The sequence below is a fragment of the Protopterus annectens genome, chromosome 4.part1 (genome assembly GCF_019279795.1).
Source record: "Protopterus annectens isolate FY-2018-M chromosome 4.part1, PAN1.0, whole genome shotgun sequence".
Taxonomy (NCBI): domain Eukaryota; kingdom Metazoa; phylum Chordata; order Ceratodontiformes; family Protopteridae; genus Protopterus; species Protopterus annectens.
The window spans coordinates 227659741-227803919 of NC_056734.1; positions in this window are offsets into that span (position 1 = coordinate 227659741).

Here is a 144179-nt window from a genome sequence, read left to right on the forward strand (position 1 = left end):
AAACTGTGTAACTCCTAAGGTCAGGTTTTGTTAATTGAAGTGGAAGACAGACAATGTAGAATACTGTAAGGGTGACACTGAAGGCAAACCTCATGACACCTGTAACAGTAATACATCCACTGTGCATATATCAGCACAGTTGGCAAAGGAAAGAGTCAGTAAGCTTTTTACCAGATGTGATAGTGCTGTACTTCTATAATATCTATTATGAGATAGGCAGGTGTTTTATTCACAGTACTGCCATGTGTGTGTGTGTGTGTGTGTGTGTGTGTGTGTGTGTGTGTGTGTGTGTGTGTGTGTGTGTCCATATATGTCACGTATGGTTGGGAATACATCCCACATGTTATCACGCTCCTCAACACTGTTGTTGACACCAGTACAGAGTGAAGTGTAGAAAGAAAGGCATAGGCAGGTGGTTGAACCTCACACATGTAAAGTGTCTGTATATGTGTGGCATAGGTGTATATCTTTGTGAATGCCACAGTGTGTGTGTGTGTGTGTGTGTGTGTGTGTGTGTGTGTGTGTGTGTGTGTGTGTGTGTGTGTGTGTGTATGGCTGTCCATGTGTATGGCTGTCCGGTCCCTGGAGTGAGGCTTTATTTTACCACAAAGAAATGTTAATGCCCTCTCCCCCCATCCACTAAATGCAATCTAGCATCCCTGTTGATATCATCAATCGTAGATGGGCATTCTAACCACCTGTTAACATGTACATCCTAGGGAGTGACCTGTTGTTACATAGCCTACTGATGGACCCCCCTCCCCACATACACTCACTGCACTGTAGTATCCATGTCGATGTCCTCGATCATAGGCCATTTCAACTACCTGTACATGTGGAATCTCTGTGGCATGTCTAGTAATTGTGTAGTACTACAATGATGATATGCACATAGGCAGGGGTTCTCATCCGAACTGTGTGTGTGTGTGTGTGTCAGAGTGTGTGTTACTGTGTCTGTGAATCCCTGAGTGTGTGGGTGTGTCTGTGTTTGCAGGCTGTCATGGCAGTGGGTATTACTGCTTCCCAATGAGAAGCCACTATGTCCACTGGCCTTTATCCTTGTCATCTGGCATACTATTCTTTTACCTCCTCCTCGCTCCAGATAACTATATCTGTGATGTCACCCACTATGGATGTGACGGCTCTGAACACAGTAGCTTACTACACAGCTATCATGCTCTTGGATCATTAGAACAGTAAACATAATTGAAATATGGGAGAATATAACTGTGATGTGGAAGTACAAAGTGCATGCAGGTATTGTCATACTGACCTGTGGGTAGTCAACATGCACATATGGGACACTAACCACAAACACCGACATCCCCCGGCACATGCAACTACACCTGAAAGAGGAAGGCAGAACGTCAAGATCAACGTGCTGTTAGTGTTGTTACACATGATACATACTGTCAAATGTACAAAATGCATTCTAAAACTGTAATACATGGTATGTCTGCTGCCTGTCAACACTACTCAATGATATTAATCTACAATTGTCTACCTAGTATGTGTACCCTGTGCATCAGATCATATGAGCATATACCTGCACTGATGGTGTGGATGACAAGGATGCGACACAGGCATCATCATATACACATGGTGATAATGTTTGCCAGAGGCCTAGACTGCGCCATTGGATGGCATCATGTGTGTATGTTAGGGCCTGTGATATCATTGGTCGTGTGTAGATGTTATGGGTGTGTGTGTTGAGGTGCCCTACATTTGTTTCGGTGTGTGTGTGTGTGTGTGTGTGTGTGTGTGTGTGTGTGTATGTATGCATGCACACAGGTCTGGCATGTGGATGGCCTACACAGGGGTATTATTCATAGCTGCAGAATGTACAAGGCAGGTTTCACAGTTCACGGTGTCCAGCCATGGCCACATGACCTGTGCCTGCCAGGGGTTGCAGGGTTACTACCAGGCAGAGGTCCAGATTGGGTACTGTCTGATGACACATGTCCACTGGAATCATGTCCCTGTTGGGACCATCCAGGACCACGTGCACATGGCCTGCTGTGTCCTGGTGTGGACTGCACGGCACCAGCTGCACTGCTGCTGCTACTGCCACTATGGGAGTGGGCATGTGCAGTAGCATGTTCACGTAGACCTTCAACAGGTGATGTAGCTGACCTACGTCCACTTGCCCGACGCCTCACTCCCACCAGATGTTCCAGCACAGACATTCCATGCTCAAGGATTGACATGCCACGGTCAAGGACTCCCACCATGTCACCCAATCGTCTATCCAAAACATTTGCAAGATGATGGTGAGCATTTGCAAGTGCCTGGATGTTATCAGTTAATGAATGGACAGCAGCCCTCTGAAGTCTCAGACCTTCTCTGTTGTGCTATTCAGCACATGTCTTTGCCTCCATTACAGCCCAAAACATGTGTCTGGTGACTCCAGCTGATGTGCTTTGTCTCGCAGGGGCATTTTGGCCAGTGGTCCTCCTATGAGCAGCACTGGGCACATGCCTGTGTGGGACATCACCAGTCAGTTGACAGGGATCATGGTGTGGAGGCACAACTTCCATAGTCTCCACACTTCCCTGTCCCATGCTACCACCCGTCAGCTGTCCTTCCTCTATGGCCAGTGGTGATGGGGTATGTGTAGGCAGGGGAACCGTGTGCGAGGATGAGGGGGAGACAGGTGGAATGACAACCAATGGCACAGATTCAGGCCCTGACAACCCTGCCTGTGCCTCAGTCGTACTATCATCATCACTGCTAGTGTCTGTGGGGACACTAATATCAGGTGGACCGCAGAAGGGCACACACCTACATCAACACCTGTGAGGGGAAGACAAGAACTGTACATTACAAGTTATACCAGACACACAGACACACAGACAGACATGCTATATGCAGGTGATATGGCAGATAGCATTCAGCTTAGACAATTATAATTTCAGCTTAGACAATTATAGTGGTAGTTATCATACATCCCTGAGTTACACACAACAGCATGCATGTGTTATAGCAGATGGCATGCACCTTACACAATTATAGTGGTGGTTAGCATACATACCTGTATTGCACCATTTGTGTTAGTAGCCTATGCCTCATACCTGTAACACAATGCGTGCACTTTGCACCATTGCATCGCACTGCCATGGTGTGTGCAACATACACCACATGTTAACAGACCAGTGCTGACCTTTGTACATCTGTCACAGATACTTTGTGTTGGCCACTGCCCCTATGTTTGAGGACATGAGCAGTAGGGTATGTTGACTGCATACTATGTTTGCCTGAGCCCTAGCTTGCATATCTCCCCCCAAAGCAGTGCATGTCTGTTCAACATTATTCCACTTACCCCTGAGCTGAGTCTAGACATTGTGCATGTGGCTGTACACACATGTTTGACATGGCTGTCCCTACTTTGCAATGGTGCCACAGACCAGCACAGGTTTACAGTACACCGGCCTCCTGTGTGGCGTATGACCTTGCCAATCACATGTAGTATGACATGTCTTCTGCTGACGTATTGAATGACATGCATACATGTGTAACACAATGGGTGTCCTTTCCAATCTACAATACAGTAATGGTGTCCCAATGCAGGGATGTGTTATACTAACATGGGCCTTCAGCTGATGCAGTGTTGTCTGTCCACCCTACAAATATGCAGGGACATACTGCACATTGAGCTGATGTGCATAGCCATTGCAGGGCATCATGTGGCTTCACAATTGTTGTACAGTGTGAGCTACTGACACAGTTCATAGCCATGACTATGTTCACATACAATACATATCTAATGTGGAATGTGACCCACGTCAATGAGGTGTATACACACTAAACTCTAATGTGGAATGTGTGACAAAGGTCACAGAAGGGTGTACAGATGACATCCCTACACATCTGCAACCATATTACTGATGCCTGGCAACTATGCACACACATGGCTAACTTAGCAGTACTCTAAGTCCCACATGCCATCTGTGTACCTCACACACATGAGGAACAGGTATGACAGTGATGTCTGACACCAGCAAGGTGAATGTATTGTATCTGTGGCCTTATGTGGTTGTATATGTATGTTGTGCAACACATGTATGTATTTGGATACTGTATAGGTGAATGCTTCCATGTCGTGACACACTCAAGATGTTCAAGACATGTTATGTGGTGGTTTCATGTTATGCCTGCACAAGCTGTGCACAGGCCTGTATGATGTTTAGTGTTTAACATTTGCAATATCACCATTACACAAAGGCCATAGTTGTATTGTGTCGAGCCAATGTACAACAGGGTGTACACACATGTACAATCACTTCTACTGTGTGTGTGTTGCTTCATGTCTCTGGCCATTCTCCATGGCCATTTGTACACATGTTCTATCCAATGGTTGTGATGGCCATCTTATTTCACATGTCAGTGTTATCCCATATGACATACACCCATAGATGTCATATGCTCCACTGAGGACAGGGTTATCCAGACAAAGAGTGGTATGTATGGGATGTGAGACATGTTTTGCGGGATAGTTGACCAGTGTTGCAGTCAGCCCACTACATGTCATAGACATGTTAGATAGCACATGACATTGTGTGACATTCATAGCAAGGGTATAATCCACAAGGGTGTATCCTGTGGGCTGGTCATACTCCAGCTTCAACACATTTAGAGTGTGTGCACATATATGCTCTCTGTACAGTACTGTTTGTATTCCCAACATGTGTAATGCTGATATGTAGTACCTGTCCCTACAGTGGAACACACCTCCACCATTGTATTCACTGTTGTCCACACATCTGGCAATGACAGTTTGGAAGGTTTAGTGTAGGTGTTTCATATAGTCTTCAATTGTTTCACATGGGTAAACACTATGATGCATTGCAGGTCTGACCAGTGTCCATTAACAGGACCACCATACATTATGTGTACATGTGTTATGGCAGATAACATGCAATTAATATGTTCCGTGCATTATCAAGCCTAGTAAATAATAACAATCTCACCTGATACAGGCTGCTGTCACTGCAAGACACCAGAGGCACCTAAACAGGAGTGTCACAGCAGTAAGATCACTATCCACACCTGTGTGATAGCTACAGGGTGCAATGTCCATGTTAGCACATAAGCCAGTACAATACACTATACTATGGAGTATGCACATCTGTGCATACATAGAGTAGCAGACTATAGTGTGTGGCATGTGTGCATACATGCCTTGCATATGATGTTACATTACGTATTGTACAGTAACACATGTAACTATGTGAAATATAGTTGTGTTATATGTGCAGCAGTGACTTACCAGGCAACTCCAGGCTCAGTGGTTGACAGACACCCACCTCCACAATACAAGCTAAAGTTTGTGGATGGAGGTCTGCAGGTGTCCCCAGTTTGGCCAGTAGCTCCTCGGTACGTGTGAGTGGGGGCTGGGTGAGTGGCCCCCCACCTGTTGCACCTTGTTCCCTGCCGATTGCATTAGCACGCTGTTTTGCCCATCTTATGAGGTCAGTGTAGTGCCAACGCACCTGCTGATAGGTGCGATTGTGACCACCAACATCATTTACCCTCCTGCAGTGTTCCTCCCACAGGGCATCCCGTTGCTGTGCATCCTGTGGCACATGGCTGAAGAGTGTTGTGTGGTTGTTGAGGAGGTATGGCATGAGGACCTCATCCTCCAAGCGGCTGTATGCCGGCAGTCTGCTACATGGCATATCTGGAAGACATAATGATGGAGACAGGTCACAGTAACTCACAGAGAAGTACAGCAGTACAGCTGAACATACATGTGCATCACATTTAAGATTACAAATACGTCTTTGCAAATCTACATGACACTAACACCACTGACATGTATAAGTCACACACATTTGACAATTACTAGTGATGTGATGTTATCGCCATATATGTGTGTGTCATGTGATGACATTGCTCATACACCATGTGGATGCTGTCTTGATGTGGGCATGTCTGTTTGCCTGTACTGGTGTCTTTACCTATCAGCACATGCCTGGATGTGTTCACATTAATGCAGTTGACCTTAATGCTGTGTATATGTCACACATATATAGTCATACATAGCTGTTAGGGACATGACCTGTGACCCTGCAGACTTGCAAGCATGTATGTGTTTTTCCATATACATCTACATGGCACTGTACAGCTGTGTAGCTTCCTGCCATATATTGCCTGTGTTGCACATGTGAAACACATGGGACAATAGCTAGCCTGATGGTATTTGCAGGGTTGGATATAAACTATAATATGTATGGTCATAGTGATCTAGTTGGCTATACGCCCTGGGCCATTTATGAGCCTAGGCAGACAGGTTACCTAGCTGCAGGCAACAGACATGTAAGTTTCAGTGGCCAGTTGAAGCAGTGCCACAGAACTGATCCACAGGGTTACTGATATATTTGGCATGCGGTCATCACACCATGTCACAGAGAGGGATGATGTGCAGCTTCACTGGACAGGGATGCATAGTATGGCAAGAGTATGTTAAGTGTATGGGACAGAGATCTGTCAGGCATGTTGTGATCCTTGTACTAGAAAGGTGGATGTCCATGAAGTATGAGTTTATTTGGGATCAGGATGTGTTAAGTGTGGCATGTCCAACACCTCTGGGTTGGACATGGCTTTATTCAGGGTAGGCTGCATGCTACAGTGTAGGCCATCTACACATGGACAATAACCCTTAAAGGAAATATGTGATCTATTATGGGTCACATGGGTGTTGAGTATGGCTGAGCAATTATCTTTATATTCCTGGATGGCACCCTGTCATGATCAGGGGTGCCACATACGACTACCTGCCTGGTGTGGTGAAAGAGTACTGTCCAGCTGCATCCCATACACACAGTTGACATTATGTTGACCACTGCCTAAGTGGTAGTTCATGGGTACAGGGTTTGTAACATAGGGGATGACAATGCAATACTTAGCTGTCAGATTGTGGCCATACGTTACACCACACATCTGACACATTAAGGCCCTTCTGTATGTTGAATGCAGCACACATTGAGCCAACTATTGCTCCTAGTCCATAGTCATTTGCAAACATCAATAGGCTGATGCCTTCTGTGTTAGTCTGTGTGGTATAGATAACAAAGAGGGGGAGTACCAGGAATGAACCCTGTATTACTGTGGCTGGCACTGGTTTGATGTGTGTGTATTAGTCAGACACCTTCTGTAGTGCTGGTTCTGCCTGAAGTCCAGTTGCCAACCACTCCTGTGACATAGGAATATACACCTAGTTTACTGAGTGTAGCTAGAACACAGTATGGGTGATGTTGTCCTACGACCTGGCAAGGTCATGATATGCAGTGTGAATCAACCCTACTGTCATCTACATCTGTACTGAGTACATCAAATATGTTTATCATTGTTCATGGCCTTACAGACCAGACTCAGCAGGGTAGTTGTGCAATATTTCCCATTATCGATAGTGTCTCCCCCTTTGTGGGGTGTGATAATTGTTGCTGTGCACCATTCAGTGTGTACACAACCTGACATGGAGCTATGATTGAACATGATGTGTATGTGGATAGCTGAATGTTCTTACATTTGTGTAGGATACACCCTGGGATGTTGACAGGTCCCATGAAAGCTGTATGTATGGCTTTAGAGAGTGCAGCTTGTACCTGCATAGTCATTATTACAGGGGCCCTGTAGTGTACATGGATATATTACTAAGTGTACCTGTTGAGGGGGGAGGTGGGAGTGGGTTTAGGTTCTCCAAGACCCTATCTGGATGAACGGGTGCTATTTCTGTAGGTGCAGTACTTTCCATACCATAGTGCTGTGCAACACGGCAGGTCTTGTCTTTGCCATTACAATTAATGACACAGCTATAGAATGCTCTGTGCTTGGCCTCATAATATGTGGCTGATTAGTTTCACAGTACCTTTGTGTGGTTTTATATGGTGTATCTGCATCTTAGTGAGGCTGACCAGGGATCACCTACACTCATGTGTGTTCACTCTTGCAACAGTTACTACTTCCTGTCGTACAGTTTAAAGCATGGTACCACCAGTTTGCCTTCCTGTTTGTGTTGGGTTAAATCCTGGTTCTGTTTACCACTCTGCTCTTAGGAAACATAACATTGGCATTGGAGACTAACGATGTGTAGCATACTGTTAGCCCTGTTTGTGTGACTACTGTGATACAGGTCAGTGGGGTCGATGGAATTCAAAATGCATTGAGCGCAGGTGTTGGTACATGAGGAGTCTTCCCAGTTCATAATGGAATAGTTGAGAGTAGCCATTATTATGGTTCTGTCTCAGACCTAATCTTCCCCGTTACAGCACATTATGACAGTTGGGAAATCCAAGACCTGGTGGGTGATCTGTCTCAAGGTGCATTTTGAATTCCACTTTGGCGCAAAGGTAGTTGCTCAGCATAATGCATCTGAAGTTATGCAAGTGCAACAAGCATGGGGGTGTACTGGTGGGTGATCTGTCGCAAGGTGCAATTTGAAATCCACTTTAGCACAAAGGTAGTTGCTCAGCATAATGCATCTGAAGTTATGCAAGTGCAACTAGCGTGGGGGTGTACATATCCTTCAGGAATATGGACACACCTGCGGCCCATGTATTCCAATAAAGGATAATGGGCAAGAGGTGAGGTATGTGTTATAACATGGTCATGCAGGTGTGCTCTCTGGAGTGTTGAAACATGTCTCAGCCACTGCCCAGATATGTTCTCCATGTTAGGGATTGACATATGTGTGTCCTTATAGTCTTTCTGACATATATCATTGTGTAGCAAGACCCGCAGTTTATTGCTTGGCTGTCCTTGTAACAGCAGTGGACCTTCACTTGAACTGTGCATGATGAAGGCACTATAGGGGAAGCATGAGCCCTAGGCAGTATCCAGATTCCCAGAGGTGACAGGTGCAGGCCCTGTCTGGCAAAGCATCATGGTCTGTCAACCATGTTATCCCAGGCAGACAGATACTGGATACCCTTTGACTTGCACCACTACACTAGACAATTGTGGAATACAATCCTTTTGTCCCTGTACTGCAGAATCATTCTGGCCAATGGCAGAATGCTACCCAGGCCTTGGGATATACCTGCATGGGCTACAAGACCTGACAGTTCCTACATGTGTTTCCATGCAGTCCAGGCTACTGCATAACACATCCTGCACAACAGCATGGAATATGCCAGAGCCATGTGTATAGTTCAAAAGGTGGTCTGAGAATACGGGTATGTGGCTAATCATGGCAGATAGGCAGCTGACAGTATGCATGCCCTTGTATAGGCTGGTGTGTAACATAGTGCTAGAGTTTGCATTCACAAATGAGTACTGTTTGGCATGTTTCCAGTCACGTGTTCTGAGGTGTGGCACAATTATGCAAACTATGTCATACAGTTTGTGTATTTCGGTGTCTGTCTCTTCCTGCTTGGGGGGGGGGTCACTTGTTTGGCCAGATAATTAGAAGCATCTGTGAATGTGTGTGATTTCTTTTAGTGTGTGTGGGTGTCCTTACTGTGTTCTGGTAAGGGTATGTGTTGGTTGTGTTGATGAGGTCCATGTGTTAACCTTCACCTCATGACTGTTGAGTCCAGTCATGGCTGTAGACTGGGCTGCCTTCCAGCTTACCCCTGTAGCTGCATCCCAAACAATGTGTGGGGCATGGTGTTAGGTGGGTTTGGCAGTGTACATGGCATAGAGATTACATTCCCCCAGGATGACCACATACACAAAGCTGACATTAGTAAAAACCAGTAGCTGACTAGTGGACATGCCTGTATGAGCATTCAGTACTACAAGTACCAAGTACTGTATTTAGTTAACGTATTGCTTATGAAGATGTTTTAGACAGTGATACTCACATGTAAATATTTGTGTTATGGAAATGACAACACTGGCTATTACGGAAACATTGTAGCTACCTTTAGCAGCAATCTTCCTTTGAGGAGCACATCACATTCTGTTAACTGATTACAGATGATGCAAGTGTCTACAGGTCTGTTTCCTTCTCTGGGTATATACTCACATATCCACCAGGACCATGATCTCTGTTGGGCACAGACACCCACTTTCCAAACAGAGTCATGTATCAATAGACTCTGATGCCACTATCAACATGATCAGGATGTAATCAGATAGTATGAGCCACCACCTATGAAGTGGCTATTACACATGGGTAGCTGTCTCCTACATCTTACACTCCTACTGCAGATGTTACACTGGAGTTAAAGATGATATGCAACCTGTTTCATTACCAGTGCTGTGCACTAACTTACATACAGTATGTGCAAGCGGCTGTTAGGTGCAGTGAGAAGTCTGGGCTACACAAACCTGGTAGTTCAACCAATGTGTCTCTACTCTCAATATCCACTCTATATAGGTGTGCACATAGCCATTTGACCCAGCCCTGTAACAAGGGTCACTACACATTTGCATAACATGTACACATGCACAGCTGTTATTGCTTGCAAATGATACTAGAGAGGTCCAGTCCTGTAACAAGCATCAATACACATTTGCATAACATGTACAAATGCACTGCTGTTATTCCTTGGAAACGATACTAGAGAGGTCCAGCCCTGTAACAAGGGTCATTACACATTTGCATAACATGTACACATGCACAGCTCTTATTGCTTGCAAACGATACTAGAGAGGTCCAGCCCAGTAACAAGGGTCACTACACATTTGCATAACATGTACACATGCACAGCTGTTATTGCTTGCAAATGATACTAGAGAGGTCCAGCCCTGTAACAAGGGTCACTACACATTTGCATAACATGTACACATGCACAGCTGTTATTGCTTGCAAATGATACTAGAGAGGTCCAGCCCTGTAACAAGGGTCACTACACATTTGCATAACATGTACACATGCACAGCTGTTATTGCTTGCAAATGATACTAGAGAGGTCCAGCCCTGTAACAAGGGTCCCTACACATTTGCATAACATGTACACATGCACAGCTCTTATTGCTTGCAAACGATAGTAGAGAGGTCCAGCCCAGTAACAAGGGTCACTACACATTTGCATAACATGTACACATGCACAGCTGTTATTGCTTGCAAACAATACTAGAGAGGGCCAGCCCTGTAACAAGGGTCACTACACATTTACATAACATGTACACATGCACAGCTCTTATTGCTTGCAAACAATACTAGAGAGATCCAGCCCTGTAACAAGGGTCACTGCACATTTGCATAACATCTACACATGCACAGCTGTTATTGCTTGCAAACGATACTAGGGAGGTCCAGCCCTGTAACAAGGGTCAATACACATTTGCATAACATGTACACATGCACTGCTGTTATTGCTTGCAAATGATACTAGAGAGGTCCAGCCCTGTAACAAGGGTATAAAAAATGTAATAATATGAAAATAAATTAATATACTATCTTATTACAATATGAATGAAACTGAGATCATTTAACTTGTAAGAGTATTAATTGTTAATTTTTTAGTATATATATTTCATTTGTAATAAGATAGTATATTCATTTATTTTCATATTATTACATTTTTATATCATATGGAATGGATTATTAATGTAAAAAAAATTTACCAAATGTATTTTTATTATACTTACATATAGGATACAATATTAGATTGGAAGTTATTATTAGCAGTATAAGGGGTTATAAATGTATTATAATCAGGTTACTGCTATTTAGTATTGTGTGTTTATATATGAATGAATTGTATGAAGTGTTTATGTGTTTTTTTAGAATTAATATTTATTACAATAATTAGTTAGTATTAGTGTAATTTCCAACTTTGCAGCACATGTAAATAGATCAGACTTGTGATATAAATTATACTCTAAATGTTTTTATTCAGTATGTTTCTTTAAGTTTGAAATATGCTTTTGGCGCAAAAAAATATAAATGAGCCAACTGATGATTAATTAACTGATTCTGAAGAAGTCCACATTGCAGTGGATGAAAGCGCTAGATCCATTATGTATTTGGAATTATGCTATTTTAATTGTAATAAACTGGTGGTATTTTTGCTTGTCGGCTTGAGCTCTATCCTTTGGTATCCTATCAATAGTGTTTACACAGTTGAATTACTTCGTAGCAGATTTTAAACATTATTTTCTTAGGTGTTTAGAATATACATTGTACTACAGACATTCCTCACTACTGAAAACAAATGCGACAGTCAGTTGGTGTACATATGTCTGATACATGTTAATGTTCATATGTTTGTGAAATTAGGTGTTGCAATGTGACATGACAGGGTGTATTATGACTGAGAAAGGTTCTTGCTTTGTGTCCTTTTTATATTGTCCCCATACTCCATGTATACCCCTCCAGTTCACTTATTGGACATCCAGCCCAGGCCCTCCTTGATGCATGATTGCATTACCCATCATTCCTCCCCCACCCCAATCTTCCCATACACAACAACCACCCCTTCTATGGTGAAATAGGTTAATATTAATTGTTATAATACCAGAGCTGCATATGTTTTGTGTACACTCCAATTCCTTTGGAGTGCTTCTGTGTCACGAAGTGTGTTCATAGATGTTTATATATATGGCTATTGATGTAACTGTATAATATATATATATATATATATATATATATATATATATATATATATATATATAAATCTATGTGCCGACATCACTGACATATATATATATATATATATATATATATATATATATATATATATATATATATATTTATATATTTCGTATTAATTTGTAACAGTAATACATATATAGACTGGAATGTGTTGGTTCACAAACTACAGTACATTACAATGTATAGGAATAGAGTCCCCGACACTGGATAAAGTAACCAGCGATAGCTGAGAAGAAACAATAAATAAAATAAAACTCGCTGGATACACACAGCACATAACTCTTTAATAGAAAAAATGAGCGCTTTTGCAGAGTCCTCTCTGCTTCTTTACACATATTATAACAGTTAAAACATTGTTTAAATAGTGATGCATCATGGTATAAACAAATCAATTCCATGTTAAAGTTAGTAAACCAATTAATAGTGCTTAAAGTATAAAAATGCACATATAAATATAAAGCACATATAAAAAGCACATATAAAAGCAGTATAAAGTGTGAAACACATCTCTACATTTTCTGAGTGCAATGTTAAAAACTATAAAATATAAAATACTAAATAAGCTGGAGCATCAGTGCTTTAAGGCTCTGTTTCTATGGAATGGTTTTAAAGAAACCTTGGAGTTTAGACCGGGTGGTCTGTCTGCTTGGAACTTGATGATCCATTCTTGTTCCAAAGCTTCAGTACTATTAATAATATTTCCACCTCTTTTATTTCTGTGAACAATGTGAAGAACTAGGAACTTAAAAGTATGTGTGTTTCCCTCTTGCATCACATGCATTGCTAGTGCATTGCTTTCTTTATTGTTTATAATATGTCTCATATGTTCTAAAATTCTGTCCTTCAATAATCGATTCTTTTTTACCTATATAATAGGCAGGACATTTTGTGCAAAAACTAAAATATACTATATTCCCAGTGTGACAATCAGCATAGAAGTGTGTGTCAATAGAGAAACCTCTGACAGGGTGTGTATATTGTCCCCCACCAAATATGAATGGACATGCATTATATCTCCTGCAGGCGAATGTGCCCATCCTATGAGACTTTACATACTTTGGCTCATCTGTCTTTTTGTAGCACAATTGTCTTTTAAGAGACTTATTATTTTTGAAGGAGAAAGAAGGTGTATCTCCTATTATTCCATCAAGTTCTTTCACACTCGATAGGATATCCCAGTTATTTCTAACTATGTTACAAACTATATTAATGTTACTCGCAAAAGTCAGTGGTACTCGCAGCATATTACTCTCTAGGTTTCTTGCTGTGCCTAAAGTTTTATTTTATTTATTGTTTCTTCTTAACTATCGCTGGTTACTTTATCAATTGTCGGGGACTCTATTCCTTTACCTTGAAGTTTTTTACCTCTACCTGGACATGGCAGGTGTGGATGATACTACAACTTATGCTGGGGCAGCCACGGATGTGGGGCCGATTGACTTGAAAATGTGCCAAACAAGGATGAATAAATGACTAGATTCGATACTTAACACCCATGGCAATCCGTTACTAATACAGGATATACTACAACAAACTGAGGTTCGTACACAGTTTGACAATAGACAATATTAGAATTTCTTACAAAGCTTTAGGACACTTGAGAATAAATTATATAAATATAAGCATTTACAATGGCAACGCTTTCACCTAGAGGCATGCCTACAATTGAAAATTACACCTAGAGGTCTAAGAGTACTAACTATGCCCAGTTATGGGAAGACATATCCAGACCTCTTAAAACTCTGGCAAAATTTGAATTTAGAGTGTAGTGCCAGGTATATGCAACTATTAGTTGACTTTTTTAAACCTGAAGAGAGTTGCTAAGAGAAGTGCATACTTTGCATAATAATATTTTGATACATTCCCTGGTGAAGTTATAGCTGATAAAATTGACCAGCTACATGAACAAATTAGTTAGCGTGAAAAATATTTATCTAACACAAAAACATGTAAAATCCAAACAGACTTGCATGATTTTAAAATGGGCAATGTCTTTTTTTGGAATCGTGAAAGGAACTCATAGGAAACACAGAGGCTGCAACTAGGAACTGGGCGTAGCTCTACAAACAACGAACAGAATGGAACAGGTACGCAAAGCACTCTATATGCAAAGGCTAGTAATTCTAACTGTGATAAAGTGCAACCTGTTAGTTTATCTCAAACAGTTGTTAACTCTGTTTTGCTAACTGATAAAACATTACCTACAGTGGAAAATACACCAGTAGTTAAACCTAAGAATACTTCACTACTACGCTCTGCTCATATAAATAATGCTAAAGCAACTACAGCTGGAGGGAGCAGTTCCAATGGTCTAGATGAAGCTTTTTTGTTAGAGAAACTGCTACCGATATGAGGGAGGTCTCGCAATTGCTTTTCTGGCAAGACATGGAGAACACACAGTGTGGACGACCAAAACAGAACTTGGAAAAGTACAAAGCAGGTTTAGTCTTTAATATTTCCCTCTTTTCCTTTAAATGACTCACAGCTAACTCTTTTAAACAGAGGACTGAGTTTTATCCCAGCTCAAAAAGTAGATTTGGTAAATGCTATAAAAGAACTTAAACTTTTTGGCAGGACATTAAACCTCAAGACTTTATTTCGCAATGAAACTACTGCATATAATGTCTTTAAGAAACCTAGTGCCTTTGTGCCTCCCAGTAATCCTGGCATTGACTTGTTTGTTGACATCTGTGAAAAACAACTGAGGAGTAAACTAACTGAAGGAAGCAATAATGTCTTTCACAATTTGTCTACTCTTGAACAGCAAGCACTTGCTGACATTATACATTTGAACAGTATTGAGATTCATCCTGCCGATAAAGGCGGAGGGATTGTTATTTTAGACGGAGACGTTTATGTTGATTATATGCAGACACATTTAAACAATGGTAATATTTACTGTGAGATTTCCCATACCTATATGAAAGTTTTGATGGATACCTTACAAGTATTATTGTTTGATCTGTTAATAACAGGAATGATTTCTGAGCAACTTTTCGAGTACTTTAAAACAGATTTTCCTGTAGTGCCAATAATTTATGGCTTGCCTAAAATTCATAAAGATTTAATGAACCCACCTATGTGGCCTATAGTATCTTGTCAAGGATGGGCGACTGAGCCACTATCGATTTATATTGAAAAGAACTTGCATCCTATTTTAAATGAATGTATGTACAACTGTTTTATTAGATACTAAGGAGTTTTTAAATTTTTAAATGATTTAAGTATACATCTTGAAGCAGTAGACGACCCATGTTGGTTAGTGACACTTGATATAGAGTCTTTGTTCACAGTGATTCCGCATACCTAGGGGATAGAAAATGTCAGAGAATTGCTTGTCAGGAGAGGTACTGAAGGCAATAAGATAAGACTAATTTGTACATTATTGGAGATAGTCTTGGAGAACAATATATTTATGTTTGGTGATAGATATTTTATACAGAAAGTTGGCGTGGCTATGGGCACAGCCTGTGCGAATAGCTATGCCAACCTATCCTTAGTGCACTGGGAAACTGGTAATATCCTTACAACAAATGTTTTTGCTAAATCTATCATTTTGTATAAACACTTTGTAGATGATATTTTTTTGCTGTGCCATGACAATGAGCTTCATCTTAAACAATTTTTAGATTACATTAACACCATTACTCCATTTTTAAAATTTACTTATAAGTATTCTGATAAAGAGATTGATTTATTGGATGTGAAAGTTAAAAGAGATGCTCCTGAACTCATTCTTACTTTATTACATAGGAAACCTATCAGAAAAAATAATGTTTTTACACAATTGTAGTATGCATCCTGGTTTTACAAAAGCCAATGTTTTGAAAGAACAGATAGCCCATTGTATGTGGTTACATAATGATGATGCAACTTTATGTGTGGCATTGACCCTTCTTAAGCATGAATTTAGTGAAAGGGGTTATAAAATGAGAGATATTGAAACGCAGATTGATTTAGCATGGAAAGAAAGAGAAGGGAAATGTCAACCTTATTATAATAAAAGAAGAAAACATTTAAATGATTTACCCATGGATAATGTGAATACTATGACAACATCTTTAGGCACAGCAAGAAACCTAGAGAGTAATATGCTGCGAGTACCACTGACTTTTGCGAGTAACATTAATATAGTTTGTGACATAGTTAGAAATAACTGGGATATCCTATTGAGTGTGAAAGAACTTGATGGAATAATAGGAGATACACCATCTTTCTCCTTCAAAAATAATAAGTCTCTTAAAAGACAATTGTGCTACAAAAAGACAGATGATCCAAAGTATGTAAAGTCTCATAGGATGGGCACATTCGCCTGCAGGAGATGTACTGCATGTCCATTCATATTTGGTGGGGGACAATATACATACCCTGTCAGAGGTTTCTCTATTGAGACACACTTCTATGATGATTGTCACACTGGGAATATAGTATATTTTAGTTTTTGCACAAAATGTCCTGCCTATTATATAGGTAAAATGAATCGATTATTGAAGGACAGAATTTTAGAACATATGAGACATATTATAAACAATAAAGAAAGCAATGCACTAGCAATGCATGTGATGCAAGAGGGAAACACACATACTTTTAAGTTCCTAGTTCTTTACATTTTTCACAGAAATAAAAGAAGTGGAAATATTATTAATAGTACTGAAGCTTTGGAACAACAATCGATCATTAAGTTCCAAGTGGACAGACCACCCAGTCTAAACTCCAAGGTTTCTTTAAAACCATTCCTTGGAAACAGAGCCTTAAAGCACTGATGCTCCAGCTTATTTAGTATTTTATATTTTATAGTTTTTAACATTGCACTCAGAAAATGTAGAGATGTGTTTCACACTTTATACTGCTTTTATATGTGCTTTTTATATGTGCTTTATATTTATATGTGTATTTTTATACTTTAAGCACTATTAATTGGTTTACTAACTTTAACATGGAATTGATTGGTTGATAACATGATGCATCACTATTTAAACAATGTTTTAACTGTTATAATATGTCTGATGAAGCAGAGAGGACTCTGCAAAAGCGCTCACTTTTTTCTATTAAAGAGTTACGTGCCATGTGTATCCAGTGAGTTTTATTTTATTTAGTACATTACAATGTACTGTACATATGTACACAAAGTGACTGTCCCATTTGTGATCCTTACAGTGAAATGCATATGGTATAAGGTGTAGTCTCAAGACCATGAAGCATATATACACCTCAGATGGCTTAGTGTTAATTCCCATAACTATAGTGTGCATGGACAATGTTCAACAACTGCGATGCTTTACAAATGTTTTTTACTCCAGAATAAGGCTCATTTAAGCAGTTGTAAGCATGTTTAAAAGTGTTTGTATTATATTATAGCAGTGGTTAAACATAGTTAAACAAACATTGTAAAGTTTAACCTGTATGTGCAAACACAGCCACATCCGCTAACTACTCAGGATATAGACATGTCAGTGAAGTAACATCTCACTATGTGCTGACATAACATTACATTCTCTGTTGACTGTACTCTCAAGCACACATGGGTTTATAATGGTGTTTTGAATGTTTATTATACAGACGATTACTACCTATATATATGCAAGCTGTGGTTAAGGTATTCTTTTGAACATGATAAACATCCCTGCCTTTATCGGGATTGGAACCACGAATGCACAGATACTATGCAGATGCTGTAACCATTACACTGTTGACATTAATGTTGCTTCTGCATATTTCCTATTTAGATGATTTCTATGTGTAAGCTAGGCTAAGCAAAGGGCGGAGGCCCCCAAACTCACTGAGCTTCACATACTCTTTAAATAACAATAAATAACAAATGTACTGTGAGACAATACATTACATTCCTAACTACATTAGGCATAGCCCCTCACTGACACACTTCAAGGGAAACCTTGTTATGTGAATGGGTAACATAATTTACACCCCTGGGATCATGTGTCCCAGAACCATACAGCCAGGGGGTGGGGGAGCCTGTCCAGTTTGATAGCTGAAAGACCTGTTGAGGGAATTGAATGGTGTTGAATTGTCACATTAACATGCCCTGTTTAGATCATTAAGTGCCCCTATCACCCTCCACAACCCCAGTCGTCAACAGCTTCCAGCAACTCTGCCTGGAATTGCTTCATTGGCTATGCTTGACAGAGGCTCTGTTACTTCATCAATGGTGTGGGGAAAGCCAACACACTGTAGCTATGCTTCTAATTGCCCTTGGGCGGATAGGTAGTAGGCTATCCATGAACCTTTAAAGTGCAGGCCATCACAGCCATAATATGTGAATAAACAGACCTTCAGATCAAAATATACAGTGAGAAATCACCATGTAGTCAGGAAACAGCTAAGTACAGCAAAAACATACAGAACACTGATACTTAGTCACTCCAAAAGCCTATCTTGGAAGCTAGAAGACTTGTATAAGTTTAAGGCTTTCTGTTGCTTAGCACTAGGTTACCTACAGGAGAGATGATAAACAAGCACAGATGGGGAACATGCATGCAACGATACCATACCGGCCTATGTGTCAGCCTTAGGCTTTGGAATACTGGCCAAGGCTATTGGCGCCCCCCATGGTGCCTTATTTAGGAGAGTCTCAAAGGTGAATATCAGCTCCATAAACAGCACAATAGCAGATTCAATGAGGGTTATGCTACTCAACACCAGGCGTTGTGATCACAACATGCTTGCACTCACAGCACTCCTCAGGATGGACAACATCAACATCTGTGCAGTAACTGAGATCTGTCCTAAGGCTCCTGAGAGCACACCAGCACTACCAGACTACAACCCATACCACACATTTCAGCCACAGAACATGGACTGACTAACATGGAGGGGCTGTATCCATATTCATCAGGGATACCTACACCTCCGGGTTAGTGGGGCAGCATGATTCCTCTGAGATCATCCATGTGCAGCTAACATCAGCCACAACTGCAATGTAAACACTGGTCTGCTACGGATCACCCTCCATGACCCAGGACCACCACTCTACCTACCTTGAGACAGTGGAGAACATGACAGTCCTAATGCACACCCTGGCATTGGTCGATGTCAACTACCATACCATTAACTGGGAAACTTACTCTGGTACTCACTTCCAGGCCCAGCGCTTCCTGGAATTTATCACCTCATATGCCCTGTATCAGGTGGTAACCTTCCTAACGTAGGGTGGAAACTACTGGAAGTGGTCATCACCAACATGGGCAACAGGTGCTCCACAGCAGAGTTTAACCAGTCACTGGTTAGATCTGACAATGAACTATTCACTGTTTCCACACCCAAGCATCTCCCCCACCCATGGATACCACAGTGTATACCTTTCCTACAGCTAAATATACACTACTAGTGACAAAGATGGGGAGATTCACAGCCCCCACGCTAAGGGGAAACACTGCTCAAGATACAGAAAGATTTACAAATGCAGTCTAAGTGCCTACACGGATGTATGGATCATGCCATCACTGATAAACCAAGACTCACTCCTCCTAGACAAGGACACTGGTCTGGTGGACCTCTGCAATAAACAGGTTATACTACAGAAGTAGGACAGTGTTCCAGACAAACAGCAAATTCCATGAAGGGCAGACATCCATGACCACTATTAGTATGATACATCGGTCCCTCATGACATCATCCAAGGCTAACATCAGCAGGAGAATATGGAAGGATTCAAAGATAACCACAAAGACTTCTTTGGCTATGTCAAGGATCTACGTGGTGACACACAGATTTGCACTGCGCCGGTGAAATATAGCACAAAATATGCTGACCCTACTGATATCGTCAACATCCTTGCAGATACATTCAGTGCATACTTCACCCCCTAAAGAGCCCACAACACTACCCAAAAGGTACAGTATCCCACACATCAGACACACAGGTGGAAATGGCCCTCTCTAACAGCAGAATACAGTGTCAATGGAGGCAGGTGTTGTCCCAGACTGCATCTTGCAAACTGAACAACACAACCTGCCCCCACCTAATTAAGCTTTCCTATCTCTGCCTCTCCACAGGCTACAAGCCCATAAATGGCTCATGGCAATGGTTATTCCACTTTATATCAAGGTGGAATCACAACTGACCATGGTAACTACCACCCCATAAGCCTGACTAGCCTGGTCTGCAATTGTATGGTTCGCATCCTCATGGCACTTATTAACAAAGACATTGGTAACCTCCGAACATGTGACCCAACCCAGGTCAGCTTGGTTGAGTGCAGTTCATGCCTACTGAACCTGTTTGATGTCTTATATACAGTCGCCAAGACATTAGATGATGGGGGAGGTGGTTCACACATACTACCTGGACCTCACCAAGGCTTTTGACACCATGCCCCACTCAGGTATTATTGATAAACACACCAGCCTGTACATACACCCATACATCACAGGTTGGGTTGCCAACGGGCTTACTCATAGAACCCACATGGTATGACTAGCAGTCTTGAGGTCCAGCTCTTCACCAGTCATGACTGGTGTCCCACAGGACTCAGTCCTGGGAGCCCTACTGTTTGGCATATATGTCTCAGAGGTACAGGCAAACACAGACTATGGCAGACCATGTTTGGCAATGACTGCAAACTGGGAGCCATGACTGATAGTCTAGCTGACACAGACATACCTCAAGTGGCCTCACAGAGAATGTCACAGGGTGTCAACATCACGGCCACCAGCCAAGTGCCACTAACTGCATGGTCATTCCTTTGTGGAATTGGCACCCACATATTAACACATAAGTGGCAACCACTTTAATACAGATGAGGTAATGGGGTGTCTGGGGACTAAGGTAGATAGTGATCTCCCCTTTGACAATCATATCTCCACAGTAGTTAGGACATCCTTCTATGTAGGCCATCTGATTACTAAAGGATTCCCATCTAGACATACTGGGGTTATAGTGCCCCTTTACACATCACTCATCAGTCCCATCATAGGGTATAATAAAACATGTGGGATGTACCTCAGAAGACACTTCCAACAGCTGGGAGGTCCACAAATGTACCTCACCAAGGGGAATACTGGCCTCCAACATATGGCCTATGCAGCCAGACTGAATAAACTCCTACTTTTCTCAGTGGCATCTCATTACCTAGAGATGATCTCCACTGGCCAACACAGCCATGTCGAACTCAGGCTTCATGGATATGCTCCACCTATGGGAATCCATGTCACAATGAGCCACACCCTGTAGTGAGCTGAACCTTGCCACAACAATAACTGGAAGATGCTGGAGGGACAGCTTCCTGTCACAGACACTCCCCATACTTTGGAACAACATCCCTAACTATATTATACAGAGCCCCTCACTAACACTCTGCAAGAGAAACCTTGAAGAGTGGATGGGGAACAGTAGATGCACCCCAGGGATCCTGCCATTGGGTCTTCTCCACAGAGGGACAGTTAATGAATCAATGGGGTGGCAAAAGCTGACACATTTTGGCTGGGCTTATGAATGGCCTCTGGTAGTTGGCCAAGTACCTACCTATGAATCTATACATACAGTATCTGCATATGCTGATAGCTTAATTTACTATTCAGGTGTTGACTTACCTTGTGGCAATGGCAGTTGTGTGTGCAATAGTTGAGGGCTGCCTATGTTGGATGCACACAGTAGACTGCCTATACATGACAATTTACAGGTAGTCATGTGTGTGTGACATCCATTTTTACTGTGTGTGCAGGAGAAGAAAGGTGTCAGTCCCTAGGTGCATACAGTGTGTGTGCTATACGTTCCCTCTTTGCCAAGGCATGGGCATACTGGGCATGCCTCCGTCTGCCTACTGGGGCTGGCTCAGGGTGTTCATGGTCTGAGTACCTCTGTGCCTGTGGGGCACTTGGCAATGAGGGTGGACTGTGAGGGCCTTCACCATTCTGTCCCTGCTGCAGCTGTTTCCGCAGGACCATATTGTGTAGCATGGCACACACTATGAAGATGTGGGCACATGTGCCTGGAGAGTACTGCAAGGCTCCACCAGATATGTCCAGCAATTTAACTGTGATTTCAGCATCCCAAACACATGTTTTATGATGATTCTGGTTTGTGCATGTGCCTCATTATGGTGCTCCTGCATGGGTGTGTGTGCATTTCTGATGGGAGTCATCATCCACGGTTCCAGTAAATAGCCAGCATCCCCCACCAGGTGGCCATTTGGGATGTCCCTCCTGGCAAATAACTGATAAAACTGTGAGGCATGCCAGATGTAGGAGTCGTGATAGCTTCCAGGGCTGCCAGCAAACACATCCATGATAATGCCCTGGGCATTGCACATGACCTGGCAGTTGATGGAGGGGTATCACTTGTGGTTTATGTAGCACCTACCCTGCTCACTGGGTGGTGACTTGATGTGTATTTGCGTGCAGTCGATTGCACCCAGTACCTCCGGGTATTCTACCACATGGTGGAAGAGATGCATATTGCTGCCCAACTCCTCCTGCATTTGGGGGAAGTATATGTGCTCATTGGCATGTGGTAACATGGCATCCAGGAACAGGTGTAGTACCCTGGATGCTGATGTCTGTGAGATCCCCATGATATCCCCAGTTGGTCTTTGAAAGGTACCTGTAGCTAGTTCTCCTCTGTTTGTTCTGGATCTGAGGCGTTGCTGGCACAGCTCCACAAGTTGATGTAGGATGTCCCTATCCACCCTGTAACACTTTACTATCTCCAGATCATGTAGCCCCTGGTAAGTTACCCTGGGTCTGAACATTCTTCTCCTCCTCTGGTGCCTGAGGTGGTCGTGTGCATTATCCACCACACCACCTTCAGTCTCCAACACATGCTGGTGAATCAAAGCTATGGCAGCCCCTAACATGTACATAATAAAAGTTCCCCATCTGTATACACCACTGGTGCAGAGTGTATGGGAATACACAAATGGGTGTGAGGTGCTTTCACACTTTATAGTATTGTGCTGTGGATGCTGCTGATGTCAGTGGGTGTGTATGAGCTATTCCAGCTACAACGTGTCTTAATTATGGGTTTTGCAATGAGTACTGCAAGTGTAGGGCCTTTACTGTGGAGATCTACTTGCCTGCCTTGATTAATCCATTGCCCTTTAATTCACTTTTAGACCTGGATCCCCTCCCATTATCAGGCATGCATCCACCTGCCATCTTTTTTGTTTTTGTACTTTCCCTACCCAGTCATGGCAAAATGTGCCTTTAGCTGATATACCTCAAATTGGCTTTGTTCTGTTTTGACACTTCACTGTTTTCTTTGCAGTACAGTCCCTCCCCTTCCCTGTTCTGCAGGTACCTGCTTGCAGCCTTGTTAGCTGTTGTCAATGGCCCACTGTAGGCTCTTAGGTGTTAATTAGTCATTTGTACTCCAATTTCACTGCTGCAGCATTTCCTTATTTCTTTCCTATATCCTTCCTGTTTCAGCTGCAGTGCACACTGCACATACCCATTTACCAGGTTTACGTGCATTTTCATCTCTGTTCACATGTATAATCGTTAACCTTTTGTACTCTCAGCTAAGCATAGCTATGGCCAGTTCAATACACCCCTATCCCGCAGCTTTGCCTAGCTAGGGGCAAACCGGTTTAGCAATGCTCCAATGTGCTTAAAGCAATGGCGACACATCCCTCTCTTGATGTCATATTTATCTCAAGGGCACACCTTGGTGTTACAATGTTACACTGTGAGGTGCATCCTTACACCAGCGGGGAATCTGCAATTCACTATTACTCCTCTCATATGCATGGCATTGCCTACTAATTCCTAGCTACTGCACATAACACTGTCACTGCCCCTTAGCAAACCTTGCGGCATAAGTATGGTGTAGCATGCCTGCCATTGACTATTATGGGGAAATCGTGATATGTGTTTCATTGCGGTTTTATTCTATATTTTATATATTCCTTGCAATCCCCTTTGTGCACCGCTGCCCAGCACTTCCACGTCGCGATAGTGCGACTATATATATATTAAATGTTAATTTTATATTTTGTACATTTTTTTATGCTAATGGCTATATATTTAACAATTGGCATATATTAACAATATAATACATGTGCTTGGTCAGCTGTCATGGCTTCGATTTTATGTTTGCAAAAATGTAAATCGTTTTCTACGGTTTACATTTCTGCATGCTTCCACTCCGCCTGTACCACTTCCTGAATCGCTACATACCTTCATTTGCATGCTACACTGCTGCACATGGGATAATTTGCATACAAGGCTCGGGAGTTGTGCGGGCGTAGCATACGCAGGTAGTGCACATGGAAACAGCTCGTACCTGAATCACTCAGCGGCCATATTTGGTGTTAGAATGCCGATGCTATGCTTGCACCTGGCGCAAGCTTCATGAATCCCGGGGTATGTTGTGTAAAAAATTGTTCTCTTGGAGTTTTTGTCCCTGGGCCTCCACTGAAAATGGACTTGCAATCCAGTTGGACTCTCCTGGTCAACAAATGTAAAATAAAATAAATAAATAAAATAAGCTTATGATGTTGAATTTATTTATTATTTGCATTATAGTCTTCCAGCTTCATTTAACAATAAATTCAAATTTGTTTTAAGTGAACCATTTATTATAGGACTGATTCCATAAGTGGTCCATATTTGCAATTGCAGTTTTTTTTTTAATTTTATAGGTTATCTAGCTTTAACTTACCTTCCACCTCTTGTTTCACCATTCAGTTTGTTTCTCATTCAAATCCGAAAGCTGATCTTCTGCCCATCTTCTCATCTGTATCAGCAGAACTGCCTCCTCTTTTAAATCCAGTCCTTCGAAACACACCCCTGAAGTTCTTTGTTAAACTTAATTCTTTGAAAATAGAACATACACAGGCTAAATAATTTGTTTTGTCTTTTAACCCGCACTGATGGGGGATGGAGCTGAACTGGTCTTGATTCCATTCACCTATGTTCCATCATCAGCAAGCACTGTAGAAGTTGGCAAAACTTAAATTAAATAATAAACAGCTCCGCTCCCGCTCACTGGAGTGCTGCAGTGCTGCTGTTCAAATTAACAAGTAAACACAACTGCAACTCAACTTTTAAATAAAAATAAATAAAAGAAAATCAAGAATTAAAGGAGCCACTCGGGAATTCATGGCACCCCATTACTTTGCCCTCAAAACTGGTAAATACCGAGGAATTCGGTAGAGTTCAGAAGTATGCTTACAGCACTTGGGCACATTTGTTTAGAGACATTATAATAATAGGAGAGAAGGAATGAGAGGGATGGAAAAGGAGAAAAAAGGACATTTAAGAGGTGAAATGCTAATACTAAAGAGATGGCCAGAGCTGGCAGAAGATACATCGGCATGCATGTTTAAGTTAAACAGGAAAAGCAATGCATACACATTAATCAGCAACTAGGAGTGGAAACTGATAAAATGTCCTGTTAATATCTTAATTATCTGTATACTACTACAGCCCTTACATCATGATATAACTTGCAGTAATTTCTTTTTGTTTGAAAATGGCTTGCTGGTGGCCACCATACTGGTGTGAATTTTCTATTCAGCTAAGGCTTCTTCCAACAACATGCTCAGTATGTCTACAATAAGGCACAACTCTTACCTTTCATTTTGCTTGACTCTCCATTCTTAACTGACTCAGAATTAGAATGGCAGAGTAAAACTCTCATCTCTCCTGCATCTATATGTGTGATACCCAAGCAGTCCTGAGACCCCTTCATCCATACACGTGATACCTGAGCATTCCTGAGACTACCTCATCTATACATATGATACCTATGTAGTCCTGAGACCCCTTCATGTATACACGTGATACCTGAGCATTCCTGAGACTACCTCATTTATACATATGATACCTATGTAGTCCTGAGACTCCTTCATGTATACACGTGATACCTGAGCATTCCTGTGACTACCTCATCTATACATATGATACCTATGTAGTCCTGAGACCCCTTCATCCATACATGTGATACCTGAGCATTCCTGAGACTACCTCATCTATACATATGATACCTATGTAGTCCTGAGACCCCTTCATCCATACACGTGATACCTGAGCATTCCTGAGACTACCTCATCTATACATATGATACCTATGTAGTCCTGAGACCCCTTCATCCATACATGTGATAGCTGAGCAGTCCTGAGATTCCTTCATCTAGACATGCTATACCTGAGCAATCCTGATACCCATTCATATATACATGTGATAAAGTCCATTCATATGTAGAAAGATTGTGGACTAAAGTACATATTAATATGATTCTGTATTTAAAACTTCACTGAGTAGACTAAAAAAAATATTTTTCCATGGAAAAAAGAATTCTGAGAAATAAAAGTGTGCGATTGTTGATAGGCATACTTTTGTACATCTCTGCAGACAATATCAGTAGATTTTTTCTTTTTTCTTAGTTGCAAGCTCCTAAGCAAATTCTTAAGGTAAATTACTCATTTCAGGAAGAACTGGTTTCTTTTTTAAAAAGACACAAATCCTAGGCTTCACAAGTTATCCCTCAATAAGCAATAAGAGCTATGGCCAAATGTGCTTTTTCTGCTCTCACAGAAAATGTGATTCAGAAGAACATTAGCTGCAATAAAGAATGACTGTACTACTGGCTAACAAGCATGTCTCTAAGTTGCTTGGTGTTACCTCTAGTGCTAATTAGCACTTACCTGTGGTAATTACCTCTGGCAGACCATGCATCATGTTGGCATACCTCATTCATTATCACAAGCACATATTCAAACATGCGCACATTCACTGAGATATATCTTACCTGTCCCTATGTTTATAGAGTAGCCCTAATGTATCCTCTTGTTTTCTCCATGCCTCTCGTAAATCATGGATGAGTACATACAGTTAATAATGCCATACATTAGAGTTCCATTAGTGTACAGAACATGCCTCCTGATACACGACTTCTATTTCTTTTAATGTTTTAATAGACAAAGTAGTATTTAAAATACTCCCTTAAATCATCTAATGTTTCTCTTGGCTTTTCCAGGAAGAGTTCAATATGGCCATTTAGAGGTATGGCACCACCAAACAGACATACCCATATCCTTCAGAGCTGTCCTTTATCTGGTTCCATACCAGCTGTGTTCATTGTAATGTGTGGAGTTTTATGGTCAGTCAGTAATAGAAGACAATGAGCTTCATTCTTCATATCGTCCAGAAAATACAAACCAATTCAAGCACTTCTCAATTACTGTAGAAGACTAAAGCTCTGCCTTGTTAGCAAGCTGACCCTTATACCAACGGTATGGGGTTTGATCTCTCTCCTTGTCTTACTTTAACATTTTTCAGTTACTTAAGGTAATATTTCAAGAGTATCCCTCTTGTTTAATGGTAGTGCAGAGGACTAAACCACTGCTAATAAAAATATTCTGTAGGAGCAGTCACCACCCGAGCAAGACTGTGTCAAGCATCCACTTTATACTGGGGCCATCATAAAAGTCTTCATGCAAGTTCCCCTGCTCTCTGTGCATAAAGTACAGAAGTATTTTGTTTTTTTTTTACTGCAAAATCTGCCACATTCAGTGTCCTTGGAAGCCTCTTCCCTGTTTGTTAATTATACTTGTACATGACTTATTGCAACATTTTTAATATTTTTGTTTATTTTATTATTCCCTAAAAGGGAATCAACCATCGCTATCTTCCTAAGAACTAAAAGTTATACAGGCCTAGTAAGCATGAATTCCATCAGTCCCCAACTAGTCTACAATTAACATATCATGATTGCATCAAACAAAAATGTCCCACCTATGAATTACCAAAGGTACTTCACACATTGTGCCCCTAGCATTTAATCTGCTCTTTCATTGGAACTTAAATTGCTTTCCAAATTATATTATACTCTCATTCATAGTGCATTCTCATTCATAGTATACCCTTATTCATAATATACTTTCATTCATAGTACACTCTCAGTCATAGCATACTCTCATCCATAATAATCTAATTCATAGTCTACTTTCATTCATAACATACTCTCATTCATAGTACACTCTCATTCATAGCATACCCTATACTCTAATTCATAATATACTCTCATTCATAATATACTCTTAATTCATAGTATACTTTCATTCATAACATACTCTCATTCATAGTACACTCTCATTCATAGCATACTCTATACTCTAATTCATAGCATACTCTCATTCATAATATACTCTAATTCATAGTATACTTTCATTCATAATATACTCTCATTCATAGTATACTCTTATTCATAATATACTCTCATTCATAGTATGCTCTTATTCATAGTATACTCGCATTCATAGCATACTCTCATTCATACCTTACTCTCATTATTATTATACTCCTCATGATATTCTTTCATTCATAGTATACTCTTATTGATAGTATAAGCTCATTCACAGTATACTCCTAGTGATATACTCTCATTCATACCATACTCTCATTCATACTGTACTCTCAATCATAATATACTCTTCATCATAATATTTTTTCATTCACAGTACACTCTTATTGATAGTATACTCTCATTCATAGTATACTCTTATTGATATTATACTCTCATTCATAGCATACTTTCACTCATACTATACTCTCATTCATAGTATACTCTTATTCATAATATAGTCTCATTCATACTGTACTCAATCATAGTATACTCTTTATCATATTATTTTTTCATTCATAGTATACACTAATTGATAGTATACTCTCATTCATAGTATACTCTCATTCATAGCATACTCTTATTCACACTATATTCTCAATCATAATATACTCTTCATCATAATATTCTTTCATTCACAGTATACTCTTATTGACAGTATACTCTCATTCACATTATGCTCTTATTGATATTATACTCTCATTCATAGCATACTTTCACTCATACTATACTCTCATTCATAGTATACTCTTATTCATAATATAGTCTCATTCATACTGTACTCGTCCATAGTATACTCTTTATCATATTATTTTTTCATTCATAGTATACTCTTATTGATAGTATACTCTCATTCATAGTGTCCTCTCATTCATTCATGTCCTTAGTCTATTACTCAACATATATACCTCAAATAGAGCTTTTAGATCAGAAGCTAAACACCTCTCTGTATCTAAATCCTCCAGCCAAAGCCTATACTCACACTCAGTAGCTAACATTTGTAACTCCCTTTCTCTGTCTAATAGAACTATCCTTAACCCGTCCTTTTTAAATGTTCTTTAAGAGAATACCTATGTAAATCCTGGATTTGCTCATCCTCCAAACGTGGGTGAATCTACTCTCTCTAGCTCTCTGTCGCTCTCTCTGTCTCTATTCACTTACAACTTCTCTCCCTACCTCTCCCCTATATCCACTCTATCATATTCTACCTTTTCCTTCACACATTCACTTTCTCGCATACTCTCTTTCTAGCTGCTGACCTATTCTTAGATTCCTTCCACATATTCATTACCTTCTGCTTACTCCTTTTACTACACCTCAAACAACTATACATAGTCTGCCTTTATTCTAGGATAACTCTCCTCGGATTGTCTCACATTACCTCCTGTTCTCTTTACTTCATTTCCGGATCCCTTTTTCCCCTAATATATGTATTTGCATTTTTGTCTTTTATTTGCCATAGTGCTCTGCTTTAGCTTTTCATTTCCCTCCCTGTACTCAAATTATGTAATGCCATATATGAATACGCATCTTGTATTTACTGATATTGCATTATTTATCCCACTCTTCTCCTACTTAGGCAATGTGTCTTTCGCACACATCTCCTCCAACTTGTCCTAAAATTTATAGCATCTGCTATTTTCAATGATCTCTACCAATATATTCTATGTACATCTTTGTTATTTTAGTATAAATTAATTTTTAGTATTATATTGTAATTTCTGATCACTCTGGAGCTTTTCTCCCAGGGCCACCTCTGAAAAGGGGCTATTTTGGCCCAATTGGACCTTCCCAGTAAAGAAATGTCAAATAAATAAAATAAAATTGTATAACTTAATGCAAAATTTAAAGTAGTTTTCATGTGTCCTGGTTGTGCAGAGGACTAACACTGTGTTAATGAACAGCTTTTTGTGACAATTGTAATGCATTTAAAGGTATTTCCATGCACATTTAAATCCCCGGTGTCCAGTGTTTGCTACCACCCAATTGCATCTTTTCTGTTGCAAAATCTGAAGGATATCAAGTCTGAAACTCAAATGTCTGTCATTATTTAGTGACCTCAATCCTTACTAATTTGCCAGGAATCCACAAATTTTATGAGAAACAGACCAAAAATACGAGGCGAAAATCTGGACAGTTGACAGGTATGATGGTGCTGTAGAAAGCTATCTAAACATATTTATAAGAAATGTATAGCAAAATATATAGTCAGTCACAGTCTTTGTACTCAGCTGAGTAGTTTTTTCTCTGAACATTTTTTAGAAAACATTGTGGTTTATGGGGGGCCAGGACATTTCTATAAATATTTAAACTAGTAGGTGCCATAATGAGCTTTGCATAACTTGCCTAGATGTAGGAATACTTCTTTGAAAACAGCCCCTTTCTTATAGATGGACAAAACAAGAAAATGATGTGCATTTTTTTGTTAAGCACAGAGAGGGAAATATCCAGAGAAATGTGTACATTTTTAAATGCAAAGTAAGTTAGGGAGCAACAAAATGATTGATCCATAATGAGTGATCAAGGCAGTCTTTGTCAATCGACACTTCAGCAAGCATAACCCTTTAGTTTATCATTATCCCCTTAGCAAATATTACTATAGACAGGACCGCCATCAGTTAAACAGCCATGTCTTTGATCATCCTTATCAAAACACTCCCTGCATAATAACTTGTCAGTCTTTCTGACAATAATGGGTTGGGGCAGGCATAATGGTTAAGGAGGTTTATCATACAGTCGAGAGGTATAGGGTTTGATTCTCACAAAAGGAAATTATCTAGGCTTAAAATGATCCTCAAGGGGAGTTAGGAACTGACGAAAATCTACTAGCATCGGGTATTACATTCCAAGGTAAAAAGGCGACTACATCAGCCCCCACTGGTCAGGCTTATAACTATTTTCCACCATAGGAATATCCTTAGCAAATATCAACCCAAAATTCTGGATCAAACAAATTAGTCTAATATAAGTTAAAAATCTCAAAGAAAAGACAAAATATCAGCTTCTACTAAGATTCATCCAATGTTCCTTAGGTTGGTGTCAAATTATATTGACAAACCTTCTATTTAATCATTCACTGAAATTGGGTATAGTCCCTGACTTGTTCAAGCACACAACTATAGTACGCTAAACCAAAATCCGAGTTCTGCCTGAACCACAACACTACTGCACTATTGCCAAATCAAAAATATTTGAAAACTTAATATACAACCAGCTATTCAATCTCATAAACATACTCAGTTTGTTGTGTGATGCTCACCTTGACTTTTCAAAATGTTTTGGAAATATAATTGTTCTTTATATGGTAACCAATAAAATCAGTAACAATCAAAACAAGTATTATCAATTGGACCTATAGGCCACTGTCTGTTAGTTAATAAACAAGACAAGACAAGTTTAACTTTAGGCCTAACACTGTTATCTAGTTTAAGAGTTATATACAGAATCAAACATCCAAAATCAGCCTGTCTTATTAGCTGCCTGATACAGAAGCAATTAATGGTGGTGTTCCACAAAAGTCAGTATTAGGCATACTACTTTTTATTTGTTATTACTCATGCTTCTACAGATTTTCCATCATTTGAATCTTACAATGTATGCCAAGAATATGCTGCTAATAGGAGTCTAGTAGGTCAGTAAATGAACTAGTAAAAGACTACTCAGTAAAAAAATTAAAAAAAAATGAATCTTCAATCAACTATCTATGAATTAAAAAAAAATATTGAACTTTAAGAAATCACCTGTGATGCTATTTGTTTCATTTCAAACAAGTCAATGACTGGACACATAAATGCATTAAACTTACAATGAACCTTTTGACAACCACATTTGTATGGTGAATCAACAAAAAATGCCGCCCTTTTATTTAAACTGTACAGTCACATACACAAAAACTTCCCAAAATTAAAATTATGCTACAAAGTGTCACATCTTCTATTACATGAAGCTTCCTAGCCATAGGAAGGAATGTGTTTATATCCGAGTGAGAATATGAAATACCACTTGTCACACTCTTTTCAGGATTTCCATGCTATTACTACAGAAAAATATGACATTGTTTACTTTGCAGGTTTGCTGACTCATCACTGGGAGCTCCCAAATAGATTTTGGTATCTTCCAGTCAGAAGGATAACCTTCTGCTTGCTAGCCTACTACAGAAAATAGTATTACAACATTGCCTACTCTTGCACAGTAAATTAGCACTCAAAAATACACTATTCTCCCTTAAAAAAACAGAGGAAATTCACTTCTGCTAACAAAACCACCATATTTTCTAGGTAAGGACTTTGTTTTCAGAATTGGTCCAGTACCCTTGAATTGCATATTTGGAAGCATTCATAAGCAGGTTACATTACCTACTTTGAAAACTAAAAGTTAAGGAACATTATTCCAATATGTGCTGGTCCATAGGTATAACATGGCTTCTTCTGAAAACACTATAAGCCAGCCAGACAATGAACACAACTTGAATTGTAAATACAATGTAAATTGCATTATAATAACTTTGTAAATATTCTCTTGTAAATAACTAGTGGGCTTGCTATTGAGCTGGTTATGGGGTGGTAGTTGACTTTCTTATTCATGCATTTTTGTAAGCATTATGATATTAATTTCAATCCTATGTTTGCATGCATAGTCAATGGTGCAAATTCAATAAGGCTTACGTGGTCATTTTTTCTGTGCTTGCATCACTGTGTGATGCAAATACGGGCACAGTGGGTTTTAGATTCAGTAAACTCAGTGTAGGGGTGTGCAAGCACATGCAGTCACATGCACCAAAGGAAAGTTTTGTGACATGCAAATTTCAGCATAAGTAGCTGAATTTTATTCTAATGAAGCACATCAATATGGTGGAGTGATCCAACACCCAGGCTCTGTGTCAATGTTTGAAGTGTAGGCGAACAATTTCCACATACAGGAGCCTACATGGAAGCAAAGGCATACAGAAGTCCTGAAATATGAAAAGAATGCCCATAAAAAGGTTTACTGGCTGAGGATGGCCAAAAGGCTCCCGAGTATGTGTAAATTCACTCTAAATATTGTAATTTTTATTTTAGCACAAATTTGCGCAATGTGCCACTACACGCAAAATGGTTTTAAAAAATAATACAACTGTAATTAAAATGTTTGCTATGATATATTGTCAGAACAATTACAGTAATACTCTGCATTGTATCTTTAAATCCATGCACCAGTGCTGTTTCCCAGCTTACACAGCTACTATCCATGTAGTTTCCAGGCTCTCAACATGGATATTATGTAAATGATGTAAAAAATGAGTGGATTGGTTAAATCACAAAAAGTAGGGACCATGTAGGGCTGTACACACCATGTAAGCTCCTACACAGTGTGCATTTTCCATGGATGACAACTTCTGAGCATCTCACAAAACTGGTAAGTGGGTTTGTGCTCAACTATTTCCCTCTAGTACTGTGACAATAACTGTTAGGGGTTTGACTAGGGTGCAGATTGCCTTGGGGTAAAGTACAGGCTACGTCAACTTTTAATCATACTATGCTGGCATTGTAAGTCATGGAAATGAAGTCCAGTTATCCTTAATTAGAGTATTCTGTACATATCATGACAATAGGGATGATATTATTAAATGTTTTACATGATTTGCTATCATTATGCATAGTTGAAGTCTGCTGCACATTTGTGTGCAGAGCGCAACAATGTGCACTGCAGCAGGAATTCTAAATCCTGTCAATTATTTCCTAAGCAGGTGAATATCATTTAAAACAGCTAATATCAGATGGTGGTCCTAATCAAGAAATTTATAAAGTATGCATACAGCCTACAGTCTGATTTTTCCCTTGATACTTTAACAACATTCGAGTAGAGACTGAACTTTTAACTTACATAATGTTAGGGGCTGCTGCAGTTATTCTACATCTGTATGTGCTCAAGGCTGAAGTCAGTGCTGCGGGTGTTGATGACAATAGGCCTAGGCTAAGAAGAAGAAGAGTGTTTAGGCCTAGGGTGACCTACCAGGTCCTACATGAGCTGGAGATTGTAGAGAACTACATGGTGGACAAGGGCACATTACAAGAACTCTCTGAGCTCTGCCAGCCTCAACTCAGAGCCAGAGCCAACCGAAGGGAACCCATCTCATTAGAAATTAAGGTACTTGTAGCCCTTGGAATATTAGCTACATGTACTTTTCAAAGACCAACTGGGGACATGATGGGGGTGTCACAGGCATTACCATTCAGAATACTCCTCCAGTTCCTGGATGCTATGCTTATACATGCCAGTGAACACACATGTTTTCCACTCACTGCTGAGGACAGGATCAGCAATATGCACCCCTTCTATTGTGTAACACACTACCCTGAAGTACTGGATGCCATAGATTGCACTCATGTACACATCAAGGCACTACCTGGTGAGCAGGGTAGAATCTACATTAACCACAAGGGATACCACTCCATCTACTGCCAAGTCATGTGCAATGCCCAGGGGATTGTCTTGAATGCTTGTGATGGCAACCTGGTAGTTATCATACCTCCCATATCTGACACACATCACAGCTGTACTAGATGTTTGGTGGGGGGAGCATTCCACAGGCCATTTACTGTGGGATGCTGGCTACCCCCTGGAAACATGGCTGATAACATCCATCAGAAATGCACACACACCCATGGAAGAATGTCATTATGAGGCACATGCACAAATTAGAAACATCATAGAGCATGTGTTTGGACTTCTGAAGTCAAGGTTTCAGTGCCTAGATATATCCACTGGAACCTTGCAGTATACTCCAAGCATATGTGCACATATTTTCACAGTTTGTGCTATGCTGCCCAATCTGATCCTGTGGAAACAGCTGCAGCAGGATCAACAAGGGAAACAGGCACACATCCCCCACCAATGCCTAGGTTACCACAGCTACAGTCACACGAGGACTCAGAGGAGGAACTTGCTGTCCCCGTAGGTAGATGTAAGCATGCTCAGTATACCATTGCTTTGGCTAAGGGACAACACATAGCACATTCACTGACCACCTGGGGTCTAACACCTTCCTCCTACTCACATATATTACAAATTGTAGTCAGGAAACTCACACAACCTTTATTTAGACATGTATTGGCTGTGTACTGCTTGCATCAAACAGAGTCAGCCCTGAACTAATACTGAGTCAACTGCCGCACTTGTAATGTAAGGCCTGAACCTTGAGTGTAGTGTTGAACATTATTATGACATATCCCTGTATAGGGCTTACCTTGTTACAGTATGAAAATATATAGTGGTGCTTTTGTAGATAAGTTAACACGTGAGTACACACACTTATATTACTTCTGTGTTGTCATATGTAATTGTTGTGCATCAGACAAGAAACACTCACAGAGTCCAACCACAGCTAAATACTGGTACAGCACACAAGACAGAAGTTAGAAATTGACCCCACACAATAGCAGTTTCTGACTTCAGGCTACTTTGTATACTAACAGTAAATGTGTTCCAACCCCTCCACCCACAGACACAGGATTGTAAGACAGAGAGATATATAGTTATAATTGTATGTTTGTCAGGAGTTGCGTCTATTAACTGGTCTGTGTCCAAATGTAACTCATAGAAGTACTTGTACAATATATTGTGAATGGTATGACAGCAGTTAACATATTTTATGAAGGTGGCTGTGTGAGGAATAACCCCATCTTAGGAAGTGGCTTCTCTGGCCAAAAGGACTAAGGCAGCCATCCTGCTGGATGAAGCTTTAATGGTGTTTTGGGTTGTGAACTTGGTGTAAGTTGAAATTTTGGAGGTGTTTTTGCTATAGTTTGTGTTTTGCACAGAATGTGACTCTGTGTCCCATAACTTTTTCATCTTTATGTTTTTAGTACACATTTGCGTGATGTATTGTGTACTGAAAACACTGTTAACAATGCTTAAACATTTTGCACAAACCGCAAAACTGCAGAAAAAAGAAATATGTAGATAATAGTTATAGATTGTCCATAGCAATTGTGAAATCATGGGCTGGAGTAATGACAGAAGTGGACTGCAATAAGAGTATTTATTACATAATAGGAAGAGTGGATGTTAGCAATGCACCTCGCATGTGCACACTGCTTAACACTGTACAAACAGATAGAAGAGTGAAACACACATACATGTATACTTGGTGCAATACTCATTGCATTTTTGCTATGCCTATCATAGCTCTAAACTGTCCAGATTTATGAAAAATGTCCATATTTGTACTTAATATTTGTAATCTGTTCCCCATAAAATGTTGGTTTATACAACATTATTGCTAAATCATTGAGAATTAAGCCAGGAAATAATGACATACATTTCATTTATGGATGTCATACCCTTCAGAAAATGCATGCTAAGGCAAAACCTGTTATTCCATCAACAGTGTAGTTTTGTAAGGGCAATATTTCAACATTCACCATATTAATTATGGACTTGTGCAGATTTCATGCTGTTGAAGGTGGTGAGGTCTACTAACTATAACATGACATACACAGATCTGAGTTCTTACTGTTCTATATTTCCAAGATGTTGAAATACTGAAAAGTGAGGGCACAGTGTAACTATCTGTACAGACAGTTAATAAAGATATCCATATGTGTTTCCTCACAAACAACCTCAACAACAATCAGTACAACCATTGGATCTCTTTAATTCTACAGCACATACATATAACACAAAACAAAGGTGTAATATATAATGTTGTGTGCTCCCTCATGGACATGGCGAAAAAGTTGTTCTCATAGGTGTGCACTGCCAAAGGAAAATATCCAAATTTTTTCAGTAAGGGACTAGTGCTATTACACATTTATGGCCTCTAAACAGTATACTACTGTCAGTGTACTAGCCTCAGATGACACTAAGGAGCAATGCACTTATGCAGGCCTCCCAAGCTGGTGTTCCCTACATACCTTTATGATGTCATCTACTATAAGTTCACATTCAGTAATTTTAAAATCAGACTTGTGTAGTGGCACTTGCATTAAAAACTGTGATCATTAGTCTGTGCAATTAGATAGGTAGGGGTTCAGCTTTCAGTGTAGCAGAGTGTGTGTGTGTGTGTGTGTGTGTGTGTGTGTGTGTGTGTGTGTGTGTGTGTGTGTGTGTGTGTGTGTGTGTGTGTGTCTCCATAAAGAATAGTGATAGTGTGAGTCCAATACTGCCTTGGAAACTGACATGCTGTTTGCTTTCTTTTTGTGTTTGCAAAAAAATTCATGTTTAGCAGTCCTCCAACCTTTTGCCCCCCCCCCTCCCACAGGGCCTGCTGATGTCAGCTACTATAAGTTCACCTGCAGTCCTGTTAAAGTCAGAGTTGTGCCATGGTGTGTACATTAAGTACTGTATTCTCTAGTCCCTAAACCTAGATAGGTAGGGGTTTTAATCTCACTGCAGTCAACTTGGTGTGTGCATGTGTTGGTCTACATAAAGAAGACTATGAGTGTATATTCAACACTACCTTGAAAATAGCATGCTTTTGGGCTTGCAAAAAAAATCCATGTCTAGCAGCCTTTCAACCTCCTGTCCCCCACAGGGCCTGCTCATGTCATCTACTATAAGATCACCTACAGTCCTGCTAAAGTAAGACTTGTGTTGTGGCATGTGTGTTAAGTACTGTGTTCTCTATTCTGTAAACCTAGACAGGTAGAGTTCTAATCTCACTGCAGCTAACTTGGTGTGTGTGTGTGTGTGTGTGTGTGTGTGTGTGTGTGTGTGTGTGTGTGTGTTTGTGTGTCCCTGTCTCTATAAAGATTGTGTATTTAATACTGCCATGGAGACAGGCATGGTTTTGCATTGCTTTTGTGCCTGCAAAAAACATCTATGTCTAGGAGTCCTCAAACCTCCTGTCCCCCCACAGGGCCTGCTGATGTCATCTACTATACAATCAACTGCAGTCCTGCTAAATTCAGACTTGTGCTGTGGGGCATGCATTACGTACTGTGCTATCTAGTGTGTAAGCCTAGATAGGTAGGAGTTCTAATTTCACTGTAGTCAATGTAGAGTGTGTGTGTGTGTGTGTGTGTGTGTGTGTGTGTGTGTGTGTGTGTGTGTGTGTGTGTGTGTGTGTGTATGTGTGAGATTCTGGTGGATGCTAGATGGATAATCTTACCACAGCCTATGGTACACTGTCCTCATGTCTTCAATGGACACTGCTGATGTCATCAACTATATCAGATTATTAGATACATATTACTCACACAGACCATGGGCACACAATGGCCTGGCAGACAGGTAGATGTTACCTCATGCAATATGAGACTGACATGAGTGACACTCCTTTCATGCTATGCACAAGCATCATGACATCTCTTTGCAATGATAATGGACTCGTTGACACAGGAGATCACACAGGGGACCACATGGACTATGATATTCATGGATTATATTATGATCCAAGAACATGGTTCCGAGACCCTGGAGAGGTGGAGTTATGCTATACAGTGGTGAGTAATGAATGGCATAAGGACTAAGACAGGCTATGTTTGAGAATAAGAGGTAGGATACAGGAATGGTGAGACTGTCAGAAGTACAGTTGGCAAAGTTGTATGATATTAAATACTCGGGAGCTAAAGTTCTCAGTAACACTGAGTGTGGAAGGGAGGTGAAAAAGACAGTGCACGCATGGTGGAGTAGGTGTAGAAGAGTGTCAGGAGTGATTTATGACTGAAGGGTACCAATAACACTGAAAGGGAGGGTCTGCAAGAGTGTATTGAGAATAGCTGTGTGACATGGTTTGGAGATGGTGGCACTGACGAAAATAAAGGAGCCATAACAGGAGCTGGAAGAATTCCAGATGTTAGGATTTGCACTGGGTGTGCTGAGGATGGACAGGATTACTGATCAGTATATTACAGTGTCAGCACAAGGTTGTACAGTTTGAACACAAGTCCAAAGAGGTGAGATTGTGTTGCTTTGGACATGTGCTTAATAGGGATGCTGGGTATGTTTGAGGATGGAGTTGGTGGGTAAGAGGAACACAGGAAGGCCTAATATTATGTTCATGGATGTGGTGACCAAGGATAGGCAGGCGGCTGTTGTGACAGAACAGGATGCAGAGGCATGGAGGAACTGGAAGCAGATGATGTGCTGTGGCAACCCATCATGGTAGTAGCCAAAAGACTATGAACATTAGGATGACATCTCTTTTTATAGAAATCACACCTGCACTCTTCTGTCAAGTGTGTACAGTCGGAGTCACTATTGAAGTTTACTGTTTCTGGACCTAGTGTGAGCTTTAATAGCATTGCCTTGGATTACCAGCTCTGTTGTGGTTTATATGCAGATGACTTAACACTTTGATCTCATGTGTACAGAAATGACAATACAATTATTTTCCAATAAACTTGGCTGCTACTATGTTACAGAGCAGTGCCTCCACAGTTCTACCTCTCTGGCATACATTCTGTTACATAACAAACAGCAATTAAAACACTTAACGATCAATGGCATAACTTTAGATACACCTTAATAAGGACCTCAGAATGTGCACACCATATGTACTCCCCAGAAAATACCACTCATATCACATATACCCCTTCTTTTAGCATTCTGTATGTAGATACCAGGTTCAAAACTCCCATTCTAACCTATCAGTTTCACTTTTTTCCCCTGCAAGACTAGTTGACATGATTATTATAACCAGTACATATAATGCCTCGTGGATAACTATAGGAGGACAAACATAACTGGATTTTGCAAATTGAAATGACATTGAAGAAATAGTGCGCCACCCCACAAGGGTCTGTAATATATCAGACCTGTTTGTCATCAATATGAATGAACAATGTAATGGCACGTGTGTAGTGCCTATACTGTCAATCCAACCATAAAACAGTATGTGTAGAGTTTGTAATACCTAATGAACTCCCTAAGGGAGGACTCAGGTTCAAAAACATCATCTAAGGTAACTACATCTTCCTAAGGGATTGGATACTCAATGTCCAAGCCCAGGTTTCCACAAAGGACATTGACAGCTAGAGTAAGTTATACCCTGATGTCTTGTCTACAAATCTACAAAAATGTATACACACAGACATGCCTGATATGTTTAAAGATAGATCTGCCAGGAAATAAAATCCATACTGGTGTATGTCTGTCATTACTACATTCTACAGTAAGTGATAGAAGCTGCTGTCTACAAATACAACATGTATAAAATGGCCCAGGAAGCTCACTCACCTCAATGCACCCTAAGCAATGAGAAACTTTGAAGAAGCCTTACACAGCAACGATGATAATAATTTATGACACATATCCAAGCATAACCATAAGCCTGTCGCCATTTACATCTGCAAAATAAAATATATCGCTCAGATGTGAATTAATTTTGGATGGTATTGCACACACTGATATACTGTAAATTCCACACCTGCTAGCAGACACAGGTGGCTGTAAAATGTCCCCCATCACAACACCAAGCTTACTACATTTTTGCATCATCACCTCCAAAGCATAGCATCTACAAAAAGTAAGTTATCACTGCTCACCCCAATACATGGAGCACAGGATCCATGGGACCAGATAACATTCTGGGCTGTGTTCTTCATGTGCTGCAACAGAGAGCTACTGCGCTAGGCACCATATTCATCCTCAGTCTGAGTACTGCTGTTGTCCACAATGAACGGAATGCAGTGACCATTTACCACCCACACAATGTAGGATAGGCAACATACAAATGGAATTATACTTCCATAACTATATTCAACATTCACTTTAAGGCAATGGAAACAATATGCATGCATCTCACATAAAAACGACATAGGTGATCTCAAACCAGTCACTCTGTTCCAGTTAGCTGTTCTCATGTTTAGCTTGTGCCTGCAAAAATTGTGGGAAATCTAGACTGTGAGCATTTGTTCTCAATGAGAAACTAACCAAGGTGAACATCACACCTCCTGTTAACAGGCAGGTTGCAAATTAGATCACAGGCCAACAATACTCAGTCAAAGTGGGAGACCTCATCTCAAGCAGCTGACCTGTCACTTGTGTGTTAACAGATGTGTCAGTGCTGCCTCCCCTCTTGTTTGCCATATACATATCAAAGGGCCCAAAAGAAAGCAGAGGATGTGTGGCAAAACATCTTTGTGCCACTAATGACTGCTGACAAAGTCATGGGTGTTATAAGAACTGCTCAAACTTTAATATCCCTGAAGCCAAAAAGATAGAAAGCAGGGATGTGGCACAGTCATCATTTGCACATGGTGTTTTTTTGGGGGTCCAGGAGGCCTAGGATGACACAAAAGGTTAGTGTGTGTGTGTGTGTGTGTGTGTGTGTGTGTGTGTGAGTCAGTAAGAGCAGCAGCCAACAGGGAATATATGAATGTAGCGTGTGTGTCAGTAGGTACCCTCAATCTGACATTGGTGTGTGAGTGTCTGCATAAACATAGCCAAGCTCAGTGCTAAGCCTACATGTCTGTATGTTGGACAGCTGTGAGCTGTGCATGGCAGAGCTGACATTTCATTGTCTTTGTCCCCAACCACAAGAATTGGTTCTACCAGGAGTTGCACTGGCAACTCCACACCCGTGGGCAGATAATGTGGTACTACCTGAGAGTGACTGATGTCTGCTGCAAGCCCTCCCTTCACAGGAATGGCCAAGACCATGACCTCATGGCCTGCTATGTCTGGGTGTGGACAGCACACTTTCTGATGGAGCAGTGGATGTACTGTCACTACGGGAGATTGATCGGGCACAGCCCCATTAGCTCTCAGCAGTTGTAATTTCTGACCTACACCCACGAGGTCAACATTCTCCTCCCAGCAGATGTTCAAGCACAGACAAGGTGCATTCCATGAATGATGCTCTGCTCTCCCTCATGGACACATCCTGTTCATACGTGTCATTGAACTGATCCAGTGCATCAACAGCATGGTGGTGGCAGTCACAGATATCTGACTGTGCTGCATCTAAAACCCTGAGCATTCTCCTGGAGTGATGTTCTGAATATGCCTGTGCCTCCATTACAGTCCTAAACAAGCATTGAGTGATGCGTGAAGACACACCTGCACCAGGGGGTGGAGGGACAGTAGGCCTCTGACAAGCACCCCTATCAAACTGTGTGGGAACTCGCCAACAGTTTGGTTATGGACAGTGCCAACAGTCTCTGAATCTGTGGTAGTCACACTTGCCTGGTCTATGTACTCATCCTCCAAATGTCCGATATGTGTGGCCTCAATGGACTGGGTATGCATAGGTATACTGGCTGTTTCCGGGGATTCTGAGTATGGGTGCTGGATGTTAACTTTTGTGTCAAATTCAGCCTTTGCAACTCCTGACTGTGCCTCACTTTGGCCACCATCATCATCAGATTCTGAGACACTGACATCAGGTGGTGTAGGGGACACAGAACTACTGCCATGTTCACCTGTGATAAAAAAAGGACAAAATTAATACCTGCACTACTATGCTGCAATTTACACTGCTGTGACTATTGCAAACATTTAAACTTGTCAGACACTTACAGTAAGAAGTGTGGACAAATCCATAAATAGTGGTTGTGCAAAAGCTAAAGGATATGGACAAATGTTGCATAATATATACAACTGATGGAATAACAGGTTTTGCTTCACAATGGCATATCTGAAGGGTATGCAGTTTGAATATGGGATATGTGTCATATAATTTAATGTTTGCTATCATTACTGATTTCACAGTAATCTAACATTCAATTACTATGATCTTAAAAACAGGCCTGAAAAATGATTCCCAAATTTTGACAATCAGCAAAAATCTGTGCAGTGGACAGGTATACAAACAGTACTGAAATACAAACAGTAGGCCTGAGAGGACATTGTAGCAGATATATATATATATATATATACACATAGAAACACTTTATAAGCTTGAAGTCCTGAAATAATGAATTTCAGAATCTCAAGCCTATGAAGTCGAAAGGACAGGAATCTCGAACCCGGAAATGTTGAATCTGACAATTACGAACCCACGGTATGGATAGCGCGTTAGGTGAGTGTTGTTTATTTTAGGGTTTTGGGGAGGGATTGTGAGTTTGTGAGTGTATTGGGATGTTTTATGTGTGGGTTAGGGTAGGTAGGTCAGAGTGTGAGTGTGTTAGTGTTGGGAGTGGTGATGTTTGTATGTCTGTGATGTGTGTTTGTGTGGAATCAAGGATTAGTGGGTATGTGTCCTGGGTGGAAAAGTGTGCTACAAATCCCTCTATGGCAGTTACATGACCTGAACACTGTAGTTATCTTAATTGCACCCTAACAAAATAGCAACCTGCCACACATTAAAATTATATACAGTACTACAGAATGACTGCAACCAGATTCTACTGATGATCTAACACAGCCTACCTGGATGCTCCTCTTGAGTAGCAAGAGTAGAACCTATGTCAAGGACATACTGGCTGTTGAACTGCTGGGAGCTGCCCTGAAGTTGCAATGGTTGCCATGAATTCTTCTGTGGTGCTGAGGGGTTCCTCTGCTGCAGGCCCAATACCAGTGACCTCACGATAACATGCCACTTCAGCTGCATGCCTCCTGGCTGTATGGAACATACCTGTAGCCCTGTGACACACCTGCTCATATGTGTGATTTTGTCTGCCCACCCTGTTGATGTTTCAGACAAGGTCATCTCAGAGTTCCTCACACTCAACCATTCTTGCCCACCATCTTGAAAGCAGGACCTCATGGTATTGTCTGAGTGCATATATAACCAGGTCATTTTTGGCCTCCGATAATGGTGGTAGCCATTTTGGGGAAATATTGTTTCTTGAAAGACAAAATAATGATAACACATATAAGGATCACATAACTACAAATTGCTGTACAGATAATGCATTAAAGGAAGGCTGCCAATATTCAACAGTGAATTAAACTGTAAAGATACAACCTTGTGCAGTAAATAATAAGGGCAGTTAAAAAACGTAAAAGAATAACAAGAGCAAAATAGTATTTATTGTGCCCTAACAGATAATTAAGTATGTCCCCCACCCAACATAACAGTCCACTTTAGTTTGTTCCATAGCATGCCCCCCCAAAAAAAAAAAAAAATTACAAGGTCAGGAACAATGTTGTTAAGCAAACAATGGGCAAATGTTAACAGTACTAGCAAAGGATCATTCCACGGAACATGTGTGCGTAGTTAGCACATAGCATTAGACGTTTTGCCTATCCTCCATCCTCTGAACCTGTCACATTGCTGATAAAGAAGGCCATGTAATGAATATGTTTCTAAGAAATGCGTATAGAGATTTACTTCACATCTCTTGTTATCTACATTCCAGCATATGCATTATTTAGGTTACAACATGAATACATACTTGATGGCATGAAATACTCCTCTGACAAAATATAAGTGAATCCAATGAAATGTGTATGTGGGGTTACAGTCATATAGTAATAACTCTCATCCCCATCAGGTTTTCCCAGCTACTCATTGCATTTTTATAATGGAGTACATCAATAACTGATTGCATGTGTCCTACTCTGTGCATCAGAGATGCTAATTACAGTATTCCCAGCTGAACCGGATGCTAATCGACCAATCCTGTGGAGCTAGTCCACAAGACATAAAAGCACCCATGATGTCTCCATTTCCTTTTTTTGTTGTTTTATGTTTGTGGATTGAGAATTCACTTGAATACAGATACTAAGTTGGAACAGCTAGACTGTCACTACCTGCTGCTTTTTGAATAAGTCTGTCTGTAATGCAGGCTGAAGACACTGCTCCTGCTGTCAAGAGTCATACACAGAGAAGGTATAACGTCTGCAGGACACATAACACACTGGAGGAGCTAAGCAACCTCTCTCAGCATTGACTGGCAGACAGAGACAAGTGCAGAAAACAATCCCAATGGGAAGTAAGGTATTGTTTAAATGATATTCCTAGTCACTGGGACAACTCACAGAGTAGCAGAGGGCATGTTTGGTGTGTTACAGACAACACCATCCATGATCTTTAAAATATCAGAGTAAATTCTGAGTATATTTTCAGAAGAATGCTACAATTCTATCATGTTTTGCATTCTCGTAAATTAATGTGTGCCTCACTTTTGAGTCATGTACACATTACAACAAGAAATGGGGAACAGAGTAAGGTCTACTGCCAAATCATGTTGAAGAGTATGTGCATCATCAGTCACATGTGTGCTAGCAAAACTTCCAGTTAAAATGAATCTTATATGTGCCCCTTTTCCCAAATGCTCAAGATGTGTGCTCTGTGGGGATATCATATTTGATCACATAGGGGTGGATGCCTGTGATCCACACCTAAAAAATAACAGTTAATGCTTGTTCATACTAGCCAGCATGGCTTTACTTATTTGGTGACTGAATAACATATTCTGACTTAATATCATTCAACATTGCAAATGCAATACTATGGACTTGTTTTAAAACATGCTCGCTACCACAGTACTGGTCTGATGATTACTGACTGAACAAGGAACACAGCATGTTAGGACTGTGCTGTATATTTGAAAACAAGAATCATAACATCCTGTGTAAGGAATAAGTGAATAATATTTCATGTTGAACATTTAACTACATGTACATCTAACGTACTATTTCAAATGAAATGAACATCCCCTGTATCTAACATGTACTATTTCAAATGAAGTGCACATTCCCTGTTGAAGTTGCTTGTGTGCTGAGTGACTGTTAACTGCTTGCTACAGTAATGTATGTGGGAATAACAGCTTTAAGGCAACTATGCATTCCTCTGAATATAGATTGCATGTTGATTTGGATTGCACACCTATGTGTGCATATTACCTGTGTGCTACAAACTGGACTGTATATATCATAAATTGTTTTTTTTCTGTATGCTATCAATTAATTTTCTTATACTGAACCTTTATGAACCTTACAATAAATACAAATTTAGTCACAGACTATGTAACTTCACCTGTGTTGCAAGGAGTTAAGCGCTGCTCTTAAGTTCAGATGGTCCATGGCTCAAATACAGGTAATGCAGCCTTGTGTTTTTTTGTAATGTGTTCTTGTAATAGCTAGCAATGCAATGAATCCTAGACATGTCTATCTTCATTCTTGTTATGGGAATAACTGAGAGTGAAGGACTGTCATAGCTAAGGTTCAGGGTTGTAATACTGCAGAATCCTGTCCTTTTTAATGAATGATGTACCACTTCACATGATAAACGCTAGTAGATGACCTAATATTTCCTATATAGTAATTATTTTCATAATGGATGAGGCAGTTTTTTGTAATGATATCTGGTATTATTTCACATATTGTGTGTAAGTAGCTTCACCCAAACATGTTGCCTGGGTTTGCGTGATGTTAAGTAGTGTGCACCATTTTCAAATGTTGCACATTGCAATGTTCCACATTCTCAGTATCTGTTATAATTGCAATTGGCAGGAAAATGCATTGTACACTGGTATTTATCCACATTACAGATGGCTATCTTTCAGGGTGAAGGTTTGAGATCTCATTCCCAAAGGTGGGGTGTGCAGGAGTCCAAAGTGTTTCTTGGACTCCTAGTAAATGATTATGGTCCCCAGCTGTTGCAGAAGTACTATCATGGATCAGCTTACAAATCAGATGCATGGAATAGTTTAGCCAGGGATTTGTCCACTGTTAGCAGTTTCCCCCACACTGGTGAAGAGTGTAGAAATCACTACCAAGACCTCAGGATGAGGAAGAGAGATACCCTCCAATGTTGGATGGATGAATGTAGGACTAATGGCACTCCACAGATGTGTGAGTATCACTTACAGGCACTGTTTGAATGATGAAGCAGCTGCATATGTTTCTGACTGCTGATCTTAATGTGGTCATATTTCTCCCCACAGCTAAAGTGGAGACAGCACTAAATGTCAAAGCCTATGAGGGAAGACTGAGAAGGATGAGAGATGCAAGTGGTATGTATGATTCAAAACAGTACTTCTGTTTTAGCATTAGAGGTAAATTCAGGTTATTGTTCTACACACATATCACTGTGAGTATTCATTTGTCCATTGCACCACAGTATTGTGCATGCATTAGGAATTACAGCACTGACGGCCCTCATAGGACAGCTGTCTAAACAAGTGGAAACGTTAACTTTTAGAATGGAAGCATTGACCGGAGGTGTTCCCCCAACCCAACCACCATGTAGAGACAATGGGACTAGAATTCACTCTACCAATAGAATCTCTGGTGATCTGTCTGATAATCTCATGAATGTGAGTACTTATTCTGCACTAGCAGAACTACATACAGAAGACACTGAGTCTTGTAGTGCACATAGTACAACGGAAAATCATATGGATGAACCCTTGGAGCTTATTGGTACTCCACAGCAGGAACTGAAGAGTTGGTTGCAAGCTGTCCTGCTGATACAAGCATCTATGAGCAGCAGCAATGGTGAGTGTCCGGCTGAAGGGTTTGGGAACAATGTTGCAAATATTTCTAGTAATTTAAAAGCACTGGATACAAAAATGGTTAAATTAAAGAAGAACCAATTAGAGATTTCCTATTTCAAGGAATGTATCAGTGAGGGGATTGTTCCTAAGGGGCTTAGGTCATGGCAGTACCCGACGGGTTTAGTGGAAGGGTCTTTATTCCACAAAGACTTAATAAAAATGTTCAATAGGCATGGTATTGATTTCTTGTAAATCATGATTAAGCACTACCAGTTAGCTGGTGATGCATTAATGAATGAAATTGCACTGTTGGATGACATTATAAAGAAGGATTTGGATTTTGGGCGGTACAAATATGAGTATGAAAGAACCTTTGTTAGTATAGATCAACATTTGAATAAACTAAAGGGAATCAAAATTTAAAAAAAGCTTAACAGGGATAGGGAAGCATATAGAGTGGGGCTGGCCTATCCTAAACCCCTGTCATCACAGACTAAGGCAGGTATTGGTCCCATGGACGGAGGAGGCATAACCCAAGCCAACAATGATCAAATGGTACTTACTCCAACGAATGTTCACCATACAGGACAACAAGAAGGTCAGAACCAGTGGAGCAACAATTTGGAAGGGAGATTTTAACCTACAGGAAACATCAGAGGTAATGGAGAAGCCTTCAACAATCCGGGAGGACTATACAATGGGCCAAATTTTTGGAAGCAAGCCTCGGGCTACAACCTGAGGCAGGGCCTGCCTCAGATAATTTACAATGCATCACAGAGACAACAACAATGAGGGAAGAAGTAGAAGAATTTACTACTAACTGCAAAATTATGTTTAGCTCCGAAGGTGATTTCAAGATTTTTAACTTTTCTAACATTAACAGTGGACATAATTTTAACTGATTTACTAGCTAAAGGGCAGATTTTTGTGCCATCAAGAAAAGCTAGTTTTGCAGACGCAGTTGTGGACTTAAAACTGTTTACAAGAAAATTAAATCTCAATCATACCAACAGCTCTACTAGATAGGGGCCAAGGGTACTAGCTGCTAGATATAGGGCCTAGGGAACGTGGCTGGGCTAATATATGCCTTCGGGCAGATAGCCCAGTACCTACCTATGAACCTAAATATATGTTTGGTCAGGATAGTGACTCCAGCAAACCCTTTCAGATATCTAGCACGTTTTTGACCCCCTCTGCACCCAACATTACTTTTATTTGAGCGGATTTGAGAATTGGATATTTTTAATATTTTGGGAACACAAAAAAAGGGAATGAACAGATTGAATAATGTTACCAGAGAAGAAAAACAGGCTGTTACACTTTTGCAGCAAGCTCAGGTCACAGTTATGCAACCAGATAAGGGTGGGGGACTGGTAATCATGAAAAAAGCAGACTACCATGAGAAAATGGAGGAGATCATTTCCACGGACACTTATGTATAGGTGTCAAGGAATGAGCTGAATGTTACTTATGGGTGAATATGAGCATGGCTAGAAGAGTTGTTTATTGAAGCTAGAATCAATAGTAATATTTATAATTACCTATCCATGTCAGCACCCAAAATGCCAAACTTATTTGGTGTCCCAAAAATTCATACGTCCATACAGAATCCTCCAATGAGACCATTGGTGGATGCAAGGGATAGCATTAAATATGCGTGTGCAAACTTTGTTGATTATCATCTAAAGAAGTATGTACAACAACCACAGATATGCAAGGATTCATGGTCATTTTTAGCTACCCTCCAAGAGGTGGAATTCAATATCAATTTGAATTTCCTTATGAAAGACGCAAGGATTTCTATATATCTATTCCCCACCTGGGGGGTATAGAATGGCTGAGCTTACTGCTGCATGATTTAGGAGCCCCTAGTTATGTGCTCACGCTGCTGATGGAATTATTGGATGTGGTTTTATCTAATAACCTTAGACAATGTGATCTAAATAAGCTCAAAACCTGCTACAACAAAATCACCAAATTCGCCACAGGGGCTTCCTACAATACTCACCACTGTCTCTCACTAGCAGAACTGGGCTGGCTAGAGCTCCCCCACCTCCTTCAATGGTACCAACTCACACTCACCCACAAACTAATAAACCAACCACAGAAACTTCACAAATTATACAACAAGCTCTCAAAAATAACTTTATTGTCTTCTGATACAGTCTGCTATAAACAATTACAACTGGTAATAAATCCCTGTATTACTTGGACTATATGTAAAGTGCTTACACATGACAGCAGGCCATTGCAGGCACAGGTCTGGTGGTCTGCACTTCGAATGCAATAATGATGATTACATAGCGTTGTCACTTCACAGAAAAAGGTTCTTCCATTCAATTCTTGGCTGGAGCGGTTTCTCTGTGGAGTCTGCATGTCCTCCCCACAGTCAAGTGACATTTAAAGACATGCAGGTAGGTGCATGTGTGAATGGGTGTGCCTTCCTTGAAGGCTGGGCATCTGGCTGACAACTCAGCACTGTAAAAATCCACTGCTAATCATTAGCGGATCAGAGTTCTGCTGTGGTGACCCCCTAAATGAGAAAAGCCAAAAGACTTTATTATATTTCTATTGATGAAAAGCTAGCATAGTAGTATAATTCAATGATTTTTATATCTGGGGACTGTGGTATTACAAGCCGCAAGCAGTATATACTGTAATAGTGTAGCTTCTATTTGAACACAACATAATGCAAATTTTCTTTCATTTTATACTTTGTAGACTCATGAGCACTGTTATCTGGGAATGTACAACTCTTGCTTTGCATTTCATATCATACCTCTCCACCTTTTAGAGTAGGATATGTGGACATATAATTAAATATTGGGTGTACAAGGACCCATAATTAGGAAAATATTGCAAATGTTGCTATTACACACATGGATAGTTGCATATGATTTGTGTTAACATAACTTTTTGACACTCTTTTATTTATTAATGTCTACATAAAGTACATGCCAGACAACTATGACCCCTACATTGACCAGGGCAAAGCAGTGATTTTTATATCTCAATTTTCAGCAGATATAAGTAGTACTGAAAGGTACTGCACAGATATGCATTTACAAAATAATATCAAAGTATGATATAGCTGCTAATCCACCCATAAGTTTTAAGGCTGCAATAAGTGTGCTTTATATAACTATTCTTACTTACCACATGCTTGTCTTATCCTCTCCAGTCACCTAGAGTGGGCCCTCACATTCAAGGCCCTCCCTTCTACAGCTGTGGAAAAAGTAAACAGAAAAAGCAATTATGACTCATGACTACCATTGTTTACCATACCCAGCTTGAGTATTTTCAGGTAATGCATTTAAATGATACTTACACATCTAAGGGTGTTCCCTGTTTGGCAATCCCTGATCCACTGATCAAGGATATACATATTTCTCCTACAGAGGTCATCATAGTGGTGATGACAATGTTCACCAGTGCAGATGATACCAATAGCACTGGTAAGTGTCCTTGCCAAACTATCCGAGGCTTCCGCTTTGTATTGGGTACCAGTATAGTGCACCTGCAACAGGCATGGGTCATGATCCCTAACCAGGAGCTCAATAAAAACCTTGGACTCCTGGACACCCTAGCTTCATACTCTAAAACACACACCTTCACTTGCTCCAGTCATTACTGCACAAGTGCAATTCCTGGTATTACTCCTTTAAATACCATGGTTTCCTGCCACTTGCACTTACTGAGAGGGCACATTTATGCCCAATTTGAAACATTTGATAATGGAGTGTGCTGCTTTCTTATGCAGAAACCCTACAGTGTATACATATATGTACAAAAACAAAACAATCTTTGTATGATGCTAAGCGCTGTGCACCTTTTTCAAAAATGGTGGCAAAAACCAGCATCAAGACACTTCTATGGTTATTTCTTTACATTACCAGTTTATTTGGATATGCTGCAATGCCAGACCATCATATAAAAAAAAATATGGAGTCCCTAGATTAGAATCCAGATACATCTGCACATCAGTCCAACACCTAACCCCTGTCACCACAATGGTGATATTATCATTATTGTTTTACTAGTTGTTATGCTTTCCAATCTATGAATGTAGCACAGCTCTACGTAATGGGTTTGCATGTCGCACAGCATTGTGCAATCATATTTATCCAGTTTCTATTTTTAGATGTCTGGGTCATGTCTGATTCATGGGAGGTCCTGCTGCACAAACCTGATAAGCATCTGCAAGTGTCATGGTGCATCACGCAAAGATGCGAGAAAGCTATAGAAAAACAAATAAATAAAGGACACAAGATGGGATAAAATTTGTGGACTTCAGATAGTCATTCGGGATGGCTGGATTTAATGAATACTCTTCTGGTGATATTTGATGTGGGTGGACCATCGAAACTTACAGTCATTCATTATCTGTGCTGTTCTGCAAAGTTTCACGGCCAGTGCTACTGGTACTCACCATGCGATCTCACTTAGGCACAATGTGCATCATGAATGTGCAGTACATGCTACAGATGACACTTCGTGGCATACCTCTCAACTGTCCCTAATTTTTAGGGACGTCCCTGATTTTGACTAAAATTTTTGCTCTGTCCCTCTGAATCCCTCCTAAAACTATTGACTTTGGGCAAAAAGGTGATGAATTACACTTAATGAATAATGACAATAATTAAGAGTTATGCACTTCTTTTACTTCAGAAAAGGTGTGTCATTTCATATGTTCTGATTCTCTCAATGTTTCAGCTTAATAGCACTAATATTTTAAAAGTGTCCCTGATTGTCCCTGATTTTTTCTTGACTTTTCCCTGATTCTGTTCAAATGTGTCCCTGATTGGTTAAGAGGTCTGCTTTGTGGCCACAGAGCCTACAAAGAGTTTATTGAATCCTGGGGAATGTGTGTGCATGCATGCATATTGCTGTTTTCTCTGTGAATTTTGTACCTTCCTCAGTCCTTCTTCCCAATTAACAAATAGCAAAACAAATGATTACTAAGACTTTTGTTTAGAATATGAAGTGTGTTATTTACTTATATTTTTAGAGACAAGATATTAAAATATGAATTACCATTATTTAGGGCAAAGATTATTATTTTTTTTAATTGTATAGCCATTGGACATCAGTGAGCACTGTCTGCTTAAGAGACTTGGTCACAAGTTACACAGTAGGTAAATAGAGTTGGAAACAATCCAACACTGTATCCTGAGCTAAAGAAAGCAGCTCATCAACCGTTAAGAGCCTTAATCATCTCCACTAGCTGTCAAATGAAATAAGAGACTCCAAAGTACAATGGAAGGGCAACTGTTTTGGAAAAGATGAACACCACCACCATTTGGGACTGTTTTCACAGCAGGCTGTCTGACTGATGGTGATCTAGCAATTTAGACTCCACTGCTATATGAGGAATGACTGGGAACTATGCTGAGTAAGGGTATCTTTCTGTGTTTGTGGTGATCCAGTTTCAAGGACAGATTTGTGTCATCACCAAAAAGTCAGTAGGGCAAATGGATCAGTCTGCTTAGACAGCTGTCATTCTTAAGGAGGGGATTGTTAAGGTCCTTGTCAGCCCAACACAACCACCCAGAGAAGACATGGAGCATCTGTCTCTGCTGTCTGTAAAATAGATCTTGAACAAATGTGATCCAATGCAATCAAAATAGCTCTCCATATGAGGCTTGAAGCATGACAAAATTATTAGTGCTGCTTTGGCATCTAGCCAAAGTGAAGGTATTCATCTGCATTGCTTGGACTTTGAGTTTTAGTATGGATGAAGGTTAGTAGTATGTCAGTTTTGGTGAGGTTGTGGAATAAACATCTTTAGTACCTTCAAGAATCTGGGATAGGGCTATATCAAAAATCTTTTGGCATAGCACCTTCCCTTGGTGAAGGTTGAGAGTACCCACTAAGTGCCACAGATAGGAGGAGCAGCAAGCATGGCTATATTTGTGTTCTAAAGCACTTTTGTTTTTTTATGGCTATTACCTCTGGAATCCATAAATTAAGATGCATACTAGACTTGATCTTATGTGAAGGCCTCCTATTTGGTGGTGAAGTCATTCCCATGAGCTAACTACTTCTAGTTTACTCAGACCTAGAGTTACCACATTTCAGCCTTCTAATCTTGAACTGAGGAAGTGAGATAATTTTTTTGATATTACTCCTGAACTACTTCCTCTTTACTCCTTCAGTTCAACCTGTGATAGGCTATCCCAAATTTGTGTACCACCCCTGCCTGATCCCACTGAAAGAGCATAAGCCCTGGTTTAATCTCGAGCTACATTTTCTGTGACAACAGTGAAGAGATTGGAATAATGTTGGAATAATGCAGGTCTTTGGAGTGACTTGATATGTATGAGTAGTACACTTTGAACCCAGCTGCGATCCCTCATAAGAAGACTTCTGATTTCTCCAGAGAGATCTCACTGGTTGCAAGCCATCCAGCCATGCTCTTCTGCATGTCAAATAGATTGTGCAGCCCAACCTGCCTCAATACCTGATGAGTTTTATCTTTTCAGTCATGTAAATTGTCTGTTCTATCTGATATTCTTTTTCCTACATCGGATTGCATGGGCACTTTTCTATTCTCTGATGAGGCTTCTTCTAGGTTAGTGCTTCATATTCATGATTATGGTTAGCTCTGAATGTGCCCATTCTACAATATACATACTGGGCCATTTTCCTCTAGGCTGCATGTACTACCTGGAATGTACTAGTCTCAGTAATATACTTGGTATACTTTTCTGATACCTATTATTTTTTTCCCCAACAACTTTGAATGATACTCTTGTTAACACTGTCTTCAATAATTCATCCTAAGACACTTAAAATCTTTGAAAATTTACATCCTATCCTGACTTTTCCATTTCTGGATAAGATTGCTGAGAACATCATTTATGTTTTCACCTTGGTAGTAGTATTGAGAAGAATCTTGTCAGAGTGATGAATGACCTCCTGTATCACCAGAAATCAGCATTACTAATCTCTTTTTGTTCTGGTGGATCTCTGTACAGCATTCAATACTGTCCATCATGCTATTCAGATAGAGCATTTTTCATTCTACTCTGGTCTGTCCTCCACTGTTCTTGAGTGGTATGATTCACTTCCACTTTTTTGGACCATAACCAGATGGTTATCTTGGGAATAAAAAGTTTCCCTGTAGCTTCTCGAGTTTGGACTATCATGGGGCTCGATATGATTGATCTTATCAGAGAGAGACATTCAATATAACACTGCTATGCTGATAGCATCCAGATTTATCTCTCCTTTGCTGACAACAAAATGGCAAGTGTATACTTGTCTCTTCTCTTTCTGTTGATTTGGAGGCCAATCTCCGTTAACTAGTCTCTAACTGTTGGAAGCATAGCACTTACAGAACTGAGGATATGATGGTTCTTGCTACCTGGTGAGAATAACCTACTTTTCATCTTCCACCTTTCATTGTTTATGTGGAAAAAGACTTGAGTTTGTGACTGAGGTATCTGATACAGAGGTGATTCTGGACAATCAGATGATATTTAGTGATCAGGTGCTGGCTGTAATTAAGTTATATTCTTTCCCATTGGGAATGTTTTTAGAGTTAAACATCTTATACTTTTTGAGGATCTTTCTGATATCTCCCATGTTCTAGTCTCATACTACGTTGGCCACTGTAAGGCCTTTTATATGAGATCCCAGATACTGAGACTGACCATCTGCAACTTGTAAAAAACTGCTGACGGATATGTGGTGCATCATGTTACCAGCATATCACACCTATGTTGAGAAGTTTGCATTCACTTCTAGTCCATTATTGTTCTGTTCTTCAAATCGTGACCTGAGGCCCTTTTATTTGATGGAGTTCACAGAGCAATGCTGCTATTGTGGGGTGATGTGATCTGCTTCCCGGGGGCTGCTATTCATTCCCTAGGTACATTTAAACATATTTGGTTATTATTTATTGGTGTATGGAGCCTGCTAACATGGTGACTGCAGTCATGTTCTACATTCACCCCCTTCTGCAGCTCCTTTAATAACTTCATTTTTGTTATCACTTGGTGGTAACTTTGTGGAACAGTCTTAGGACTTCCTTTTAACAGCACTCAGTTTTAAGTGTGTGTGTGTGTGTGTGTGTGTGTGTGTGTGTGTGTGTGTGTGTGTGTGTGTGTGTGTGTGTGTGTGTGTGAGTGTTTTCTATATTCTATTTGATTCTGTCAGCCTTGACATATGCACTGTCATTTAACTTGAAAGGTATGCTGTGGCAATAATGAAACTTGGCTAGGCACCATAGTAGCATACTATACTGCATGCCTACTAACTACCTATCACCTATATGGTACTTATACATTTTAACGTCTTATTGCATGCAGCCTGTTTACTTGGTTTATGTATTATCCAACAGTCCATCAATTGTGCTTTCTTTTTTAAAGTATTATATTAAAATTGAGGGATGACATTGAAGCTGAAGATAGAATGCAAGAAATGCATGCAAGGACTTCTGGATTTGACTAAACCAAAAAAGAAAAAAAAAATCACTTGTACATGAGCAGTTACAATATTGCATAAATACAAACCTGTGGATTAAGAATGGTTTACTCCATAGGAAAATCCTGTTTTCACATAAAACTAGTTAGGGTGATCTGACAAGACATGCATCCTAAAAACTGTCAGGCTGATGCAATCTTCAGCTCACCTGACATATTTCAAAAGCAGTCAAAATGAGTTCCTCTGTAACAAAATTGAATTCCCATTGGAGATAGGCACAGACAAGTCATTGAAGTGGAGTGAAGTCATTTATTTATTTATTTAACATTTGTTTACCGGGAAAGTCTGAGTGTGTCAGGAACCCATTTTCAGCGGAGGCCCGGGGAGGAAAGCTCCAAGTGATTAATAAAATTTAAGACATCATACATGAACAAGACAACAGCAAGTATTAAGGCACACATTAAATAAGTAATGAATACTAAATAAGTACAGAGAGGTAGATACAGTAATAAAGCATGTACTAGACAGAATACTAAATAAAAGTAATGTGGTAGATTACAACTTTTTTTTTTTATCATGCAGCATTAAGGAAAAGAGTGAGGGTCAGGCAGAGGTGTTACAATATTAGAAACAAGCATAGGCTTAGAAGAATTGTGATGTAGGATGCGAATAGTTAAGGATGTAGAAATGCATAAAGTTTCTTAGTTCGATATAGTAATGGCTGTGGATGGAATTCATGGTCTAGGGATCTCCAGATGTAGAAAGAAAAAGCCCTAGACAGTGGATAGAGTTCACCTGTTAGGGAAGGAGCAGGGGCAGGTCTGATTACAAAGAAAATTTTTTTAGGGTGTGCTTGAAGTTGTTAAAGTACTCAGTGGTAGTAATGTCTGTTGGCAGAGAGTTCCAGAGCTGGGTGGTAGCATGAAAGTATAGACACTGTCCAGCTCTTTTGTTTTGGAATGTAGATGGTTAGGAGTTGTTTGTTTTGAGAGTGGAGGGTTCTGCTAGGGATATAGAGTTTTAGGACAGATTTGAGGGCTGGGCAACTATCAGCTGTATATATCAGTTTATGTGTAGAAGACAGCTGAACTAGGTTTAGGTGGTATGTGAGTTCAAGCCAGTTTAGTGCTTTCAGAGCTAGGCAGTGATGGGAATGGTAGGAGTAGTCTGTGGCAAATTTGGCAATTTTATGGCAGCAGGACTGCAACTTGTTTTTAAGAGAAGACTGTAAATTGGTGTATAAGGAGGCTGCATATAAGAGAGAGGGAAGCAAATAGGTGTTGGCGAGGGTTTTTCTGGTGGAGTTATCCAAAAGTTTTTTGTCTATAGTGTTCCTAGTTTGATGTGTGTGTTTTTTAATGCTATTGCAGATGTGGCGGTGCTCGAAAGTTAGCTTGTTGTCTATGGCAACACCTAGTAGCTTAGCTGTGGGAACTGTTTCAATTTCTGTGTTATTCCGAGATAATATTTTAAAGTCAGATAAGATTAGTTTTGCTGAGAAAAGCAAGAGTTTTGCTTTTTAGGATTTAGGAGTAGTGGGGCTTCTCTTACCCATGCATCTATTGAGGTGAAGGTGGTTTGGGTGAGTTTTGGAGATGCTGTATATTATCAGAGGAGGAATATATAGTAGTGTCACCTGTGTATTGGATAATGGAGCTAAGGCATGATGAGGTGTGAAGGTTGTTGGTGAAAACAGTGAAGAGTAAGGATCCAAGTATGGACCCTTGTGGTACCCCATTTGTGTTGGTTTGATATTGGGACAGTTTATTTTGCCATTTAACACATTGTTGGTGGTTGGATAGGTAGCTTGCAAACCAATGAAGGGATGGTGGGGTGCAGCATACAATGGATAGCTGATTTAGTTTGTTGTGGGACATTGCGTCAAATTTCTTTGATAAGTCTAGTAGTAAGACAGAGGTGATACTACCAGAGTCAATGAAGTTATACACAGTGTCCGTAAAGGAGATAAGGGCAGTGATGGTGCTGTACAATGGCGAAAAATATGTTGGGTAGGAGTAATATGTTTTGGATGAGATGGTGAAACAATTGCCTATGATGTATGCATTTTTCCAGGAGTTTGGAAAGAGGAGAGAGGATGGAGATCGGTTGATAACTAGATAGTTCATTGGCATTGCCCCCTTTATGTAAAGTGGTGATAATAGATTCTTTCCAGAGGTTAGGGACATTAGACTCTGTTGCGGAGTGATTTATAAGGATGCTGACAGGATATGCTATGGCTTCTGCAGTAAGTTATAAGCATTCAAGTAGGAGGTTGTCTGAGGAGAGGGAGCATGGTTTTAGTTTTTTAAATAGTTTTTGAATGAGACAGGTAGGGAAAGGTTTGAGAGACAGGGGGATAGAAGATGCAGTACTAGTTTGCTGAGGAGGTGAAGGCTTTTTTTATTTGTGCAGGAGTCATGAGATAAGGGTAGAGGGGGATCAGAGAAGGGGCTTGAAGTAGTTGCGGCAGTGGGATTTGTTAACAGTTTGTTTATGCTATCTATAAAATGAGAGTTAAACAGGTTGGCTATCTCTGAGGGAGGTCAAGGCATGGTGATGGAGTTTATTTAGAGCCTGGGATAAGGAGGTTTGCGATCTATTTCCAAAATTGTTTTGGGTTGTTTTTGTGGTGTCCATTTGGTTGGAAAAGTTTTTTTTTTTTTATTTTGTCTAAGTTCACTAACTTTTAGTTTCATAACTGTTTATATTTGATTAGGTTAGCATCAGATTTGTTATTGTGCTATTCCTTACAGACTTTATCTCTAGTAAATGTTGTTTTTATTTTTTGTTAGCCAGGTAGCAGGGTTAGTTTTTACTTTTTTGGTGCAGAGGGGTGCTAGGCTGTCAAGAGTATTTAGAAATACATTGTTGAAGTATTCAAGGATATCTTCTAGTCTTAGTGTTTTAAATGGATTCCAGTTAGTGTGTTTTAGGATTTTGTTAAACGTTTGTTGGTCAAACTTCCTGATATTTCTAGTGGTTTTGTATGTGTGGGTTCTTGTAATTTGTGGTGTGGATCTATATATGAATATGGATAGGTGGTCACCAAGGGTATTGGGTAGAGTGTAAGGATTAGATTATTTGTCAGGATAAGTAACTAGTATCCAGTCACCAGTTACATCCAGGATATTGCTGTTATGCATATGGGGGTGGGGTGGGGGGGCAGTGGTAATGAGCTGGGTATAACCACAGAGGTTTATGTTATTAGTAGGGGAATCAGTCATCAGATCTTGCCAGTTAATATTGATATCTCCCATAATTATAGTTTCATTACTGATGTTTTCAGATATCCAGGAGAGGATATCTTCCATAGTATGGATGTTTTGCATGGAGGGATACATATATAGTCCTTCTTCTTTTGGCTTTTCCCAGTTAGGGGTCACCACAGTGGATCACCTGTCTGCTCACAATTGGCAGTGGAGTTTTACGGTGTCGAGTTGCCAGCCTGGCGCCCAAACTTCCACAGAAAGCACACACACACACAAACACACACACACACACACACACACACACACACACACACACACACTCACACCTAGGGCCAATTTAGAGTGTCCAATCCACCTACAGCGTGTCTTTGGGATGTGGGAGGAAACCGGAGCACCCGGAGGGAACCCACGTGACCACATGCAGACTCCACACAGAAGGCACCCCAGCCAAGGATCGAACCAGGGAATCTCTTGCTGTGAGGCGGCAATGCTAACCGCTGCACCACTGTGGCCACCCGCGTACACACACACACACATATATTTATATATATATATATATATATATATATATATATATATATATATATATATATATATATATAGTGTCCAGTAATGCATATTTGTTTTGTCTTGTTAATTTGTAGGGCTCTGATTAGAATTTCGGCATTGCTAAAAGTTGGTGTTTCTTTAGGGAAAAGTGAGATTGTTATGGTGTTAAGATCAATTAAGGCTACCCTGCCAACTTTTTTGTTGGTTATGTCTTTTCTAATTATATTATAGCCTGGGGGTGTTATTTCAGTATTATGGATATGGGGCTTAAGCCAAGTTTTGGTGATTACTAGAATATCTGGAGTGCATTGACTTAACCGAGCATGAAATTCTGTGGTTTTGTTATAAATGCTATGTGTTTAGGGTTGCTAGAAGAATATTTTTAGGGTTTAGCTTTTAGCACAGGAAGCTGTAGTTGGGGGAACTGGGTTGGGGTCACAGGGATAGAATGTGTTGCTTGGAGAGGTAATGTTTGAGGTATTTGGTACGTTTATTATTGCTAACTATTATGTAGACAATACGTTTACAAGTGATGTTGTTGGGAAGGATTTTGAGTTTTGAGAGATGCATAATTTGATATTGAATTAAGCAGGCTAGGTACTAAAGCTTTTTTTTTTTTTAAATTTCTCCAAATCTTTTGGTTTTCTAATACCATGACTGAAATGGACCCCATTCCAAGTCACCGTATGATTAAAGTTCATGAAATTAGCATTGTTTCCATCTTTGATGTCAGCCAAAGTGTTCTTTGCAGCACCTGCAATGTGCCCATAATGACTCCTTCTGCAGTTCTTATGGAGTTACATGTATTGGTAGCATATCTAAATATGATTGTAGACTCCTTTTTTATAAGACCTGTTGCTCGTACTACTATTACTGGGTATTTTTCTTACACAATGTTCTCATTTCTGCTTGCAAATCCTGATATTTTGTAACTTTGTGTCTCTCTGTATGCAGGACACTGTAGTCACTGGGTGTGGTGATTTCAATGATCAATGCTACTTTTGTCTTCTTTTCTTTAACCACTATATCTGATTTTCTAGCATCTATCTTTTGAATTATTGGTAATGGCTGATCCCAAAACTTTCTCTGGGGTTGTCATTATGTAGAGCAAGTGTAGAGTATGTAAGTGTTACTGGGGTTAGGGGAATAGTTCAGGGAGGTGATGTGGATTAGAAGACTGATATATAATGTTAAAACACGTTAGAAAGAAGGGAGAACATTTTAGTGACATGGTATAATTTGAGTTCTAGAAGGCAGGGGTAGTGGAATGGTCAGTAGGGAGCAGATTGTGAAGCTTTGAAGTAGAGCTAGTGTAGTAATAGGTGGGGTTTTGGTGTTAATTGGATATAAGGAGGTGGGAGTATTTGTAATTGGATAACAAGCTTTAGTGGGTTGAGTAATGGTAGGTATAAATCTAGGGAAAGCAGGGGTGAGTGTGAATGGGGGTAGGGTAGGGGAGTGGAGTGAGACCGAGCGGAGTGAGGGTGAATGGAGCCGGATTAGCCAGGACATCGAATATCTGAAAAACTAAGAAAACAATCAGTAATTATATCACTGGGTTTCTGTGACAGTTTAAACTTAACAATAGGTAGGAAATTGCAAAGTTTGCTCCTGAAATATCTTACCAATTTTAGGATGAGTCAAGCAACGGCCAGTTGTACCATAGTGAAAGCTGCAGTTGGCAGACAAATGTACTTGACAATAGAATAAATTCCACAATGGCTGTCCATAGGTAATTACAATACATTTTTTACACAAGAACTCCCCTTCTTAAAATCAGTGAGCCTTCATACCTTTTGCCATGCGCAGGAAGGGAATAAATGTCTCCAATTAGTGGAAGACTATTATATAAGTAAACTGAATTGCTTTTTGCTATGACAAGAATGAAAAATCCTGTCCTTCAACTGGTGAAGTAAATGAAACCATTTGCTACCAAAATTCCCTGGTAAGTAGGGGAAGTGGATGAGCAATGCAATGGGGCAGATGCCAGGGTTAATGTGTGATATGGATGAAGGAGAGACTGAGGGTGACAGATCACAGCATGGAAGGCACTTCCAATATGATTGTGATCTGTTAGACAGAAACATCCTAAGCCAAAAATGATGAGGCCCACAAAGGAGCTAGGAAAATCCAGAAAACAGATTTCCGATGAGCTCTTGCCAAGTTAAACATATTCTGATTATTATGTTATACTGTGAATTATAACAGCAATGTGAAACTTTTCTCCCTCAATTTCTTCAGAAAGTGGACACTATTCTGTCAGACTTTTCTGGCTATCATGCACAAACAAATGTAATGCTAGCATATATTGATTTCATTAAATTTAGTCTTTTTTGAAAAGAAATGCCATGGGTATAGGGGCAGTATGATACATTATTTAGTTTCTGCAATGTTAAAATGAATGGATTCCAGTATATATAAATCATGGGAACTGACTTCAGTTTCCTATAAAAGGAACAGGTGATGCAATATAATACACCATTGCCCTGGTTGCCTCATCCATAGCTTGCAACTTGCCTAAATAATATCTGGCATCAAGTAAGAGAAACTAATTATAAAGTAATTTAACAGTCTGGATAGTCATAAGAGCTTTTCTAAGAAAATATCCAATGGCCAAGAACAATGGGTAAGACAGAGATTCAAGTTGTAGCCTGTTATAGGGCCCCAACCATGTCCCAAGACACTTACTCCACATTCCTAAGCACCCTGGAGAATATTAGTGTCCAACCTAGCACACTCATACTGGGCGACTTCAACTACCCCTCCATTAACTGGGAAAACTACTCATGTACCAATACACTTGCCCAACATTTCCTGGAATTCATTAATTCCAATGCCCTGAATCAGCTTGTTCTTACTCCCACTAGGGGTAGCAACATCCTTGACCTGATCATTGCTAACATGGGCAACCATTGCTCTACACCAGTAGTCAACTCCTGCCTGGTTAGATCTGACCACAAACTAATAACCTTGGAAATCCACATCCCGCCCAACCCTGCCCCCGCAAAGGTAACCACCATGAAAAATTTTTCCAAAGCTAACTTTGGGCTCCTAAGAACAGAGGTGGATAATTTCACAGCAGCAAAATAACGATGGAAACAGTTGCTCAAAAAAAAAATCCAACCAAACACAAAATCCAAGTTGAGCAAAGCGGAGCCAAAGGCTGGTAGAACGTACCACTTCTTTATTGCACAATTCCAAACACTCGACAGCACATTAACGCTTTACAGAAACAACCAGCGTGTTCGTTTCAAATGACTTCTTCTGATGAACAGAATGCATATCATATAACACTCCCAGCTTTATATATAGTCAAGTTAATTATCTAAAATTATTCAATAATCCAATGAAGTAATTGAGTAATTGATATTACCAATCTTTTTCTTTTTACATACTTAAAAAACCTAACCTGAAAAGCTCCATATTTTGTTAAAAACAATCCTAAAAATACTATATCCTAAATATTGTTAATCTTCCTAATACATGGGTGGCATCAGAGAATGAATTTTTGGCATTTTTTAAATATATCACAGAATCAACTGAGTTTCTAGATTTCACTTATCAGCTTAATAATAGCACTCTAAATTACCTCGATATTTCTATAGGGAAGGGAGATGAAGGTTTTTTTTCAAAAATATTTAGGAAGGAAACTTTCTCGAACTCTTATTTAGCTTACAATAGTTCCCACCCCTACCACCAGAAAAAAGGTATTGTCAAGGGGCAATATGTAAGGGGAAGCAGAATGACATTGAGAGATTTAGATTTTAATGAAGAGTGTATGAAGTTACGTGAAATGTTTAAAGACAGAGGATACCCCAATAAACTGATAGAGACAATAGAAAAAGAGGTCAGAATAGAGAGACATGACAAATTTAAACCTATTTTGGGTGATAAATGTGGATGGAATAATGGAGAAGTAAAATTAGAAAAATTAGAAAAATATGAAGGAGAAAGCAATTTTGTACTAGATTTCTGTGGTGAAGCTGTAAAGATAAGAAAAATTTTAGAGGAAGAATGGATCAGATTTAAAGAAATTTCAGAACTTGAAAGCATATTTGTTCTCCCCTTAAAATGCACTTATAGAAGGGGGAAGAATTTAAAAACTATTTTGGAGGGTAAAATGTGAATAACTTAGGTAAAATGGAAAAGTAGGTACTTACAAGTGTGGACGTTGTTCTCAGTGCCCATTTATTTGTACTAGGGAGACTATATATATTAGTAGTAGGGACTTTCTGATCCAGAGCAAGCATTTTGCGAACTGTGAAACCAGTGGGATAGTTTACATAGGGTTATGTGACCACTGTGATGCGTTTTATGTGGGAAAATCAGAAAGAAAATTGAAAAACAGAATATATGAGCATAATTATGAAGTAAGAACAAAATGCACTACTAATGCACTTTACAGACATAAAATTTGTTGTCTGGAATCAAATTTTAACTTTTTTGTTTTAGAAGTAGTGGAAAAGGACATAAGGGGAGGTTTATGGGAAACTTCTATAGAATATAAAGAATTGGTGTGGCAATTATCCCTGGAAGCTAATAAACCACCAGGTTTAAATGATATGGTTTCCCTTGCCCCAGTGTTAAAGATGAGAGCAGCAAAACTTTAGGTGCTCAAATGATGTGAATTTTGTTTATGATTCCTGTTTGTAATTTTTCCTTTATTCCTGCATGGTTAGCACCCAATATGGATATAAACTGTTATTCTCACTGACTTATTTTTGATGTATTAAATTGAAAATGTTATTATAAATTTATTATTTAACTAGTAAGAGGACTATAAGAGTTTGTATGTGGTTTTAATATGTGTTAGGAAACTGAAGATGTTATTATTAATTAGTAAGAGTATTACAAGAGTATTTATGTGGTTTTAATATGTATTAGGAAGATTAACAATATTTAGGATATAGTATTTTTAGGATTGTTTTTAACAAAATATGGAGCTTTTCAGGTTAGGATTTTTAAGTATGTAAAAAGAAAAAGATTGGTAATATCAATTACTCAATTACTTCATTGGCTTATTGAATAATTTTAGATAATTAACTTAACTATATATAAAGCTGGGAGTGTTATATGATATGCATTCTGTTCATCTGAAGAAGTCATTTGAAACGAAAACGCTGGTTGTTTCTGTAAAGCGTTAATGTGCTGTCGAGTGTTTGGAATTGTGCAATAAAGAAGTGGTATGTTCTACCAGCCTTTGGCTCCGCTTTGCTCAACTTGGATAATTTCACAGCACCCATGCAAATGGAGAATAGTTGCATGACTGCTGAATAATATACCAATGCACTGTCTGAACACGTACGCAAATACATGGATCTCGCCATACTCAATAGAATCAAAAGGAAGTCAATCTTGTGGTCCCCTGCCATAAATAAACTCTACAACGGAAGGAGGAAACGATGCGGAATAAGGTGAAGTCCCCAGACTGTAAAAACTCCCTTATCAGCCTCAACAAAAAGTTGAGATCCCTCATCAAATTCTCTAAAGCTAGCTATGTAAACAGAATTGCAGCAGATAGTAAAGACAACCACAAGACCTTCTATAGTTATGTAAAGAACCACCAAGGCAATACCCAGATTTGCTCTGAGCTACTGCACAATGGTACCTCCTATACCAAGCCAACAGATACTGCCAATATACTGGCTGACAGATTCAGTTCCAACTTTTTCCCTCTCCCCTCTCCCCTCCAAAGGACCAATCATAATACCAGTAGATTGCCAGGCACCCAGTATTACTGCTGCACAGGTTAAAACAGCACTGTCCAAGACCAAGAATCCAGCTTCTATGTGACCTGACAATATCTCTGGCTGTGTTTATTTATTTATTTATTTATATTTGTTGACCAGGAGTGTCCGACTGGACGTAGGTCCATTTTCAGTGGAGGCCCGGGGAGAAAAGCTCCACAGTTAAAATAAACAGATAGTAGTTACATTGGATTACATAGCGATTAACAATTTACATAGCAATTATTTACAACATATTTACAGATGAAGAACATAGTACATCAGTAGACAACTAGGATCTTTATCTGTGAAGTACATAACAGACATTAACAAATGTTACAATAAGAAGTTCCTGCTGTATAATAAGTACTAGGCTTATGAGCATCTGAGCTTGTTATACTCAAGGTAGTTAGTGGAGTGGAAAAAAAGGTAGTGGTTGGATGGGGTGGGTGATATTAGAGTGGGAGTTGCAAGCGCATAGCCAGCATGTTTTTAGGTGTGCTACATGACTACATGAACTACATGTTCTACATGAACTACACAGTGAACTGGCACCTCACCTGTGTGCCCTGTTCAATCACAGCCTCACCTCAGACTTTGTCCCTACCGAATGTCGCACTGCTATAGTCATCCCTCTCCACAAAGGAGGACCAACTACATACCCTGGAAACTATCACCCCATTAGCCTGACAAGTCTGATATGCCAAGCTTTGGAATGCATCATCATGGACCTAATAAAGAAGGATATAGGGAATGTCCAAATTCTGGATCCCACACAATTTGGTTTTGTGAAGGGTAGATCATGCCTGCTCAACTTGGTTGACTTCTTTGAGTTAGTCACCAGAGCCGTGGATGAAGACAAGGTGGTTCATACAGCCTACCTTGATCTGGCCAAGGCCTTTGATACCATTCACCACTCAGGAGTCCTAGAAAAACTCACTAAGCTAGGCATCAACCCCTAGATCACTAGGTGGGTTGCAAACTGGCTCACAGATACAACCCACAGTGTGAAAGTAGCTGACTCCAAGTCAGACTGCCAACCAGTCACAAGTGGAGTCCAACAGGGATCGGTCTTGGGTTCTCTTCTGTTTGGCATCTACTTTTCAGAAGTCCAGTCCAACAAGAAGGGACTCTGGCTGACAAAGTTCACAGATGATTGCAAGTTGGGAGCCATTATTAACTCCCCAAGTGATGTTGACATCCTACAGAAAGGCCTCACTGAGACCAACGATTGGTGTCAGAACCTTGGTCTTAAGCTCAATGCCAAAAAATGTGTTGTCATCCCTTTTGGGAAAAACCCAGTTCCCGTGAACTACCAAATTGGTGGTAGTCCACTGAACACAGAAGGCATTATAAGAGATCTGGAACACAGGTTGACAACAACCTATCTTTTGACCACCAGATTGCCACTGTGGTCAGAAAGTCCTTCTATGTGGCACATCTCATTACTAAGGGTTTTGCATCCAGGAAGAAAGAGGTCATTGTCTCTCTCTACTGTTCCCTCATTAGGCCAATCATTGTACCTCACTAGACACCTGCAACAACTGGAGAGGCCACAAAAGTATCTTACAAAGAGGATCCTAGGCCTTAAACATCTGCCCTATATGGACAGACTCAAAAACTCCACCTATTCTCTGTCTCATATCACCTACTTAGAGGTGATCTCTGCTTGACTTATAAAGCTATTTCTGACACAGCTCTGTTAGAAATGCTACATCTAAAGAATTCCCAATCCCTCTGCACTACATGCTCCAGAGACCTCAACCTCATTACTGCAATCAACAGAACGTGCTGGAGGGACAGGTTCATAACCCAGAGACTGCCCATGCTATGGAATAGACTTCCCTCTTTTGATGTTTGAAAAGCAGGTGACGGATGAAGTGTATGGGTCATATAATAACAGCAAAAGTAACAGTGAGGGGAACAATTTAAACAAAAAAGAGAAATTGTTGTTAGAAAAATTGAAAAGACAAACAGATATACGTATTATGAAGCCAGATAAGGGGGGGGGGGGTATAGTTATCTATGGTTCAGAAGAATACAATGATGTCATAACTAACATCTTGTTGGGCACTAACACATATCAATCAGTTTCCAGAAATGAAATAATGATAGCTTATGGCAGAATAGATTCTTTATTGGAAGAATATTTGATTGAGAACAGGATTGATGGAAAAACATATAATTTTTTAAAGCAAATACATCCTAATATTCCGAATAGTTTTGGGATACCTAAGGTACACAAGTGTGTAAAAAACCCTCCTTTTAGACCCATAGTGTCAGCCATGTGAGGCAGAGCACCTCGCTGGCCTTGTTCAAGAGGAATCTTGACCAATGGATGGGAGATCGCAGATATACCCCAGGGATTACTTCAGTGTCACTGCTTGACAGAGGCACAGAAAAATGATAGGCATAGTTTTTATTCAAACTAAAGGGGTGGCGAAAGCCACATGACTATGGGCTAGGCTTATAAATGCCCTTGGGCAGATAGCCTAGTATGAACCTATGAACCTATGAACCTATAAAAACTCCAAAACACACCCCTTAGCTATATATGTGGACCATTGGACCAAGAAAATCCCATTGAAGATGGAACATCTTATCAAGGATTCCTGGGATTTTATAGGGAAACTATCACAGGAAATATGGAAGGAAAACTTGTGTTTTCTTACCGTAGACGTAAAGGATCTGTTCACCAGTATACCCAGAGTGGAGGGGCATCAAATGTTTAGTGAAAGTGTACACAAACATTCCACGATGCTGGAAGATCAAATCCAGTTAATTCTTGAATTAACTGAAGTAGTATTGGATTACAACTATGTTGGGTTTCAGGGTGAATATTACCGGCAAACCAGTTGTGTGGCAATGGGTGCACTCCCATATATGCCAATTTGGTTATGCTGGAATGGGAGCAATGCCATGTTTTCAATGGTCCCTTTTGTAAGTATATAAGACTTTATTTGAGGTTCTTGGATGATATTTTTGTCCTTTGGGATGGGAACGAAGAACTAATGTATTCCTTTATGGAATATCTAAATAAGAGTACTACATATTTCAAATTTACATATGAATGGAATAGAACAAGCATTAATTATTTGGCTACCACTATTATTTTAACACCGCAAGGTTTTTAGTCAAAAATATATAGAAAAGAGACTTGGTGTAATAGTTACTTACACTAAACCAGCAACCATCCCATGGCTCAAAAAATTAGCCTTTTCAAGGGACAGGCAGTCCGTATTGCAAGAATGACTTCAGATAAAGAAGAACTGCATAACGAATTGTATAATTTAAGTAACATGTTTATGGAAAGGGGTTACCTTAGAGACGGTGCATATGGTAATAGATGAAGTAATAAGAGGTTGTGGCATTAGATACAAACCACTTTTGGGTATTCCCAGTGGTTTGTTAAATAAGAACAGTGAAAACAAAAAATTTCAAAAAGCTTGTGTAACCGAGTTTAATGGTTTTACAGGAACATTTATTGACATCATTAGAAAAAACTGCAGCATGCTTAAAACAAACAAAGAATTGTTCGATGTGGTGGGGCTTGAACCTATTTTTACATACAGGACTGGAATGAATTTTAAGAGTATTTTTGAACAGATGCAAAAATCAAAATTTAGTGTCAAGAGGGCGACCGCTGTATGTGGTCATTGCAAGCAATGTTCAAACATTTACAGGGAAGACATTATAACATTACAAAATGGGATGCAGAGAAGAGTGAAATATTGTAAGGGGAATTGTAATACAAGACTGATAGTGTATCTAGCAACATGTACAAACTGTCCAGCATTTTATGTTGGAAAAACTGAGAGGGCTTTGAAGGACAGAATGTACGAACATGCTTATGACATTAAAAACAAAAAGGAGGTTAGCGCACTTTACAAACATTCTTTAACATGCCCTGGTTTTAAAGGTTTCAAATTTGGTATAATAGACATGGTTGGAAAAAACATAACAGGGGGTGATGTGAAAAATCTGTTGTTAAATAAAGAATTGAAATGGCAGTTAAGGTTAAAATCTAATTTACCCCCAGGTTTGAATGAGTACATTACCATCAAACCAGTGTTATTGGCAAAAGCATTAGAAGTGTAGGCATAGACAGTGTGGTCATTGATTGTTGAGTGATTCAACCATGTTTATTATGTGTGATAATTGTTTTAAATTTCATTTTTATTATTTTGGTTAAAAATAAAAACAAAAATAATATAAAAAAGTGTTTTAAATGATATTTAAAAAATGATGTATAACAGGGAGACTTTAGTGAGTTTCTTGTGATGGCTGACTGACAAGGCACTATATGACTTTAATTTTAATTGGATTTTAATTGTATTAATGACACATGGTATAAATGATTAAGCATAATGTTATGGAGTTATCTGATGAAGTCTTGTCTTTCAAGACGAAAGCGCTCATTTTGCTCAAGAATAAATTATTTGGCTACCACCAGTGGAACTGGACTTCTGTTTGTGACTTTTTCAAGTATAGAATGATTTCCTATCTATAGTAGCCACATCATGGAGAAAGGAAAGGGACTTAGTAAAATAAGAGTCCTGATTTCTAGTCACTGATTCATATGGTAAGGTGATGTTTTCAATGGTTTAGCATGCAGAATGTTTCTTCTCCTGAAAGGGATGGTACTACATTTCTTGCCATTTAGTTTGAGACCTTTGGCTAAGCACCAGGAATTGATATTAACTAGTTCCTTCTGGTTGGCATATTTATCAGAAGGAGAGTTAAAGACCACGCTCAACTTACATTCGTCAGTAAACTTTGTTAACCAGAGATCACTGTTATCAGTTTGACGGTCAAAAATAGATCCTGTACATATTCATAGTGGGCAACACTGATCACTTTCTGTCTGTCTATCTGAAATGCATCACCCACTTGCATTGTATGTTCATCCTTAAGCCACTTGACTTGTCAGTTTCTTATCACATAGAGATTTAGTTTAAGGCCATCAGCTTTTAAACAATTTCATGATGTGGTGATCAGCATAAATGGTGTAACCAGTATCGACCACCTCAGTGACCTTCTCAAGGAAGATAGCAAGATTCAGCAAGCAGGCCCTGTCCTTTACAAACCAGAATTGCAATTGAATAAGATTAGTCAGATTTTGGATGTCGAGATTTATGAGGTTGGCGATGATGTGTTCCACAGCTTTACAAATAAGAATTGTAAAGCTGATATGTCTATAGTTCCTGAGTCTGTGATGGGTTTACCCTTTATTGAAGGGCATTACTACAGCAGCACACCAAGATTCAGTGATGCAAGCTGTAGCAAGGCTTAGATTAAAAAGTTCAAAGAAGATGTCAGTGAGTACATGTTTACTACTATTGACTTGAATAGCTGATATGTTGGCTGGGCCTATGGAGGAAATGTGTTTGGTCTTTTAGAGTACTTTATGAATGTGTTCCTTTGTGATTGTGATACCTGGGGTGGGGGGTGGATAGCATGAAGATGGATTGCAAGGGGAAGGTAGATATAGGAGAGAAATTTTCTGTGAACTAGTCAGTATCTTTGCAATGTCTTTTCGGTTAGAATAAAAAAACATATGGCAAACAATCAGGAAGCATAATTCCCCCAAAGATAAAAACTCTCTTATCAAAATAAATAGGCAACTAAGAAGGATAATTAGGTCAAACAAACCAACGTTGATGTTAAGATCGCCTCCAATGTGAAAGATAACCATAAGGCCTTTTTTTAGCTTTGACAGAAGCCTCAAGGGTATCACACAGCAACATGCTGAACTGGTAGTTACTGGTGCCGCTTTCACTGAGCCTGAGGATATAGTGAACCTGTTAGTTGAAAAATTCAGTTCAAACTTTATTCCCCTCTTACCCTCAACCATCTCTCAAAAAAAAAAAAAAAAAACTCATACACAACCTATCCAACTATACCTAGGGACATATAATGGCTGTTCATGTTAAAGCCAAGAACACAGCCTCAGTGGGCACCAGTAACATCCCAGGATGTCTCCTGAACTGTCTAAAATATGACCCCTGGAGTCACTATTTAACTACAGTCTTAAAACAGGCTTTGTGCCATGGGAATGGGGGACTGTGACCGTCATCCCCCTTCATTAGGGAGGACATTCAACAGATCCTGGAAATTACAAACCCATTAGTCTGACTAGTCTTATTTGCAAATCCACGGAAAGAATTATCATGGAAATAATCAACAAGGACATTGGAGACCTCCAGACACTGGATCAATTACAGTTTGGCTTTGTGAAATGAAGGTCATGCTTATTGAACTTACTGGACTTCTTTTAATAAGCCACTAAGACAGCCTATGAGGGTAATGCAGTTCATACTGCTTACCCAGACCAGGCTAAAGCATATGTTAAAATACCCCACTTGGTCATTGTCAATAAATTTACAGAGCTAGGCATACCACTTTACAACATGTTGCGTAGTCAGCTGGCTCACAGATAGGGCCATTGGTAAGGCCTACTCTGCAAAGAAGTCAGTTGAGTGTTGCTCAACTTATAAGACTTATGTCTTCTGCAACTGTACTCCCTAGTTTAGTGTGACTGCTGTTATCCCAACTGGTCATGGTGGGTACACTAATCTCGGTTGCTCCTGTCCTCCCCCTTCTCCGCACTCACCTTACCCATTCTTTCAGTATTTGCAAACTTCATCTTAGCCTCCTTACTTTTCTTAGTATTCACCACCTCTGTAACCTCTATATAATTCTTTCAGGCAGGACACATCCCTTCTCCTACTCTATTCTTGCTTCAAGTTCCCTCCCTGCAACTATACATAGCTAGTATACAACACCTGAACTATCGCCCTCAATCTCTACTGGTGCTCTCTCTAGCTAGCCCAGCTTCTCAAGTCTAACCGATTGTCATTCTTCTTTAGCGACCTGCTTCTTGCGTCTCCGCCTTCCCCGTTTGCCCTCACTTTGCTCGGCCTCACTCCGCTCCTCTGCCTACCACCATTCCGACCCCAACCTCATTTCATTTATACTTAAGCCTCTTTAGCCACACCCCACACTCACTCCCACTTTCTGCCACCCCAAGGCCTCCGTTTTGTCAACCTCTGTCACTTCTTGTTTAACCCCTCTCCCTCAAGTTAAACCTAAATTTCTGTCTTTTCCCTCTCTCTCCAACCTTCTTCATATTTACCCTACCTGTTACTTGCCAATCTTTTTATTTATGACTATATCATACAGACAACCCACTTTAGCTACTAGCGCCATGCTACTCCTTTTTCCCAATTCCCCTACTCTTCTCCTACTTTCAATAATAACCTCCTACCACACCTCACTCACAAATACTCCACACCTACTCTGATACAGTCATACAAACCACATAACCATATCCTCCTTCCATATTTCCCTCCATCTCTCTCTGTAACCACAGCACTACCACCATATTTAAAATAAAAAATATCCCTAATACTCACACACACCCTCTCTCTATAAAAACTAAATGTCTCAGCCTTAGTAAACTGTCAACTCCACTTGAATTTCCACACTTGCTACTCTCTGGAGATATCCATCCCATCCCAAGACCCAACCCTAATTCCTCTCCCACCTTCCTATCCTCTCCCCCACCTCCTTAGCACCTTTTACATCTAGCATATCATCCAATTTGTTGTCCAGTATATCACTAAATATACAAAGTATACTTAACAAAGTCACTTCTTTTCACCTCTAGATCTCCCTAAACTCCCCTGACATCCTTACCCTCTCTGAAACTTGGCTAAAACCACATACTGGCAACTCTGAATTTCTTCCCCCTGGTTACAATATCTTCTGACAGGATCAACTTAAGAAAAAATGGGAAGGTGTTGCCATTCTCTACTCCAAACATCCTCTCTCGCCTCCAAATTTCCATCCATCAGAACTTCTAATTGTCAACTGTAATTTAAACAAACACAAAAAAACTAGCAATTGCTACTATCTATATTCCCCCAGGAAATAATCCTACTCTGGAACTTTTTCTTTCCTGGATTTCAGAGACTATCACATATGAAACTATTTTATTAGGTAACATCAATATAGTCTTGAAATACAATTACCACTGACTCTCCCAGGTCCTGCATTAACCTCTATGGTTTCTCCCAGCTAACCACTATCTCCACTCATCTCCTCAGAAACTCCAGCACTGATACTACTCTGGACTATATCTTAACATCCAATCCCAACCTTTACGAAATCCCTCCACCCTGTCAGGCTCCCTTAGCGATCACCTTCCCACCTCAGTTAAAAGACACTCACCCCAGCTTAAAAAATTCATCAATATAAATATTGTCACAATCTTTCAAATTTCAGCATTGATACCTTTAACCAGATACTCTCCTCAATAAACTGGTCATTTCTAAAACTCCTCCTTCTGGAAGATGCTGTTCTGTAATTCAATAGTATTTTTATAAATACCCTCAACTCCCTAGCACCTTGCAGGAAAATCAGATTAAAATGTCACTATGCTCCATGGTTAACACAATCCACTTGTTTTCTAATGACCAAGAGGGATAGTGCATGGAAATGCTGGAAAAAGAAAAATTCAGATTATCTCTTTCAAACATATAGAGAACTCCTCAATTTAAAGGAACAAAAAAAACAGGTTATTCTCGATAAGGAGTATTATGAAATGCCATTCAATAATGCACACTCCCACCCTAAAAAATTCTGGCATTCCCTAAACCAGCTACTACATCCAGGCAGCCTGTCATAACCAAACCCCTGCCCCAACAGCTCCGCCCTTGAAACACCCACTTTCCTCTACTCTTTCTTTATTGAAACCATTCAAAAACTAACCAATCCAGGCAATAATATTCCCCCCTGTATCCCCACAACTTCCCTTCTGACTTCCTACTCACTTAACCTGTTCCTATTAATTACATTAGATCTCTCCTTTGTAAATTAAAACCATGCTCACCACCAGCTGACAATCTACTCCCCTTATCTCTTAAATAAGCTGCAAATTCAATTGCTTAACCCATCTACATAGCTATAAACAGATCCAGCATGGAAAATACAGTTCCTGATATTTGGAAAAAATTATTTTACCACTTCACAAAGGTGGCAATTCCACTTCTTCTTCTTTCGGCTGCTCCCGTTACGGGTCGCCACAGCAGATCCACCTCTCCAAAGCCTTTGATACTGTCTCCCACCCTCTACTGATTTCTAAACTCTCTAACCTAAACCTCTCAGGTTTTATTTTAAATTGGTCCAGTAGCTACCTTCAAATAGATTTCAGTCTGTCAAATGGCTATCATCTTTTTCTCCCTTCCTAACTGTAAAAACTGGAGCTCTACAAGGCTCCATTCTTAGTCCCCTACTATTTAGCATCTTTACTAACTCCCTCTTTACCTCATGCCCCCTCTCTGCTCTAATCCATTAAGCTAACAACTCAACCATTATCTCCTGCTCAGATAATTTTGACACATTACACACTATCTATCACTCAATGGGCGGCCATGGTGGTGCAGCAGTTAGCGTTGTTGCCTCACAGCAGGAGGTTCTCCAGTTCGATCCTTGGTTTGGTTGCCTTCTGTGCGGAGTCTGCATGTCCTCCCTGTGGTTATGTGGGTTTCCTCCTGGTGCTCCAGTTTCCTCCCACATCCCAAAGACATGCTGTATGTGGATTGGACACTCTAAATTGGCACTAGGCATGAGTGTGTGTGTGTGTGTGTGTGTGTGTGTGTGTGCCTTCTGTGGAAGACTGGGCGCTGGGCTGGCAACTCAATACCGTAAAACTCTACTGCCAATCATGAGCAGACAGGTGATCCACTGTGGCGACCCCTAACCAGAAAAAGCCAAAAGAAGAAGACAGACTATCACTCAACAATCTCTACACTCTGTCAAAAAATGGCTAACATCAAACCACCTTCTGCTTAACCCTAAGAAAACTAAACTCCTCCTCTTTCTACCAAAAACACTTGAACTTCCAAAATTAGTTTCACTGTCACATCCCTAAACAATACTACAATTACTGTCAAAACACACACTAAACTCTTTAGTGTGACAGTAGATGACCAACTCAAATTAACACTCTATATTCAACAAAGTATTAAAAAAACACCAGAATTAGGACTACTATATAGACTCAAAAATTCCTATCAGAAAAATCCAAACCCACACTTGCTCAGGCTTATCTGTCCCTACTAAATTCTATGCTGCTCCTTTCTTCACTAACCTTCAATCCAACCTTATAACTAAACTGGAGGTCACATACAACAAAGTTGCTAGATTTGCTGCTAATATGTCTTGTCAATCTCACCACTGTCTATCTAAAAAAGCCTCCAATGGCTAGAGTTCCACCATCAACTCCTTCTAACCCAGCTGTACCTAACTCATTCTATTCTTAACTACCCCTTCTCTTGCCCAGCTCTGTCCTCTCTGATATCTTACTATACTCCAAACAAAGCTCTTCGAAGCTCAAAACAGAACCTTCTTGAGGTATACATGCCAAAGAAGAACATTGACAAAATCCTATATAGGCACTCCTTAGCACACACTTGGAGCACATTACCCCCTCACTTACGTTCCATTGCCAACACTAATTTGTTTAAAAAAAGAGCTACAATCCTACCTGCTAAGCTCATGTTCTTGCCCATGCCATGATCCCACATAAACTCCCTTCCAGTTTATCTTTCAACTCCCCCCATCTCCTTTATACACTAAACTATTACTGCAGTCCCACTTTCTATATTACCTGGGAGTCTTTCCTGTCACTGTTGAATATTGTTGCATACTTCTTTGTGTGTGTGTGTATGTATATATATATATATATATATATATATGTATATATATATATATATATATATATATATATATATATATATATATATATATATATATATATATATATATTTTTATTTTTTTATTTTACACTGAAAAACATCATTGATAACTATTCTTGTATATACTCTTTTTGATGCATTCACCTATACTATAAGAACTGAATCACTGTTGAACATTGTTTTCCCTACTTCTTTGCATGTATATTTGTTTTACACTGATTTTGATGTATTTCACCTATACTATATGTACTAATTTGTAAATAGTCTTGGTCTGAATTTCTATCTGTCCATGCTTCATTCCTCTAACCTTACTATATTACACTTTCTTACTAAATTGTATACTGTAATATTTGAGTAACTCTGGAGCTTTTCTGCTTAGGCCTCTGCTGAAACCGGGCTTTCAGCCCAGTCAGACTAATCCAGTCAACAAATGTGAAAAGAAATAACATAAATAAATAAATAAATAGATTCCCTCAGGTCTCTGTGCTGGACGTACTCCTCTTTGACATCTACTTCTTGGATGTCAAAGCCAATGCCAAAGGCCTCTGGTTAACCAAGTTCTCAGATGATTGCAAACATGAAGCAGTCATTGAATCCTCCCAAAACAAGACACCATTCAGAAACGTCTAACACAGGCAAATGCTTAGTGCCAAAGCCAAAGTTTAAAACTCAATACCAGAAATGCATTATAGTACCATTTGGGATGTCAGCTACCCCATGGTCTATGTCATCAATTAAACAGACCTAAAAGTTGATTCACTAGTCAGGTATCTGGGAACTTATGTAGATAGTAACAAAGCCTTCGACCAGCATGTGTCCAAAGTAGTTTGAAAATCCTTCTTTGTTATTCACCTTATAAGTAAGGGCATGGCAACTAAGTAAAGAGAAGTCATTGTACCACTGTACTAAGTCCTGAATCAGACCTATCATAGAGTATAGTACCGCCTATGTACCTGACCAGACATATTTAGTAACTAGAATGTCCACAAAGGTTCCTTATAAAAAGAATACAAGAAGTAAACACAATGCTCTACACCCTCAATGCTCTGTCTCTTTACGTGGCATCATACAGATTTCTGAGAGGTAATCTTTGCCTGGCATACAAGGCATTCCTTGACTCTTTTTGATAAAACTTTTGCATATCCACAAAACAGACAGCCTTAAAACTACCAAATTAAAAGACTTACATTTATCTTGCGACATAACTAGGACATGTTGGAGAGAAAGAGATGTTTCTCAGAGAATTCCCATTCTCTGGAACAGGCTCTCCATCCATGTGAAACAGATTTCCTCTCTAACCCTATTTAAGTGCAACTTGGACCAATGGATGGGTAACTGGAATTTCACAGCTTTTCTGATATCACATCTCTGATGGATAGAGACAGTCAGTAAATCATCCCCTATGTAAATCTAATTTGTGAGTTACAACTGGGTTGCACAGCTAGGTTAATAAGGGCCCTAGATGTCATTAGCTTAGTATATACCTGCAAAGCTATGAACCTATGAATGAAAGGCTCAGTTATGCAAAATCTTGAAGCAGTGTTGAAAGCTGTAGTTTTCTGATATAACTGAAGAAGTTCATGTAGTTATCCTTTGCTTTAGTTGCTAATCTTAAGTCATAGGTTCATAGGCTCATATGTGTTTACTAGACTTAAGAGCACAGGAGCCTTTTTAAGCCTAGCCATGCATCTCAAATCTCTGACAAGTTCTGGTACACTTGATAAGTGTAAGCAGGGGCTTGGGAGGTGAAACATTTAAAAACAGGGGCCTGGGAGATAAAAAATGTACCAGCTGCCTCTGTCCATTAGAAACATAGGTGCCAAACCAGGGATGAATTTTCTGTTCCCCATCCAATTGTCCAAATTACACTTGAATTGGGTTATGGAGGAACTCTGCCTCACATGGATGGGAAGCCTGTTGCAGAGAAGGAGTAGTATCTGGGATACATACCTGTCTCTCAAGCAGGTCTTATTGATATCACAGGCAAGGTTTAAGTCTTTAGAATGGGTAATTCTGGTGCTGTTTTTTTCGTATATGCAGGAGTTTCATCAGAGTGGGGTCTGATGATGCCTTGCATGCCAGGCATAGAAATCCCCTCAACAGCCTGTAAGAGACAGAATACAGGGATAAAGCCTTGAGATGGTCTGCATAGGATATGTTACTTACGCTCTGTAGTCATTTAGTGAGGAAACTCTGTAGATGTTCCAGTTGTTGGATATGCCTGGTTAGGTACATTCCAAAGGGGGCACTGTACTCAATGACAGGTCTGATGAATGCCAAATATAGTAGAACAATGACTTCTGTGGACCTAGATGCTATACCTTTGTTTATATGTTGCACAACATAGAATGATTTCCTTACTACTGTAGACAAGTGATGGTCAAAGGATAGATTACTGTCTATGTGTTTCTCCAAGTTCCTGATTGCTATGTCAACTCTTAGGGGTATGTTGTCAATATGATAGTTACCAGGACTGGATGATTTCCCAAAGGATATTATTACACATTTCTTGGCATTTAGTTTTAGTCCATGGTTCTGGCACCAGTTGTTTGCCTGTGTCAGCACTTTCTGTAGAATATGTGTTTCAGTGGGCAATTCAATGACTGCTCCTAATTTGCAATAATCTGTTAATTTAGTCAGCCAGAGGATGTTGATTGGCCTTAATTTTAGAGAAGTAAATGCCAATAAGGAGTGATCCCAGAACTGATCCCTGAGAAAATCTGTTTGTGACTGGCCTCTTTATAGAGGTGGACTCCAGAATTCTTACTTCCTAGGTCCTGTCTGTGAGCAGCTGACTATCCACTGGGTTATATAAGGGTTTGTACCTAACCTCTTAAGTTTGCTGAGAATGCCCAAGGGGGGATTGTGTCAAATGCCTTGGCCAGGTCAAGGTAGGCAGTATGAATGTTTTGCCATTATCAATTGGTTTGGTGACCTTCTCAAAGAAGTCTAACAGGCTGAGTTGACACAGCCTGTCCTTGATGAAACCAAACTGGGTTGGTCCAGTGTCTGGAGGTTTCTTATGTCATTACTGATCATTTCCATGATAATTCCTCTAGTGAGAATTATGGGTCTGTAGTTTCCAGGATCTGTAGATTGTCCACCTTTGTGCAGAGGGATGACTGTTGCTGTTTTCTATTCATAAGGCACAAAGCCTATATGGAGACTACAGTTAATTAGCAATTTCAGAAGGCCTGACAGATTGTGTTTTATGCTATTTAGAAGGCATCCTGGGATATTGTCTGAGCCCATTGATGCAGTGATCTTGGCCTTAGAAACAGCATTACGGGCCTGCTCCCAAGTGATAGCAGGAGGAGTAATATTTGATGGTATTTCCGAAGGGAAGGTTGATGGAGAGAGGGGTAAAGTTGGAGCCAAATTTTTTTAACCAGTAGTTTTGCTATATCTTCTGGATCAGCATAGGTGGGTCTATTTACAATAAGCTCTGCACACAATTGTGCATTGACTTTGAGGTTGCTGACACAGATAAAGAATGCCTTGTGGTTGTCCTTGGCCTGGGAGACCAAATTTACTTAAAATCTGGGTTTGGTAGACTTTATTCATCCTCTGAGTTATTTGTTAAGTTTGATGAGACTGCTTTTATCCTGCTGGGTGCTGCACCTCCTAATTTTTGCCATGATTTTCTTCCTTCTGTTATGCAATCTATTGATGTTGTGATTCTACTAGGGGGGCTTATTTTTCGAGTTAGTTCTATACTTCTTCCTGGTGGGTACAGCTGTCTCTATGCAGCTATTAACATGCTTGTATAGGGTTTCTATGAACAGTTCTGTATAGGCAGCAGTGTTCTCAGGGTTTATGTGGGCTTGAAATTTTTACTGGTTATTACTTAAAAGTAGGAAGTTAGCCTTAGAGTAGTTCCTAAATATTCCAGAGTTAGCTGAGATGCCAGGTTTTATTTTTACTGTAAAGGAGACCATTTTGTAGTCTGAAATTACCAGAAAAGAGATTACACAAGGGGGTGTGCAGCACTCTCCCATATTAGTGAGGACCAGATCCAATATGCTTGCACCCCTTGTTGGTGTATTGACAATCTTATCCAGGGAGTTTGTTTTTACCAAATCGAGGAATTTCTGTGCCTGTATATTTTGTGTCATATAAGATTCTCAGTTAATAGTGGGGTAAGTAAAGTCACCCATGAACATGGTATTGGGTTAGATGGTTAGTGTTTCCAATAAGTTTAAATACATGGCATGGGTTTCTTGGGTCATAGAGGGAGACCTATAGCTTGCAAGGAAGTGGTACTGGATTTTTCCTATGGTGATCTGAATGTGGAGAAGTTGAAGTGCATTGCCCTGAGCATACTGAGGTATATTTACTTCTGATGTAAATCAAGACACCTCCACCTTTAGTCCTTGTTTGTGCAGTAGCTGGTATAAATGTGTGGAAGGCATTATAACCTTGCACTGTCGGTCTGCTCTCCGTGGCTTTAAACCATGTGTCAGCGACCATGCTGACAATGTTGGGAATGGTGGTTTTCATTTAGACTCATAGCATTGAGCAGTAAAAACTTTAGTTTTTCTTGGTTTTGAGTTGCTATGTCAGAATTGCCTTCGGTTTGGCATTGCCTAATAAAGGCACTATGGTGAGGGGAGGACAATGTTTTAGCTAATACTCAAAAGTCTAGAGGGGAGAGGTGCAGACCATCACTGGCAAAGCAGTGTAGTCTGTTGTCTTTATAGTTGACTTTAGTTTCTTAGTGAGGTTAACACAATAGTGACTCTATGGGAATCTGGTCTTAAAAGGTAGTTTAAGGAATTTTTTCAGTCTGATTTACAGTTTTTTTATATCAACAGATTACCAAAATGGTTTATTTTGGAATTTATGACCATATTTTATTTTGGTAGGGACTGCTAGGTCAATACAGCTTTTGTAAATTAACATAAAAATCATTCATGCAGCTAGCTGTATAACTTTAGTCAACTGTGGAGTTCATATGGATAAATTTAGAGATTTCATTGTACACTTGTATTAAGTTTGCCTTTTTGAAGTTGCTCATCAGGGTTGCATTGCTTAACAATTGAGTGGAAGTTCTGAAAGTAAAGGTAACCAGATTATGATCAGACTTCCCTAATGAAGGACCAATCTTGTGAGGGTAACAGATAGATGCCAAGTTTGTGAGTACCAAGGCAAGAATTTGTATGGTCCTGGTGAGTTTGATGACAACCTGATCCAGGGAGTATTTGTTTATCCAGTCTAAGAATCACTGATATAACCAACCTTGGAAGTGTATGAGCTCCAATCAATGGAAGGATAGTTGAAGTCATCAAAAATTAAAGACCCCTTGTTTACAAGGATATCTTCCAGAAATGTCATGAATTTATGGTGGATATCTGAAGCCATGTAGAGGGATGAATAGCAGGCTATGAGTTGAACATTTGATTTTCCTAATGTGAATTAAAATTCAATAAGCCCAACGGGCGCTCACTGGGTAATCATTTTGAAGGGATATTATAAATAATGAACAGAAATACTGTACTGCAGTTACTGCTGGCTCTGAAAGTATGGTAGGCACAAAGCCTAGGAAAACAAAGAAGCCCTAAGGATTAGTTCTATATGTTGGTTTCAATATCTTCATGGATGCGGTCCAGATGCAAAAGTGCCTCATGACCAGGGAGTTAATTGTTAAGACTCGTGGCATTGACTAAAGCCATTTTGATACTGCCCTGCTTGGGAATTGGGGTGTTTCTCAGGCTGGGAGGTTCACTAGATGATCTGTACCTAAAAAAATAGACGGGATTAGTAGAGACTTTAGTCAGTATGTGGAAGTTCCTGAATAAGAGATCTAGAGCATCTTTTACAAAGCAAGTGGTACTGTCAATCATCTTGTCTCAGACTGGTACATACCAGGTGTCCTTGGAATGTTGAACTCAATTATCTTTTCCTTGAATCTAGGCATTACTCTAGATGGATGGAGGGACCAGTGTCCTACCCCTAGCTTGTAGCAAGTGTGGTGTGCTTCAACATGTCTTTCTACATGATTTTGAGGGGATGGTGTGCTGGTACTTTTACCCCATATGGATTATTATCCTGCCATAGTCAAACTTGCTACAGGATAAGGTGTTTAGGGTCCTACTTATATGCAGTATTATGTTCCTGAGAGGCAGCTGACTGTAAATCTGCCCTTTCCCATTGTAATAAATATGGTACCTGTATGCCTGATAATAAAGTCATCAATAACTATGCTGTTCTCAGAGGCTGAATTATGCCCACCAGACCTGGAAGTGGTCTGCTGCAGGAGACATGTTAATGTAGATAGACTCACACTGATGCCTAGTTTTAAGAGTTATAGGAGGTTTGGGTGGAGATTTTATTTTGACACCATCATCTTAAAACAGTTCTGTATTATCTGTTTAGTGATATTGCATTTGCATGGGTAATAGTGCATTAGTGCTATATTTACTGCAAGAAGTGAATGAACTGTGACAAGACTGCCTCCAGATTGGCTAAGTATTTGCACCTCTCACAGATGGCATCTAAAGGATTAAGTAAATGTTCATTGTCAGTCAAAATGAGACAGTTTTTACACTGTCACAGGATGTTAAGTAGTAGAATCCAGGAAATGGAAGGGAGATGAATCTACATCCACTCCATGTTGTCCATGCTTGTGTTTACGAGCCGCTGCATACATTTCAGCACAGTTTGCTTCGGCCAAGACCAGACTCAAACCTGGAGCCTTCTGAATGAAAGTCAAACATAAGAGTATTACTGAATATGGGGGAACACTGGGAGTTGCGATCACCACTGACGATTTAGTTAGGTAATAGAGCACAGAAGAAAACTGAGTGCAATATAAAGCAAGTAAGGAAAAACAGAACCAATGAAAAGCAATTATAAATTCAAGCCACTAGTGCTCAGATGACTAGTAACAGTAACAATTAATCTAATCCCACTAAAATAACTGCCACTTATTTCAAGATGACCCCATACTATGCAGTATAAGTAAACGTTGCACATAGAAAAATAAGTGAAACTCAAATAAAAAGCAGTTAAACATCAGCAAAAGATCAAAATGCCATTAAGTGCAGTAATAACATGCAAAAAATGAGCTCTCCTGAATTATTGTAAGCTTAAGAAACACGTTTAAACTTAAACTTTTTGATGATTGCGCAGAAGGAAGCACAGCTGTCTGCAGTCTTAATGGGTAGACAGCATGAAGTACTGCTGAGCACAGTATATAACAAGCAAGAAAAACAAGAGAACAGATGAGAAATAGCTTTAAATTCAAGCCAGTCATACTTGGCTGTCTAGGAGCAACAGCAATTAATTTACTCCACTCCCACTAGAAAAACTACTACTCACTCTAATTGGCCCACATGCGACTCCAGAACAGGCTGACACCAAACAAAAGAAAAATATGCAAAACTCTGGTAAGCTGTTTAAAATCACAGCAAAACAACTTTAAATGCAGTAATAAAACGCATAAGAAAGGAACTTTCCTGAGTTTTTGTGAAGTTCAGAAATACCTCTAAGCTTCTCAGTGTTTGAGCACAAGGACAGCTCTTTGCACTCTTACTGAAAAAGTTACTCAATTAAGGTTGATTTGAAGGGTGTCAGAGCATATTCTCCAATTCAAAGTGCAGTGGTGATTTGTGGTTGGTCTACACAGTATATACAAATCTGTCATTGATCAAGGCCCAATCAGTATGCGAATCTAGCATGAAAAAGTTCATGAAATATGCATGTGTTAAATTTTACAGCTTCAGCTCATTGTTTGATAACTGGAATCAAAGATGTGGGTCAAAAGTAAGGTGTTTCTGTTAGTGAATTGATTTCAGTATTGGTTTTTGACTAGTATGTTTTTTAAGTGCTGATATATTACTCAACTAATAAAGTGAACTATTATTTTCTGAATATGCCTTGGCCCATAGTATTTATTTTATGGCTATAGAAAGACATTGCTGTCTATACTATTTCTCAGTTCATGTCCCATAGTCTTAAACAGTCAGTTCATGTGGATTTATTTTATTTACTAAATACTAGTCCAAGAAGTTCCCATTTTCACAAGAAATTTGACATTAAACTGGGTTGAAGTTCCATAGAAAACAAGTAAAATACACATAGTTAAGTGTTAGTAGAAACAAGTAAAATACACATAGTTAAGTGTTAGTAGAAACAATCTCTGGGAGTTCAATATGGCCGCTGTTCTGTAAGCACTGGTAGCACCTAGCTCTCTGATATACCTGGGATTTAAACAAACCCAGAAGATAAATCTAAGTCAAAAATGCAAAAATATCACTGAATATACATCTCAGATAACAGTCAGCGACTAACAGAGGAAGAAAATGTGATAGATTTCTTTCTGAAACAACAGGATTAACTATGATTTCTGAAAAACAGCCTAAGCCATGTGGTGCTAAGGCCTAACAACTGAACACAAAAACTGGAAATAACTTCAAACAGCAAAGATGTTGAAAGAGGAAAATAGTATGGAAACCTGCACAACTAAGACGAAATTTTCAGTACTAGCTTCACCTGAAAAGGATACAACTACCAAAAAGACAGAAGACAACTGAACAATCAGACAACTCTAAAACTGCAAATAAAAGTAAGTCTGATCAGCCAGCAAATTTGGAAGACATAAAAACTGCATTGCTACCTATCCAGCAAGCAATAAAGGACTTATCCTTACAATTCCAAATCTTTAGTGACTCATTTAGCCAAATAATAACCAGAATGGAAAGATCAGAATCCAAAATAACTGAAAATGAGATAAAAATAGAATCTTTAACTCAAAGAAATGATTCGCATGACAAAGAAATACAAAGCCTACAAGAAAAACTAACAGACCTCGAAGCAAGATCTCGAAGGAATAATATTATCATCAGAGGAATACCTGAATCTGTGACTCACAATAACCTAATACCAACAATCAGACAAATAATAAATTCTTTGCTGGATCAATCTCAAGAAACACATCAAATGACAATAGAAAGAGCCCATAGAGCTCTGAGGGTAATGCAGTCAACACTGAATCCAAGAACTGTGTATATTAAAATACTAAACTATCAAGATGTAAATAAAATCATCCTGGCAGCCAAGAAAATAGACACATTTACCTGGAATAATAACAAAATATCCTTTACCCAAGATCTTCCCATACATATAAGACAAGCAAGGCAACTCCTTTCACCATAGTGCAGATTTCTAATAGAGAAAAAAATCAAATTCCAGATGAAATACCCAAATCTATTAATCTTCTATGTTAAAGAAGTCAAATACATGGTTGCTAACCCCAAAGAGGCAAAAGAGAAATTTCTGGCTGTTTTCAAGCAAATTCCACTTTCAGAAAAGAAATAAAAGTTCAAAACATGATAAACGACCCTCGAGTGAAGAAACGAGCTGATTCATGAGCATTGTAGTTGGAATCCATTTCAGAAAACTTCCCCTGGCTGCCTAGGCCCTTAACTTCACAAGTAAGCCACGAGAAGCACAGAAAAAGGAAGTATAGCCTGTGTAGGAACCAAAAATCAGCTGCCATTTCCGATGTGCACATTTCAGGAAGGAACCACCTCCAGGGACTTTGGCTTGTATAATCGTTCCCCCTATGAACTTGAGGGCTCAATTATGAACACCAACCATACTAAAGGGACTGTTAAAAGATTCAGAAAAGACTTTTGTGACAAAAACGGAAATCGATCTGCACCTCTCAAAGAAGTAAACAAGCACCAAATATGTACAATATCCTGCAAGTAAGACCTTGAGGTTTACCTTTACATGTGCGTATTGCACAAGGGCAAACAACAATTTTCTGAAAGGCAGTTTGCAAAGTTTGAAAACACTGAGCAGAAAAAGGTTCAAATGTGCAATGAGCAAATGCACAGTGAGATTCGCTCAATGCACATTCGACATTCTGGGGTGGAGTGCACTATAGTGGGGATCGGGAAATGGTTCCTTTCCCCACTGCAGTGTGATCTCGGAGTTAGAATAATAAAGTAGGGGGGTGGGGGGCACAGCCCCCCCACATGGAGGGTTCGAAAAAGAGCGAAACTGCTTTTCGATTTGCTGTTTTTAGAACATTAAGGATTGTCGACATTTTCAATTTCGTGGTTTTGAGTCACTCATATGAGCACTCAAACCACTGTGATTCAAGTTTATGAAGGTAAACCAACCTTGAAGAATTAAGGTACTGTTAATACTCACTAAGACTGTACACCCATCACCATATGACTGAATGAAGAACTCAGCCTTAAATAATAAATAAGTAATAATCTGCTAGAAACCAGTCTAGTCTGCAGACATATACTAGGAAAAGAACTAATGACTTGCATAAATGCTGAAAGTGTTACATTCAGAAACTTGCAAAGGTAACCGAATGATACTTAAAAACTGAAATGTAACCTGCTAAACATACTGTAGATGAGGATCTGCCTGGCCAAACTATGAAATATATGTGTATATATATATATATATATATATATATATATATATATATATATATATATATATATATATATATATATACATTTTTTTTTTAAATCCTCTCCTACCCAGGAACATAAGTGCCAACAACACATTATATAACCCACATAATATATGTGGAAGGCTATATAGGTACCAATGTTGATTAAATACTGAGTTTATAAAGGGGAGGAAAAGTAGCAGAATGAATGGAAAATGTAAATATGACAAGCTTGACATCTGATTGATAATAATTTGTTACACAACCTGACATAAGCTACTGAGAAATTGTTTATTAACATGCTGTCTTAAAGACACATCTCTAGTAAGATGATAAGTGCCAAGTACATATATTATAATCCCTACAGATAGATGCAAAAGACTAAATAGGTACCATAGATGTACAAAAAACTGAATAAATAAAGGGAAGGTTAAGTAAAAAGTGGAAGGGAAATGTAAATATGTCAAGGTTGACAACTAAACACTAATACTATGCTATGCAACCGTATATAAACTACTGAGGAAATGTTTATGAATATGATGTTTAAAGTTACATTATTAGAAAGGTTATAGGTACCAAGATTTTATTTCATAACCCACATAGATTATGTGAAAGACCATACAGATACCAAAGGAGTTTGACAAACTTGACATTAAAATAACAATACAATGTTACACAACCTGATATACACTACTGAGAAAATACTTTTAACTGACTGTTTTAAAAACACTATCAGGAAGAACAAATCACAAGATAAAAATAATACATGCTGCACTCTAGCTGCAACACTGCAAATGTTTAATAGTTTTGTTGAAAGGGACTAGGTACTTTATTAGCAGTGTTTTCTGGGGAGCTAGTTTGTTCAGCTTAGTTCGTATTGTTAATATGCGACAAATCCACATGTAAAAAGAAAACACAACCAAAGATTAGATGGCAGAGTAATACACATATTGAACCTTCACTTTCCCCCCCGATTATTCCTGGTCCAGGGGTATAGTGGATTGGCACAGAGAAGGGACGGGGATAGAGAAATGCTTTACACAGCAATTACACACCAACACATATGAAGACCACGAATCCAAACTAACATACAAGTCATATCTAATGAATATATTTAATAAATAAATGTGGGAACTGGAATCGTGGAATATTAAAGGACTCTAAAATGCAAAAAAAAAGAAAATTATTCCTACACCTTGCATTGAAAACCACAGCCAATCTCATACTAATACAAGAAACACATTTAACCACAGAGCAATGGACAGAAATTAGCAGGAAGAAATGGATAAGGCAAATCATAGCCTCAGAGGGAAAAACAAACAGTGCTGGGGTGGCCATAATAATCAAAAACCAATTTCAGGAAAAAATCCTTAAAACCAAAGCTGACAAGGAGGGAAGATGGTGTTACGTAACATTTACTAACCCTATACTACCAAAACCTATAGTGGTGCTTAATATAGATGCACCCTGTAGTAACCAACAATACTTCTTTATGTCACTATACCCAACCTTAAACCAATTTAAAGACCACTATTTAGTGATTGGACATGACTGGAACACATACCAAAACCCAGAGAATGACAAATCTAACTTGACTAAATCATATAATAAACAAGCCTCTTTAGCTTTAAAAGAATTCAAGCAAGACTTCAAACTATATAACCCATTTAAATATGGAGATAATGATGATAAAACTGGGAAATTCACATTTTACTTGCAGTGCCATAAAATGTGGTCAAGAATAGATTACTTTTTAATTTCAGATGTATTCATTAACATGGACCCAGCAACAGGTATACATTTTTTTCGGACCATTCTAAAATCACACTGAACATCTACTGGGACAAAAAATATATATAGAGAGAATAGAGGGCATATCTGGTCATTAAACCCCAATTTACTCACCAAAAAAGAAGTGATAAAAGAAGTAGAAGAAATACTAAAAACATCTCTTGCTAATACTCTCAACTCCCAAGTACCAATGGACATAGAATGGGCCATGACCAAAGCACAAATTAGAGGAGTATTTATTAAAAAAGCAGCATACTATAAAAAAAAATACAACTGAAAGAGGAACAGACACTGAAAGGGAAAATAGAGCTTATTGAAAAAGAACTTTTAAGTAACCCTAAAAAAACAGACAGAGGAAGAACTCTTAAAAATGCAGAGACTTTTATATGCTATAATCCAGAAACCTATCTTTCTGCAAAGCTAGGATGCTAGCCACCTATGCAGAAGAAGCACAAATCCCATCTACAGCCCTAGCCAGAATTATCTCCCAACATAAAACCATCTCCAATATATCAGAAATAAACCACAAGGACAAAAACTACACAAAAAATGAGGACATTGTCAAAATATTTGAACAAATATACTCTCAGATATATGGAGAGCAAACATTGCAAACATCAAAAGAAGATAGAACTCTTCCTTCAAAAACTGAAATTCCCCAAACTAGAATTAGACCAACAAAAAAAAACTAACTGGACCTATGTCTGTCAATGAGGTAATCACAACAATCAAACACTTAAAAATGCACAAGGGTCTGTGACCAGATGGTCTCACCTCAGAATTCTACAAAGCATTTACCCCCTTGATATCTAAACTACTACATTATATTTTGAACTACATAATAAATAATAAAATAAATGATATTCACTTCAATGCCTCTAAAACCATCTTTATATTAAAAGAACATGCTGACCCCAAAAACCCTGACAGCTACAGACCCATCTCCCTCTTAAACCTGGATACAAAAATACTTGCCTCAATACTTACGAACAGACTGAAAAACCTGATAGAAAAAAATATTTCTTCTGAACAATCTGGATTTACACCACATAGAAAGACTAGTGACAACACTAAAATTAGATGCGCTAATCTCCTATGCAAATTGGAACAATACTAACATCTATACAATGGTGATAGATGCTCACAAGACATTTGATAGGCTCAACATAGAATTCTTACTCCAAACACTACCGTACTTAGACATACCTAATAACTTCATACAGATCATCCACACTCTCTATAGTAATCCCTATACATCCTTATATATTAATAAAACGTGGTCAAATAGAATTCTGATAAAAAATGGAGCAAGGCAAGGATGCCTGTTAACACCCTTTCTCTTTAACCTATACTTAGAACCACTGTTCTTATACATTAAACAAAATACATATCATAGCCCCCCATCAGTACACAACTTCAAAATATATATCACCACTTTTGCAGATGATCTGAACATATACTGCATCACACCAAATTCAGATATAAACAAAATAATAACTGCAATTGAACAATTCTCGACCATGTTGAACTATAAACTAAATCTTAATAAAACCAATATTTTCCCCTTAAAAACACCCAAACTCATCCCACTAATACCACTTTTGGACACAATAAAAATAAAAGAAGAAACTAAATATTTGGGAATTACTTTTTTCCAGAATAAAACAGATTTCTACCAATATAATGTAACTCTCAAATGGCAAAACATAATGCAAGATTGTAAAAGGTGGAACAACCTAAAACTACCATTCATGGCGAAAGTATCAATAATAAAAATTAATATTCTTCCTAGACTAATGTACATTTTCATGACATCACAGGTAATAATACATAATAAAGTCTTTAACCAAATACAAACCTTTCTGTCTAAGAAAACCAGAATTTCCTATCCAAAATTAACACTGCCTAAGAACAAAGGAGAGCTGAATCTACCAGATTTTAAAACCTATTACTCTTTCATTAACACCAACAGAATACTAAGAATAGCTGAACATGATCTGACAAAAAAATGGTCTCCTCCTTGAGTGACAATATATTATAGATATATTAAAGCACTAGGTATCAATCCTAAAGCACTCTCATTCCTGAATCAAAAAGAAATACAAACTTATAACATTTTAGATCACATAAAACACTCCATCAACATAACACAAAAACTGTTTCAATCTTTGAACCTTGGACAAGCCATAACAATACTACAACCTCTCCATAAAAACCCAAACCTAAAAATAAATAACAAAATGCTAGACTTAGAATGCTTTCCATGTCTAAAAGTCAAAACAATCCACGATATCTTCCCATATCTTAATTGCACAATACAGGAAATTAGGACCGACCTAAATCTCTCCAAATCTTACATAATAATAGTAAGACAAATCAAAGAACTGTGTTCCAGTTACCTCCAAAACACTACTATATCCAATAGTGACATAGAAACTTGCAATTTGCTTTGGAAAACTATTCTTTCAACAAGCAAAACTATTACTAATTCATATAAAATGATAAGCGAGATTAAATTCCAGAAGGAGCTTTTTTCCAACTATTAGAGAAAACTAAAACCCTCCATAGATGACCAACAAATAAGCCAAGCAATTACTTTAATACTGAAGATCATACCACTTAAAAAAATTAACCTACATGCAGCTGATTAATAATAATGCATACTTCACCTGCAATCCTCCACAAATTCAATACATCGAGTTCACCACTATGCCCACAATGCAAGGACCAGACAGCCAACCTATTGCATATATCTTAGAGATGCAAATGTGTGTACAAATTATGGAATTCTGTCAAAGTACAGTTACAAAAAGATGGGCTACCAAACATCAACATTAACATGGAAATTTGCCTTATTGCACATTCTTCCACATAACATCCCCAAAAAACAAGCATATACACTCTTAATTTTTTTACTAATGAAACTATATATAGCTCTCAAATGGGTAGATTCATTGAATGTATCTTGGGAGGGTTTTAAACAAATAGTCATAAAACATCTTTTAGCTCACAAAATAGTAATGGATAAAAGAAACCAAAATGAAGTCCAGAGAAATTTGGGAACAAACCTTTAATATAATATTAGCATAATCAACCACATAGCAGCTTAAGAACACACTTTAATGGAACCTAGAAACTCATAAAGGATTTGACAGACTAATCATAGTTTGGGTATTAAGAATGTACGTGTTGTCTCGTATAACAATTGAGCTAACAGTGAAAGCATCTGTGTAAATAGTGTAAATAAATGTGTTGTATGACATACACCTTATGGTACTAACACTAATGTATAACATACTCCTATGGTTATGTTGTAAAGATTGAAATGTTTTGTGTCATATATAATTGTAAAATAAAAATATAAATTATTGAAAAAAAAAAGAAACAGTTTCTAGTATCATTAGTAAATAAGTTGACAGTAATACTAGTAATAAAGCATTGCCTTACAGGGAGGTGAAAGTGCATGGAATATTCAGCATTGTCTATGCAGGTTTACTATCACTTGATTAAATCTCACTTGAATGAACCACACATGGCTGAGCACATTTGACTGAAATCCCATTTGAGTGAAAATCCATTAGACTGAAAACTAATTTGATTGGAAACTGATCTAGCGCCTTAATTGTATATACTAACTCCATGGTCAGACACCTGTGGGGAATGAAAAACAAAAACACCATACCCTGTAAATCATTGTTGGGTGCATACACAAAAATGTATACAAATTTTGGGGTAAGACATGATGGGGAGGCACTGTGAGTCCACACATAATCTGGTAGACTCACTTTCCTAGTATCGCATATGATCAGAAATGCTGCCATTAGATAATGGCTATGCATAGCTACAGTTTTCTATCATGTGCAATTCAGTCTAATGAGTTTTCACTTTAATGGGCTTTTAGACAAATGTGTTCAGCCTTGTGAGTTTCATTTAAGTGAGATTTCATCAAGTAATAGCATCCTGTGGGTAGGTACTATAATGGCTAGATATTTACACACATTTCAGAATGAGAAGTGAGTCCTTAAATGAAACTTTGACTGCATGGATGAACTGTATTTCTGTGATTTGTCTAGAGAAGAAATTCCACAAGATGTGCATGGCACATGGGAAGCTACAGTCTCAAGCTATGGTGGTAGTTGTGGTGCAAAGAACAGCGGTGTTAGAAGTATCCTGTAAAGAGGAGTACCAAACTAAGATGTCTGATAAGGTAGAAGGAGCATCAAGCTAGGAAAAGTAATGGATATAAGATGACCGAGTACAAGTCAGACTATCACTTTATGACCAGAGATCATGTGGTTATGATATGGTGACAGGTACAGCAAGCTGATTCCAGGATGAACCTTGCAATCATTTTATACAGAGCTGAGTTTACTGGAGTCTGTTTGGTTCAGCTTTAAGTATATTAGTCAGGTTCTGAAGCAAATGTAAGTAAAAAATCTTTGGAATTGGATATAACGTCCTTGCTATGCACAATACCAAATTATACAATTTTTGATGCAACAAGGGTGTCATTGTTTGAAATGTGTTTTGCTGGTAAGGACAGCCTCATGGATGATTTTTTTCTCAGGGCTAAAAACCCTTGCCAGGACCTCATGAAAGATGAAAGCCATGCTGTCTCAATAACTAAATTAATGTATATGTAACTGTATTTCCAGGCTAAATCCATCAATAGTAGTTTCTTACTTCTTAAAAAGGCAAGCTGTCAACTAATTATTGCAGGTGTAAAACCTCACACTGAAGATTAACACATTTGTGTGTTAGTAAAACCACAATTTAAGAAACTGCTACTCTGAATAAAAATGAGTTGGTTTATTTACCTGCAACGCCTTGCAGTTATATATATGTAATATATATATACATATATATATATATATATATATATATATATATATATATATATATATATATATATATATATATATATATATATATATATATATATATACATACATACATATATATATATATATATATATACATACATACATACATATATATATATAAGAAAGGAGATGATGATTAGTGATTAGCAGTATGGTTTCATGCCAGGAAAGAGCACTGCAGATGTGATGTTTGTTCTGAGAGTGTTGATGGAGAAGTACAGAGAAGGTCAGAAGGTGATGCACTGTGTCTTTGTGGACTTAGAGAAAGCATATGACAGGGTGCCTAGAGAGGAGTTGTGGTATTGTATGGGGAAGTTGGGAGTGTCAGAGAATTATGTAAGAGTGGTACAGGATATGTACAAGGGTAGTGTGACAGCAGTGAGGTCTGTGGTGGGAGTGATGGATGCATTTAAGGTGGAGGTGGGATTATATCAAGGATCAGCTCTGAGCCTTTTCTTATTTGCAATGGTGATGGACAGGTTGACAGACGAGATTAGACAGGAGCCCCCGTGGACTATGATGTTTTCAGATGACATTGTGATCTGTAGTGAGAGTAGAGAAAAGGTGGAGGAGACCCTGGAGAGGTGGAGATATGCTCTAGAGAGAAGAGGAATGAAGGTCAGAAGGACTAAGACATAATATATGTGTGTAAATGAGAGGAGGATAGAGGAATGGTGAGGATGCAGGGAGTAGAGTTGGTGAAAGTGGATGAGTTTAAATACTTGGGATTAACAGTTCAGAGTAATGGTGAGTGTGGAAGAGAGGTGAAGAAGAGAGTACAGGCAGGATGGAGTGGGTGGAGAAGAGTGTCAGGACTGATTTGTGACAGACGAGTACTAGTAAGAGTGAAAGGGAAGGTCTACAAGAGGGTAGTGAGACCAGCTATGTTATATGGGTTGGAGACAGTGGCATTGACAAAAAGGCAGGAATCAGAGCTTGACGTGGCAGAGTTAAAGATATTAAGACTTGCACTGGGTGTGACGAGGGTGGACAGGATTAGGAATAATTATATTAGATGGTCAGCCCAGGTTGGAAGGTTTGGAGGCAAAGCCAGAGAGGCAAGATTACGTTGGTTTGGACATGTGCTGAGGAGGGATGCAAAGTATACTGGGAAAAAGATGCTAAGGATGAAGCTGACAGGTAACAGGAGAAGAGGAAGGCCAAAGATAAGGTTTATGGATGTGGTGAGAGAGGACATGCAGGTGGTTGGTGTGACAAAGCAAGATGCAGAGGACAGGAGGAAATGGAAACAGATGATCCACTGTGGCAACTTCTAATGGGAGCTGCCAAAAGAAGAAGAAGATATTACAGCCCAGTACTAACCATGACATAATTGTGTAGGTGTTGTTATAGAGGAATCACCGAATAAGTAGCAAAACTAAATAATCAAATAACACACAATAATCTCCATTTTTGCAAAATTCCTTGCAACTTTAACACAAGGATTACAGTGGGAAATAGAATTATCTGTAAAATCAAAATGCTTCCGAGAGTGACTTTATGTAGAACATAACTGCCAAGTAAGAATAATGCTTCCGAGAGTGACTTTAAGTAGAATATAACTGCCAAGTAAGAATAATAGGAACAATAGGAGGAAGGATCAAAGCATAGCAAAGCTACGTTGTAAACTTACTGAACAATGGGAAGTGAGAGTCGGGCAATAATGTAACAAAACCACTGGAAGTAAGGCAGGGCCAAAGCATAGCAACGCAACATCTTCTGCATAGTGAACAAAGGGGAGTCCATTATGATGGCACTACATTTTATTTCCAAAGAGATAAAACAGAAGGGGAAGAAATTTTAGAACTTTTGGGTGTATCAGCTGTCACAATCCTTGCAGATAAAATATTGTTTCTGAACTTTATTTTAAAATGCACTTGTATGACCTATCGAGCTGCCAATCTAAACTGAATAAAGCTGAACTGCCATAATTTGTGAAACCTTCAAGTCCACAGACACAGTAAGGAAATGGGTATTGAGGTAAGTAATTTTATTTATTACAAGTTGTTATAAACCAACAGGCAAACTTTACTGTTTTCAGGTGTTTATAAGCCTGATTTGACTCCACTAAAGCACAACAACTGAAAAGTAGCCAAAGGAAGATTTTAAGAAAAAAGTACTAGGCAGCACATTTCCCCCAGAAACCAAGATGTCACACTCATTTTGTCTCCCATTACAGCAAAGTCAGAATTACTAGTGCACAGTTTCATGGGCTGCCCCTAACTCCTTGATATATTAGCAGCAGAGTTCTTTGTCTCTCTTTCCCAAGACAACTCCATCTTCATAGGACCTGCTAGACAGTTTTCTTCAGGGTTTTACCAAAGCCCCAAGGGTCTATTTTAGGATTGCCATGTAATTCTATCCTGTCCCTGTGTCATTCCCTCATTCTGCCTCCCAGGATCAGCTCCCTAGCCCTAGATGTCTGTCTTTTAAGATTGGTACCATCTATTCATCCTCTTTGATAAACATGGAAACAAAATATTAATTTACAAAGTTTGACTTTGTCTTAGAGTGCAGATATTTCTGTCTTTCCCTTGCTAGTTCACCAATCTCTGTCCGTGCTTCTTCATTTCTACAACTAACACTAAGAAAACATTATTCCGTTTCTTAAAGGCTGCTATGTTTCCATGTTGCTATTTGCCTTTTAGACAAATTTTGCTGTCTTATATTTAGACTCTACACAACCTTTCCAATGATATTACAGCTTGTTGTTTTTCATTGTTCCCATTCTTTTATAGGGTTCATCAACTCCATAATGAAGCAGAGATGTTTTTTTTTTCCTTTCAGGCTATCATTAGCTGGTGTTTGTATCCCAAATAACTACTAATTAGAAGTAAAGGCATACCACATTGAGTTGTGCATATAAATACTTCCTTTCACTATCTCTTAGTTGAGGATGTGGACAGGAAAGTAATCAAAATGGCTGCCATCTTCCTTGAAAGGGGCAATAAAGATGCAAAAGTACCTCCATAGATTCTAGGTGCACAAAACAGATACTGAGGATAAGTACTAATTGTCAGAACACGTCTGTAGGATATTAATTAGGAATGGGTTAGCAGATATCAGCCTAAACATTGGGTGGTATAAAACCAAACCCAGTGACCACCAATGCCAGGCCCAGTTCTGTGATGGCTAAATTCAAATAGTTAAAGGCTTTGGCATATACATCTGAGCAGTAGACTTTCACTAGGCCACATTACCAGTCGCCTGGTACATCAATGATAGTGCCCGAAGCTAAACAAATAGTGAAGCTGATGTTAAAGACCAGAGTAGCATCTGTCTGGAAAGTTGAAATGAGAAGCAAGAGCATAGAAGGAAAGCAGGTGCCTGTCTGGTGGGTGGCAAGTCAATGTGTGAAAGAGAGAGCACCATCTTTAGCAAAGACATCCGCAGACACTGCGGAAAGAGGTGAAGTAAGGAGATGGACAGGGGATCAGAGTCATCATCTGGAAAGTACTCTGGGTAGCTCTATGTACAGTTTGGTGACAGATAAATCCCACAGAATCTGATATCCTATCCTAAAATATGGAGCAATAAAGGAATAAGCATGAATAGAACCACACATTCACTAAACTTTTTAATGGGCGTAAAAACAAGTAAAGTACAAAAAGTTAAAACACAAGTGTAAGCACACTTTCCACACTTGCATTTTTACTTTTTGTATTTGACTTGTTTTTATGCTCATTAAAGGTTTTAATGAATTTGTGGTTCTGGTCACTCTTATTCCTTTATTGATTTACACTTGGTGCTGACCAGATTCATCTCCAAGCTAATACTGATTTTTCTTATAAACTGTAGACACAGCAATCTGCAGCAACACTACTGGCAATGGGAGAAACACTTCTGATGCCCAGAGTAGTTGGATATGCCCACCCACAGGAGACCGGGTCAGAACAACCGAAGAAGTAATGCCTAAATTATTAATAAGCAATAGAAGAAGCTAACCAGGAGAAGACTTAGAAGGCAACTGAGGTAATGACCTCTGAGAAGAAACTAAAGAGAGGGTTGTAATAGGCAAATTCTTGAAGGTTAAAGAAGTAGTCAAAATCCCAGCCATTAACCTACAATATTATGTCTTCTTTCTGAATTACCTAGGTATTAAGTGCCCGTTTCTTATTTAGAGTTCACCCCATTCTTCATTCCCTGTGTTAAGATCTTTTTGAATAAAGCAGAAATGCTTAACGGTTCAGTGCTTGTGTACCTCATAATCATGATGAAATGGTGGCAAAAGGAACAGGTGGAGTAACATGCTGCAGGCTGAGTCATGAGATTCAGTGACAGGAGCCTAGAATGGAAATCTATTTGCCATGCAAAATCTTCCTTGCATGGCCTAAGGCAAATATGCATGTTGAAAAAAAAAATAAACTAAACTATAAGCAATGTTGAGAGAATCAGGCTGAACTCTGTTCTCGAGGAAGTGCTGTAAGTGTTGTAATGAACTGGGCAGGAGGTAACTTAAAGCTGGTTTCTACTGGTAGAGCAAGGGAGTTGTGAGAATACTTGGAGAAAAATAAAAAAGTGAGTTTAGGTGATGAGCATAGGAACTAGATGTAGTTCTGCTACTACTATACTACACTGAAGTGAGCTCTATGTATTTCATTTTAACAAAAGATGCTGACATCAGGAATTCTAACTGCAGAGCTATAAGGTGGAAGTGAAAAAAAGGTAAAAAGACTGTTTTCCACGTTTAGCAATGATGTCCAACAGCTGCTGTTCATCTTTCATAAGACTTTCTAGTTATTTACATTATCGATTACCTTATCTGATAATACTTCTTGAATAAATCAACTGATCTGTCAGTCAATTAAAAAAAATAAAAAAATAACAGCAAAAAATAAATAAATCTGCTTCATGAAGGTTCTAATATAGGGTATATGGGGTTATAATGCAAACAAGGAAGAGAACTGTCTGCCGATCTAAAAATTAGGCTACTATAAGATATTCAAGTTCGCACAGGTTGAGTGCTGTTCACATCTGCTGCTGCTGGCAAGCAATGCATGTAAACTGTGAAACACTTTAATTAAGAAAGAACTGTGAAAGAACCATGAACACATCAGTGTGAAAAGCATAGATTGTCTTAAAACACTCAGGTTATTTTTGGCACTGGGAACATTTCAAGGAGGAAGATGAACATTTTTTTGAAAGAATCAGAAGTTAGCAAGTTGCTCATGTGATTGCAGTGGGAACTGAATGAGGGGGGACATGCAAACAATTGTTGGACATGGGATAAATAGTACAGCCAGGTCATAGGGTTATAAGTGCTGATTATGTCTGTATCGACAGTGTTTGACCTCATAGCTTGGATTTTTGTATTACTTGGTTAATGCCTGACAGGACAGAAAGACACAGGTACTGACAAAATGTTACAGTTTTTATCTTTATAGGCCCCTTGGTTCATTTATCCTTTTAGCTGTTGAACTGTACCCTGCATATGCTAGTTAGAATATCGCATTCTCTCATTCCATTCCTGTTTCAGGTCAGGTTTTAGTTTTTATCTTGACATTTTTTCCAGTTGCACCTGTCAACTTATACTGAGCCTTAAAATATGATTTATTATCACTTCACATTAATAATTTGATTGCCCGCCGGATAAGATGTTGATTGCCACTGCTGTTTTTACAACAGCTAAAATTACTGGTGTAACAATCTAAGAACCCTTTGGATTACACTAACTAAAACTGTTTTGATTCACTTTTATTTTGCGTGCTTTTTCTCCCTGAGTCTGACTGTAAATTCAGTCTACTTTTACGCACTTTCCAGAACTGATCATAGGTTCATAGGTAGGTACTAGGCTATCGGCCCTGGGGCCTATACAAGCCCAGCCAAAAGGTACCCTGGCTTTTGCCACCCAAGAAAATGATTTTCCTGTGCCACTGTCGAGCAGAGCCACAGAGGTGATCCCCGGGGCGAATTTCCTATTTCCCATCCTATCATCAAGATTTTTCTTGAAGAGTGCTAATGAGGAGCTTTGTTTGATATAGACAGGTAGTTTATTCCAGAGTATGGGAAGTCTCTGGGACAGGAATCTATCCCTCCAGCATGTTCTGTTTATTGTGGTGACAAGGTTTAGGTCCCTAGAGCATGTGGCTCTGAGGGATTGGGATTTCTTTAAGTGGAGCATGTCCAACAGCTCTGGGTTTGACATAGCTTTGCATATTAGGCAGAGATCACCTCTGAGTAGGCAATATGCAACGGAGTAAAGCTGGAGTTTTTTGAGATGGTCTGCGTAGGGTATCTGTTTGAGGCCAGTAATCCTCTTTGTGAGGTATTTCTGCGGCCTTTCCAGTTGTTGTAGATGTCTTTTGCGGTACATACCAAAAGGGGCATTGTACTCTATAATGGGTCTAATGAGTGATGAGTAGAGGGGGAACAATGACCTCTTTTTTTCTGAATGAGAAACCTTTTGTGATGAGGTGTGCCACGTAGAAGGATTTCCTGACTACTGTGGTGATGTGCTTATCAAAGGAGAGACTACTGTCCACCTGTGTCCCAAGGTCTCTTATCACATTTTCGGTGTTAAGTATACTACTGCCTATGTTGTAGTTCATGGGTACAGAGTTTTTACCAAAGGGGATGACAATGAACTTTTTAGCAATGAGCTTGAGGCCATGGCTTTGACACCAGGCATCTGTCTCAGTAAGCCCTTTTGTAGGATGTCCACATCGTTAGGAGTTTTGATTATGGCTCCTAGTTTGCAGTCATCTGCGAACTTTGTTAACCAAAGACCTTCTGTGTTAGCTTGTACTTCAGAGAAGTAGATACCAAGCAGGAGAGGACCCAGGACTGAATCCTGTGGTACTCCACTTGTCCCTGAAGTCGGATTTAGAGTCTGCTACTTTCACAGTGTGGGTTCTGTCAGTGAGCCAGTTGGCAACCCATCTTGTGACATAAGGATTTATACCTAGTTTAGTGAGTTTATCTATAATTCCAGAGTGGGGGATGGTGTCAAAAGCCTTGGCAAGATCTAGATAGGCTGTGTGAACCACCTTACCCTTGTCTACGGCTTTGGTGACTGCTTCAAAGAAGTCTATCAGGTTTAGGAGATGTGATCTGCCTTTTACAAACTTGAACTGGGTGATCTTTTAATTTTTACTTCCACTGGCTTAATAAAAATGCTATGGATAGTTACCTTAATGCTACAGATGTAAGTGGAAATCCAGCTACAGGAAGTAGTAGGACTGATATCTTCAGTACAAGTACCACTAGGAGTATTCAGCAATGGTCTGCTCCTTCTTCCTCCCCAGCTCAGGATCAAATTATAGTTATTTATGAAATTACAGAATACAGAACTGGGTTGGAGAGGAGAGGTGGGAGTGGTTAGTTCTTGCATACGGCTCTACTCACAGAAATCTCATTTTCTAAAATTATTTTGTAGGATTTACTACACAAAGCCTCCAGCTTACCCTCATGACTGGTGATCCTGTGGGAACATAAACTAATCATTCTTGTTGCAAAGACAAACTTGGATCTAGAAATTATGTCCACTCTGTGATGCTTTTCACATGCATGTTCACCTGCAACTGGACAAATGTTATCTGATGGGTCATTTATAAAGAAAGCAGTGGATGGGGAGACAGCTGTGGCCAAATGCATTAGGCAAAGACTGCAAGGATCCACATTCCACATTTTTCTGCTACATTTCCAACTATTGTTTTCAGTGCTTGAAGTATACTTCTAAGGTCTAGCAGCAAACCCTTTGCAATTTTTGACATCTACATTTGCTGCATCTCTTTGAGCAATAAAGACTCACTGCCAGGACTACACCCCTATGTCAAATTACTTCTTAACCCATGAGAGATGTTGAAATCTTATCAGAGAGATGTTTTCTTCATGGGACTTTAACCTTGTCTTACAGGCAGAGAGGTATCCTCCATCTCTATGTCACCACGCAGCAAAGCTAGGCAGTAATAATTTTGAAAAACATTTTAATGACAATTTGATCAGCAGACTGAGACGGTAAAATCCAAGATCTGCTTTGCATTTTTCCTTTCTTCATTTAGCAACACAAAGACATAAAAGACTAACTTTGTAAACTAACCATGGTTTCTCGGGCAAAGTGGGATGCTTTCATAGAGATCAGCTCAATAAACAACTCTAATTTTTTTCAGGTGTAAACTACATGCCCGTAAACATTTCAGCTTTAAAATAGTAAGATTAGACCTTAAAAAAATCAAAAGCTTTGCTCATGATCCTGGCATATCCTCAAAACAGAATCAGACAATGCAGAACATACTGCCTCATGGCTCAAGAAATGTATTTTTTTTGGTTTAGTACTAGATAAAGCCACCATATAAAAGTGCCGCTTGTCAAGTATGACCAGAGAACCTTCTCTGGCTAACTGACTTCCTAAAATATGATATAGCATGGAAGTGGAGACTGAGTAGAATTTATTCCTGGTGTAGAAGATGAAATGCATTAGCAGGTTGCAGCATTTTAGCCCTGAGTAACTCTGTCAAACATCACAGAGGGATATCAGTCAGTTGCTATATCTCCAAAATAAAAAGCTCCCACCACCACCATAACAGTGGCCATGTACTTTAGAAGAGTATAATAGTGTTGCACACCATGGCTTCTGTACTAAAACTATGTGGATTTCTTCATCAATTATTGAGATGCTCAGTTTTCAAAAACTTTGTCATATTTTGTAAAATGTTTTAGCTATGGCAGTTTTTAACCAGTTACTTAGCGTGGCAGTGCTTTATTAGAACTCACTGATATGGAATGTCTACCCATAATGGTCAGTATAGTGGCTTTGCCTTTTTGCTACAAAGTCCAACACTGTTTCATTTTATAGAAACCTGTCTTTGATTTGACTGTGTTTATCATTGTTGGTGTCCTTACAATGCTGATTTTGCCTTGATGTTATTACACTGTAGTCACTTGTGAGAAGTGTTATTTTTCTTTTCCTCCATTTTTTTAATCATTTACTCCAGTGTCTGATGACCATCATTCTCTCACAATCAGACACTGTCCATCCATGCATATGTACTATAGAATGACCCCTATATGTTACAAGGATGATATTACCCCAACAGGCATCAGCTAGAGTCTATGCTGTTGCCCATGACTCCATTCATTTTTTGTTTTCTTCTGTTCAAGTTCAACTGGAAGAAATGTGGTTCAACCCACTAACTTCTGTACATGAGACAAAGGTACCCAGCATTCCTTTGGAACTCAGAGGGGACCCCACACAAACAGAGTATACAAACTCCACACAGAAAGAGATCAGGATTAAACCCTGGAATCTGAATTTAGGAAAAATATATCTTGAACATTATGCCAGTGTGTCTGCTATGAACAATGAAACAGATGGAGCAGAAGAAAAATGGCATTGTCAAAAAACAGCATCTACAAATAAAATGGACAGATCCACCCTTGACCAAGCTGTAGAAGTAAGATAGCAAAGTACAGAAGACGACAAGTTTATCAAAAGAAAGGAGTGCAACAAGAAATGTGAAATAATAAAAAAAACAGAACAAGAAGGAATGCTGGTTGATAATCAAGAAAGTGAAGAGAGCAGTTGTAATGCAAAGCAGCAGGTATCAGAAAACCTCTACCGTCTTCTAAAATATAGATCTTCTTTGTGCCATCTGCTGACCTATCATGTTGTAAGGCAATGACAGACAGACAAAGAAGGTAATCAGCATGCTGTCATTCATAAAGGATCCCAGAAACAATCTGCTCATCAGTTCAGAGAACACCAAGGAAAGATGGAAGGAGTACATCAAGTAGCGTCTGTATAAAGAAATCTTCACAGAAGCTGTACTGCTGCATGCACAACCTATGATGAAAATGGGAAGCAAACCTACCTTAGAAGAAATACAAAGTGCATTAAAGAAAATGAAATCAGGGAAAGAGGCAGGCTTAGATTCAGTCACGGTACATATGATTAAGATGTTGGGTGCATTAGGGGATAAAAAGCTCCAGAGGATACTAACTACAATGTGTAGTGAGAGATGCACATCCTAGATGACCAGAGAATAAGTAGGGTGCTCACTGCAATATGTAGAGAGACAGGTGCATCCTAGATGACTGCAGAATAATCCTACTCATGCTGGTGTACAAAAACAAAGGGGATAATCACAATTGTGGGCAGTATGAAGGTATCAAACTCCTGCCATCCTGAAAAAAAAATGCTGAAAAAGGTATTTGATAAATGAATACAAGTAGGAGAAGGTAAGATGTGAGATGAGCAGTTCAGATTCAGCTCAATATGCAGTACAAAGGATCCAATGTTTGCAGTGAGATAGGCAGTGGTGAAAAATCTGGATGAGAGGAGGGAGCCCAGACTGGCTTTCCAAAACATGGCAAAACATATGACAAGATCCAAGAAAGATAATCTGTACAGTCCTGTGATGGGTCAAAGTCACAGAAGCATAGTCAGAATTAGTGCAGGCTATGTGCAAGGTCCCATTGCCACCAATGCAAACAGTATTCAGAGTTACAAAGGGGTTACCAGCGGTAGTGAGAGAGAGTGGGTGTGCACCAGGGTTCAGCTCTGAGTCCTCTCCTTTTCATGCTGTTGATAAACTAAATCATCAAACAGGTCATAGGGGACAGATCAATAAAGCTTTTGCATGCAGACCACATTGTACTATGTTAATATTCTGAACAGAGAACTTCAGCAAATAGTAGAGGGCTGGAATGCAAAACTGAAGGCATATGGAAAGAAACTGAGTACAGACAAGACTATGGTCATAGAAGCAAATAGTGGAAAATAGAAGACTGAGATACAAGAGAACATTATGGGGCAGATTAGCAGCTTTAACTATATGGCAGATGTGGTTTCAGAGGTCAAAGCTAGAATCAGAGGTGTTGCAGCAACATGGCAAGGAGTGTTGGGGTAGCATGTGACAGAAGGATGGCAAAGATGCTGAAAAGTAAACTATGCAAAATAATGGTGTGACCAGAGTTTCTGAATGGCACAGAAATGTGGGTAGTGAAGGCAGATCAGCTGAGGGAGCATGAGATGATCGAAATGGAATTCCTGGGATGGAAAGTAGAATGAACTCTATGGGATGGAAGAATTAATATTGAAACTAAAGCCGAAATAACCCCAGTTTTTGAGAAGGTTAATCCAAACAGGTAACAGTGGTTTTGTCACATGTGAAGAAAATCAGAAAACTATCTGTTAAGTCAGATTTGGGAGGGAGAGGAAGAATGCAAGAGGAAGTGATGCTGTCCAATCAACAGATGCATGGATAGTGTGAGAAAAAAACTTTTGACAGTTGAGCATGACTGTTGAAGAAGATAGGAGTGTGGCACTAAACTGAACAAGGTCGCAACAGCTGAAATGACACACTGATCACATGAAAAAGATAGGAAAAGGGAGTTGATAATGGTGATATGAGTACAGGGGTTAAATTATTTGTAGGTACCAGCATACAGGCAGCCATGGGAGTGGCTTGTATCTTCACAAGCATACTGGCAATAATGCTGTTTAAATGGATTAATTCCACACTTTGATAGGGGTATGAGATACATCATCACCATGTGGACCAACAGTGCCATTCTCCTAGAAGTGCATTTGGCTGTACACACACCAGTTAAGGCTACCACCATGTACTGCACTGATGAACCAAAAGTACACCACAGCTGTCCATTGCAGTGCTGTCCCTTTTCCAAGAATTATAGGCATTCTGTTTTGTCTCACCCTGTACCAGGAAGAAGACATCCATTCTCACATGCCAGTTCAGTAATTGCCTGAGCTACTAAATGAATTTTCACCTCTGGCGTATTCAGGGTTTTAATTCGTTATACCACCAAAGTTAGCGATTTTATTTATTTATGTATGTATGCTTTTGTTCAATTTTATTTATTTATGTATGTATGCATTTGTTGTTCGGTTTTATTTATTTATGTATGTATGCATTTGTTGTTCGATTTTATTTATTTATGTACGTATGCATTTGTTGTTCGATTTTATGTATGTATGTATGCATTTGTTGTTCTGTAAACTTTTTTCTTACTGTGGACTAAAAGTGTGGACCACAGCCAACTGAAACAAAAAGAAATTTCAGCTACACACACACACACACACACACACACACACACACATATATATATATATATATATATATATATATATATATATATATGTATATCCCCACTTTTCATCATTTTTGAATTTTTGACAAGCTAATTCTTTGTTTTCGCTAATTACTGCTTGATTTCTTTCTAACTTCAGAATATCTCCCTAAATAATTCTTCCTTAAATTTACAGGGTCTATATAATAGTTTCCCCTCAAGTGTTTGGCAGTGCTCTGTAAAAACTCAGACACCTTGAGTGACATTTTTCCTGTAAAAGCACAACTGAAATTTCTCCAATATCTAGTTGCACACAGGTCAACTAGTTTGCAGTGACAAGCACTATCCACATAGTTGCAAACCAGATACTCCTGACAGTGATTGATATTCTCACTTCAACAGTCTAATCAATAAAAAAGGGTCTGTTATCATGGATATGAATTCTCCTACTGTCTCCGTTACCAGCTTGGTGGATATGGGCATCTTGAGGCAGTGTAGAAATTACCTCATGTTTACTGACAACCAGTTAATTCTCAAACAAGCTCATACAGTATGTGAGATATGTATTTACATAGCATCTCTGGAGGCAAAGCTCTCACATAAAACTACTCCTAATGTCAGTAAGGTTGTCAGTAGTACACATGCTGCATCCATCATGCACAATTCAAAGCAGACATATAGACCCACATATACTGAGGCATTTACATGTAACCTTCCTAAACCACAAAGAGGTCCTAGACAAAGTACACGTAAGAAATACCCTCAGCAACCCAAATGTACTCTTTCAAAACAACACCCACATCAACACATAACGCTACATCTCATGGAGTCTCCACATCTAAGCCCATAAAGCAAGTCACCACACAATCCAACATTCTAGTCATTGGAGACTGCATTGTGCAACACACTAATGTCCCTCTCACCAGGCTGAGTAAGAAGAAAGTTGCTTATCAGGGGCTAGTATCTGCCACATTACGCATGCACTCAGGTCATTGGATTACAATTACCAATATGACTCAGTCATAGTCCATATGGGAGTAAATGACCTGAGACATACCTCCCTAGACTATATGAAGAGAGACATCTTAGAGCTTTCAGAATATGTGTCTCAGGCTGGTATGAGCATAGCATTGAGCAGCATTTTACCTTCTCCAAGGATGATGCCACAATATGAACAAAAGACGACTGACTTTAATAATTGGCTTAGGTTGTGGTGTCATTCTAAGGGAGTAAAATATTTTTCAGCATAGAAGGATATGGTCAACAGGGATGGTCTGCACCTATCCCCTCTAGGCTTTTGAATATTACCTAAAACATTTTCTTCCCCAATAGTGCCTTTTTTAGGCAATGCTAAACTGAAAGTACGTCCATCATAGCAAATCAAAACCAAGAAAATCTAAAGGTATTACTGCTCAATGGTAGGAGCCTAAACAAAAAAACTCCACTCCCTGGAAGTTCTCTTTACCCTAGAGAAGGCTGATGTCTGTGCAGACTCATTGCAGCCCACCAACAGTGCAGGGTTATAATGCCTTCTACACTTTTAGACCAGCTACTTCACAGGCAAGGACTAAAGGTGAAGGTGTCTCAATTTACATCAAAATAAATTTTCTTCAAGGCTGGTCAAACAGGGCAATGCAATTGAGCTGCTCCATGTTTATATTGCCATAGGTAAAATCTACTACCATTTCCTTGGAAGCTATAGTTCCCCCTCTATGACCCAGGAAACCCATTCAATGTATTTAAACTTATTAGAAACACTAACCACCCAACCCAATACCATATTCATGTGTGACTTTAATTACCCCACTATTAACTGGGAATCCTATATGACATCAAACTTACATCCACAGAGATTCCTGGATTTTGTAAACACAAACTACCTGGACCAGATAGTCAGTACACCAGCCAGGGGTGCAACCATACTGGATCTGGTCCTCCCTAATATGGGAGAGTGCTGCACACCCCCTACTGTAATGCCTTCCCTGGTAAGGTCAGACCACAAAATGGTCTCCTTTGAAGTCAAAATAAAACATGGACCCCCCCAGCTAGACCATGAATATTCAGGAACTATTCTAAGGCTAACTTCATGTTATTAGGTGAGAACCTGGCAAAATTTCAAGCCCCTATAAATCCTGAGAACACTTCTGCCTATGCAGAACTGTTCACAGAAACCCTGTGCAAGCATGTTTATAGCTGTATAGAGGCAACTGTACCCACGGGGAAGAAGTACAGAACTAAATCAAAAAACAAACCACCCTGGTGGAATCACAAAAATCAGTCGGCTGTATAACAGGAGGAAGAAAATAATGGCAAAAATTAGGAGGTGCAGCACCCAGGCAGATAAACTCATTCTCATCAAACTAAACAAACAACTCAGAGAACAAATAAAGTCTACCAAAGCCAAATTTGAGGTAAGTTTGGCCTTCCAGGCCAAGGACAACCACAAAGCATTCTTTAGCTATGCCCACAACCTCAAAGGCAATACACAATTGTGTGAAGAGCTCATTGTAAATGGAGCCACCTATACTGAGCTAGAAGATATAGCAAACCTCATGGATGATAAATTCAGCTCCAACTTTACTTCTCTCTCCCCCTCAACCTTCCCATCAGGAAATATCATCAAATATAACTCCCCCTGCTACCACTAGGGAACAGGTCCTTAATGCTCTCTCTAAGACCAAGAACACTGCATCAATGTTCCCAGACAGTATCACAGGATGCCTTCTAAATAGCATAAAACATGACCTATCAGGGCCTCTGGAATTATTCTTCAACTGTAGCCTTCAAACAGGCTTCATGCCTCATGAATGGAGAAAGGCAACAGTCATCCCTCTGCACAAAGGTGGGCCATCTTCAGACCATAGAAACTACAAACCCATAAGTCTCACTAGTCTTATATGTAAAGCCATGGAAAGAATTATCATGGAAATTATCAACATCGATATAGTAAACCTCCAGACACTGGACACAACCCAGTTTGGTTTCATAAAGGGGCGATCATGCCTACTCAACCTAGTGGACTTCTTTGAGAAGGTCACCAAAGCAGTGGATGAGGGCAAAATCATTCACACTGCCTACCTTGACCTAGCCAAGGCATTTGACACAATACCTCACTCAGGCATTATTGGAAAACTCAAGAGGTTAGGTACAAACCTGTAAGTCACCCAGTAGATAGCCAACTGGCTCAGATCCAGGAAGTTAGAATTGGGAAGTCCACCTCTACAAAGAGGCCAGCCAAATGTGGAGTCCCTCAGGGATCAGTCCTTGGACTACTCCTTTTTGTCATTTACTTCTCAGAAGTCAAGGCCAATGTCAGTGGTCTCTGGCTGACTAAATTTGCAGATGATTGCAAATTAGGAGCTGTCATTGAATGTCACACTGACACAAATGTTCTCCAGGTGGGGCTGAGAAAGACAAACAACTGGTGTCAGAGTCATGGACTAAAACTAAATGCCAAGAAATGCATAATAGTATCGTTTGGGAAGTCATCCATCCCTGGTAACTATCATATTGACAACACACTCCTTAGAGGTGACCCAGTAGTCAGGGACTTAGGGACACTCATAGACAGTAATCTAGCCTTTGATCATCACGTGTCTACAGTGGTGAAGAAATCATTTTATGTTGTGCAACTTATAAACAAAGGTATGGCATCTAAGTCCAAGGAAGTCATTGTTCCACTGTATTTGGCATTCATCAGACCTATCGTTAAGTACAATGTCTCCTTTGGTATGTACCTAACCAGGCATATCCAGCAACTGGAACGTCCACAGAGGTTCCACATTAAAAGAATACAGAGCATAAGTAATATGTCCTGTGCAGACTGCCTCAGTGCCCTATCCCTGTATTCTGTCTCCTACAGGCTTTTGAGGGGCGATCTATGCCTGGCATAAAGGGCATTGTCAGACCCCACTCTGATGGACCTCCTGGATATCCAGAAAAAAACATTACCAGAATTATCCATTCTAAAGACATAAACCTTGCCTGTAATATAAATAGGACCTGCTGGAGAGATAGCTATATATCCCATAGACCACCCGATCTATGGAGCAGGCTCACCATCCATGTGTTCCTCCCTAATCCAACTGAAGTGCAACTTGGACAAATGGAAGGGAAACTGGAAATTCCGCCTTGGTTTGGCACCTATGTCTCTGATGCAAACAAGTAACCTGTAAATGATTCATCTCCCAGGCTCATGCTTACACTTATCAAGGGTATCAGAACTCATCAGAGATATGGGATGCATGGCTAGGTTTAAAAAGGCCCTTGTGGTCATTAGCCTGGTAAACACATATGAACCTATGAACATATATATATATATATATATATATATATATATATATATATATATATATATATAAATATAATTTTATTTTATTATATTTATTTATTTTTTAAGGATTGGACCTTGTGACCTTTGTGTTGCCAAGTCCACCTTTTCAAACTACTTTGGTGGTATAGAATACCAGGTACCAGTGTAATTACCTGGCTGTGAGCTCAATTTATCAGGTTGGTCTATTCTATATTTGCGCAGTTGCAAAAAAGGGGAAACACTCTCTGTATCCAAGGAGCAGTCCATGTAGTAAGCAACATTACAGAATAAAATGTTTTCAAATATTTGCATCTAAAATAGTCGGATTTTCATACAGACCCCACACATAATGTTGGTTAGCATCAGAGAAAGATTCTGAGTTTAGACAGTCATTTGAAGGAATTACTACAAATCTAGGAACATCTTGCAATGAGAAATGTTACACAACCATCATTACTTTGTGTTATATCTTAACACCAAAATATATCTGTTTCATATCCTCATCAATAGTGCCTAATACTGAAACTTAGTCATGTATTTACTGAATCAATTAGTGATTTGCTCTTTTATATTACTGTGTTCACAGTTCAGATAAAACGTTTGAAGAAAATTAATTCATGTTCTTACTGTAGGTAAAGCTACACAGGGCTTAGAAAGTCTACATTTCCTTAAATGAGTAAAATCATTTATTTAAGTTAATAATTTCTGCTAACGTTTGCTTGAAAGCATTATCATGTTCAGTTCCATGGTGTTCTTCATAGCCTGATTCATGTTCTCTGCAAGAAACTAAGAATACATGTTCATACTATTACAAAAAAAGAATGGGGCAATCTTTATTTTCACAACAATGGGTTGAGATGTCAAGTTGCAAAATGAGCATGCATATTTGTGCTGATAGATTATTTACATAAACAGCTGGTAAGCTAATGGAAAACACCAAAGAATGAACCTGGATGCCAATGATCTAGAGCCCTACCTAGGAGGTAAGAGCTGTGGAAAAAAAGTAACAGGAGTCTAAGTAATGAAGTAGATTGGTTTGTGGCAGCCCACATCTGAGGAAGTGCTAGAAACGAAAACGAAGTATTGAATATGTTTATGTGTTTTGTTGTTTTGTGACTTTTACTATTAAACGGAAGTCTGCCTACATTTCTCTCCACTTATTTATTTATTTTATTTATTTTCAGTTTGATTACCGGGGAAGTCCACTGGGCCACGAAGTACCCATTTTCAGTGGAGGCCCAGGGAGAAAAGCTCCATAGGCAGTACAATCAAGGTTACATAATGCAAGAGGTAAAATACAAGAGAAAAGTCCAAACAGTCAGAAAGATATGAAATGCATAGTATACATAGAAGATAGTGCAAAACATTTTTTTTTTGGCTTTAGGTAAATTACATATTTACAATATTTACATACTTACCATCAACTGAAGTCAGCTAAATCTATTTTGGAGGAAGTAGAAATGAAATAAGAGAGTAGATTTGTGCAGGAGTAAAGAGAACTTAGTGGGGAAAATCCCTAGAATTTATACAGGGTGAAGCAAGAACATTTCCATGTGGATGATGGGTGTAAGAAAATGTGGGTCTGAAGGATTCTGTGTTAGGTATAGTCCTAAGTCATGGAGGGAGAGAGTTCCATTTTCTACCTAGAGAGAAGGAGCGTAGAAGTTGGCCAGCGGGATGTTTGGGTTTGTGAATGGAGACTAGGTTTTGGTGTTCAGATCTCAGAGATCGGTTTGGAATGTAAGGGGGAAGGATGTTAGATAAGGCTGGGCATTTATCTGGGTAGAATATTAATTTGTGAGCGGTGATTAGTTGGAGATAGTCTAGGTGGTTAGGGAGTTCTAACCAGTTCAGAGATTCTAGGGTGTGGCAGTGGTGAGTTGAGGTTCTGGATTTAGTGGCAAATTTAGAGATCTTATTATAGCAAGCTTCAAGTTTTGAGGAGTTGGAAGCTGACAGATTAGTTAGAAGAGGGGCACCATATAGTAGAGAGGGTAGGAGGTAGGTGATAGCCAAGGTGTGCCTAGAGGAGTTTGAAAGAAATTGATTATTCCTGTAGAGCATGCCTAACTTTTGGTGGGCTTTCTTTATGTTTTGTGGTATGTGGAGATTGAATTTGAGGCATTCATCAATGGTAATGCCAAGGAGTTTTGAAGAAGGGGCCACTTATATATGAGTGTTGGTTAGGCTTAAGACATTGAAAGCATTTTTGTCAAAGGAAGAAGCCTTGGTTGGGAGGAAAATTAGTATTTTAGATTTATTGGAGTTGAGGAAGAGATGGTTTTGGTGCATCCAGTTTTCTGTAGTGGAAAAAAGCTATTTGTGTTTTAGTCAGTAGTTCAGAAATGTTGGAGGTGGCACAAACTAAGGTAGAGTCATCAGCATATTGGATGACGGTAGTGTCAGGGAGGACAGTGTGAAGTTTATTTATAAAGATGTTGAAAAGCATAGGACCAAGGATGGATCCCTGAGGAATGCCAGTAGGTGTAGGCAAGAAGGAAGAGGTAGAGTCCTTCCATCTGACAGCCTGAGATCTATCAGAAAGGTAACTGGAGAACCAGGATAGAGTATTAGTGCAGAGATTAAGGTTGGCGAGATGAAAGAGAAGGTGTGTATGGGAGATGGTGTCAAAGGCTTTAGAAAGATCTAGCAGTACTGTGGATGCAAGAAGTCCAGTATCTCGGGCTTAACAGTTTCTAGGAAGGATAGTAGGGCAGTTATGGTGCTGTGGCTGGGATGGAAGCCGTGTTGGGTGGGTGGAAGTTACTGATTCTGAGTTAAGTAGGGTAAAAGTTGGTGATGGACACATGGCTTTGTTGTTTCACTGAACAGTGGCATCCAGGTTTATTTGTGCGATTTTTCCTTGTTTGCCTGCTTTTTGAATTTTCTAATGGAAAACACTTTAGTATGCCTGACTATAGTAATAAAATATGAAAAAATAAACATATTTTGTTTCAAAGACTTATAAAGTAAATATGCCTAAAGTCCCATTACAGGTATAATATTTCTTTATTGCTGATAACTAAAACACATGGACCAGATCTTAATTTTCCTTAATAATTTACATAATGCACTGAAAGTCAGTACATATTATTCCACATAAACAATTTACAGAAAATGAAATATTGTGTTTTTGTTGATGATCAATATTTTAAGCTCCACAGTTATAACTGCAGCAAATCTCTACCAATATTGACTGCAAATTATGTATAAAAAAAAACAAAATGGAGTGGCGATTACATCTCTTTCTTTCTCAGTAAGTTTCTTTGTCTCTTTCTGTCTATATATACCTCTTTTGTCTTTCTGTAAATGTTTTTTTTTTTGTCTTAAGCATCCTTTTCATTGCAGAGCAGAACTGTACTGCATTTGCTTTCAAACATGCATTCATTGATTGCCAGAGTTTTAAATAACATACATTGACAAGTGGTTTGGGTTTATTGTATGTAGTCAAATTCCCACACAAACGTCATCTAGTTTTGTTTGCTAACACAATGGTAACAGATATGACAAATATTATAAAATAAATGCTAAATCTTATACTGTCAGACTACATGCATCATATTTAGGAGATAAATAATTCAGTACTGGATATCTATTTTCACTGCAATCTGCTTGCTTTTTTGAAAGCTTCTGCATCACAGCCTAGAGGATTATGATCAGATCTCTGATAAGATCCAAGTAGCAAAATTTGCGAGCAATGGATGCCAACTTATTCACCTCTAGAGCAGAATGGATTACGCTTGGGAGGTAAATCTTCACTCCTTTTGAGAACATATAATTACTTGATTTTTGACCAGATAAGATCATAATTCTTTGCAGTAAGTAGAGCTTTGCACTCTTACAGAAAGAAGAAAAAAGTATAGGAAAGCCATGCATTTTATAGCTTTAAAAGCTGTTGGACTCTTAGTGTAATCACTTAAGTCTTTGCAGTACTTAGGGCTTTAGATAATTCCATGTACTGTAAATCACAGGAAAAAAAGAAAGACATTGTAGGAATAAGAAATGCTCTACAGCTTTGAAAGCCATAACACACTTAACATTTCCTTACATACAACTGCCATGTGATTCTACATCAGCTTCAAAGCTGGAGCACACTTTGTGCTGCACACAAAAGAAATAAGTGTATTACAGCTCTTAACGCTGTTTGAGCTTCCCAGAGCTATACTGTAGGAAGTACTGTTTATGTTCTAGCATCCAGCTAGGGTAAATATTTGAAATGTCAGGACCCACTAAAGTGAAAACTGAAACACGGAGACTAAATGGCCAAAAAATGGGGTCTATGTCATAACCGTGAAAGCCCGTTTCAGCGAGTACATAAACATCGACACATATTGCGCGAATTGCGAATACACCGAACACCCTAAACTGTGAAATTCTAAATCTCGAAATGGCATAGTTGGCCCTTCTGTGGTATAGCTCCGTAAGGTAAGTGTGTGATAGTTACGGACCTTAGGGTTAGGGTGCGGGTTAAGGTAAGTGCATAGATAGCAATGTATGTAAGGTTTACTGTAGGGTTAGAAGTAGGGTTTTGTTAAGTGTATGTGTGTGGATTATTTATTTTGTTTGGGTGTAGCTCATTAAGGTAAGTGTGCGATAGTTACGGACCTTAGGGTTAGGGTGCAGCTTAAGGTAAGTGCATACATAGTAGTATATGCAAGCTTTACATTAGGGTTAGAAGTAGGGTTTCGGTTAGTGTATGTATGTGGTTTATTTATTTTGTTTGGGTAGGTAGTATGTAGTGAGTGGTGGGGTTGGCCAACTATCCTGGTTTGAGATTTTGAATTCGGTTTAGGGCATTCGGTGTATTCGCTGTTCACGTAATACGTTTTGACGTTTAATAGAAACATTTGATCTGCTGTGGCGACCCCTAATGGGAGCAGCTGAAAGAAGAAGAAGAAGAAGATGTTTACATGCTGAAACGGGCTTTCGCAGTTATAATATAGACCCAAAAAATGGACTTACATATACTAAGTTTGAGATGGTCATATCCAGTAATTTTCCATTTTCCCCAAGGTATGGTGATATCAGAGTTGGTATATATAAATTTAGGGTGTGTAGTGGAGAGAAGTGCCAGGGGTATTGCCCCCCCCTGCAAAAAAAAAGTCTAAAGGAGAACAGCGATCTTCGAGATTCTTTCTTCTCCTGCTTTTTCGGTCTTTCAGCTCAATGGTACTCCACATTTCAAAGGTCAAATGAGGTTTGGACAGACCATTTTGTCCTGGGACATCTTTAAGTGGGATTAGATAAATAGAGTAGTAGGAAGTAAGACAGATAAGGGGAGGATAGGGTTAAATAGGAATGAGGGAGGACTGGGAGGAAATGAGGTAAGGTTTGGGAGAGACTTAAGGTTTTTTAGGGAGGTGTGACTGGAGTAGGAGTCAAATTTTTGGGGTGAACTTCCTCATCCGAGATGACCTTTAGGTATTTTGGAGATCAGGTAGGCCACGGGTTAATAGTTGTGGGATGGCATTATTGGGTGGGTGGTTTATTCATATCTATCCCCCCCCTTTCCTTCTTCTGCTCCTTGGTGACTAGTTAGGTTGGACAAGCCATAGAAGTTAGTAAGCTGAGTGCCATGGAGAAGGAGTGTAGCCTTATTTTGATTCCTTACATTATACTGAATTGCGATGGAGAATGGTGGTTCTAGGAGTTTGTCAGCCCTGGTTAAAATTCAAATGCTGTGGGCAAGCCTCACACCATGCTTCACAATTTCTTACACCCAAGCATTGGAGAAAGATCACAAAAAAAAAAAAAAAAGGTTGGGTGGATCCACTGGGACCTCATTGCCGGCACACACACCCTTTAATGTGAGTAGGTTAACATTTTACTACTCTTTTCTCCCGGTTTGTGGGCAGTAGAATGACTGAGTGCATGGCCATTACTGGACTAGTCCTTGTAATAGACAATTTGGGTTACTGTTTAACAGTGATTTGAAATGGAATTATCATCATTTGGACAGGTAAAATTCTTGGTTACAATCAACGTTTTCTACAGAGCTCTGTTCAAGGAGCTTACTTGTTTAAATTGTATCTTTTGCCCAGTAGACTCATTTAAGGACCTGGGTTTATGGGTAGTTCCAGCTTTGCGTTTTTCTAAAAGTATCAAATAATTGGTTAATGATAGATATAGACATTCAATAGTGAGGGGTAATGTTTAGGTCTGGCAGATTGTTCTTCTGACAACTTCGTCTTATAAGCTTCATTTCACTGAGAAGATTTTATTGTTATTGTTTGTGGTTCAGTGTCCTTTTGTTGTCAATGTTGTTTATGTGCGTCATTTAGTTGATCATGGCAGGGGAGCTGGGATTCTGAGCCCACACCAGTGCAGTGTTTGGGGCTTTGATGGCGCAGATCAGTGGTGGCCATCATGCAAGAGGAGTTTTGTCGCTTCCAATGGTGCAGGATCGGTATGAATAAATTGAATAGGTTGTGTGCATCTTGTGAAGTGTGGGAGACTACTGAGGATAGCTCAGTGGAATGGTCGGTTGATGTGTGGTGCAATTCAATGGCTTTGTTCTGGACTGCTAGTTGGTGAGGGTGGAGTGGGAGCCTTGCGTCAGACTGTTTCATGGGTTCTGAGAGGATTAGAGTAATAAAACCGCTCATGCGTGGTCTGCCGCTAATGGACATTGAGACGTGGTGGTATTTGCTCGGGGCAAAAGATTTGTTTCTTTCTGTAGGCTGTTAATAACAGGATCAGCCTTAATGTTATAAACTTAGACTGTTACCAGAATAACAGCACGTGTGTTATTGTGCAATTTCTGAAACCTACAGGTATGTCATTATTCACTGTATACCATCCTATGTAATTTATTAAAAAAAAAACACAGAATTTATGAAGAACAGACCATAAATATGACCCAAAATCATGTCATTCTGCAAAATCTGGCCAGTTGAGAGGAATAGTTATGTCAGTGTACCCATAACGGACTGATAGTACAGGCTTTTTGACAGCACTCTCTATAAAGTTTCAGGCTTGATATCCTAGAGAAAACACACGCTAACACAAATCTGGTTATTCTAGTACCTTTAAAGTTTCTGAGAGCAATATTTAAAATCCATTCTGGTTTGGGGGGGTGTTGTTCCTCCACTGTTTTGGGCTTTGTCCAGAGTTCTTGCTCCATGAATTTGAGAGGTATGGGACCAGGCTGGTTTGGAATTACATAGGGCATCCAGTTTAGTTCACTTAGCACTCATAACTGTGACTTTGTGGTTGAGCCGAGTGGCCCATTTTGCTCTTTGGCTGGCAGCTGGATATTCACCTACCTTCAGTTTGTATTGCCATGCAACATTTTGTTGTTCTCAGCAAGGGTGTGATGCAGTCTGTGATGGGTGGGCAAGGTGTGTTTGCTATGGGATGCTACTGAGGGTTATGGGTTGGCGGTGAGGTATGTGAGTCAGCACTGTTTGAGGTTTCCTTCTGCTGGATGGGATGGTGAGACTGTTGCTTGCTGGTTTGTGGGCAGGTGTTTTACAGCTGCCTCTGTTTTGTGCCGTTGCCTGCTCATTTTGGTATGCTTTGCTGCATAGTTTGTCCCTCCTCATGGCCAGAGGAGAATGAGGTGGTTTTCTGTCAAGTTAGTGGCAAGGCCGTTACATTTAGGAAGAGCAGCAGATAGTGGAGTAAGCATCCTGCTGTGCAGAGATTTCAAGTTAGTGTAAGGCCTGTTATTCTAGTAACATGCTGAGTTTCTGGGTGCTATGTTGTAGTGTTTAGGGTGTAGGCAACTCATTTTAGTTATGCCTTGGTACAGATTTCCTGATGTAAGAGATTGAGAAGTATGGTATGGTGTGCCTTCCGGTTTGGGCTCTGTAAATGCTGTCTGTGCTTTTGATGAATTCCAGGCTTGGGTTGATCAAAATTAACAGTAAAGGGATGTTGAGTATGGTCTTGGAGGATAATTTGGTGCTGGTTTTGGTCCGAATTTCTGGTGTCAGCCGACCTATGTGTATTTGGAGTGTCATTTACTGGCATCGCTTTTGCAGGCTTGTTGGGTGCACATGACAGCAGATGTTGCTTTATATGTTGGTATAGTGATGTAGGGGCATCGAAGTTGAGGGGTGGCAAGATGTCAATGTCCCTCATTCAGGTAAGTATATTAAGCCCATGGGCATGCATGTGGAGAGAGTGCTAACAACATTAACAAAAAAAAAAGAAAAACAAAAAAAAAAGAAGACATTCCAGTTCTCTTTTGGTAGATGAAAAACAGAATACTTAGACTTGGGGGAGTGCTTGATGGTGCTGTTTTCAGTGGGATCGAAGCTTTGCCATACCAGCAGTGTGTTGGGGGAAGGTTGAGAGACTGCTTGGGTTTCGCGGGTTGCGCGTCACCTGTGAATTATTCTTTATCATCTGAGGATCGGGACTATACATCTCAACAATCCCCGATTTAGACTCAAATTTTAGCACTGTCCTCCTTAATCCCTGCTAAACACTGGTAACTTTTGAACAATACCTGGTGTATTAGACTTAATAAATAGTGACACTAATTAAAGTTTTACCCTGGATTCATGAAGCTAGCGCCAGGCGCAGGCATAGCGTAGGCAGTATAACACCAAATATGGCCGCCGAGCAATTCAGGTACGATCCAATTCCACATGCACTACCAGCGTACGCCAGATCTGCACAGCCCTCAGCTTAGGTATGCTAATCACCCCATGCGCAGTGCCACACCATGCAAATGAAGGTACATAGCGATTCATGAAGTGGTGCAGGCGTAGCATAAGCCCACAGAAATGTAAACCAAAAAACACAGTTTACATTTTTCCAAACAGAACATCGGAGCTATGAAAGCGGACCAGACTCATGTATTACAAAGTTAACATATGCCAATGGCTAAATATACAGCCAATGGCATAAGAAAAGATGCACAACACCTAAAAAAAAACATTTAATGTCATGTCCACAGTAACATGAAGTACAACCTCAGGGCATGTGTGTGCAAACGGGAACACAAAGAAAATATATACAAATGTCATAAAATCGCAATGTAATACAAATCATGATTTCACCATAATACTCAATGGTATGCATGGTACACCACAACCAAGCTGCAAGGGTTGCTAAGGGTCTGTGACAGTGTTTGGCGTGGTAGCAAGGAATTAGTAGTCAATGCCATGCACGTGAGGCAGGTAATAGTGAATCACAAATGTCCCGCCGGACTAAGGATGTACCATACGGCGTAGCGCTACAACACCGAGGAGTGGTTTAGAGGTATACATGACATCAGCAGTGGGGTGTGCCACCGTAGCTGTAAGCACATTGGAGCAATGCAAATCTGGCCTGGCCATTGCTAAGCAAAGCCGCAGGACAGGGGTGGGGAGGTAGGTATAGCATCATTTGCTGAGAGCACATATGGTGCCCGAAAGTGCATGTGTACGGGGATGAAAACGTACCCGAAACCCGGTAAGCGGGCGCACTATAGCTCAAACAGGAAGGTCAGGGGAAAAAAATAAGGAAATGCTGCAGTAGGGTAACTGGAGTACAACTGAGCAATTAACACATATTAACTCACAGCGGGCAATCAACGGCAGCTGAAAAGTCTGCTCGCAGAAACCTGCAAAACAGGATAGGGGAGGTGTCGGATTGCAAAGAAAAGAGAACTGTCATAGCAGAGCAAAGTAAACCTGCAGTACACCAGCCATAGAACACATTACGCAAGATAAGCCAGGTTTAGGAAAGTACAAATGAAAGCAGGCTGCTGGATGCATGCCAGAAAATGGGAGGTGAAACGTTAAGAAATGTAAAGGGAAGGGCAAGAGGTAATCCACGGCAGCCAAATGTAATTCAACACCAAAGGCACCACAATAGTAGTTCCTGTCATAAAACACATAAGATACCCTGTAGCTACGATCATACATACACACCCTATGACATCATCAGTGTTCACAACACAATAGTATAAAGTGTGAAAGCACCTCACACACACCTGTGTATTCCCAAACACTGCACCATAGGTGTAAACAGACAGGGAACTTTTACAATGTACATGTTAGGAGCTGCCATAGCTGTGATTCATCATCATGTGTTAGTGACTGAAGGTGTTGTGGAGGATGATGCTGACAACCACCGCAGGCCCCGGAGGAGGAGAAGAGTGTTCAGACCAAGGGTAACCTACCAGGGGCTACATGATCTGGAGATAGTAGAGCATTACAGGGTGGACATGGACATCTTACAGCAAATAGTTGAGCTGTGCCGGCCACGCCTGAGATCCAGAAACAACAGAGGGGAACCCATCCCAGTGGACACGAAGGTATGTGTAAGCTTGTGAATACTAGCCACAGGTACCTTTCAAAGGCCAACTGGATATATAATGGGGATCTCACAGGCATCAGCATCCAGGGTACTACACCAGCTCCTGGATGCCATGTTACCACATGCCAATGAGCATATATACTTCCCCCAAACTCAGGAGGAGTTGGCCAGCAATATGCGTCTCTTCCACCATGTGGCACACTACCCGGAGGTACTGGGTGTGATAGACTGCAGGCACATACATATCAAGTCACCACCCGGTGTGCATGGTAGGTGCTACATAAACCGCAAGGGATACCACTCTATCAACTGCCAGGTCATGTGCAATGCCCAGGGCATTATCATGGATTTGTGTGCTGGCAGCCCTGGAAGCTACCATGACTCCCACATCTGGAATACCTCACAGCTGTATCAGGTATTTGTCAGGGGGGACATCCCACATGGCCACCTTGTGGGGGATGCTGGCTATGCACTAGAGCCATGGATGATGACTCCCATCAGAAATGCACAAACACCCATGCAAGAACGCCATAATGAGGCACAGCACAAACCAGAATCATCATAGAGCGTGTGTTCGGGATGCTGAAATCACGGTTCTGTTACTTGGACATATCTGGTGGAGCCATGCAGTACTCTCCAGGCACATGTGCCCACATCTTCATAGAATGTGCCATGCTACATAATATGATCCTGCGGAAACAGCTGCAGCAGGGACATAATGGTGAAGGCCCTCACAGCCCACTGCAATTGCCAAGGCCATCACAGGCACAGAGGGATTCAGACCATGAACACCCTGTGCCAGCCCCAGTAGGCAGACAAAGGCGTGCCCAATATGCCTACGCCTTGGCAAAGAGGGAACGTATAGCACATACTCTGACAGTGTAGGCCCCTATGGACTGACACCTCTCCACCTGCACACACAGTAAAATGGATGGCACACACACGACCACCAGTAAATTGTAATGTATAGGTGGCCTACTGTGTGAATCCTACATAGGCAGTCCTCAACCATTGCACACACAACAGCTATTGGAACAAGGAATGTCAACACCTGAACAGTACACGCACCTATCAGCATATGTTGGTACTGTATGTATAGGTTCCTAGGTACATCGGTAGGTACACACCCGATTGTCAGAGGCCATTCATCAATCGAGGCAAACAGTGTCTGCTGTCGCCACCACATCGAGTAACCAACTGACCATCAGTGGAGCAGAGCCAATTGCGGGATCCATGTGTGTAATCACTGTTCCCCACACACTCTGCATGGATTCCCTGGTGTGTTAATGAGGGGCTCCATACAATGTAATCATGGATGTAGTGGCAAAGCATGGGGTGTACCCATGACAGGTATCAATCACTCCAGCATGCTCAACCTATGGTTGTGTGAAGGTGTAGCACATTATAGTGTGTGGCTCACTGTGACATACATTCCCAATGCTGGAGCACATCCATTAAACATCACTTGGATATACCATTAATAGGTCTCATCCATATGTAAACTAACTGATTGCAGTATGGAGTAACAGCCATAGTACAGTCCACAAACAAAACGCCATAACACGTGTACAAATCCCGGATGCCCAAGTGGTAAATGCACTGACTGTCGTGCATGTTCCCGATACCACGTCCTGCAAGGGATGTTACGTAATCCCGAAGGCACGAATAATGGATGGTGGATGCAGGTCATCAGATCAGGTTTAGCACATGTTAGTGGGAAAATGCATTGCCTAGTGCTGGTAAGAGTCGTTTAAACATGACTATATGGATATGCGTGAAACAGGGCTAAGCTTCTCTCAATATCGCTCAGATCACGGTCAATGATGTCCAGAACAGGTGAAACTATCATTATTCACCCCTGTACTAATAGTGCCTGCTCTGAAGGGTAAAACGACCACTGCCAGGAGTAGAACACGCAATCATGTACACAATCACCTAACACTAAGCTACCCAAGATGTACCAACGGCAGGTGTGTAATGTGACAGTTTCAAACACAAACATGCGGAGTCCAGGAAACAGTATACACCGACATGTACACAATGAAAGGTGTATTCTCCCTCTCACTATCGCTTTTATATATATATATATATATATATATATATATATATATATATATATACAAATATATAAGAGAGATAGAAAGGGTGATAGAGAGATATATGTTGATATATACGGACTCACCTATATCTGCAAATATATAGATAGGTCAACGACATGTACACAACCATGGAAGTAGAAATAAATAGGATACTGCCATCTATGGAATGTGCTACATACCGACACGCGTAATCACGAGGCTCAAAGACCGAAAGAACACATTACCAGAACACTGGAACCGCATGTAATATTATCACGATATTAAAGGACATTTAGTTATCGCTGCTGGTGTTGCGGTCCATGAAGGTACTGTGTTCAACTGTGTTTGTGATTGCTGTAGTCTGTGTATGTGTGTGTTGAGGGTGCCGTGTGCATTTCCATAGGACTGTAATGTGTGTGTGTGTGTTTGCATCGTGTGTCTGTTAGTGCTAACTCGGAGGTAGATCAATACAGTAGGTGTGGTCATAGCTGTCCTTAGGCATACGGTTACCACCTGTCCAACTTTAAGAGGGACAGCCCCTCCCTGGGCAGTTGTGTCCTGACAAAAAATATTAAAAAGGGCAAATGTCTGAGATTGTAGGACATAATTATGTCCCATATATTATGTAATAGTTGCATTAAATAGTTATGCCTGTATCTACAAAACGTAAATGTTACATGAAACATGATAAGTAGCTAAAGTGCTACAAGAATAAGTATGTATTCAGGATAAAAGTATGCTCTATCCTGTGTACTGACCATGGATATGTGTCAGCCTGTAAACACTGATGTGTGTCCTGCAAATGTCCCACTATGGCCATTTGAAAAGGTGGCAACCCATGCCAAAGAGGTTCAGTCACCAACACAACTGCAATGACTGCAAATAACTGTGACAGAAATACACGAGACAGCTGTCATTTAGTAACATTCCTTTATATATCGCTGTATTTCCAGAGGTATGGAAGTATCAACCTCACCTGCATACTATATAGAAACCAATTAACAATGGCTCAATGTATAAGCCCGTAACAACCATAGTTCAGTCTACTAAGTGATAGGTCTTCAATTAGGGAAGGAGCCCACACACATATATGGAATATGTAGAAATGCAGTCCCCACAAACCTGTATATGCTATGTACACCCACCTACATCTCCCCCACACCCGAAACAATTGCAAAACAGACTGTAATAACATCACAAAACATCCACTCACTCAATTACATCTGCAGAAGCGTTAACATACCTTGTGAGAGACACATTTGTAAAGGCGCCATGTGAAATCGTAGCTGTTGTATAATGGAACAGACGGCGATGTTACAGGTTTTGCTTGCAATAGTCCCTTATCAGACAGTTGAGATGACAGGTACACTCACATGTAGAACCACATATTCTAGCTATCACACACAATCCACGGGGGACATGAATTCAAAATATCCGTGTCTCTACAAATAGCAGTTGCAATTCCTCACAACAAAACACATACAGGCCGTCTCCTCGAAAGTAGGGCAAAAGGGCAACGCCCAAGTGGAGAATTAAATTATACCCCACTGTTGCCACGTAATTGGCGAATAGAGTAACTGCACAGTTGATGTGCATGTAATAATTTACTCAGGAACACCAACTGGTGACAGGAAACCACTTGTTACAGGTATCGACGTATATAAGGATGACTTCCCATACATTCAAACCGTATGCTCATACCATAGAACTGTTTAAACAGTAAAGGTGTAAGAGAGATATTTACGAAGATTCAGAACGCTAACAAGGTATGTAGAACACTCAGTATGTTAGTGTATGTAGAGCCTGTTTTGTATTAATTAAAAGTGTACGCAATGCATAAAGTGGGAAAAGGTATTATGTAGTGATGTCTTGTTGAGCATAGTAGTGTTTGTAGAAATTGTGTGTCCTGTTGTGGGCTACAAGGTAAACATCACATACACCACAAGGGATGTTACATGAGGGCTTTAAACAGAACAATTCCACACCACCCGCCATCAGTGGTAGAATATGTCCAACAAGTATGTGCCATAGCAGGGGATAGTATATGGTGATATACTGTCACAGTAGGCATGTGTATGGGCATATAACAACAATAGCATGCATAAGGTGGTCCTGCTGTGCAAGTATGCTTTGCGTTATGGGATAATGTGTAAAATATGTATAATGTACAGTATTGTAGGTAGATATGTCAGATATTTTACACAGCACAACTGTTATATCATGCAAACAAAAGGTATTGTCTATTGGCATGTACAATACACAATAACAGGATACATATGGCTTGTAGTCACGGGACACTGCAACCGCATGATAGCTAATTGAAATGGAAGAGCTACTCAATTAACCCTGCACAAAGGACATGTAATAGCTTATCAAAAGGAAGGTGCCGGCTTCACAAGTAAACAAACAAAAAGCACCAGTTCCACAACGATAAGGCTCAAAATAAAAGTAGAGGTTTATTAGGGCTCCTGCCAAACTCAGTAGACACAATACAATACGCTGTGTAAAATCACATCAAACGTTTCGTCAAGCCTTCTTCAGATAATACAAACACATAAAGCCACTTGTCAGTTGTTTAAATACATTTGAATATAATTGGATCAACACATCAACCAATGAAATAAAAAGATTAATTAAGTACTTAATGATAATTGTAAAAAAGTAATAAAGTGCCATTTACAGTGCCAAAGTGTAACTATAAAACCTATTTACTGGATGAACAAGCCATATACACTGTCAATTCTAGCAAATGCTTATCTGAATCTCATTCAAAGTTAAAATTGAGAGTTAAAACCTCATTCATTAAAATTGTAAATTAAAAATTAAAAACCTTCCTTTAAGTTACAAGCTGTTAAGTAAACAATACTACACTCTACTGGTCAGAATTGATATTGCAACTTCCAATGTTTAAAAGGAATAAGCAGAAAAATACATGTATAATGTGATTTAAAAACTTTTCTTAAAAATACTTCTAAAATTAACATATCATAGTTTAGCTGCCCTTAATTTTAAAACAGGTGCTAAGGACACCATGTCATTAATCCCTGGATATTTATTTGATTCCAGGGTAATCTGCCAAAATAATTCCCTGTACTCCAGTAATGTTTCCCACATTCCCTCTCGGGTCAGTGGGTACCACTTCTACCACAAAAATTCAAAACTAGAACCTTTACAGGTTAATGTGTGTTTGTACAGGAATTATTGGCATGATGTTCTGATATCATATACATGTTAAATAAATCCTTTGTTTAATTCTCCTTTCGCTTTTACCCACATAAAAGCATTACAGTTTTACACAAGGCGATGTAAATAATCCCTTTTGTGTTACAATTAACAAAGGATTCACATAGTAAAGTTTTATTCCTTGCTACTAAATGGCAGCTGTTTCCTACTTTTAAATATGAACAATACCTACAGGCACCACATTTAAAACCCCAACTTTTTCTTCTTTTATCAGTGTTTCCTTTACAACCAGTCTCTATAATTCCTTTTATATTGTTACCTTTCTTATAAATAAATTTAATTTCATGTTCAAAATGTGACCTAGATCCGATACTTGGGAAAAGTTGTCCCATTCCTTTTCAAATATTTTCTTCACTATACTAGATTGACCGTCGTAGGTGGTGATGAGACCTGAAACAAACCCATCATTTAGGTCACCATCCGGGTGTGTTCCCGCCAACACTTCTGACTTACCAAGTATAGGTGCAAATCTAGTTTTTCATCGCTCCAGGACTTCATTCTTAATGTCCTCAAATAATGTGTGTGGGTATCCTCTTTGTGTAAACATCTTATACAAGTTTTCACATTCTCTCCTAAAAGTTTCATCATCTGAGGTCATTCTACATATTCGGACTAGTTGCCCTTTCAACACACTTTTTTTCTGGTGAAACGGGTGGGAACTGGAGAAATGCAAGTAAGTGTTTGAAAATGTCTCCTTTCTATGTACCTTTGAAACAAATAGATCATTTGCTTTGGTAATGTTAACATCCAGGTAACATAACACACCGGTGTCAAAATTCATTGTAAACTTGAGAAAGTGTGTGGTCTCATTGATGTATTCAACAAATATATCAAAATCATCCTTTGTACCTTTCCAGAAGAAACACAAATCGTCAAGGAATCTACAATACAAGGTCCACTTGTCAAGAAACCTAGGAATCAAAATGTATTTGTTCTCCCAGTATGCCATAATAATGTTTGCATATGTAGGTGCACAATGAGACCCCATGGCCACCCCTTTCGTCTGCCTGAAATATTCACCTTCAAAGAACAGAAAATTGTACTTTAAAACAACTTCCATAAGAACTAAAATAGTGGTAAATTCATTTTGGGAAATACTCTTTAAAGGTAACAACATCTCTTCAAACCACTTTAAGCCAGTTTCATGTGGGATACTAGTAAATAGATCTACAACGTCCAATGTGGCAAATCCTGTTGTATCCATATACATAGAGGGTTCTATTTTTCTAAGAAAATCCCATGAGTCTTTTAAAATGTTCTTATTCTCATTTACCAAGTGTTTAATTTTCACATCAATGTATTTAGCAAGGGTGCAGTTATAGATCCTTCAGAGGAGACAATAGCTCTAAGAGGTGGGTCGTTTAGATCTTTGTGCACCTTCGATCCCAAAGATGCAGGGTATTTTAGGTTTTGATACTGTCAGAAAATTAAAGGTTTTTGGTCAATAGATCCCTCTAGTAGTAGGTCCTGCAATATTCCCTTATCCTACTATATGCTATGTGTATTTCATTCAAAGAGGTCCTACTATATTTGTCTGTGTTATTCAAAATATTTAACATTTTTCCTTCATACACAAACGATCCATGAAAACAACGCCCCACCTTTGTCAGGTTTCATAACCCTGATAGATCTATCCTTGCTCACAGTTTCCAAAATTTTCTCTTGTTGTCAGATAAATTAGGACGGACGTAATGCTGTGTTAAACACTTCCTCAATTCATGTTCAACTTTTAATTCAAAGTTTCTTAACTGGGGGTGTAAAGGGGGTTAAATGTACTCTACGTCTTACTTCATCACTTGTGCCTGCCGTACTGTTACCCTTAACAAATATTTCCAAGTTCTCCTTTGTGGTAAAGAGTTTTATATCCACTAGTAGTTTGAACAAATTAGTCCTGCGTTGTGGTATAAACCCAAAACCTTTGAAAAAACTTCAAAATGTGTGGTAGTGAGTGTGGTATTTGAGTAATTAAATATATTAAAATCATTGTATGTCCATTTTTTACCTTCATTCACAATCCCTAGTAGTGGTTCCACTGTTCGTGCCTCCAAGATGGGTGCCCCCCCCTCCGTGTGTAGTTTTTTGAATTGTAATCTACAGGGTCCTTCTGCATCAGTCTCTCAGATCTACGTAAGGGGGGAAACTCTTCTACATCAATGTCATCATCTATGTGTGTAGGACTGCTTGGTAATACATCTTGCTCATTTTCATTTTGCAAATCTAAATTAACCCTCTTATTCCAAAACTTAGGTTTAGGGTATTGTAGCTTATTTTTATATTCATACATGTCTCTCTCAATTTTACCAAATTTCCTATTCTGTACTTCTATACAATGAGATTCAATGTCTTTAAGCAATGTTTTGTACTTAACTTTGTTTTCTTCCACAGTAAACAAAAGATCATTAATAACTGCCTTGTTAATTTCTTCTATTGTGTTAGACAATTTAGACATTTCATTTTCATTATTTAAAATTATGGCCTCCATAATCGCAAAACCACAATTATCAAATGCTTTTAACAAATTGTTATAAAATTCAGTTCCTTCATGTACATTATTTGGGTACTTGTTACCCGTAAACCTTTAGGCACTATTTCTAATTTTAAACAGTGCCTAAGGTATGCATTGTCCATCTCAAACATCTTGTACTTCTTTAGATGAAAGTGCAGTTCATTAGTCATACGGTTGTAGTTTCCTTTAACAGTAGTAACACTCTTTTGTTTGAGAAATCAAACTTGCCGTTTACTATATCACTAAATAAACTATCAGTACCTTGATTAGACCATTGTCTACTAGTAATGTTGTTCGCTTTACTAGCAGCACGTTGTGGCAAAGGACGCCTGTCCTGTCTCCTCGAATGAAAAGCATGGAAAATCATTCAACAAGTCCAAATTTGTAGCATCCTGTTCATTTGCGTTGTTCTCTGCTGTCAGTGTGCTCGGCCGTGTCCCCAGTGGGAGCTGTGCGCCTCAGAGCTTCCTGATTCCCAGGCAGTGAGATAGAGTTTAAAAACGCCGCCACGGATTGGCTGACAGGCGTCAGGAGACCAACTAGCTGAGTAAGCTGTCCAACAAGCTTCGTGGCTCACCAATTCGTTTCTTCTACCCTCACCTTCTTGAGCACTCGTCGTTGAGGCATCCATGCTGTACAAAAACTTATCAAAAGGAAGGTGCGGCTTCACAAGTAAACAAACAAAAAGCACCAGTTCCACAACGATAAGGCTCAAAATAAAAGTAGAGGTTTATTAGGCTCCTGCCAAACTCAGTAGACACAATACAATACTGTGTAAAATCACATCAAACGTTTAGTCAAGCCTTCTTCAGATAATACAAACACATAAAGCCACTTGTCAGTTGTTTAAATACATTTGAATATAATTGGATCAACACATCAACCAATGAAATAAAAAAGATTAATTAAGTACTTAATGATAATTGTAAAAAGTAATAAAGTGCCATTTACAGTGCCAAAGTGTAACTATAAAACCTATTTACTGGATGAACAAGCCATATACACTGTCAATTCTAGCAAATGCTTATCTGAATCTCATTCAAAGTTAAAATTGAGAGTTAAAACCTCATTCATTAAAATTGTAAATTAAAAATTAAAAAAACCTTCCTTTAAGTTACAAGCTGTTAAGTAAACAATACTACACTCTACTGGTCAGAATTGATATTGCAACTTCCAATGTTTAAAAGGAATAAGCAGAAAAAATACATGTATAATGTGATTTAAAAAGCTTTTCTTAAAAATACTTCTAAAATTAACATATCATAGTTTAGCTGCCCTTAATTTTAAAACAGGTGCTAAGGACACCATGTCATTAATCCCTGGATATTTATTTGATTCCAGGGTAATCTGCCAAAATAATTCCCTGTACTCCAGTAATGTTTCCCATTCCCCTCTCGGGTCAGTGGGTACCACTTCTACCACAAAAATTCAAAACTAGAACCTTTACAGGTTAATGTGTGTTTGTACAGGAATTATTGGCATGATGTTCTGATATCATATACATGTTCGTAAATCCTTTGTTTAATTCTCCTTTCGCTTTTACCCACATAAAAAGCATTACAGTTTTTACACAAGGCGATGTAAATAATCCCTTTTGTGTTACAATTAACAAAGGATTCACATAGTAAAGTTTTATTCCTTGCTACTAAATGGCAGCTGTTTCCTACTTTTAAATATGAACAATACCTACAGGCACCACATTTAAAAACCCCAACTTTTTCCTTCTTTTTATCAGTGTTTCCTTTACAACCAGTCTCTATAATTCCTTTTATATTGTTACCTTTCTTATAAATAAATTTAATTTCATGTTCAAAAATGTGACCTAGATCCGATACTTGGGAAAAGTTGTCCCATTCCTTTTCAAATATTTTCTTCACTATACTAGATTGACCGTCAGGTGGTGATGAGACCTGAAACAAACCCATCATTTAGGTCACCATCCGGTGTGTTCCGCCAACACTTCTGACTTACCAAGTATAGGTGCAAATCTAGTTTTTCTCCCCTCAGGACTTCATTCTTAATGTCCTCAAATAATGTGTGTGGGTATCCTCTTTGTGTAAACATCTTATACAAGTTTTCACATTCTCTCCTAAAAGTTTCATCATCTGAGGTCATTCTACATATTCGGACTAGTTGCCCTTTCAACACACTTTTTCTGGTGAAACGGTGGGAACTGGAGAAATGCAAGTAAGTGTTTGAAAATGTCTCCTTTCTATGTACCTTTGAAACAAATAGATCATTTGCTTTGGTAATGTTAACATCCAGGTAACATAACACACGTGTCAAAATTCATTGTAAACTTGAGAAAGTGTGTGGTCTCATTGATGTATTCAACAAATATATCAAAATCATCCTTTGTACCTTTCCAGAAGAAACACAAATCGTCAAGGAATCTACAATACAAGGTCCACTTGTCAAGAAACCTAGGAATCAAAATGTATTTGTTCTCCCAGTATGCCATAATAATGTTTGCATATGTAGGTGCACAATGAGACCCCATGGCCACCCTTTGTCTGCCTGAAATATTCACCTTCAAAGAACAGAAAATTGTACTTTAAAACAACTTCCATAAGAACTAAAATAGTGGTAAATTCATTTTGGGAAATACTCTTTAAAGGTAACAACATCTCTTCAAACCACTTTAAGCCAGTTTCATGTGGGATACTAGTAAATAGATCTACAACGTCCAATGTGGCAAATCCTGTTGTATCCATATACATAGAGGGTTCTATTTTTCTAAGAAAATCCCATGAGTCTTTTAAAATGTTCTTATTCTCATTTACCAAGTGTTTAATTTTCACATCAATGTATTTAGCAAGGTGCAGTTATAGATCCTTCAGAGGAGACAATAGCTCTAAGAGGTGGGTCGTTTAGATCTTTGTGCACCTTCGGGATCCCAAAGATGCAGGGTATTTTAGGTTTTGATACTGTCAGAAAATTAAAGGTTTTTGGTCAATAGATCCCTCTAGTAGTAGGTCCTGCAATATTCCCTTATCCTACTATATGCTATGTGTATTTCATTCAAAGAGGTCCTACTATATTTGTCTGTGTTATTCAAAATATTTAACATTTTTCCTTCATACACAAAACGATGCATGAAAACAACGCCCCCACCTTTGTCAGGTTTCATAACCCTGATAGATCTATCCTTGCTCACAGTTTCCAAAATTTTCTTCGTTGTCAGATAAATTAGGACGGACGTAATGCTGTGATAAAGACTTCCTCAATTCATGTTCAACTTTTAATTCAAAGTTTCTTAACTGGGGTGTAAAGGGGGTTAAATGTACTCTTACGTCTTAGTTCATCACTTGTGCCTGTAGTACTGTTACCCTTAAAAATATTTCCAAGTTTTTCTTTCTGGTAAAGAGTTTTATATCCACTAGTAGTTTGAACAAATTAGTCCTGCGTTGTGGTATAAACCCAAAACCTTTGAAAAACTTCAAAATGTGTGGTAGTGAGTGGTATTTGAGTAATTAAATATATTAAAATCATTGTATGTCCATTTTTACCTTCATTCACAATCCCTAGTAGTGGTTCCACTGTTCGTGCCTCCAAGATGGGTGCCCTCCGTGTGTAGTTTTTGAATTGTAATCTACAGGGTCCTTCTGCATCAGTCTCTCAGATCTACGTAAGGGGAAACTCTTCTACATCAATGTCATCATCTATGTGTGTAGGACTGCTTGGTAATACATCTTGCTCATTTTCATTTTGCAAATCTAAATTAACCCTCTTATTCCAAAACTTAGGTTTAGGGTATTGTAGCTTATTTTTATATTCATACATGTCTCTCTCAATTTTACCAAATTTCCTATTCTGTACTTCTATACAATGAGATTCAATGTCTTTAAGCAATGTTTTGTACTTAACTTGGTTTCCTTCCACAGTAAACAAAGATCATTAATAACTGCCTTGTTAATTTCTTCTATTGTGTTAGACAATTTAGACATTTCATTTTCATTATTTAAAATTATGGCCTCCATAATCTTAAAACCACAATTATCAAATGCTTTTAACAAATTGTTATAAAATTCAGTTCCTTCATGTACATTATTTGGGTACTTGTTACCGTAAACCTTTAGGCACTATTTCTAATTTTAAACAGTGCCTAAGGTATGCATTGTCCATCTCAAACATCTTGTACTTCTTTAGATGAAAGTGCAGTTCATTAGTCATACGGTTGTAGTTTCCTTTAACAGTAGTAACACTCTTTTTGTTTGAGAAATCAAACTTGCCGTTTACTATATCACTAAATAAACTATCAGTACCTTGATTAGACCATTGTCTACTAGTAATGTTGTTCGTTGGTGGTCCTGCTGTGCAAGTATGCTTTGCGTTATGGGATAATGTGTAAAATATGTATAATGTACAGTATTGTAGGTAGATATGTCAGATATTTTACACAGCACAACTGTTATATCATGCAAACAAAAGGTATTGTCTATTGGCATGTACAATACACAATAACAGGATACATATGGCTTGTAGTCACGGGACACTGCAACCGCATGATAGCTAATTGAAATGGAAGAGCTACTCAATTAACCCTGCACAAAGGACATGTAATAGCTTCACAGGTTCATAGTGAGGTACTATGCTGTCTGGCAAGTCTATGTGTAAGCCCAACTACAGTGTTTACACCAGCGGCACCTCTCTACGGTAGTGTCCTGTCTGTGAACAGCAGAGCCATGTGTTACATGCACCTCTGTACAGTACAGCCACTGCAGTGATTCCTGGTGTATCAGTGCGACCGCCTACAGAATCATCTATGACCGGTGTGTTGGGTATGTTATAACACCCTACTGGCTGTAGTTGATGGGCACACATGAGTCTGTAGGCTATAAGTAATTGTTGTTGTGTTTGGTAATGGGGGCTGCCTCTGGTGCCTACACAGAGTATAGAGAGGTTCTGCAAATGTCATACTCATACTATGTGTGACCTGTGGTGGTGGAGATCTAGTGAGACTATGTGATGAGTGAGGTGTGTTGCAAATGTTAAACATCCCCACATGAATGTCAGGTCCAGTCTGGGTTAGTGAGAGCATTACCCCCAGCATGGCTACATATGTGCATCTCCCACAGGCTGTAGTGTTGTATGTTGGGAGGTGAGCATTGACTGTGTACATGCGACAATTGCTCTATTGCCACATGTTTGCCGTATTCATCATATAGACAGGCAAAAGCACTGGTACGTGACACTTGAACATACCTGTATATTCAACCATGTCTCATGAGATATGTGAGTTACATGTGTACAACAGCTGTTGTACTGTAAGCAAGCTGGAAATGTAAGGACAGACAGTGTACTTGTAAGAAATTAGTTGGAATGGGTACTATAGTAATTAGTATCTCATGAAGTGCTCACATGTTCTGAACAAGTGCTGAGCATGAATATGCAATACAGATAGGGTGTTGGATAATATCTACCCACGGCAACCCACAAGTGGAGACGACAGTCATAATTGGAGGCACTGCACTATTACCCTGCTGAGTATGGTCTGCAAGTCTATGAACCTTTATCAATGTAGATGTTAGCAGTACAGAAGTAGATGACAGTATGGATGATTTCACACTGCATAGCATACCTGTGACAGGTCATAGGACATCATCACCCATACCGTGTTCCAGCTACACTGAGTATACTAGATGTACCTTCATATGTCACAGGAGTGTTCTACCAGTGGCCTGTTGACAGAAGCAACACTACAAAAGGTGTCTGAGTGACATGTGCATATCACACCAGTGGCAGCTACAGTAAAACAGGGTTAATGTTGTGTACTCCCCCCTCATTGTAGCCCATACCACACAGACAAATGGGAGGCTTCTGTGTATGTAAGGATGTGAATATCCATGACCTAGGAGAAATAGCTGTCTCAGTGTTGTAGACAACATACAGAATGGGCTTTGTGGGTGAGGTGTGTGACATATGTGCACAATCTGACAGCTGATAATAGCATTTTTACTGCTAGGTGAATAACCCTGTACCCATTAACTACCACCTAGGCAGCGGTCAACATTATGGACACTGTGTACGGGATAGTGCTGTGCAGTTCACCTCCCTGAGTTGGTGACGTCTCCATGCCTATTAGATAGTCATACAAGGCATCCATGTTATGACAGGGTGCCATCCATGAGCATGGAGATCATTGGACAGGCATACTCAGCACTCAGGTGACCAATATTGGATCACATATCACCTTTAAGGGGTATTGGCCATGCGTGGATGGGCAATACCAGCCTTCACAATCCTCACCTCCACTATGCATCATGCTGGCTACCTTGCATAAAGACATGTGCTACATTGTGATGTTGGACATGCTACACATACATATCCTGATCTGAAAGACATACGTCATGGACAGCCACCATCCTACTACAAGGATCGCCACATGCTGGACAGATCCCTGTGCCATACATGTTACATACTGCTGCCATACCATGCAACCCTGTCCATCAAAGCTCCATATGTCATCTCGGTCATACATGGTGCGATGACCGCATGGTAGATGTATTATTAACTGTCTGGCTCAGTAATGTGGCACTGATGCACCTCACGGTGGCAAAATGGCTGTCTGATACAGCTAGAAAACCTTGCCCATACATGCTATAGTTGCTAACCATCCCTGCGAATGACGTCCGGCTAGCCATTGTCCCATGTCTATCACATGTGCAACACAGGCGATACGTGGCAGGATGTTGAATTGCTGTTCAGTGCCGTGTAGATGTATATGGCAAAACACATGCATGTAAAGGTTTCCGTGTGTATGTGTGCATTGTCATTGTTCATGTCCATTAAGGCAGTGTATGTGTTGATATGTGACATATACCCAGCATCAAGGTCAACAGCATTACTGTGGACACATCCAGGCATGTGCTGATAGGTAAGAACACCAGTACAGGCAAACAGACATGCCCACATCAAGACAGCATTCACATGGAGTATGAACAATGTAATGAGGTGACACACATATATAGTGATGATATCCAATGCATAACGGGTGTTACATGTGTCCAAACTTGAAAACCACACTAAATTTCGGACTGAACCGAAAAACTGATTAAATTGACCAAGAAAACAGTGAAAAGTAGAGTTGTCCACAATAGAGGCAATAATGACTAGCGCTTTCTTCCACTTTTATTTTTTGTGAACTTCTTCAGAAAAAGACCTAGGTGTTACATGTGTGTGACACAAACATGGCAGTCGTGTCAGTGTCATGACGATTTGCAAAGATAACTGTTCAGATGTACTAGATTTAGTACAAATGTATGTGCAGCTGTATCTCTGTACATCTCTGTGATACTGTGACCTGTCTCCATCATGTCTTCCAGATAATGCCTCATTCACGCCTGCCAGTGTATAGCCGCCTGGAGAATGATGCCCTCATCCCGTACCTCCATGAGAACTATGAGGTGTTGTTCAGCCATGTGCCACAGTTTGCCCAGCAGCGTGATGACCTGTGGCAGGACCTTCGCAGGAGAGTTAATGATGTGGGTGGCTATAACCGCACCTACCAGCAGGTGCGCAGACACTGCACAGACCTGATACAACATGCGAAACAGCGTGCCAATGCAATCACCAGGGAACAAGGTGGAACAGGTGGTGGGCCACCAACCCAGCTCCCACTCACACCCACCGAGGAGCTACTGGCCAGCCTGGGGACACCCTCAGAACAGCATCCACAAATACTAGCTGCCATCGTGGAGGTGGGTGTCTACCAACCAATGAGCCTGGAGTTGCCTGGTAAGTCACTACTGCACATATGACTATTATATCCCATTTAGTTGCATGTGTCACTGTACAATATGTAATGTAACATCATATGCAAGGTATGTTTACACACATGCCGCATACTACAGTATGCTACCCTGTGTATGCACACATGTGCATACTATATGCTATTGTACAGGTGAATGTGTTAACATAAACAGTGCACCCTGTGGCTGTCATACAGTCATGGATAATGTTCAAACTGCTTTGTCACCCTTATTCAGGTACCTGTGGCGTGCCCCACAGACATCAGTCCATTGCAGGTGAGACAGTTATCAGTATCAGGCATGTTAATGCTTATATCTATACACCATGTGGCCAGTTAACACACGTACACATAAAGTATGGTCCAGTCACGATATTCAGGTCGCATCTGTCATCATTCACACTGGCTACCCATGTGCAATATATACAAACTAAATGAAACCGACATGAAACCACAGTATCTGTCATTGCTAGATGTGTGGACAGCTGTGCATACAACGGTGGAGGTGTTCAATATAGGCATATGTACTGTACATTGGAACAACACATGTGTGGTATGCAAACAGTACCATACAGTGAGCTGGGATATGGGCAGCCCACAGGAGTCACCATTGTGTAATATGCCCCTGCAATGGGTGCACACATTGTGATGTGCCATCTGACATGTCCCAGACATGTAGTGTTCCGGCTGCAATATTGTCTCACTATCCCATAATACATACCCCACATACCAAACATACAACCCGTTGTTTGGATAGCCCTGTGGACAGAGACATATCTGACATCTATGGGTGTATGTCATATGGGACAACACAGACATGTGAGATAGATGGCCATCACAAACATTTGGCCAACACATGTTCACACATGGCCATGGAGGATGGCCAGAGACATGTAGCCACACAGTAGTTGTGATGTGTATACACCCTGTTGCACATTGTTCACAAATGGTCCAACTATAGCCTTAGTTGACTGATTATATAGTTGATGTGGAACACTGAACATCCTAAAAGCCTGTGCACAGCTAGTGGAGGTGTCATTTAATTCGACCATATAAGATGTGTTGAACATCACGACTGTGTCATAGCATGACAGTAGTCACCTGTACAGCTTCCACAGACATTGACACCACATCAGGCCACAGTTACTGTACAGTTCCCTTGCTGCTGTAGGACATCACTGTCAGCCATGCACCTCGTGTGTGTGGCACATTAATGTCATGCGGGACATGGTGTATTGACAAGTCTGCCATGTGTGGACATGTTTGCCAGGCAGCTAAGACTTTGTAGTAGTTGTGCAGGGGTGTCATCTGTAGGTCTTCCAGGGACCTGTCACATGACACAGCATGGTTTGGTGTGTATACACCTCAGCGACGTGGGTCACAATCCACAGTTATGTAATGTGTATGCACACAGTTATTGCTATGCACTGTGTGCATATTACACACTGTATAGCAATATAGATGCCTCATGATGCCATGCAATGGCACAGTGTCTGTACTTCACACTGTATAGCAATGTAGACCCCTCACACTACCCTTCAATGCTCATGCATATTTGCTAAAAGTGCATTCTATCTGTAGGGCATACAGACATCACTGCAATGTGATACCCATTACAACGCTGTACATGTGTCAGGACACCATTGTGTCAGACATGTATGCATGTCAATGCACACATCAGCAGATTACATGTCAAGGTCACTTCAGCCATTTGTACTGTTAACCTGTGCTGGTCCAATTGGAGTATCACAGGGATGCATGCTTACTACCATGATTGTGTGAACTGCATGGCTAGTGATATGACACCTGCTTGTTGTTGTGTGCAACCCAGGAAGGTATGCTAACTACCACTATTAATGTCTGAGCTGCATGCCATCTGCTGTATCACATGCATGCTGCATGCAGTCTGTCAAATCAAAAGCATGGTGTGTCTGTGTGTCTATTGTAATGTAGAGTCTTTCTTTGCATTTACAGGTGATGTAGGTGCATTACCATCCTGCGGTCCATCTGATGTTAGTGTCCGCACAGATACTAGCAGTAATGAACATATGCATGAGGTACAGGCAGGGTTGTCAGGGGCTGAATCTGTGCCAATGGTTGCCATCCCAGCTATGTCCCCCTCTTCCCCGCACACAGTTCTCATGCCAACACATACCCCATCACCAGTGGCCATAGAGGAAGGACAGTCAGCGTGTGTTAGCTCAGAACAGGAACGTGTGGTGGCTACAGAAGGTGTGTCTCCACACCATGGTGTCAGTGTAATGACTGCAGATGTGCCACACAGGCATGTGGCCAGTGCTGCTCGTAGGAGGACCTCTGGGAGACATGCACCTGCAGGACAGAGCGGAGCAGCTGGTGTCACCAGACGCATGTTCCAGACTGTAATGGCGGCACAGGCACATGCTGAATGGCAGAACAGTGAAGAGCAGAGGCTTCAGAGGGCTGCTATCCGTACTCTAAACAACAACATCCAGGCATTGGCAAATGCTCAACAGCAGATTGCTGATATTCTGGACAGGCGATTGGGTGACATGGTTGGAATCCTTGACCATGGCATGGCAATCCATGAGCGTGAGCTGTCTGTGCTGGAACATCTGGTAGGAGTGAGGCGTAGGCCACGTGGACGTAGGCCAGCTACACCACCTAGTGCAGGTCAACGTGAACGAGCCACCTCACATGCCCACTCCCATAGTGCCGGTAGCAGTAGCAGTGCAGCTGGTGCTGCGCTGTCCACACCAGGACACAGCAGGCCATGTGGACGTGGCCCTGGACATTCACAGTCGGGACACGGTTCCAGTGGACAAGTATCATCGGACAGTAGCCAATCTGTACCTCCGCCTGGTAGTGCCCGTGCAACCCCTGGCAGGCACAGGTCACGTGGCCATGGTCGGACACAGTTAGCTGTACATCCTGGTCTGTACAATGTGGAGCTGTCAATAATACCCCTGTGTAGGCCTGCCAAAGGGCAGAACTGTGTGCACACATACACGCACACAGCAGAAACATCTGTAGGGCACCACAACACCCACATGCATAATGACCACACATGTCCAATCAGATCACTGGACCTTACCCACACACATGATGTCATCCACTTGTGCAGCCTATGCCCCTGGCAAACATTATTACCCTGTCATCCACACCATCGGTGCAGGGACATGCTCATATGGTCTGATGCACAGGGTGAACAGAATTGTGAGATAAGTGTATATTACATTAGTTGTGTACTGTTGACACACACCAGACATACCATGTAGTAAGGTTTATAATGCATTGTTATATGTTCACAGTATGTGTCTTGGTAACAGCATGTTGGTAATTATGCCCTGCTTCCCTCCTTAAGGTCTAATTGCATGTGCCATTATGTTACAGTGTTTGCCGTTGGAGTGCATTGTTGTATGTTCACAGTATGTGTCTTGGTAACAACAGTAACAGCATGTTGATAATGATGTCCTGCTTCCCTCCTTAAGGTCTACTTGCATGTGCCAATAAGTAGCAGTGTTTGCAGTTTCACATGTGTAAATGTGGAGTACTCACAGGCATGTATGCCAATACCAGCATGCTATACATAGCCTCAACCTCACTGTTAGAAAGGCTACCATTCCACAGATGTCCACACACCTACTGATCCAGAAGCATGTGGGCTGTTTAATAGGCTACAGTGCCTAGAGATGTGACATCCATACCAGGTCACATCACAGGTATGTTGACATGGTGCGGGGGGTTTACACAGCGGTCTGGCCGATGATAATGTTAGAGGCCACTTGATAGCATGAGGCCTCACTGTGTAGCAGTAATACCCTGTCACATTACAGGATGAGAACACACACAGACATACACAGAAACACACAGTAACATGCCCACACTCATGGGGTCAACAACACTATAACGCACACTCGATAGTGTTGAGGTGAGGACCCCTGCCTATGTGGTAATCACCCTCACAGTACTGTGCACCCACACGATGTGACACAGAGAATGAACATGTACAGGTAGCCAGTAAGGCTGAGACTAATGGCATCAACAGGGTAGTACACTGCATCACCATGAGGGGTTAGGGATCCTGTCTGTTCTGTATAGTAGCATACATCCTCACTCCATGCACCAGACAGCCATACATACATACACACACACACACACACACACACACACACACACACACACACACACACACACACACACACACACACTGTGGAGTCCACAAATGTCATTCACATACAGATAGCTGACATGTGTGTGATACACACACCACCCCTGCCTACGTCATACTTTCCACACTGCAGTATGTACAGATCTCTACAACAGTGTACAGGGGTGTGTAACAATTGGGATGTATTCCCCACCATACGTGGCATATATGGTCACACAAGCAAACACACATGGCAGTACTGTGAATGATACACCTGCTATATGATGATACGTCTGACAGACATGCAGCAGTATTGGCCGCATTATGTGTATCAACGCTACCTTCGGCAATTGTGCTGCTATATGCACATGGGAGGATGTAAGTGTTACAGGTGTCAAGTGACTTACAGTCAGTAACACCCAGACCGCTGTGTAGGTTGTATGTCTTCACCGTCAAGTAACAGTAACATAGCGTACTGTTTGCACATGTAATGGTAGGATGGCTTGTGACACACCTGTGAGCCGTCTTCGGCAAACATCCATCTGCAAAGGTGGATCACCACTTTATGTACACACATCCATCCATACCTGATGTACATCCTACCGTACTGTCAGTATTTCACCATATACAGGTGTCAATGATGGGGCTGCATTGCAACTGCATGTTGTAGTTAGGCACAGATGAATTACATACATCAGCCACTGCACATGCATGGTAGCTGCATGCACACTACTACATGTACATGTGTGTTGGTCCTACATGCCTGTCATGTAGCCATGTATATATGTATTGCAATTGGTGGACATGTGTGATGACATACATAACACATGGACTGTTGTATGATATGATGGTTGTCATGGGTAACTAGTACAGAGGGAATGTTATCTCAGTCAACATTGCTACCTCATGTACTGTTAGCATTCAACAGCCATGGACCTACCTTCCATGTGCATGAGTGTGATTGCTGTAGCCACTTGTCTGCACGTAGGACAGCAAAAGCTATGCTATGTACATATGTGTTGTGTGTGTGTGTGGTCCATGTACATATACATTGCGATTACATGTATGTCATATCCAAACATGTGTGTTCTTTGGTGTACAGCGACAGTCATCTGTTACAGCTGTGTAAGACCCAGGGCCCCTGTTATGTGTAGAGCCGACGTGGTTATGATCAGTGGTATCATTGCATTGCATAACACATGATGGAACCCTGTCAGTACATGTGTAGTCTGCACAGTTGCTGTAGACCTATGTACAGCCCACGGTCATGAGTCACATGGTGTTGTGGTAATGTATGGACGTGTGTTGCTGGTCCAAGGACATGGTGATGTCTGAGGGCTACATAGTAGAATGCGGCATTTACCTCTGTGATCTGCACCTGAGACATCTGTGATGGCTCTTGACTGTGTACTGGTCAGTACATGTGAGTGGCCTTCATGTATGTGGGGACAGTAACACCATACTGTGCCCTTCCATGTTTAGAATCTGTGTGCATGCAAGACAGCCCTTCGCTACTACTAAGTGTGTGAGCATGCCCAGTACACCGTTGTGTAGATGGACACACAGTACATTCCAAACTGTGCCCTTCCATGTTTAGAATCTGTGTGCATGCAAGACAGCCCTTCACTACTACTAAGTGTGTGAGCATGCCCAGTACGCCATTGTGTAGATGGACACACAGTACATTCCAAACTGTGCTCTTCCATGTTTAGAATCCATGTGCATGCAAGACAGCCCTTCACTTCTACTAAGTGTGTGAGCATGCCCAGAACGCCGTTGTGTAGATGGACACACAGTACATTCCAAACAGACGTGTGATACTAAGTGTGTGAGCATACCCAGTGAGACCTTGTGTCAGTTATGTGCCTCTGTATATGGGCATGGCCATTGACATCCTGTATAGCGATGGTGGTCATCCAGGCAACAGATGTCCATACCTCACGTCAGGATGGATTCCTACATTGAACACACTGGTTGACTGTCTTGAAGGGTGTACTGTCTGTGGCACATCTCATATCTATGTAGTGTTGTAATAGTGCTCCATAGATAGTCAGTTGTCCCGCTCACACCACTGCCGTGTGTTTGTCTACGTGTACCTTGGGACAGTAATATGCCTTTAGACTGCTCACTCTTTATACATTCCCTATTGGTGTCTTTGCCTTTGTAGATGATGTCATCCACCTAGAAGTATGCCTCTGGGAGTGCTGTGTTCCAGTAATCTCAGTAGTGCGTTCTGTAACTACATAATGCTGTAGTGTGATAAGGTAGTTAGGTGTATGTTCGACTCCCAGCCCTGCCACGTGTCTGTGTGTGTGTGTGTCTGTGTATGTGTTTCCAGCTGCCTTGGGGACAGAGTAATACTTTTAGATGGCTCACCCCCCATACATTCCCTATCGGCGTCTTTGCCTTTGCAGATGATGTCATCCACCTAGAAGTATGCCTCTGGGAATGCTGTGTTCCAATAGTCTCAGTAGCACATTCTGTAACTGCATAATGCTGCAGTGTGTTAAGGTAGTTAGATATATGTTCGACTCTCAGCCCTGCCAAGTGTGTGTGTTTCCAGCTGTCTGGGGACAGAGTAATGCTTTTAGATGGCTCACTCCCCATACACTCCCTATCGGCGTCTTTGCCTTTGTGGATGATGTCATCCACCTAGAAGTATGCCTCTGGGAGTGCTGTGTTCCAATAATCTCATAGGGCATTCTGTAACTGCGTAATGCTGTAGTGTGATAAGGTAGTTAGGTGTATGTTCGACTCCCAGCCCTGCCAGGTGTGTGTGTGTGTGTGTTTCCAGCTGCCTGGGGACACAGTAATGCTTTTAGACTGCTCACTCCCCATACATTCCCTATCGGCGTCTTTGCCTTTGCAGATGATGTCATCCACCTAGAAGTATGCCTGTGGGAGTGCGGTGATGCTGGAACTTGGTAGCGCATTCTGTTACTGCATAATGCTGTAGTGTGGTAGACTAGACAGGTTGGTGCTCGATTCCAAGGCATGGCAGGTGTGTGTGTTTGCCAGTTATACCGTATGTGTTGGTATCTGTATGTGGCTAGCTGCGGGATGTGTTCAGTATCTTTTGTTGCTGATCTATATAGTGTCCACAGCCCGCATATTCTGCCAAGTCACTGGGTTGTCAACACATACATTCGCCAATCGGTCTGGTGAGTAAATGTCAGCAGCCCTACTCTTACCCTTGATATGGTCTGACCCGTGTGACGCAACAAAACACACATGCCTTGATAGTAACAACACTACATGATACAGGTGGCACATGTAGTTTCCTTTTCATTCCTGTCTAATGCTTTGCTGTTATGTGGTCTGCTGTTGAGATATAAATGCCATATCTACATATGTGTGTATATGTATATGTGTGTATGTATATATATATATATATATATATATATATATATATATATATATATATCCATGTATATATGTATACAAATAATATATATGATATATGTAGATATAGAGGTAGACATAGATGTGAACATATATGTCTGGGGACATCAGCACTATTGAATGTTTGTGCCAGATGATCTATACGTGATAACCTGGGATCTATGTATATCTGCCATAACATGGTGGTAATGCACATTGTCTGTAGTGTGCAGTGTCACGGATTGTAGTCGTGTAGACACCGGTTATTTTGTTGCTTGGAAGACCATGGGACATCGAATATGGTAATAGTAAGGCACCTGTTGCCAGTTGTGTACGGATCTGAGCGACACTGAGCAGTGGTTATTAATTTGGAGGTTTGGTATGGGTCATATAACTATTCATTAGAAGACTATACTATGCAGATGAGGTTGACAATAGTGTATCCCATTTATCACCAGGGTGTGATGCAGGTCCCTGGAATGTATGTGTGTAGTCAGCCGGGTGCAGGGCTCAAATATAGTTGACAGTATGGGAGGGGGGGGTCAGGCATACTGTAAGTACATTGCAGAACTGTGCCTCGGGAGTGCTCCTGCCTTAGCACGCCTAAGCTAGGGGTGTGTCTATACCTGCCTGGTGACATTGGGAGGGATGACAGCAGTGGTGGGGTAGTCAGGGTGTACAGGCTGCACAAACAGGTGTTGATCAGCACAATCAGCAGATGACATAGCCAGCCCACACCTGAACAGTACGGTAATGTGAGCAAGCAGCATACACACAGGTTTCGTCCGCACTCTATACCA